The following is a 144,179-nucleotide window of genomic DNA, read 5'->3' as shown; positions in this document are numbered from 1 at the left end:
TGGATAGACAAGAATATCTCAACCTGCCAGGTCCAGCCGTCCTGTTCTTTTCTTTTTTTTTTTTTAAGATTTATTTATTCATGCATACAAGAACTGGGGTGCAGGCCAGAGGTGTGGGGGGTGAGAGGATTCACCAGAGACACAGTGGGGCACAGAACAGGCAGACTGATGAAATACACTGCTGAGGGGAGCAGCGGGCGAGTCAGGAGAGGTCTGCTGCGCCATGTGGGTTGCTCCCTGGCCTGCCGGGTATCGAACTCGTGCTATGGAGACTGCAGATAGCGTCATAGTGAGGTGCTTAACCCCTTGCACCACCAGGGAGGCCCCCAGCTGTCCTGTTCTTAAAGTTCCCAGGGGAAAGACGCTGCACAGAGCACTTTGATAACCTGCTACAAAGCTAACCACCTTGAGTAACACTGGGAAGAACTTTCTGATCCCATGTTTTGTTTCTATTTAGTGTGCTCAGGGTCAGGCTACCCCAGAGGGCAGTTGAATCTCTGCCCAGCAGCCTGTGGGAACAACTGGCAGGATGTGCCCTTCCTTGTGTAAGGAACAGGCATCTGTGGAACTGCCACCACCGGGAACCTTGCCTGGTGCCCAGGCACCTTGGGGATTTGCCAGGATGGCTTTGAGAAAGTGATCCTCTTTGAGTGATATTTTTTTGCCTTTATTCCAACCTTGCCAGGTGAGTCACTGATTGAGTGAGCAGCAGACTGTGCACTTGCTATGTGTGGAAATACACTAGACGCGACGCTTATGTTTATGCAAATTTGATATAGTATTTGATTTTTAAATGCATGATACTCGTGTTCTTGACCAGAAAATGTCATTAGGACGAGCATTTAGTCTGAGTCAAAGTTCAAATATTTATTGAGCTCTAATTAGGTGCCCGGCCTTTGTTTAGATACTGGAGATAGAGCTTTGCTGCGGGGAACTTGCATAATGAAATAGATTCATGAAGACAGGAAGTGAGACCTGCGTCCCTAGTCTGACTTCACCTCCCGCACACCAGCTGACATGCTGTTTCTTATTCTGCTGCCTCATGCTCCTACCTTCTAATCCCTCATTTTTTTCTGGGCTTTTTTGCTCATGAAGCAACGAGATGATACACGTGCATAAGATTATTAAATAATATGCCCTGATGGGAAAAGTCAAAGCTGGGAATTAAAAATATCCACCTGCTCTGTCTCTGCCACTTAAGGAAATCTACAACTTTCTACAAATCTCTTAAGATTTGAATTTTGGCTCCCTACCCCTAGAACAGGATGATTCTTATTTTGCAACACCACAGGAGAAGAGTCATGGGCTTGGTTTTCTCATAGTAAGTTGAAGGGTTTGAACTAGATTCAAGTGCCAATTGCAAACTTTAAGTTCAGATTGCAAACTTTCCTTAGGATGGATTTCCCTTTTTCAAATAAAATCTAACATGAAAGCCCAACATATAAAAAAGACCAAAGCAGCCTTGTTCTACTAGCCCTAAGGGAGAAAGCTTCTACATTCCCTCTTCCCCTGTCCTTAGAAAGACCTTGAGGAACCTGTGGGAACCCTGGGGTGCCACTGATCCCAGGGTGTAGCTCGCTGTGCTAGGTGATTATCTTTAAAGTGACTTCCCGTTCTAAAAGCCTGTAACTCAATGTTTTCTACCATTGTGTTTTACCATGATGAGATTTTTTTATTTTTAAGATTTATTTATTTATTTATACAAGCACTGGGTACAATCAGAAGCGCGGGAGGGTGAGAGAATTCACCAGAGCCAGAGCGGGGAGCAGAACAGGCAGACTCACGAAATACACTGCTGAGGGGAGCAGCGGGCGGCAGGAGAGGTCTATCGTGCCGTGTGGGACCCTCACCGGCGGCTGGGGATCAAACCGGTGCTGCAGAGGCTGCGGACAGCTTCGCAGCCCAGGGCTCAACTGCTGCACCACCAGGGGAGGCCCCCGTGATGAGATTTAACCCCTGTTTTCTTCCTTAGCTTATTAATATGTTATAGGAGATAGTCTCCAGCTTTACTAAAGCCAAAGTACATTTCATTGCTCGCTCCCCATTTGTACAGTCCATCTTTCCAGCACATAGCAAAATTAGATTTTCGTGGAACATAGTATTGCATGGTGAGAAAAACACCAGACTGGAGTTAAAAGACGTGAGCTCTAACCCTGGCCCTGGCCTTTAACTATTTCCACAACCGTGACCAAGTTAAGGAATTCAAATCTATAAAATTAGGAGGTTTGGGGATAGTAATCAATAAGCATGCATGTGATCATTGCTGGCTCCAGACCCAAGGGAGTTTCTTTAAATTAAAGAACGCTATCCAATTCTACCCTAAATGGGGGCCAACAGTCTCTTGGATACCCACCCTCTTTAGAGAGAAAAGGGATGAGACAAAGACAAATTAGGTTGTAAATGACACCACCAGGATATCAAGGTAGAAGGATCATCTGAATCCCTGTTTTGTTTGCGCAGGTGGATAGAACCCAGAGCCTGCCTTGACCCTAACTCACCAAGCAGAAGCCACATCTCCATGAATAAGGGTCTGCAAGGCATTAAACACAGTGTGGGCATTCCTGAGGACAAAGCAGATACCCCAGCAGCAGCAGAATGTTTGAAGGAAACAATCTGGGTTGTGGATGGGGTTGGACCACAAGGGACATGCGGCATGATTCATTGCCTCTGAACATCCTCGTCCTGGGAAAAGGCAACAAGAGGCTCTGCCGGGGAAGGCAGGGAACTTTAGGGTGGACGCAAGAACAACAGCTCTGGTCATGGCTGTGACTTGGTTATAAGTTAACTTTATGGGTCACTGAGTGTCTGGAAACAGGCTATAAAAAGAAGAAAAGGTGGTCCAAGCAGCTTTGTGTTGGAAATAGCTGTGACCAGTTGCTTCTGGAAGGAGATGTATTGACTGCAATAAAACTTGATGGGCTCAGCACTTGTCTGTTAAGGCTGGAATCGGAAGTAAACTTTAGACCTGAGTAATTGGTAGGAAACTGCGCTTAAGAGCAGGGGATTTTACCCCAAGTGGTAAACTATACGGTATCCAGCTGATGAACGTGATCAGCCTCTTTCGTGACCTCTAACCCCACGGCCCTATCTGCAGGCAGATCTTCACGGTTAATCCCACAATCCAAACAAGTTGGTGCAGTTTGACTTTTCACCATACTGACTCTTTCTTTCATTTCCTTGTTCTTGGAACAGCAAAATATTTAAGTTATAAATAAAAACATCAACCAAGTCTCAAGACTTGCTGTCCTTGATTCTGTCCATTTGGTGGGGCAGGGGTGAGGGGGGACGGAAACAGTGCACCGTGCTAATGTTAACTTTTTTTTTTAAAGAGTTTATTAGATTATCACAGTGAAGATTGGATCCCAGAAGGCAGTTTATTTTTTTTTAATTTATTATTTATTTATACAAGCACTGGGTACAGTCAGAAGCGCGGGAGGGTGAGAGAATTCACCAGAGCCAGAGTGGGGAGCAGAACAGGCAGAGTGACGAAGTACACTGCTGAGGGGAGCAGTGGGCGCAGCAAGAGAGGTCTGCGCACCATGTGGGACCATCGCCAGCTGCCGGGGATCGAACCGGCGCTGCAGAGGCTGCGGGCATCTTCACAGCCCAGCGCTCAACCGCTGCGCCACCGGGGAGGCCCACTAATGTTAACTTTTATCCAACCATCAACTTGATATTAACACTCTACCTCTAGTCGGCAATTATTTATTAAGCACATACTTGCCTGTGATCTGGCTGGATAGAGCATACCATTCAAATTTTCAAGTCACAAATCAAGTAGGATTATATCAGAAATATTTTTTAAAATAGCTGTCTTTTTTTTTTCCACTTGACTTTTTCTCAGAGCTTGGGGAAGTCACATGGCAAATTTGAGTCTGAGCACAATGTAGAAAAGCACTGAGTGGGTTTGAACTGAGTTTCAGGAGTGCAAAGAGATCATCTTAACGATCAGTATCCATAATTGCACCACAATCAGAACAAACTTCAGGTCTGAGCCTCTGATATTTGAAATAGGAGTGGGGCTTGCGTGCTTGGTATTCACATCACAAAGCTTAACTGTGATCATGGTTCATGTTTTCTGACAGAAGCGCTTTGCATTCTTTATCTAGTTATCCCTTAGAACAATCCCACCTCTAACATATTATTACCTTTCCGTTTTTAGATAAGGACACTAGACTCAGGTTTTGAGACTTGTCTTAATTCACCCAGTGAGTAAGTGGCATTTGAACCTACTTTTCCCCAGCTCCCAAGTTGCTCACCTATTTCACATGACCAAAGTGCCTCAGAAGTCACCAGGAAGGGCAGCAACCCAAGATTTTACTTCTACCAGACTTGCATGCGGATTCCTCGGAGCTGCTAGTGGAACACCTAACTCAGTCACTCTTCTCCAGCCAGCTGTCCATTAGTGGCTGCTGAGGCAGAAGAGGGTGGACATGCCCGCCTGGAGAGAGGGAGGTACTAGGGGACAGCATACCCACCCTGTCAGTAAGACACGAGAATTTAGCTCATGACCACACTTTCATATTCAGGACCCACGCCTAGTACTCTGGGCAGCCACTGCCTGGAACAGACTGAGGTAGGAAGGACAAGGAGAAGATGATGATGCCTGACTTGGACTCCCCTTCCATACCCTCAGGCCAAGGCTGGCTTCTAAATCGCCCTGTTACTGTCCAGTCAACAAAATGTCATGTATGTATCTAATTGGAGCTAAGAAATAGCTGCCTTCTCGGGAAGCTGTGATGTCCCAAAGGGGTTATGGGGCAGCTTAATTTGTTTTCTGGTGTCACTCATGCTACAAACGGTCCATACACACCGTCAGATGAAATACCACGAGGACACACAAGCTGAGTGTCCCAAGACTTAAAGTCCCTGAAATGAAGCGACTCCATTGATACAATATAATCTCAACAGACCTGGGGGAAATACTTTGATTTTCACAGGGTGTGAAAGATTTGAAAATATCAATTTCTACAGGGAGGTACAATGAAGACCCCAGGTTGGGTTATGTACAGTCTCTGTTCTTGAAAATCTCACTGCATCTCACTGGAGTCCATCAGATTTTCCTTTCTTTTCAGACCACTTGGGTTACTCCAGTATCCTACTATCAGAAAGAAAGGTACATAAGGAGATAAGTATAATTTTCTTAGGACACAAATTATTGCCATATATTTATTGTATTAAACAGGAACTAATCAGCTGAGAGATGTCAGCCTCAAGAAACTGCACATTTTGTCTTGAAACTATTGGAGCTGTCAGAAACAATAAAAAATAATCTTATCCATTATCAAGAAAGAGCAAATTTATGCATATTCTCAAGAACAATAGTGGTAGAGTTCATTCTCCATTACTTGTTTATATTAGATTAATCTTGAATCTGTATGTGGATATCAATTACACTCCCTTCAATAAATTCGATTTTGCAGAGAAAGATGCTCTTTTCTTCCAATCTATTTTTAGTTGCTCGGAAACTGCCCCACATTTTGCTGACCACATATATATTATTTGAACCCCCTATCAGCTCCCTGAGGTGATAATTACCATTTGGGAAATCCCTCTTGAGGAATGAGTTGACTATTCCAGTGGAAAGAACTCTGACTTAGATGCCAGGAGACCAAGAATTGATCCCAGCTCTGCCCCTAACTAAACATGAACTTACAGACAAATTAGTTCACCTCTGTAGTTCTGTGTAAAATAAGGAAGCAAAATTAGATGATTTCTTTCTAAAATTCCTTGCAGCTCGAAAATTCGGTGTTTCTCTAAGTCTCCTGGACCACAGCAGGGCCTCCCTCCTGCCTGAGAGCACTGGCCCTCCTGGGGGGGTAAGGAGAGGGCAGAGGAATGAGGAGCCTGACTCCAGACCCTGGAAGCAGAGCCCACAAGAGCTAGGTGCTGCCTAAGTCTCAGGAAATTCCCCAGGTGCGTCCATACTGGAGCACCTCTTGAGGATTGGAGCAGTTGGGTAGACCCACTTAATTGTCTTCTGACTTGGTCAAGAACACTTTCATTGCAAGAAGCGATACTTCAAAAAAAATTCAGTAAGAGCAAGACGACCCTTGGAGGACTCACTAAAGACTGATGTGTGCAGGGCCCCTGTCCCCCATCGGCTGCATTTGGAGCAGTAAGTCGACACAGGCACCGACAGCAAAGCCCATGCAGAGATGCAAGACAGCAGCAGCACTGCAAGCGACCCAACCAGGAAATACCTAATTTCAAAAGCAATGTAGGAACCCCCACCCCAGATCCCAGGCACTGGGGAGGGAAGGGGTGCTTCAGAGAGTCTGCATGTGAGCGATTCGTACACAATTCTTCTTCCCATTGCCCTACAGTTAATGTCCATGAATCTCCCCTGGCATCCTGGACCTTGAGTAGAGGGGTTCTACACCAAAGCCAGGGTGCAGGGGGTGAGAGGATTCACCAGAGACAGGGTGGGAGCAAAACAGGCAGACTGACTGAAATACGCTGCTGAGGGGAGCAGCGGGCAAGTCAGGAGAGCTCTGCTGTGCCATGTGGGTGGCTCCCTGGCTGGGGCTTGAACTTGTGCTGCAGAAGCTGCGGACAGCTTCACAGTGCTGTGCTTAAACCCTGGCACCACCAGGGAGACTCAACATCCTCATTTCAACTGGAGTCATGGTGGCTAGAACACATTTTCTTTTCACCATCCTAAAAATACCAGCATTCGTGGTCTTCTGAGGCCCAGACTGGAAATCCATCTAGTTAGTTGAGATGCACAGAGAGAAGAGGAACTGTCCAAATTCACCAAAAATGTGTTGATGTAGAAGGTCAGGGCTGTCTCTGGCTGCCTCTCTCTCCGGTGACTGCTGGCTGCTTTTGTATTAATCTGTGTTTGTAATAAAGACACTTCAAAGGCAACAAGAATTTCCACTCTCTGTACCTGCACACACTTCACCCTCTTTAACCTCCTGTACAACCAGGCGAGGAGCCATTATCTTCCTCTTGCACATGTGGAAACTGTGACTTGGGAGACAGAGTGACTTACTTGAGCACTAAAAGTTACAGAAGTTCCTCTAATCCCAGGCCCTGTGCTCTCCTCTTACCCACAAGACACAAGAGGTCTCAGAGGAAACCTCGTGGAACTGGGCCCGACACAGAAATGTGAGCATCGGTGTGTGGTGATTGGGTATTTGGACATACTGGCTCAGATGAGAATGTCCTTTATGTCCGAGCAGCCTTTAGACGGAAAACATAAGTAAGGGCCTGTGGGACTCGCCCAGGACTTCCTCGCTGTCTCTTCCTGTCCTGATTGCTGACTCTACTGCTCCAGGGTCTTCCCACACGCAGAACCTGCCTCACGTCATCCTGGAGGGTTGGGAGCTGGAAAGGTCCTAACTGAGATGAGGGGTAGAGGCGAAGAGAGAAGGATGCAGCAACACTATTCCCAGGGGAATCCAGGCCCACCCCACGCAGCTTTCCAGCCTCCATGTCTCAGCACTCAGTCCCGTCAGGGGCCGGCATGGCCCCACAGGGAGAGTCATAAGCTGGGGTGTTCTTCTGAAGTACTGACTTTCTCTATACTCTGTGACACAGGAACCTTCTAGAATGTGTCTCATCATTGCTAGCAGTAAAGTGCTGGGAAAATGTTCAGAGGGGCAAGTGATTGATTCTGGGGCAAGAGAATAGGGGATAATCGGCAAGACTGTTCTCAACAGGGAGAAACCATGTTCAGAAATCAGAGTGGGAGTGAGCAAGGAATCGGGAGACCAGCGCCTGAGACCAAGAGGAAGAGGAGCATGTCTGTGTGTGTTACGTCTACATGTATGTGTGTGTGTGTCTGTGTTTCTGTGCGTGGGGGTGCGGGGAGCAGTGGGTTATCACTTACCAAAGAAATGGCTGAGACTGCAAAAGTCTGAACTGAGAGATGGCTTGCAAATATTTCCAAAATGCTTGAAAATTCCAACCGGAATGTTGCTCTTACCACCTCACACCACACTAGCTCGTGACCTCCACAGCTGGGTCTCCCTTCCAGGGGAGAGGCGTTGGCGGGATTTCAAAGAGAATTCCACTCAGCTGCCTGCTCAGGCGGAGTCCTCCGGTCTCTGCCAGTTTCCCTTGAAGTGATTGCACATTCTGAGGTCCAATTCCCGCTTCAGAAAAATAGGGGTGTAGGGTAAGGAAAAAGGTATCAGGCTTTTCTGCCCTCCCGCCATCAGGATAGATGAGGGAGGCCTGTGATCCTGGGCGCGTGCCTGAGGGCGGGCACCTGGAGTGGGTCCACCTGCGCCAAGAGACTGATTTATAAGGGTGGTGCAGCAGCGTGCGGGGGGTGGTCGTGCGGTGTCGAGGGTGGGGGAGTGGCGTGTACGGAGGCGGGCGGTGACTACAAACCACGGCGAAGAGCATGTGGCGGCTAGAACCGTTCCGAAACCTGCCCGGAATGGGTTGGTTGCTTCACAGCTGGCGTGGACGGCAGGACGGTTCGAGGCAGGGCGGCTCTACGCAGACGAAACCCTTTGGAACCTGGAGAGGGATCCCGGATGGCCGGCCACGAGCAGAGGGTGCCCGGCGGCCGACCTCCTCGCCCAGTGGGCACCTCCCCAGCCATGGCCAGAGGTAGATGGATCCCCGGGGCGGCTGGAACGGGCCCTGCATGAAAGAGAAGACACCCCGAGTGGGGGCAGGGCCCGCGAGGCGGCAGGAGCCGGGGCTGGTGTTTCTCACGGCTCTGCGGGAGGCCAGGCGGAAAGAGCCATCCAGACTCCAGCAAGGACGGGATGAGACGCGGGGAGAGATGCGAGAAGAGGTGCGGACCCAGCAACAGCATGTGAGGATGCCGGAGGAAGAAGTGCGGAGAAACCCACCACCCCTCGCGAGACGCCAGACCCGGCTCGGGAAGGAAGGAGCGGGAGGCTGGCCCTGGGCCCGAATCGCAGCCGCGGTGGCCAACCCGCCTGGACTCCAGAGATGCCTGAGCCCTGCTCAGGAGGGGGGACAGGGAGGCTGAACCGTTGCCTGAGCCCCAACCGGCCGTGGCAAACCCACCCGCGCCCCCGGAGATGCCGGACTCCTCTGGCGAGGAGGGGGAGGCTGGGCCCGCGCTCCGGGCCGCCCGGGGGTGGCGCAGACAAGGAAGGGCAGCCACCCCTGGCCCCGGGGCTCTGGCTGCGGGACCCCCACAGGTGACGGGAGTTACCACCTACCGACCACGCCCCCAGGCGGAACGGGTGGACTTGGGCAAACAGTTCCGCCAGAAACCAGGGGAGCCCCTGGCAGCCTGGCTGCCGCGTGGGTGGGGCCTGGCTGGAGGGGGGTATTTGCCCGGCTCGAGAGCTGGAGAGACCGGCCTCCGCGGCTTCACACCCCTCCTTGCGACGGAGGCTGCGGAACAGCCGGCGGTCTGGCCAGGGCGCCCCACCCTCCTGGCGTGGACAGTGGCTGCCACGCGGACAGGACGGGCGACGCGGGAGACGGGCGGAGGCAGGGAGCGGATGGCAGACGCACCCGAGCCGGGGCAGGTCCTTGGGGCACGGGGGCTGCGGCGGGCCATGTTCCATGGGAATACGCGGGGTCCTGACGGCGAGCGTTTCCCAGCCGGGAGGAGAGACTTGGTGGTAAAGAACGCCCCCTCGTCTACATGTGGATCCCTCCGGGCAGTTCTAGCCCCCTAGGTGGGGCGTCAGGTGCATGACGTCACCACCACGACAGCCCGCGTGGGCGAAGCTGAGAGCCGGCGCTCTCAGAAAGGAAGACGGGTAGTTTCTGGAAGGTCAAAAGGAATGCCAAGGAGGGCCAGGAGGCCTCTGGGCATCGCAGAACCTATAAAAGTCACCCGGGACCAAATGTGGATGGACTTAGTGAGAGCAGGGGTAGATGGCCCTAAAACAGACGCGCAGCCCGATGCGTATTTATTGGAATGACGGCAGCAGCTGCGAGAAGACCAGAGGTTCACGCCCATGAGAAGGGCTGCTGCTCGGGGGGAGCCTGGAAGCCCCAGGCCTCAGGCGCGCGCCCTGCGCCTGGAAGACCACGTGCCGCCAGCCCCGTCCTCGGGGGATGGCCTGACAGCCTTTGAATAGGGTGAGGGCCAAGGAACCCGTCCACAGGGGACGGCGGGGACCGGAGGCCCCATGTGGAGCTTGCCATCCCCTGGTCCCCGACTAACGTGCCAAGGGTCTTAGCTCTAGTAGACACAGGAGCAGAATGTGCTCTGCTCTATGGAAATCCAGAGAGATGTCATGGGTCTACTTGTTATATGGATGGCTATGGAGGCCAGAGTGTCAAGGTGACAGCAGTGAGACTATCTCTGGGGACTGGCCGATGACCCCCGAAAGAGTATAAAGTGTGTGTATCGCCCGTCCCGGAGGACGTCCTGGGGGTGGCTGTACTACGTGGCTTATGGCTGGAGACCACAGTCGGAGAGTTTGGCCTTAGAGTGCGAGTGGTAAAGGCAGTGGTGAGAGGACACGCTAAGCATCCGCCCCTAGGAAAATTAAGTTTAGTCATTTTGTGATGTATTTGCTTTTGTGGGCCATGGCTGCACTGTTTATGTTTCCTTAAAAAATTGTGTATACGTGGACTGTATGGCAGAAAACCCTGAGGGGGTGGACTGTAGGGTAAGGAAAAAGGTATCAGGCTTTTCTGCCCTCCTGCCATCAGGATAGATGAGGGAGGCCTGTGATCCTGGGCGCGTGCCTGAGGGCGGGCACCTGGAGTGGGTCCACCTGCGCCAAGAGACTGATTTATAAGGGTGGTGCAGCAGCGTGCGGGGGGTGGTCGTGCGGTGTCGAGGGTGGGGGAGTGGCGTGTACGGAGGCGGGCGGCGACTACAAACCACGGCGAAGAGCATGTGGCTGCTAGAACCGTTCCGAAACCTGCCCGGAATGGGTTGGTTGCTTTACAAGGGGTGACGGGACCCCCCCCCCCACCAAGGTCTACTGGGAAAGTGAATGAGTTAACACACCCAGCGCAAAGCTAGGCACCTGCACTGTGGTTTCTGAACATTCCTTGCATGTCATTCGTGTGGCAAAGGGAACCAAGCATCAGTGGGAAACCAGACTTAGTGACAACCTCGTTCTAATCCCTGCTCACTATTTGGCATCGGGCAAGCTCCTTGACCTCTCTAGGCCTCCGTCCCAGCCTCCATTCCACTTCTGCTACATTATTAAACTCCTCCCATGGTTCCTGTCCTAATCCACTCTGGCCGTCCCAGCCTATCCTAGAGAGACTGGGGGAGGCTGCCAGCCAGGCCAAAGAGCTGAGGTTCAGAATTGGACAAAAATGAAGTTGCTTGTCCAGCCACCATGAAGCACATGATTGGACAGCCTCCGTATGCAGCTGGCCGCTGTCTGAGATCATGATGGGGGTGGGGGTGGGGCTGAGAAGGGGGTGGGGTCGTAATGTTGACTTTGATAGGAGGAAATCAAACCAGGTGACGCACTGTTGAGCCACTGGGCCCAGTGTCACAGGAGCCAGCTTATCTCTGCACCCTTCAGTTACAGCAGTCAGTCAGTCCCTTTGTGCCTAAGACCTAAGCAGTCTGAGGACATTTCTGTTGCTTGCAACAAATTTGCTCCAAAATGAAATACCACCCCTCACTGTGACACATGGTCAATGTAAGCCAGATATATGGGTGCTTGTGTCTGTTATAGCAGACTATGCTCACCTCTTCTCAGGCCCATCTAACTCACCCTAGAGGAAAACTCAGCCCCAAGTCATTTAAGGTACTCAAGGATCCCTCTCCTTTGCTCTTTGCTGCCCAAATGCAAAACATGTGTCCCAGAGTCGAGAGAGAGGCGTGAAACGGTCTGTTCTCCATCCAGAAGCCTCTGCGGTGGCCATCACTGTATATAATTTACACATTGGCCACTCTGCTGCTGTGTCACTAACAAATGACCCCCAAACATAACAACCTAAAGAACAAATATTTCTTTCCTGTGCAATCTATGAGCAGCTCAGCTGGCTGGTTTTGACTCAGGATTTTTCATGAGGTTGCAGTCAAAATGGCAGCTAGAGCTGCCATCACCCCAAGACTCACTGGGGTGATGGTTCTGCTTCCAAACTCACTCAGGGAGTTGTAAGCAGGATTCAGTTCCTCACTGACGGTTGGCTGGAGTCTTCAGGTACGTGGGTATGGGCTTCTCCATAGCTGCTCACAGCTTCTGGCAGGTACCTGGCTTCCAAGAGAGAGAGAGACAGAGAGAGAGAAAGAAAGAACACCAAGTCCAGGGCAGAAATAGTCTTTCATAACCTAATCTTGGACGTAACACACTATCACACTCCTGCCATATTCTATTTAGTCACACAGACCCGTTTGGGTGCAGTGCAGAGACAGTCACAGTGTGAAGGCTGCGTGCGAATGCCAGCAAGCTAGCAGGGCTTGTAGGGAACATCTGGAAAGTGGCCAGCATGATTGCCGGGAGACTGCCTGGCCTCTCTCTTCCAGCCCCGTCATCTTGCCAGGATTCCCTTCTCTCCTCTCTTCTCATCTCTGCTCAGGACAGGCCATCCCCTGGTTCATGTCTACAGGGCCTTACCGCCCCCAAATAGGAATTTCTAGAAGCAATTCTGTCTCTGAGAGGTATAATCTTTCCAGAAATGGCAAGTTTCTTTAATCTTGTTTTATGGCCTATGTATTTATGGATCTCATTTTTGGCCCATGATAGTAAAAGGCAAGACTTTAAATAACTGTAAACACTTACTATTCCTCAAATTCTTCTCCCAGTGTTCCCCATGCCCCACCCAAGACCATGGGACTCATTTCCTGTAAGAACTACTTACTCCTTGAAAGTTAGTGAGTCTACTCTCCCCACATACATCCCACCTTTTCCCATGTCTCTCTCCATCCATCGTATGTGGAAAGACATGTGGCTCTCAGATTGACTGCGTCTGGGGATAGACACCAGAGAGTGGTCCTGAGTCTTTGTCAGGGGCTGGAGACCTCATGAGCTTTATCCTGACGAATGCACCAGAGCTAGTCTGTCAAGGCCTGGTCTCTTTTCGTTTTTGGATGCTACTTCATGAAGGCACTATGAGGAGTAAATGAAACACCACATAATATATAAAATATTTCGAAAGGCACCTGGCACCAAATAAATGCTCAATAGCTCTTTATTGTTCTCTGATAAAGGAAGCAGACACACAGAAACTTGTTATTTTATTGCCAATATTGCTGAACACCTACTCAGTACCAACCAAACACTATTCTAGAGGCCAGTTATAAAAAAAAAATGGGACCTCCCTGGTGGCGCAAGGGTTAAGACGCAACCTATGAAGCAATCCACAGCCACTGCAGCAGGAGTTCGATCCACAGCCAGGGAGCAACCCACATGGCGCAGCAGACCTCTCTTGACTCACCCACTGCTCCCCTCAGCGATGTACTTTGGTCAATCTGCCTGTTCTGCTCCCCACTCTGTTCCTGGTGAATCCTCTCACCCCCGCACCTCTGGCCTGTACCCCAGCTCTTGTATGCATGAATAAATAAATCTTTAAAAAAAAGAATGAAAGGAAGGAAGGAAGGAAGAGAGGGAGGGAAATAACCAAGCCCCTGCCCTCATGGAATTCGTATTCTAGTAGGTACAGCGGGCAATAAACACAATAAACATGTACTAGGTTAAGAAGAAAAATAAAGCAGCAAAGCAGTATGACAAGGTGTGCTGTATCAGATCAAGTTTCACAGGTGGCCTTGCTGATAACCCCTCCCTTGCTGATAACCCCTAACTTTATTTCCAGAAGTTAGACCTATTGACTCCAAAGACTACAAAATTTGGGAAAAAATGTTTTACCAGATAAAGCATGGCACATAATACAGGGCATGAATATAAGAAATAAAGGAGTTATTGAAAAGGGTAAACCGTTGATGGCTCTTTGAATAAGATATAGTATGATTTGAAGCCCAAGGAATATATTAAAAATCTGTCACCATTCTGCATCCATTGTATTCATCTGGGTTTGCCTTAAAACAAAACTAAAGAAAACCCAAAACATGTAATGATAGATGCAAAATAAATATATGACATTTATCAATTCCCCCCTGGAAAAATCAGGCTTCTGGATGCATATTCACTTCCTTAATAATAGCCTAAACAAACAAAAAGGAATCAAGTTATTATGAAAAATATGTGATTTTGTTCTTCGCAAAGAAATCCCTGTTGATTGCCTATGGAGGAATGACAAATTCACTTATCTTCAGAAGGTATTGCTATGGCATTCATAGCCAGGATGGGAAAGAGAGGTAACAGCTCTTTGGCAATGAACCATCCATATCATTGGTTGGCCCTTGCCATGCTCTTCTTTCCAGATTTCTCTCTCAACCTTCTTATTTAATGAGTCCGTTGTTCTCTGATTTTTGTGAATTTTTCAGATGATTAGATGGTCTCGTGTGGAGGCATTTGACCTGTCCATTACTGCCCATTACTCTATGTCCACATGTAATTCTCAGGAGGTTGCTCACCTTTTGGAACCATCACCACACACCATGTACTTTAACATATTTTTGATACCCGTAATTTAAAAAAATAAATGAGGGGGGCAGGGCAAGATGGCAGTGGAGTAAGGATACTGAACTCAACTTCTCTGCATACTCACAGCTGGATTGTAGCAGAATAAAGCCAAAGAAACACCTGAAGAAAAGAAAAAAAACAGAGGAATGGCAGCACATGCTAGGAGTAACATCTAGAGGTGAGGAACAGAGCAGATCAAACAATCCTGTGTGAGTCCTGGTAGGCCTGGAAAAGAGCAGAATGGAACTAGCAAAGCCTAGGCACAGCAACCTTTCAGACTCCATGAGAGGATCCAGAGGCAGATCTTAACAAATGCCAGCATAGCTCCATTAAGCAAACTCACCAACTGTGAGGGCAAAACCATACCCAGTGGATCCCTTCCAATATCAGCACAGGCCCAGTGGGATCCCTGAAAAGGAGCAAAGTTTGAGTCATGCCCAGCAAACTCCCTCCCTGGAAAGACATCACACAAAACCAGCATGGCCCCATGGGGTTCCTGAACAAACTTGAGGAAAGAGCCATGTCCAGCAGATGACTCACTGATACCAGCATGACTTCAGTAAGCTCCCTGTGCAAGTGTGAGGATGGGTTCATGACCAGTGGACCCCTCACTGACCCACGAACATCAGTGTTGCTCAAGGTAAACTCCCTGAACAGACACAAGGGTGGAGTACCCCCTCAATAGGACCACCCAGACATTAGCATGACCTTGGTAAATTCCAGGAAGGAGTCTGAGGATGAACCCACAATAGCAGAACCCCCTGCAGACAGGACCTCCCCCAACTTAATGAAGACTCAGTTTCAGGTTAGTTCTTCCTGACGTACAGTGCCATCTACTGGAAAAACAGAAATTCTGCACTTTTAATTTTTGAAAACCAAATAATGGGACAATGAAAAGACACAACAAACAGCTGAGTCCTTAGGGGTAACACTACACCACAGAGAACAAATCTCCGGAACCCAATTGCAAAGATATGAAAGATCTGTTCTTCCCATCACATACAGTGTTCAAAGTTTTCATGATAAAGAAATTTAAAGAAATGAGAGAAAACATAGAAAAGCTGATCAAAGATTTTGAAGAAAGCTCAGAAATATCCTGAGAAATAAAATTAACACACAGAGTTCAAAACTGAAACTTTAGGAAAATAACAGAGATGCAGGATGTAAAGAGATCAATAGATGGGATTTAAAAATTCCAGAGAAAGTTCTGAATGTAGACTAGATCAAATAAAAAAATGAATGAGTGACATTGAAGATGAAAATGCATAAAGAATCCAGATGGAAGAAGAAAGAGAAATACAAAGAAAAACATGAAATAAACACTTCAAGAATTACATGACTCCAAGAGGAAAGGCAATATAAGAAAATGGGGACCCCAGAAAGGGAAGAGAGAGAGAAAGGAACAGAGAAACTATTTAAAGAAATAATAGAAGAAAACTTCCTGGACCTGCAGAAGGAACAAAATATACAAGCCCATGAAACTTCCAAGAGTTCAAGACAAAGAAAGAAAATTGAAGCTCATTAGGGGGATGAAAAAGATAACTTATAAAAAAACTCTGATCAAGCTAAGATCATAATTTTCTGAAGAAACATTATAGGCAAGAAGAGAATGGAATGATGTGATCCAAACACTTAAAGATAAAAACTGCTGGCCAAGAGTACTCGATCTTGCAAGACTCTCATTCAGATATGAAGGAGAAATAAGATCCTTCTCAAATAGCATCTGAAGAAGTTCACGCACACCAGACAACCTCCCCACCTCCCAAAGGAATATTGAAAGGCTCTCCCATGTCTACACCAAAGAGAAGAACATATGAAAAGAACTGAACAAGGAAACAGATAAGACAACAAAATTAAGGACAAAATGGCAGCCCAGCCTGTCACATACCAATAACTGTAAATGTAAATCTAAATGTAAATGAACTGAACTCACTGATTAAAAGAGAGTATTCGGTCAGCTTAGGAAACAGAATCAAACTTTCTGCTCTCTCCAGGAAATGCATCTGTGCTGCAAAAATAAACATAGGCTCGGAGTAAATGATTGGAAAAGCAATCCTATAAAGAAATGGAACCCAGATGACTAACAAGCACATGAAAAAATGTCATCATTTATCATCAGAGAAATGCAAATCAAAACCACAGTGACATACCCACAAACTCACCTCTGTGAGAATGGCCAATATAAAAATGACCAGAGACGTTAAGTGCTGGCAAGGAGGTGGAGAAAAAGGAATTCTCTTAACTGTTGGTGGAAATGTAGAGTGGAAAACATTATGAAGGCTTCTCAAAGGATTAGAGATGGGCTGCATAAGCAGTGTTAGCCCACTGGTCTTGGCAAGGTACCATCTATCTTCTGACAAGGTAGTTTTCCTGGACTTTATTTTTCTAAATTCCAACAGAAACAAGTCAACCCTTTCATTCTCCCTGACTTTAAAAGCAACTGTTTGCATCATTTAGATAATCATTGTATGAATGTTCTCTACCCACTAGGCGCAAAGAGCTGTGTGTGATACTGTGAGGGATTTAAAAATAAGCAAAACACAGCACATTGACTAAGAAGGTAGGTCTGTCATAAGTGTCTGAATTTAAATTCTGGTTCCACTCTTCGCTAGCTGTGTGACCTTGGACAAGTTATTTAACTGTCTCTGCTCTTATGTTTCCAGACCTGTGGAATGGGGATAATATTAACATCTACTCATGAAGAACCTGCGAAGCAATGCGCAGAAAGTATCATGACCTTGGATACATTAGAATAGTGCCTAGCACCGAGTCCTCAGTAGCTATTAACTGTTGTTCACAGATAAATGAAGCAGATGCACCTAAGTCTTGGCTATGAGCAATTCTATCAATGCCATGCACAAACTTCATGGTGAGATTCCATTTCTGTCTTACTAGCTAAAATTTCCCATATCTTGGTGCGGTTTCCCAAAACCATAAAAATCTCTTCTCATCATATCCTCATGATTTTCTACTCTCAAACCTTTTTGTAATAGAGCACTAAGGGAGGAAAAGCACACACATACGCATATTTTTGTTTCTGTGCCAGGCACTATACTCTGCACGTTATCTCTGGGTTTCTAGTTTTGTTGTGCTGTGTTTAAGCCTCTCGATTACTCGATTTCCCACTTGCAGATGAGGACCCCTAGACTTCAGAGCTGATGGTGTCTAAGGATCAGACCTACCCAGCTCCAAGCCCCCAGCTCCTTAACCCTTAAACTAATCCCCTTGCTGACCAGCACTGTGATTCTAGGCTAGTCTGAATAACGTCTCATGATGTCACAACCTTCTTAAGAATACAGCTAAGGAAAAAATAAAAATCATTGTTTGAACCTGCCTCTGAATCTAGGGAACTGATGGGCTTGGATATGAATAGGCAGCTCCTCTCCTAAGTGCAAAGGACCCTTGAAAAGGGTGTTTTAATCAGGGTGTCATGTTTTATGATTGTGTCTGTTTGTATTTAGTATACTTGTTATCCTTGATGTTTTCGCCCCGAGGACATTCAGCTGAACAAAATTGCATACATCTTTGTGGATTACCCTTTCTGCATCCATAAGTTATCTGCCCTTTTAAAATAATTTGCACTAAAACACCAAGTGTTTTTTCTAATGGGAATAGACAGCTAGCGTTGTTTGATGCAAATGATTTCTCCCCACTTTCTCCCCGGCCCAGAGCTAAATCTGCAGCAACAACAGAGGACTCGGTGCTTCCAGAAGCAATTTAAGCACAGCAGTTGGGAGCTGCAATGTGACTTCAAGCCCCCTGCTTGATGTCAGGGAAAGCTAAATGAGACATCAGAAGAAGATGTGTGATGAGCAGGGATGTCTTAAGGGCACTTGCTGTAATATTCACCTCTCTTGTTTTTAAGAAACTCGCTTCCACTCAGATAGTTTTGTGTCTGTGTATAAAGACTGAGCTGTTAAATAAAATCATAAGCGTAGTCTGTTGTGTTCCTGCTCTCCTGGAGGTGATATGTTATGCTTTTTATGTTTCAACGTTAATAATACTTCTGAATTCCACCCATAGGTAAAAATCAAAAATTCAATTTTAGCCTAAACTTTACTCTGGCACTTAAAGGTACGATGTTATGAATTCCTCAGTGATTACCTTTAGTTACTTACTTTCACCTGAATAAAGAAGCCAAAACTCAGTCTAACATAATAATAGATTTGAATATTTTAGTAGAACAGGGGACAGAAATACTGCACCCAGAAAGCAAGCTTGGGTGTTGCCATTCTTGGCTAAAAATAAATATATTTCTTGCTGTAGTCTTTTTTTTTTTTTGCATATAACTGAATTTGGAAAAAATATATTGAAAACCTCACTATTACAAAGCTAATGAGGTGTTTGAGAAATGGGCTCTGCAGGCAAAAAGCAGCCCACAAAAAGAATTATGCATGACCTTAATTGTTGCTAGGGTTGTAATTAATAATTACAGCTAGTTCTTCAGCAGTAATTGCCTCAGAGTCACTTCTGGCCAGAGCACCCAAGGCCAGTGGCTCCTTCTCTCTTAGCAGTTGGCGAGCAGGGATCCTCTGTGGTGGACATGGAGACAGCTACCCTGGGAGCCTCAAGGCAGGCGGGGGATGGGGGAGGGTTGCTAAATCATTTGCAAACTATTAAATGATTTGCTCCCTGGCGAAGCAGATCCCAGAGCAACGTTCTCACGCATTCCCTACCCCAGCCTCCCATGCATTCCACACTGTCCTTGTGTCCACCCTGGGAGTCTCCAGCTCCTCATGAACCCCACAACCTGGCTTTGCCAGACACAGTCAGCTGCCCTGCTCCTGCAGCCTTCTCCCCCACCTTTACCCTAAAGTCATTCTGAGCACCCACCAGGAATTTTCCCGGGACTCTTGATTCTGCACGTTTGTCTCCTAAGCTGTGCCACTCTCACCTAATGTTTCTCAAGGTGTGGTCTGCCAAGTGCCTGCATCATGCTCTCGAGAAGGAATGTTTAGAATGCAAAGTCCCAAACCCTATTCCCAACGAATTGCATTGTCGTCTCAATAGGTCCTGGGAAAATGCATTAAATAGTCGCCTCCCTGCCCCGTCCTGATTCTAACCCACTCTGCCAGACAACTTGCTTGTCTTTCTTGCCCAGATTTCTGTAACTCTTGCTTTTCCTTCTCCAGCATATTTTTCGATAGCTCGCTAGCATTTCCAAACAGAATAATATAAAGACTCTAATCATGTTGGTCCTCCCTAAAAGCCTCCTCTGCTTGCATGTTCCCTGAATTCTTTCCCAGCAGTAGACTCCAGGGCATTCTAAATTCCACCTTTTCCCTGTCTCCTACTTGAAGAGAAAATGCTTGCATCCCCTAAAAAGGTCATCCTCTCTCTCTCCGGCCACTCTTCTGGACCACCAGGTTGGCAGTGATCGAGTCCAAACCACATTTTCCCCCGGCTTTCAGGTGTGGTCCTGGGGTTAACCAACATGACTTCCTAAGAAAGGTCAATGCTCGCTCCCCACCCTCACCCCACACCACGCTCAGGCAGAAGGACTGTCTCTTTCTCTTGCTCTTGCTCTCATTCTCACTCTCTGTGAACCATTCCAGGTATATCCCCAGAAGGAAAAAAAGGAGATGTGTGTTAGGAGCAGCCTACAAGAATGCCCAATGTGCAACACCACCAATCTAATGCCAACCCCTGTGTGCACGCCCTTCCGCAGCCACACAGACAGCCTAGGAAAGTTCTGTTGTGCAGTGAGTCTTCCACTTCTAGACTCTGGGAGACAGCCAGCGTGGGATGGACAGATGCCTGCTCCGTGCCGAGCCCCCAGAGAGGCTTCTATCTATAGGACATGGAGAGGGAAGAGCCATCTGGCTGACTGGATCTTCTCAAATCCCCCCCAAAGCCCCTTGGGTGAAAGGGACATTAGAAGGTCAAAGGCCAGCCATTAACTTATTTTTAAAAACTTTCAGCCTGCACATGAATTATGAATATGAAGATCATGATCACGCCTGCTTTCGCTTCGTTCCCAGGGCTAAGACGCCACTGATTTTCTGAAATGGAGTCAAAGGACAGAGCCGTCTGCATCCAGGCCCGTAAGGAAGCCCTCGGCACATTCCATTTTGTTTCTGGAATTGCCATATCCACTGCCCCAGAGAGAGATTTCTTTACTTTATGGAATAGAATCCTTACTATTTTTCATACCAGTCCCATAAGATTAAAAAAAAAAGAGAGACTGGTGAAAAGGTTGAGGGCCTGAAATTTGACCTCACATCCTATTTGGGATGAGATGAATTATGTAGGAGAGATTTCACGGTGCTGTTTCGGACCTTAATAGCAAACAAGTATCCTCCCTTCTTGCTCCCACCGCTTAAGCAAAAAACAGCTGTGCACAGCATCTGGAAGAGTGGTTCCGACCTTGTTTTATCCTATTTGATTCCCACTGGCTTTTATGTTTTCCATAAATGATTGAAGAAAAGTTCTCGGTTGGAAATAGCAATAAAATCTTCCATAAATTCTTGGGTAGCACTAGCTTCTGGCAGCTCATTGGATTCTCACTCTGCACAGCCCCGAGATCTCTGGAAGCTGGCAGAGATGACAAGAGGGCTGGATCCTGCCACGGAGAAAACTCCACCACCAGCACCTTCTCCTTGGCCCCCTCTGGTCTCCAGACTGGCCTCTCTTTGCAGCCACAAGCCCCGGCTGTTGTCCTTCTAAATTCCCTTTTTGCCTCTGAAACTCCATTTCTCTATTTCTTAAACGCAGATAGTAATAGTATCTACTCTAAACACTTAGGACAGTGCCTGGCACACAGCACAGAGTCACTTTATTATTACTAATCATACACTTACTATATAATAATGAAAATAATGAACGTTTATTGCGAGATTGCAGTAGGTATTTTACCTACTTTGTGGCCTGACTTCAAAACAGTCACAGGAGAGAGAGACAGAGAAAGGCTCGATTCTCAGAGTGTACATGCCACTCGCCACAGCTCTTGAGTCCTTGAATGGTGGGTGTCAAGGTCACGGGAAGGCTGTGTTCAGCACCCACCACCGCCGGAAGCAGTCTCCAGCCCTCCCCTTGCACAAGTGAACCTTGCGCTTCTGCAGACTGAAGGGCAGTCCTACTCTGCTGCAGCCTAATTCCCAGCCCTGCACAGAGGGTGGTGATGTTCTCAGCTTCATTTCTCTCTCTTGATAAAACAAAAGCTCTGCCCAAACCAATGGTCCATCAAGCTGGCTCAGAAAATCCATGTTTTCTTGGATGTGAACAATCTCAGCAAGTCTGACTGAGGATTACTGCTCCCCAGAGCCCAGTGTCTGGAAACTGGAATGAAAAGAAGACAGCTCTCAAAAGGATTAACAAAAGCTGTGAGAAAATCAACCCAAAGTTGACTCAGACTACCCGTCCTCCAGCTCATGCCGCTCACAGTCGCCAACGCCACCCTGCCTTCAAAGAGGGAGCAAGATTTCTGATCTAACATGGGCCTCCCTAGCACATCTCCAGGGTCAGATTTGGCGCTGATTTGACTCCAACTAATAACTACATAAGAGGATTTTGCAAATTTATAATTTCCAAAGGGCACATCGGCTGATATTCTGTTATAATTTCTTAACTCCACTTCTTTCATTAAGGAGTTATTTTTGCTCCCAAGTGGGTCATTAGCTTTTTCCCCATTTTGATTAATTTAACTCACATTCAACTGCTACTACTGAAGGTTGTCGGAACTGATGGGGAACTTTAAGATCTTGCTTTTACCAGAAGAAATCCTGTCTACTCCAACAGTGTTTAACGAATTTTAAATGTGTTGCCATGATATTTTCCAAAATTGTAATAAATGAAGAGTGGTTTGCATTCCCCACAGGATAGTCTTTATCTCACCACAAAATTTTTTTTAATTAATTTATTTATTTATACAAGCACTGGGTACAGTCAGAAGTGCGGGAGGGTGAGAGAATTCACCAGAGACAGAGCAGGGAACAGAACAGGCAGACTGACGAAATACACTGCTGAGGGGAGCAGCGGGCGGCAGGAGAGGTCTGCGCGCCATGTGGGACCCTCCCTGGCGGCTAGGCATCGAACTGGGGCTGCAGAGGCTGAGGGCAGCTTTGCAACCCAGCGCTCAACCGCTGCACCACCGGGAGACCCTCACCACAAAATTTAAGACCAAGTTTATCTAGTTGAGGTTTTCTTAATAACCCAGTGCCACTCCCTAGGCTGAATCAAACCATCGTTATCAATCTGGAGATTTTTCTCTCCCTCTGCTGTTGCCTGCTATTGTTTGCTTTTTGGCAAAGAGAAATTTACCTTCTGTCCTTTAGCAAACAAAGTCAAAGTGTCAAGGACAATTGCACCTTTAAGTCTGCAAACTCAGCTAAGCGTCTGGAAAGAATGGCCTAAAATCATCTTACAACCTTTTCTAGTGGTGTCCGAGGGGGTGTGTAAAAGGGAAGATAACTGTGAAAGTAAGATCATTTTCCATGTGACTGGTTAGGAGCCGATCAGTTCTAAATTAATACTATTCTTCAGAAAAGGTGAACGGGGAATAGGATGGAGAGGCCGTCTATTGTGCAATTGTCTTTCCACCAGTGTTAACGGTGACACCCTTTCCAAATGTTTCAAGTACAGCAGCGCAGCTGTCATCCCGCCATGAGGCGGAGCAACACCCATGGAACCTGGGAGACAGAAAGAAAATGTGAAAAATCCTGCCTTCCTTTCCTAGGTTACTTTTTGGACTCGTTTTCATGAAAATGCGAACAGCTAATGGAATTTGCCAAAGCAAATTCATACTTTAGTACAATCATGTCTCATTCGTCTCTCTGGCTAATAGACGGGGCTGTGAGGAGGAACAGGTCAGAAGTTACCATGGGAAAATGAAAGAAAAGAGCAATGTCCACAAGAGGCACACCCTCTCCCCCGCCCCCCGCGGGTTGTGGAAGCCAATGACAACATAGTTCAGCTCAAATATAAATATGTTGTACCTTTCTGCCAGGCACTGTAGTTTATCACAGGAACCAGGGCTTAGAAATTCACAGGCAAGTGTTATAAATTTGAGAACATATGTTGGACTCCTTCCCATTCCAATAAGCAGTCACAGGTGTGGTTTTCATGAAATTGTATATTGAGGGAGTGTGTGTCAGGGAGGGGGGAGAGGGAATTGCATGTTCTAAGCAAACTATTTGCATACACATTATGCAGGTACCCAACACACATTTGTGCAAAGACGATGAAATATGTTGTGTGCTGGCAGCCTCTTACTGAGTTTCCTTAAAGCAAGTAGCAAATAGGTCCATCCTGTGTGCCAAGTCCAATACGTAGTGGGTGTTTGAAGTGTTATGTTGAGAAGGACGCAGAGGTTGTATTGAATCATTCATTCAACGATTTTCATTTTGTGCCTACTATGTCGCAGGCACAATGCAGGGCTGCTCCCCATCATTACTTTGGCTGGGGCCTGCGTAGGGTGGGGAGCGCATTTCCATGGAAATGGGTGCCCCTGCAGTGGCACAACCCAACAGCCCTGAGTGTGGAGGCCTGGGAGCTGGAGTAGATTTAGGAGTGTAGGGGCCCATCGGGGAGGTCTACATACACAGAGGACCAGCTGGAGGCAGCAGTGGGAAGGGGGTTGGGTATGTTGGGATGTTTGTTGTGTATTTGTCATCCCTGGTGAAGATCCAGCAATAAAAACACTAGCTGTTTATGCTGCTAACAAGCTTCTTGGATCGAAACAACCCAGGGTTGTGTTATAAAAGTGCTTAATGGTTGGGACAGAGCAATGCAAAGTGTAATAATAAAATAAAGGGCTGTCCTCTTTTATATAGTAGAAACGAATAGCATTTAGTCATCTGTATATCAAAGACCAGAGCACAGTGAAGCTTGGGTGCGGAATTCCATGCTTCTCCTTCTACTCTTGGTACCCATTCACTCGAATACCCTTTAGCTATTCTTACAGGGTATCTCCCATTGACACCCAATGAATACTAAAGTGGAAGCACCTAAGGGGTCTTTGTGGGTCACTCTGCTGCCTTGGGCAGAATCACATCCCAGAGAGCCTTAGGGTCTGTTTCCCTCACAGAAATCTAAATAATTGAAAAGGCCCATGGAGTGCCAGTAGGTTTCAAACTGTTCTGATCTCTACAGTATTTTGAGACACTCCCTCGACATGGTATCTGGGCTATGTCTGGCCTAAGACACACACAGAGAGAGAGGGAGAGAGAGAGAGCACAAAACCCATGCACAGGAGACTATTCCATCTTCCCCCAAATCTTCTATAAATTGCTGTGAGAAATAAAGCAGGTAAATGCTTACTTCATGGAAAAGAAAGTTTAGACAAAACTTGAAGACATATTGTGTAACCTGAGCCCACTAATTGCTACGAATACTATTAACTTCATCTGCTATTTCTTGGGCCAAACTTAGAGCTATTGGTATGAAGAGGTCTTTCTTTAAAAAATTAGAAATTCTGTTACTTTGGGTCACTTAGATTGATGATATTCAGTCATGCCAAAAGCCACTTAGCTATCAAGGTTATTAGGAATTATTTTCATTCTTTCATTCAGCTGAGTGCTGAGCAGAGAGACTCAGACTCTGGCCTCAGGAGTCACAGCGCTCCCTCACAGTCCGAGGCAATCATGGGACAGTGTGGTGGTCAGGCTGGATGGGAGAAGTCCAGGCTGCTGGACAGGCAAGGGCGAGGCACCTGCACCTGGCTTGAAATGTCTTGAAAGGCATCTTCGAGGATATAGCATCTCATCTAGACTCAAAAGTACAAGTTTTGACCTTCAAGGTTTGGTTAAAATGAAAGGAAAACATGTTAAATGACTTAAAAATTTACTTGAACCAGTGGCTCCATTTCTAGAACATTTCCTAAATTCTATGGGGACTCAATCTGAGGGGGTGGGGGGAAGCAAATATTGTCTAAAAACGTAAAAAAAAAATTGATAAATGTTAAAATAAAAAAAATTAAAAAATAGAATATTTCCTAAAGAATAAATGAGTGGAATGTTCATCACAGCTACATTTATAGTAAGAGAGAGGAAAATAGAAGACTCTGGAAAGGCAACATAATTAACAATAAGAGATCCTATAAAAGTCAAAATGCACTCAGATGACTAGGTATAAATGCAGCCACTAAAAATCTTGTCGATCAATATCATGTGCTATGTGAAAATGTTCACTATAGATTCATGAAAGAAAAAAAAATTCAGAACACAAAAAGATGCACGTCTGTCTGGAGCCTTGCAATCCAAGAATAAAGCAGTCCGTGAACCAATAACATCACCCAGGGCCCAGTTAGAACGTGAATCTCATCCCCATTCAGACCTATTAGATCAAAATGTGCATTTTAAAAAGACCCCTAAAATGCTACAACTGCTAATCATCTGCAGTGGTTTCCGCTGGCCTCTGGAATTATGAGGGGAAAAAAAAAGGCAAGGTGCTGAATTTTCAGAAAGTTAAATATATTTAATTTATAGCGTTGTTCTTTACTCTGAGATTTTAATCTTGATTTTATGGCATTTAACTTTCTTTTATACAGTGATGGTGATTTTTGGATGGTTAGGTTTTGTTTGTTGTTTTGCTGCTGTTTCGGTGGTCTCAGTTAACAAAATAAACAGTTGGTATGGTAATCCTATGTGCTGTTTTTTGAAATTTTGCTAGGAAATCTGGGAATCATGATGAATGCCAACACAAATGACTTTCAAGTAAAATATTATGTGTGGGTATGTGGTTTGGGTACGTATAAAAATTGCATGTAAACCATGTAAATTGTGTGCATTAATTACAGGTAAACCTCCGACCTTTAGGAGGTGGGACTGTGCACTCTTTCAGTATAATCTTCTCTGTAATCTTTTCTGTATTCAGCATCTTGAGAAATAACTTGAAGTGGAAGCTGGAAGAGCCTACAGAAGGCAGATGTTTGGCCTCGGTAGTTCGGGAACCTGTGTAAATATTATTTAGGAGTCCTGATTTTTTGAGAATGTGTATGGACAATTGATGCAGTCAGTCTGTGTCTTTTTATTTTACTTTATTTTTATGTTATATATTTTTACATCATTTTTCATTTTTGCACAATGTATGCATTTTCATCTTGGTTATATTCCCCACACAATTCCCACCCCCCTTGTTTTGATCCTACTCCTTTCTCCCCCCCAGGCCCCTAGTGTGCCTCTGGTTTATAGTTGCTTGTTGATTTTGATTTTTACTTTATTATAATTAGGTTTTTTCCTGGTCCTTTATTTAGGTTTTCTAGATTCCTGCTATGAGTGAGACCATCCAGTATTTTTCTTTTTCTTTCTGGCTTACTTCGCTGAGCATGATCCCTTCTAGCTCTATCCATGTTGCTGCAAACTGCATGTGTTTATCTTTTTTGACTCTGGGTAATATTCCATGGTGTATATGCACCACATCTTCTTGATCCAGTCATCTATTTTTGGGCATTTGGGTTGTTTCCAAAGCTTAGCTATTGTAAACAGTGCTGCTATAAACATAGGTGTGCAGGTGCCCTTTTGATTTAATGATTCTGTGTCCTTTGGGTAAATACCTAGGAGTGAAATTGCTGGATCATATGGAAGCTCCATCTTTAGCAGGTTGAGGAATCTCCATACAGCTCTCCATCGTGGTTGGACCAGTTTGCACTCCCACCAGCAGTGCAGGAGAGTTCCTTTTCTCCACATCCTCATCAACATTTGCTGTTGCTAGTTTTTTTAATATGTGCTATTCTCACTGGTGTAAGATAGTGTCTCATAGTAGTTTTGATATGCATTTCCCTGATTACAATGATGTTGAGCATTTTTTCATATGCCTGTTGGCCATTTGCATTTCCTCTGTGTCTTAATGAAACAGGAGGCCTGCAGCTGCTGTGCCACAGGGTGTGACTGGCCTCAGTACTGGTCCTTTGGAGGACCAGCCCTGGAGAAAACTGCAGAGCAAGAGGCCCATGAACAGCACCCCAAGTTCTGGTGCTGTTCACATGGCTGCACTGCACAGGTAGGGTCTGGGCAACAAGCTGGGGTTTCACTATTTTTTTTAAAAGATTTATTTATTTATGCACACAAGAACTGGGGTATAGGCCAGAGATGTGGGGGGTGAGAGGATTCACCAGAGACAGAGTGGGGAGCAGAACAGGCAGACTCACTGAAATACGACGCTGCTGAGGGGAGCAGCGAGCCATGAGAGGTCTGCTATGCCATGTGGGTCACCTCTCTGACCAGGGATTGAACTCGTGCTAAAGTGGCTGTGGATAGCTTCATAATGTTGCGTCTTAACCCCTTGTGCCACCAGGGAGGCCCTGGGGTTTCACCTTTATATTTATAAAGGTCCATAATTCTAAATGGACCAATCAAATTCAAGGTCCCACAGGTGCCAAAGAAGGTTTTTAATACTAATCAGTATATAAATGGAGTAAGATGTGATTGTCAAAGAGAAGGTAGAAGGAATGGATGTGTGGGCTTGTTTATGAAAAAGAAAAGAAAAGTTTTGTCTTAAGCTGAAACTAGAAACAGAAAAAAATAAAAGACATAAGACACAATGAGAAAGGAAAAGGAAAGTTGTAAAAGGTTTATGAGAAAGGAATCCTGGGGAGTTTTCTTACCTATGATTACTTACATATGATCAATCTGGGTAACATTTAATAAATTTGTTGTAAGGTTTGAAATTAATCCTTAATATCTTAGTGTACTTACATAGTAACTAAACCTCCTTTTCTTCCACTTGATAAATGGACAAAGTTCTCTGCTTTTGATAAGATGTCATGAAAGTTTTCCCCTTCCCTGAAAGCACCGAAACATGTATTTTCAAGATAATTTCATGTGCACTTGTTCTTATCAGCAGGCCCTTTGTGTAACTTACAGAGCTAACTATTATGAGTTGTAAGAGATTCCTTCCCTAGCCCATTCTCAGGAGATGAAGATATCAGGTGGCATCACACAGATACACACACACACACACACACACACACACACTCACTCCTGTCTCATCTTCCCTTTTGGAAAGTGCTCACATTTTTATATTCTGACAAAAAATAAGATTCCAGAAATAAACCTGGTTCTTAAGTGCACAATAATAATTAGTTAGTTAGTTAAAAAATGGGCTTCCCTCTGCGTGGTCTACCAGTTCTTCCTCCAAGACACCCAACTGGTCTGTAAACCCTAAACTTCTCCGTGTATTGGCGCTTCTGCCAATGTTGTTTTCTTTCTTAAAATAGATATTTATTGTTAATTTGAAAGTTCAGACTTAATAGATACTGTCAAAGAATCTTGGACAATGATCTAACCATGTCTCTCCCACCCACTCATCTTCAACTTCATCCTTTCTTTCTGTCAGAAAATGCCCAACGTTCATGAGATCCTCAGACGCTGAGGAGGCTAGACCTGCACCACACTGGGGCGCTTGTTCCTCGTTGTCTAGTAAAGCAGAAGAACACGTATGAGAGTTGAGAATATTATCATCATGGTCTTCTCCTTTTATCCATTATTGTTAATATCCTCGTTTCTCTCCTTTTCAGTTGATTTGAAATTTCTGTACTTTGAATCTTATCAATTATCAGTTTTTCGGTTTGTTTGATAAAATCAACATAATCAAAATGGCTCCACATGCCTAATACTTTTAATCCTACCACATCCTCTTTGACATGGAAAAATAAGTTCCTGGTACAAGCTTCCCCTCCTCAGCATCCACTGGAGCCTACCAACCCACTGGGTTTGTCACCACCCCTCCAGCAGCTCTTTTTATAAGGTCAGCAATTGCATCACAATTCCTGTAACTGATTTCTCTGTGGTTCCCCAAGTCACTCTTGGGTATAAGCAACAACCTCCAGGCATGTCCTACTGAATCCCAATTTTTGAACCTCCTGTCAATGTCCCAGGCATCTTGTCACACAGGCCTTCTCACAATCCGAAATGACTTACATCCAGGCCTGGACTGGATCCTGGTTTGAGGAGGGCACCCTCCGTAATTACATTCAGACCTTTTGAGCTTCAGCACCTTTTACTGAGATGCCCTTGCTCCAATGTGACAAGAAAACCTCAGGTAATTTTTCAATGGCTTTTTGTAATCTACGGAGTCCTTGTGAAACAGGGCGGAGAGGCCACAGAAGGGCAGCAAGGCAGGAGGCCGGATGGAAGGATGGAACGGCCAGCCCCTGCCCTGCCACCAAAAAGCCCCAAAAGGCCAAAAACCAAAGCCAGGAGATATAGACTAACACAGGACAGCGCCCGATGAGAGGACAGGTCACTGTCCATGGGTTCTCACCCGTGCACACGATTGCCAGAGACCTCAGGCTCCAGGGTGAGTCCTTTCGCCCTGTGATGCATGATGGAGTCAGGGCCAAGCAGAGGACCCTACAATCCAGCTCGTTGAGTGTACAAGTATACATGTGGGTGCTGAATCACCACCAGCTGACTCCCCCACCTGTGGGTCCTCCTCCTTCTGGGGACACCAACATCGCCTCCACATGGTGCCCGATTTCCTTGAATAACAGTACAGGGTACAAGTCAGAATCCTTGCCAGGCAGCTTCTAATCTCAGAATTGCAAGTCCAGGCTACAAACTTCTTCTCTACAGAGGGATGTAGTTTTCTTTGTGCCTATTCAGACTGGTTTAAAGTCCATGCAGAATTGACATCCTTAATTTCCCTGTTCTCGTATCTTTTTCAAGCCCCACTTCCTAACATCTAGTCCACAAAATGCACACATGCCATCATTTGGATATTTCAGACCGAAAATAATTAGACAAGCGAGGCCAAAGCCGAAGTTGTTATTTGGATTAGCAAGAAAATTGCTTTCATCCTTCCTTGAATCTGCAGTCACCTATGAATGAAGGCTAGGATGACATCCCTGCTGGGAGTTCTGTCTTTCACTGATGCACTCTGGAGTCAAACTTTTTCTGCACTGAAGCCATTTCAAAAGCATCAATAAGCAGAAATTTCCAAATAATTAAAACCAACAGTAATTACAAAAGGTTCACAACCGCCCTGTGGAATGGGACATTTGGCTAATGTTGTTACATCCATTTCAGTGGTAGTATTTTTATTTCAGGCTACAGGCAGGCTTTGTAAGAATGTGAAAATCAATACAAAAGGTTTGTCTGGGGTGACATGTTTGTTAATGTTTTATTGATTATGCTATTGGTTGTAAATTTTCTAACTTAATAAAGCTCAAGAATTTTTTGCAGTAAAAGACAGAGGTTATTTAATGAAATGGCAACTTAATGCAAACTACTAACATCAAACATTGTGATGGCTTCACAGTGACATCCATTCATCACCATGCAAGTGGGCATGATCACACACACACACACACACACAAACACACACACAGGAGAATATTATGCCATTGAAAGGGAAGGCTGACACACAAAAAAAATCATTTACACATGCACTAAAACCAAAAAAAAAAAAAACCAAGAAAAACCTGGCGATGTGCTCTGAATAGTAAAAGAAAGACTGAACATGCCGACAGCTGTGTACTTCATAAAAGGATACTAGGAATAGGTGCGTTTAAAGCTAAGCCAAGTTACAAGTGCCCATAATTCAGGCAGTGTTTGTTAAAAATCCAGGATAATCCGCTTTCTGTATCCAGAGTGAAAACACTGTGGATTAACCCAAAGATTTTGTGTATCACAAGTATTTACTTAACATACCTAAGAAACCACATAACTTCAGCCCAGGCCTGTTCATGTTCCTCCTTCCCAGGCCCAGCCTGTACACCCCTGTACCCACTGTACTAAGGTCCGGGACTGCAGGACTTCAGCTTCCTCCCTATCACGTGGGTTCTAGTTATCTCCTGAATGCAGGTCTCCAAGGACAGAACTGTTAGATTAAAAGTATGTTCCAGGGCCTCCCTGGTGGTGCAGGGGGTTAAGCCCAGCACTATGAGGCAATCCACAGCCTTTGCAGCGCGAGTTCGATCCCCGGCTGGCCAGGGAGCAGCCCACACGGTGAGGCCGCTGCTCTCCTGTCTAGCCCGCTGCTCCCCTCAGCAGTGTCAGGTCAGTCTGCCTGTTCTGCTCCCCACTCTGCCTCTGGTGAATCCTCTCACCCCCCACACCTCTGGCCTGTACCCCCAGTTCTTGTACGCATAAATAAATAAATCTTTAAAAAAAAAAGTATGTTCCAGTGACTCCTTCATAAAACAAGCTTGTCACTCTTCAAATGCAAATCCTTTCGGAAGGTGTAGGGTAAAGAAAATGTCAGGCTTTTCTGCCCTTCCGCCATCAGGATAGATGATGGATCCTTGTCCTGAATGCATGCCTGATGGCGGGCACCTGGAATAGGGTGTGGGCATAGGTAGATGGGATTCACCTGGGCTAAGACTGTGCTTTTAAGGGCGGCGTCACGGGGACGCCAGCAGCAGCAGTAGAAGCCGAAGCCGAAGCCAAAAGAGAAGCCGAGAAGCAGCAGAACGAACTCCAGAGAGCTCAGATAGAGTGAAGACTTGCTGGGGGCTGGGAGGCCTGCCAGCCTCCCAGCCCCCCAGCCAGCACCCCTGCCTGCCATATGCCTGGTGAACCCCAATAAAAAACCTGCAAAACCACTGAGGACTCTGACTCCTCCTTTACCCGGTCTGCATGGGATCCTAGAAAACCTGCACCGTGCCCAGTCCTGCCTTTACAATTGGCGTTAGTTGGCAAGATGATCCATGCAGACGGGTACTGGAGCCCTCCGAAGACCTGGAGGGACTAAGGAGTAACGGTGTTTGCCTGTGACGACGCTGGAGGCGCCATGGCGGCACAGAAGATGGATACGGTCCGGGAGCTGCAGGACGGGACCTGGCATGAAGGAGACACCCAAGAGGACCAGCCGACGACACCCGAAAGGACCGGCCAACGACCCCTGAGGCAGCAGAATCATCGGGGAGCAGAGGACCACGATTCATAGCTCGCCGGTGCTGATGCAGGGAGAGGCCAATGGACTTCAACTGATGGACTTGAACTGATGGACTCACACTGATGAACTTGGACTGACAATCCCGCCAGAAGGCGGAGGACCTTGCAGGTTAGTATGTTTTGGGACCCTGCGGGTGGAACAGTTTTGTTTGTAAACCCCAGGAGATGGGAATCTGGGGGTGGCCAGTGGGCCTTGATGGCCAAAAGCAGCCTGTGGATGCCCAGCAGCCAGGTGGAGGAGAAAAGCCAACTGAGAAGGCAAAAGCTGGTGCTGATGCTAAGTTGAGAAGCCCTGAGCGGCTGTTAAGCAGCCTGAGTATGGATCCCCGACCCATGTGCTTGTGCAGTGGGTTGGCCTGAGTGCAGGGGTCTGCGAGTCGCATGGGTGGCCATGAAGGCCGAGTGTTGGAGCGACTGCAGACAGAAACCCTGAGGGTTGGCGATTACCCCCAACAGAACAGAATCGCCAATCCCAGAGCGAGTGCATCCTGGGGGTGGATGCTGTGTGTGGCTTGTAGCCGAGACGACAGCCAGAGAAGGCCGGGAAGCCCGACGGCTCCTGGTGTGATACAATAGATGCCGTGAGTGGTTCCCCTCCCTCGTATGAGCAGAGCCTTCGGCAGCAGATTTGGTGGCTCATCTGCTGGTACCAATAATTGTCTTTTGCACTAGGTTGGTGCCCTGCCTGGTTATTTGTGTTCTGTTGTATTTTGTTATATTGTATTTTGTTATATTTGATGTATTTGCTTTTGTGGGCCATGGCTGCATTGTTTGTTTGCTTAGAAAATTGTGTATATATATATATATATATGTACAGACTGTATGGTAGAAAACCCTGAGGGGGTGGACTGTAGGGTAAAGAAAATATCAGGCTTTTCTGCCCTTCCGCCATCAGGATAGATGATGGATCTTGTCCTGAATGCATGCCTGATGGCGGGCACCTGGAATAGGGTATGGGCATAGGTATATGGGATTCAGCTGAGCTAAGACTGTGCTTTTAAGGGCGGCGTCACGGGGACGCCAGCAGCAGCAGCAGAAGCCGAAGCCGAAAGAGAAGCCAAGAAGCAGCCGAACGAACTCCAGAGAGCTCAAATAGAGTGAAGACTCCCAGCCAGCACCCCTGCCTGCCATATGCCTGGCGAAACCCAATAAAAAACCTGCAAAACCACTGAGGACTCTGACTCCTCCTTTACCTGGTCTGCATGGGATCCTAGTAAACCTGCACCATGCCCAGTCCTGCCCCCTACAGAAGGGAAATGCATATCACTGAATTCCATGTTCCTTTTTCACCCCTGCCAGAAAGCCCTGATGCACTGTCTTCTATCTTTTGCAGCATTCCTAGAATTACTTCATGTGATTCCACCTGGCCAAAGGTGTTTCCCAGTTGGCCACAGTGGAAGTCAGTGTGCACAGCTGCCCAAAGGGGACTTGCGTGGCCTTCGGACCACAGAGAGCACAGTGACACTGGGGATCATTTCCCCCGAGTGCAGTCTTGATCATTTTCCACTCTCATAACTAAACTGGCATTCATTTTTTTCCCTTCCAAATACCTTTCCTCGGGAAACAATTTAAATAACTGTTTTGTCATTACCAAAGTCTCTTGAATCACCAACTCTTCCAAGAAATTGTAAAGACCCTCATGGAACTCCTTCAATAAAGCATTTATTTCCTCAGAATAATGGTGGAAGGCGAAGAATTACCGTCCTGAGCATTCATTTCCCCAATTACCATCAGTGGGTTTTCTCTCTACCTGCCAGGTTAATAACCAACCTGTTTTATCACCTCGCCATATAAAAAGCCTCCTTATCTGGCAATTACCTTTTCTCTCTCTCTTTTTGTTGAATTATTTTTAACATGTCTTTTCAAGTCTTTTCAAACTTTCTAATGGAGCCCTCACGTGAATGTTTCAGGTTTTTTCCTTCCATTCTAAATCTCACAGAAGCTCTTACAAATTCTCAACAGTAATTCTCAATTAATAAAAACTTCACTGAGACATGACTTCTTTTCCTTTCCACTCATTTAAAAGTCTCCCCCAGTGACTCTCTAAAATATTTGGAAAACAATTTTAAAGTGAAAATAAATCTTTAAATATATAGCCATGAAACCAAATTCTCTTTGGGCTTGAACTAGTCTTAGTTATAAGTTAATGCTTCCTGAGAAGTCTTTCTTTTTTCCATCTTTCTATAGCTTTTACCATTCCATATATATTTTTTTTTTTTTTAAAGATTTATTTATTTATTTATACAAGCACTGGGTACAGTCAGAAGCGCAGGAGGGTGAGAGAATTCACCAGAGCCAGAGCAGGGAGCAGAGCAGGCAGAAGGACCGAAGTACACTGCTGAGGGGAGCAGCGGGCGGCAGGAGAGGTCTGCGCGCCATGCGGGACCCTCCTCCGGTGGCCGGGGAGCAGCGGGGATCGAACCGCCGCTGCAGAGGCTGCGGGCAGCTTCGCAACCCAGCGCTCAACCGCCGCGCCACCGGGGAGGCCCATTCCATATATTTTTTTTTTTACTTTTTAAAAAGATTTATTTTTATTTATGCATACAAAAACTGGGGCCAGAGGTGTGCAGGTGGTGGGGGGTGCAGTGAAAGGATTCACCAGAGACAGAGCAGGGAACAGAACAGGCAGACTGACTGAAATTCACTGCTGAGGGGAGCAGTGGACTAGACAGGAGAGGTCTGCTATGCCATGTGGGTATCTCCCTGGCCAGGGATCGAATTCCTCCTGCAGTGGCTCCGGATAGCTTCATAGTGCTACGACTTAACCCCTTGCACCACTAGGGAGGCCCTGTGAGTTTAATCTTAATGTCCCTGATTAGGAATGAGTGAAGTATATTTTATATATATTGTACTGATCTTTTTTTATTTCCTCTTCTGTGGATTGACATGTATTTTGCCCACTTTTTTTACCCATGGGGAAACTCAAGTTTTATTAACTTGAGAAGACTTCGACTTCCAATCTTGATAGAATTACAGCTGCAATCAGACACTGGGAAATAAGCAGTGCAAAACTGTGATCCCTGACAGAAAGATCAATGAAGTGAGTCCTAGGATATAAATTGATTTGTAGATATCAACACACACATCTACTCTGGATTCCTATCTATAATGTGAATCATATATGCTGATACAGTCTTCCAGTCTACAAGTTGGTGTCCCGTAACACAGAAATTTTAATTTTGATACTGTTAAATTATATGTATAAATTATATATGTTGATTTTCATAGTTTATCTTCCTCTGCCTCTTTCCACTGTTCTCAAAGTTATTTTTTAAAAAATCTATATTTTTCATATAATTTAAAAATTATGCCTTTAAAAGTTCTTTTGTAACTGGTATGAAGTAAAGAGATAATTTTACTTTCCATTAAATAGAAAGCCAGTGCTCTTAAAATCTGGGGAAAATTTCAGTTCTCGAAGTCACAGACTATTACAGTCAAAAGACCTGAAAGAATACATGTTCAATTTTCTCTTTTTCAGGTAAGAGACTTGGGGTCCAGAAAGATTCAGGTCTCTACCCAAGGTCACCAAGTTGGATAGCGGCCCAGTCAAAATCAAACCCAGGTAGGTCATCTCCCACCTCATCTCTCTCAGCCCCACGGGCCTCCTCTAAAGCATTTCACCAGATTTCACCTAAGTGCATCAAGCATCACAGGCACACTTCTTAAACCAGTTAAAATAACTATTCTAGTTTGCCTTACTGACTGAATGTATGCAACACACACACACACAGAGAGACACGCACATGAGTGCATGAATATGTGTTTGGTACAAAAAAAAAATTCTTAGTATGATCTTATTTCACTTACATTTGCTTTCGAGATCCAGTTCCCTAGCTAAAAATGATAAATGAAATTTGATTCAAATAGAATAAGAATATAATTCATTAAAATAGCAGGAGCTTTTTTTTATTAACCAGTCAATATAACCACTTCCCCAAAGAAAGAGCAGGGGATCTTGGTCGTCCGTGGCTGGTGAATGAACAGTACACTGCACAACCATCTCAGCAGTCAGACTAGTATGTATCGAGCAGAGACATATTTGGAGGAAATGCCCTCTGATTCCAAGATAATCTATACAACCTTAAATATGGAATTTAGGCTGGTTTGACATTGCTGCATAGAAGCATAATGCTCAGTTTAAATCTTCAACTTAGAAAAAAAATTTCCCCTTCTCTCAGAAATTAAACTATAAGGTAGAGGCTTCCCTCTATTCATACTTTCCTTATTGTTAATGGGAGACAAAGCATCCACACTTAACAGGAAATCTTGAGGGATGGAGAAGAGGTGAGTTAATTAGAATTTGAAGGTATGTTGCATATAAATGAGGGGGCTGAGGAGGAGCAGAGATGGTTAGGAATCAAGTTAACTCCAACAGTCATAAGGATACAGGGATTCTAGAACTAATCTTGGTGTTCAGACCCTGTGTCATTCACAAAGTAATAGGAACCCCAACAAATAGTGACTTTTAAAAAGGTGTGGGGGGATAATGGCAGGGGCTGGAGAGCAATGGAGTTTCTCACAAAGTCGAAAGACAGATGGTCCATGCTCTTTCTAGTTTTCCTTTTGCCATTTCCAGCATGTTTTTGGCTTATAGCCTCGTAATCACAACATGGCTGCTGAAACTCCATGCATCACATTTGGGATTAAGAGGGAAAAAGTGAGGAAAACAATGGTGCCAGTTGCATGGGTTTCTCTTATTAAAACTTTCTTATAAATCTCTAGTAAATGAAATTTGCCTTGTCTATTGGTTCAAACTGCTTCACATAACTATCTCTAGATAGAAAACTGTGGTAGGGGAAGTACAGATACTTCATTTTTCCAGTTGCTTAGATAGCCACAGCAAGTAGAGTCTGCTGCTGGGTGACCCTGTGCCTTCTACAGATTACAATACATAGATCTGGGATATAATTAATTCCAGGCCTTGTGACTCTTCTAGAAGTTACCATGCTGTCACTATTCCATGGCCTGAAGCCAAATTTGAGAAAAGAATATGAGTGTCTCTAAGCATCCACAGTTCTGATGGGGAGCTGACGGGAGGGTAGGGCAACTGAACTCCTGACTCAAGAGAGAATGGAGGTCTTCACCTATATTCTCCTTGGCCACAAGAATACGGTCTTGGACCAATTCTAGGATTTCGTCTTCATCTATAAACTGTGAATGGGTCCTTGCATGTTTTTTTGTTTTGTTTTGTTTTAAAGATTTGTTTTATTTTATTTTTATTTATACAAGCACTGGGTTTAGTCAGAAGTGCGGGAGGGTGAAAAAATTCACTAGAGCCAGAACGGGGAGCACAACAGGCAGACTGATGAAGTACACTGCTGAGGGGAGCAGTAGGTGCGGCAGGAGAGTTCTGAGCACCATATGGGACCCTCGCCGGTGGCCAGGGATTGAACCGGTGCTGCAGAGGCTGCCAGCGGCTTTACAGCCCAGTGCTCAACCGCTGCGCCACCAGGGAGGCCCGGTCCTTGCATGTTTGTCATGAGATTTCTCTGACACCCTGCAGTGGAGCTGTTATCACAGGAATGGAGAGAAACACACACCATCAGACAGCTGGGTTTAAAATAGACTTGGACACCTACTAACGGGGTGATTTTGAATGAAAGGGTCAACTCGAAAGAACACTTTTTTTACCTAGCAAAGGGGGTGGGAGGTAGGCAGTGATAGTTACACTCCTTCATGTGGCTATTAGGAGAAACAAGTAAAAACAAAATCTTGTGAAGCATTTATAACCGCACAGCCTGTGTAAATGCTGAGTAAATACCAGTCATTCTTATTGTTTAGGGAATGTACACGGTATTGATGTGAGGTATAACAAATAACAATAATTAGTTTTAATTAATAAATAATAATTAATTTCCCTAAACACAGTAAGAAGTAAGACTCTGGTGAGCTCTAAGGAGTTCTTGAAATGAAAAGAACTGTCTGGCTATGGCAGAGTGTGGGGAGATTCAGGGAGCAGGTAGAGGGGCTGCCAAGCCCCAGTAGGCAGCTGGGTTGCCCCTGTATTCTGCTGCCCCTGCTCATCCCACCAAGCCCATCAGCCCTGTAGAGACAAACAGAAAGCTCCCATGTCCTGGCTGAACTCTAGGGCTTTCTAGTATGTGGAAGGCATCAAGGATGTCAAGGAAGAAACATCTCTAGTCGGGAAGCAGAGCTGCCCATTGGCCCTGTAAAGTTGTGGCTGTTTTCTCTCCAGCTGACCCTATCTGGTGGCGAGGGCGTTTGGGGCTCACTTGTAAAGAGGGACAGGGAAACAGACAGGGCTGCCTGGAGACAAGGAAGAGGTACTCGGTGTTCAATATGCTAAACCAGATGACTCCTGTGTGGAGAGAGACAAGAGAGGTGGGGAGAGGCACCCTGTCCCCAACCCAGGGATTGCCCTGTCCTGGCATCCTGGGAGCTCCCCTGTGCAAGAGCGGAATTTGCCTTGGGGGATGACCAGAACTGCAGGACCCCTGGGCACTGTTGATACTGCCAGCAAGAACTAAGGGGGTCGGGTGTGGGCATCAGTTTTTCTTTGAATTTGGAAGCAACTGCTATGCCTTCTCACTGGTAAGAAAGTAAAAAAGAAATGCTTCTCTCAGTCCTGGATTTTCCATATTTAATCAAACCTCAGGCCCTAAGGTATGCTCTGAGCCTCCAGAGGATGGGAAGATAGTTTAATCTCCTAATTCAAAATGGAGCTGCTCCTGCCAAAGAACTTGCTGGAAGCTGCCAAGTCATGAAAGCAGAAGAACAGGTGCTCCAGACTTACAGAGCATTTGTACTCAGGGCTTCGTTATCAACCTGAACTCCTCCACAAAGCTCTTGGGCATGACTTTGACCTCATAACTTCTTAGAATACCTAATCACCATGCATAACATTCACAGGCCACGTCAAGACTGATTCTTCATAATAATGAGGGCTCATTCTCTTTGAATGCTGAACCCATGCTGGGCACTTGCTTTGCTTAACATTTCATAAATATCAACCACTTTTTTCTTCCTAAGCATCCTGCAAGGAGGTTCTATTTTAACTTCCATTTTAAGAATGTGAAAACTGAAATGTGAAGAGACAGTGTAACTGTCAAGAGCAGATTCTTAGGCCATCAAGACTTTCACGAAAGTCCATGAAGTGGAGCTGAAAAGTCATCTAACACCCTTATTTGCAGAAGAGAAAACTGAGGCCCAGAGAAGTAAAATGCTTGCCACGTGCACACAGCTCTTTAGTGACCCCCTGGGACCTGGAATCCAGCACTGGATTCCCAGTCTGTGTTTTCACAAGACAGTCAAACCTTTCTACCTGCCTTCTCGCATACATCCTCCACCCTCCTCACCCCCCCAGCCCCTGTTCTTTTTAAAAAGAAATGTGTTGCCAGATGTAGCCTCTTACTTTCCTGCTTAGCAAGACGAGGACAGCAGGCTTCTCTTGAAGCTGAAACCCCTTCCTGCAAGCCTTTCTAGCACGTTGACATTGTGTAGTCATAGTCTTTGAAGATCCCTTTCTTTCATCACTGCTCAAAAATAGCACCTGCCACAGTGGTGGCCTCAGAACTTCAGAGCAAGGATCCAAAGGAGAGCGCAAATTTCTCACCTGGTGAACTGACCTACATTCTGCTCGATTGTTTTTGGCTTAACCATTACCCCATGCCTCAGAGTCAAAAAGAAAAGAGATGGTGAGATACCAATGTTTATAGATTTTATGGTTCTGGTTGTTCCTGAAAATTAATAATTGTCAGGGAGAAAGTTAAAGATAAAAGAGTCTTCTCATCGAGTTGCGTTTACAAAAGCCCCGCCTCTGCTCATCTATCAGGAAGAAGACATTTTCAAAACGATGACTTGTGCATTTCTCAGAGGTGGACCATCTGATCTGGCTCAACTTCCCTTTTATTATGATGTGTTTGGGTCAGGTTTTATTTTATGACAGAAAACGTCTAAATTGAAGGCCATATCTTTTTTATAGGAACAGATTGTTATATGAACAAAAGTCATCAGTTTCTCTCTAATGTTCAAAATGCTTCATATTATCAGATGTAATTGCAGAAACAAAGCTTTTCATAAAACCTGAAATAAAGCTGTTGTCAAAGATACTTAACGACGTTTCTAAGGTCACATTATCTCCCTATTCCTTTAACACTTCAGCTGTAAATCCTTTTGGAGAGCTTCAAAAAGACATTTGCTTCCTTCTCATCTCATCATTTAGTACGTTTGGCAGCTGTTGAGTTTCATTTTCTAACATGTTTCCAATGGAGATGTACATAACATGGCTTGTTTAATATAATTTGTTGCTTATGCTTCAGCATTCAAGGTATTATATGCCTAAATGTGCAGAGAGGGACTGGGTGGATGACTGTTTCTGTTATTCTTTGCTTTCTTTTTAAATTTTTAAATCAACATGGGTTTTCGGCATTTTGCAAAATGTAATCAGCACTGATAGAGTTTGCACACCTCAGCAAAGGAATGACACTTCTTCAAACCTCTCCAAACAGTTCCCAGACCTCAAATTGCTATCATAAAAGTAAGGCAGGTAAAGCCCCAGCATAATGAATTCAATTTCAAAAGAAGTTTCTGTTTGGTGAAGCAATGTTCCTGTCCTGGTTTCAGAGATCAAAGAAATGAAATTGCTGTTGAGAGCACAACTCCTTCAGTTTGTGCCCTCAAGTTCCCATGGACACCTCATATTAAATGTCCGAAACTGAGCCCATTATCAATCCCCTAAATCAGTGTTCCCACTGCTTTCCCTTCCTGCACTGGACACCGCCATCCAAGCAGTAGTGTAGATCCCCATAGCCATCCACCATAGCCAACCACTGACCCCACCAGTTTTTATAAATATCTCTTGTATTCATCTAAATTTTGTTGGTATAAAGAAAAATAGAATCTAAGGTGGACTCTAGTATAGTATAGATTCATCATTTTTCTATTCATTTTTAAAATAAACTAAGCAAATATGTTCATCGGTCACTAAAGTGTGCCAGGAGGCCCTGGCACTGGGCCTGCTGTGCCCAAGGGTTAGGGTGACCCTGTTCTGTGCTTTGGCCCTTATCCTGGGTGGCACTGATTGCCGGTTCTGCAGAGCTGCTCTTGGCAACTCCTTCTCTAGTGGTCACCCAAGGGCTGAAATACTTGAAGTCACTTACAACCCTTCAAGGCTTTGCATTGACTCAAATAAGATTATTGAGATAATATTCAGGTAACATGAAATTCACCATTTTAACCACTTTGAAAGAATTCAATTGTATGGCTTTTAGTATAATCACAGTTGTGGGTAAATACCACCCTATCTAATTCCAGGACATTTCCATCACCCCAACAAGAAGTTCTCTACCCCTGAATCTATTTGTTCTATTTTGTCTCTAGAGTTGCCTATTCTGGATGTTTCCTGTGAACGGACTTGTAGAGTATGTGGCTTTCTGTTCTTTCTTCCTTTATTTAGCACGATTTTCAAGGTCCTTTCACATGTGAGCATTTATCAGTACTTCATTCTCTTCATGGCTGAATAATTTGCATTGCGTGGCTCCATCACACCTCATTTATTTAGTCATCAGCTGAAGGATGTCTGTGCTGTTTCCACTTTGGAAAGGTATCTGTTCAAGTCCTTTGTCAATCTTTGAATGGATAGTTTGGTTTTTTTTGTTTCTGAGTTATAATGAATTTTTTCTGTATTTTGGATACTAGACCTTGATCATATATATATATATATGATGGGCAAATACTTTCCTTATGTCTTGTCTTTTTAATCTCTTGATAGTGTCTCTTGATGTACAAATGTTTTAATTGTTATAATGTCCAATCTCTGTTTTTTTTATATCATAGTTAAAATACCATTGACTAATCCAAGGTTACAAAGATTTATATGTATATTTCTTTTTTTAAAAAGATTTATTTATTTATACATACAAGAGCTGAGGTACAGGCCAGAGGTGCAGGGGGTGAGAGGATTCACCAGAGACAGAGTGGGGAGCAGAACAGGCAGATCCACTGAGATCCACTGTTGAGGAGAGCAGCGGGCGAGACAGGAGAGGTCTGCTGTGCCATGTGGGTATCTCCCTGGCTGGCCAGGATCAAACTCATGCTGCAGAGGCTGCGAATTTCTTCATAGTACTGTGCTTAACCTCTTGCACCACCAGGGAGGCCTATACATATATTTCTTTTATAGTTTTAGTTTTAGTTCTTATACTTAGGTCTTTGCTCTATTATGAATTAATTGGTATGTATGGGTGAGATCAGTGTCAAAATTTATTCTTTTTTCATGTGGTTATCAACATTATTTGTTTAAAAGAAAAGACTTTTCTTTCTCTTTAAAGTGGCCTTGACGTCCTTGTCAAGAATAAGTTGCCTTTATTTGAGGACTCTCGATTTTATCCTATGATATAAAGATCTATTCCACGCCAGTATTGTGTGTTTTGTTTATTGTAACTATGTAGTATGTTTTGAGGTTGGAAAATATGAGTCTTCCAAGCTTATTCTTCCTTTTCAAGATTGGGTGATGATTTTGGGTCAGTTGCTTTGGCATATAAATTTTAGGACTAGTTTCTAAATTTTTAGGGGAAAAAAGGGTGGCTGGCATTTTGATAGGGATTGCGCTGAACCTGTAGATCAACTTGGAAATATTGCCATTTCAACAATGTTTATCTACCCTATCCATTAATACAGGATACATTATATTTTTGTTTACTTAAGTATTCTTTATTTTCATTCAGCAGTCTTTTGCAGTTTTCAGTCTTGCACTTTCTGGGTTAAATTTAGTCATAAGGATTTTACCTTTTTTAAAACTTCTTTACTGAAGTAGTTGGTCTACAATACTGCATTAGTTCCAAGAGAACAGCTTCACACATCAACAAAAAATAATCTTTTGATTGCAATGGTTTTGGTTTGTAACCTTTAGGTTACAATCGATTGGATGCAACTGACCACCTCTACTCATTGCTATCATTACCTCTTCTCTCACTTTGTTGTCAGAGTCTTAGAGGTTTTTTTTTTTTGTTTTTGTTTTTGTTTTTGTTTTGGTTTGCTTTGTTGGTTTGCTTTGTTTCTTCATTTTTCCACTTACGAGTGAAACCATATGGTCTTTCTCTTTCTGGCTTATTTCACTTAGCATCATCACCCCCAGCTCTATCCATGTTATCACAAATGACATTATTCTTTTTGATGCTATTTTAAGTAGGATTGTTTCCTTGCTTTTATATTGGTATTATTCACTGCTAGTGTAAAGATATATGTTAATATTTGTACATTTACCTTGTATTCTATAATCTTGCAGAATTCATTTGTTAGTTTTCATAGCCTTTATGCTGAATCTTTAGGATTTTCTGTATTTGATGGTATATGTACAAATAGAGATAGTTTTACTTTTCCATTCTAGAGTGAATGGCTTTTGTTTCTATTTCTTAGCTAATTGCCCTGGCTACAGCTTGTAGTGCAATGTTGACTTGCAGTACAATGTAGCATGAGTGAAAAACCTAGTCTTGGTACCATCTTGGGGAGAAATTTTTTAGCTTTTGTACTAGAAAGTATAATGTAAGCATGGGTTTTCCACAGACGTTCTTTATCAGATTGAGGAAATTTCCTCTACTCCTGTTTTTCTAAGTATTTTTTGTCATGAAAGAGCTGGGTTTTGTCAAAAGGAATTTCTAAGTTCATCATGGGTTTTATTCCCCTTTAGTCTATTAATGTGGTGTATCCCATTGATTGATTTTCATACATTAATAGACAGCTGTGGAGACATCCTAAGTGCCTTGCTATCCCTCCCTCTGATTCTCTCCCTGCTGACCTCAGTTGTACAGTCAGATCTCTGGAGTTTGCTATTGATTTGGTTTTATCTGATTCTGCTTTCTTTCTCTATATTCAACATGTAAGTGACATCATCTGATATTTACCTTTCTCCCTCTGACTTATTTCATTTTTGATGATCCCCTCTAATCCCATCCATGTTGTCACAAATGACAAGAGTTTACGCTTTTTTATAGGTAAGTAGTATTCCATTGTGTGTATATACCACATCTTCTAATATCTTCATCTGCTTTTGGCACTTAGAATGTCTCCATAGCTGTCTGTTATAAACAGAGCTGCAATGGACATAAGAGTGCATATATCGCTTTAAATTAGTGTTTTTTGTTGTTCAGGTTGATACCTTCAAGTAGAACAGGTAAATACCTAGATCTCTGTTTAATGTTTTGAGGAAACTTCATACTGTTTTGCATAGGGAATGGACATTACCACTTATAGTACAAGAGAGTTCCTTATTCTCCACATCCTTGTCAGTTTTTTTTTTTTGCCTGATCTTTTTGACATGGACCATTCTCACAGGTGTGAAGTGGTATCTCATTTTGATTTTGATTTGCATTTCCATGAAAATGAGCGTTTTTTCATATGCCTGTTGGTCAACTATATCTTTCTCAAAAAGTGTCTATTTAGCACTTCTGCCCATTTTTTTATTGGATTCTTTGTTGCCTTTTTGTTGACTTATGTGAGTTTTCTTTGTAGGTGGATATCAGCCCCATGTCAGATGTATTATGTACAAATATTTTCTCCCATTCAATAGGTTGTCTTTTTGTTTCAATGATAGATTTTTGTTTGTTTTGCTGTGCAGAAGCATTTAGCTTGATGCAGTTCCAATTGTTTATATTCTTTTTTGTTTCTCTTGCTGTTGGTGAGGAATCCGCAAAAGCATCACCGAAGCTCATGTCATGGAGTGTTTTGTTATGTTTTCTCTATGTATTTTATGGTTGTAGGTCTTATATCCAAGTCTTGTATCCATTTTGAGTTATTTTTTGTTTTTATTTACTATATCTTCTGAATAGATTGACTCTTTCATCACTCTCTCCTTTTTGCCTCTCATATTTTTTTGTCTTAAGATTTATTTTGTCTGATATTAATTAGTACAGTAACTCCTACTCTTTTTTGGTTACTATTTGCATAAAGTATCTTTTTACAATGTTTTCATTTCAATATGTTAGTTTGTCTGAATCTAAAGTGAGTTTCTTGGGCCTCCCTGGTGGCCTACGGGTTAAGTCTCAGTGCTGTCACCACTGTGGCCTGAGTTGGATCCCTGGCCAGGGAGCTAATCCACTGGTGTGGCAGACCTCCCCTGACTTGTCTGCTACTCCCCTAAGCAGTGTATTTCAGTAGATCCACCTGTTCTGCTCCCCACTCTGTCTCTTTTGCTAGTTCTGCTGTGGGGCCCACTGGGCTGTTGGAACTTGTCCACCCAGGTTTCCTGTTGGCCCATTACACTGCTCACAGAGGCATCCCTCCTCCAGAAACTGAGATGTTCCCGCTGCGTGCTCTTATCACATGACTTCCTAGAAAAACTGTAAACTTGAGGTAATGATTCCTGACAGTGGGAATCATAAACCCATGTACATGTTTCAGTAAAAGAAATATTCTGTTTATGGAAAAATGGACATTACCCTGAAGTTATGCAGTATGCTGCAGTTTTAAAACCAATTCATCTTCTGTCTTTGCGCCACACAAATGTTGCTATTCTGCAAGGAAAACCTCATTCATTGGCATAAAAAAGCAGCTGTGCCAGAGAAGGAGTAATAGCGGAGCCTGTATTGAGTCAGAATACACCTCATTGACACTAAAGCTGATTGATGAGCAAGATGTCTTCTGAGTCCAGAGGAGAACAAAACGGAAATGAGATAGACAAATGGCACTGGGAGGTAGGAGAAACTGTAGGTGTGACACAGATGTGTGTTCTCTGTGCAAAAGATGAGGGTCTTTCCAGGCTGACAGTTGTTGTCAGTGCAGTTGACATAAATTTTGCTAATGTCAATGGAAATGTACTAGCACGATTTACCAAAGCCATTTACAGCTGTTGAGTTAGAGTGGAATAGAAAGCAATTGTAGGAAGAAGAACCCAAGAGGCTTTTCATACTTGTGTTTGTGAACAAATGCATATTTTAAAACTGCTATATACATAGTCTTCCCCCTAGTGTGGCAATTTTTATTTTCCTTTAAAGTTATTTTTTCGGATCTTAAAAAATTGCAGCAAATTCCCTTGCTCCAGAAAGCCTTCTCAAGCTCTCCATTTTCTCCATTTTGAGACTGCGGTTTTTTTTGTGTTAACAGGTTTTTATTTCTTTCAAATCCATTTTTTAGGAAGTTATGTTCCTTCATCCTTCCTCAAGATGCTGGTATGAGACATTCTCAACTGTGCTAAATCGTAGGAGTTACAAAGTAGGCTGGATGCCAAGACACAGGTTTCAGCTATGGTGTGGCAATGCCAAGGGCATGCAAAACTTCTACAGATAATAGGTCAAGTGTGGGCACATCAAAAGCCAGCCTCCGAGGGCACAAACTATGGCTCGTGACATCTCTCTGCTGCTGCAGAGTGTTTGCAAAGCTAGACAAGAGAGCGGGTGGGAACAAAAAGCCATCAGAGCTGGAATATCTCCTGGCGTGGAGGAAGCAGCTGGGTGGCCTTCCAATCAGGAATTTCTCCAAGAAGCTGAGTAACATGAGCTATTCCTGTGGGCTGAGTGTGGCATCAGGAACAATCAGAAGTAATAGCTGAGGCAATCAGAAGGATTTTGATAAAGAAAAATTAGAAAATCAGAGCAAGGACAGTATGTGGGTAGTAGGAAAGCATTTTGAAGAGCTCTTTGAAGGACAACTTATGTTGTATTTCGTATAAAAGATGAAATGGAAATCCTGTGTTGGCACCTAACACGGAATGGCTTAGGATGTTCTAGAGAAAGAATGATGACAGACAGTCCTGGCAGTAAAGCTTAATGACTGTGATGCCTGTTTTTACCCACTCTGGCTGGTCCAGGATCCATAGTTGATCTGTTACCTTGGACAGACTATCTTGCTGTCTATTAGAGTCACCATAAAAGAAGGTTTTGGGAAAATGTGAATACATGGGGGCCTCGTATGTCCAAAGTTGAAGCATTTGTGCTGTTTGAGGTGGATGTAGCCTTTGCTTCTCCAGACAATACTCACCTCCCTCACATCAAGTCTGTAGCTTCTTCATAGAGAAAATAATTTTTCACTGTGGCACCCCATGTAGACCTGACACTGGGATTCTTTGCTCCTAAATACCCTCCTTTTTTTCTGGGCCCTAACCAGTTCACACACTCATGACAAAAATTCATGTTTTCTGCCAACTCTTGTCATTACTTCTGAGACACCTCTGATTCTCGCTCGGGGGCCTCCCCTGCTCCAGATCATGTCTTGCTTTAGCTTGTTTGGTCTTGTTCCTCATGGTCCCTTTTCACAGCTGAATCCTCTGAATCTCTCCATTATTTGTTGGGTCAAGGCATTTTTTTATTAAGATTTTATTTATTTATGCATACAAGAAGTGGGGAACAGGCCAGAGGTGCAGGGGTTGAGAGGATTCACCAGAGACAGAGCGGGGAACAGAACCAGCAGACTGACTGAAATACACTGCTGAGGGGAGCAGCGGGCAAGACAGGAGAGGTCTGCTGTGCCATGTGAGTAGCTCCCTGGCAGGCCGGGGATCGAACTCGTGCTATTGAGACTATGGATAGCTTCACATTGCTGCGACTTAACTTCTTGCACCACCAGGGAGTCCCTAAGGCATCTGGTTTCTTATTGAGAAGTTCCAGAAGCCCACTTTATGAAAAGTCATTCCTATTGACTTCCATTCATTTGTTGGGCACAGTGTCCCTAGATTCTGACTGGCTAAGTAACATGGCAGCAACAGGAGCTCTTCCGCGATGCTCTCCTAAACTGCTCTGCCAGCAGACTGAGTACTGGATGATGCTCTCTATGATGTTCACGCAACCATGAAATCGCCCAACAAGGCATTTCTCAGAACGTATCCAGTCATTAAGCGATGCATGACTCTAACCGTAAACAATACATAGATGAGTAGTGGCATGACTTAGAATCAGCTTGTATCTGCCAATTGCACAATTACTTACAGCAAAGATTCACACTTCAGGGGACACCAGTAAAGGCCCTTTCTATTGCTTTTTACTATGCACTGTTTTTTTTTTTTATTTTTTTACCACCTCCCTATTTTTTTGATCACAGCATCCAGCAATTCTTTGTCTCTTCTCTCTAAGGTTTCCCATTTTTTTTACTAGCTTGATGTCACCTTCCTTCCCTATCTCCCTGTAAATCTTTGCTTTTTGCTCCTGCCTCCTGCACTAATTCTCCTTCCTCTCCTTTGTCTTCATTCACCCTTCCTCCACTGAGGCCTTCAGAGACAGACTCCTTCCAGAGTCCCTGGGTTGATGTTCTGTAATTACTCTCAAGAATGCACTCACCAGGCCTCCCTGCTGGCCTAGGGGTTAAGTCCCAGTGCTGCCATCATGAGGGCCTGAGTTCCATCCCCAGCCAAGGAGCTGACCCACAAAACCTCTCCTGTCTCGCCTACTGTTCCCCTTAACAATGTACTTCAGTAAAGCTGCCTGTTCTGCTCCCTACTCTGCTTCTGGTGAATCCTCTCACCCTCCCACACCTCTGGCCTACACCCCAGTTTTTCTATCCAAAAATAAATAAAATCTTTTTTCAAAGAAAAATGCACTCTTGGTTCACTCACTCTTCTTCCAGGCAAGCACCCACAGCACTGTTTATAGCCTAGATCTTAGAGTCACGACCAGAAGTCTGCTCCAAAAGTGCAGCAGAAGAACCAGGCATTCTGTTGAAGAAAGCTGAATCCTTTTATCTCAGAGAAGAGTACGATTTTATGAATGAAGATCAGATTGAAGCAGGTCAAACCTTGACCGATACCTTTAATAAGCGTAACTTCACTCACATGAGCTTTGTGATTTTTAGCAAAATAGACAAAGGTGCTTACTGCTCAGTTTTATGTTTTTCAGCCTTGCTGTCGAAGTTGCGTCTCTATGGGCTCAGGTCCTGTCACACCTATAGGGGCCAGAATTCCTGGAGTTCCCTTATAGAATTAAGTTAACTCTGTCACCCTTAAAAGCCCAAATCCCAACTCTTTCTCCAACTTCATGCTTTGGCAACACATAAAATGTGAACATATGAAACAAGATTTGAGATGAGATAGATGAGAATTAAACAATAGTACAAATTAAAGTTTCTCCCAATGATGATTGCTACGCTATTTTTGATAAGGTGATTTTTAATCAGGTCTGGAAATTAAAGAATTCAGCAATCCTGGAGTCAGAAGCCCTTGAGAATGGGCAGCTATAGTCCTCATGAAAGAAGCCCAGTTAAGGGAGAGATACTTGACAATATTGCCATCAGCGGAGTGAGTGATTTATTTTTTAAAGTAAATGACAAAGGTTTGTAGTTTTGCTTATCAAGCAACACACATATCACTGAGTCAAACTGTACAGTTGCATCTCTATAGACATTTCCAGTAACTCACCAAGACCAGAAATGACCTAGTAAACAAGGCTGGCAGGGAGACCCAACACCACAGCAGTTTATAGAGCAAGGGTCCAAAAAGAACCCACTAAATGGTTCAGCTCATTCCAGCACCCCAGGAGCAGATGCCTCCCTACATATAGGAGTAAGGACTGAATTGCTTTAGGGACTTTTAAAGCACACACATTTGCTTTCTTGCAGATTGAGTGTGATATGAGCACTAGTTTTCATGCTAAAAAATAGTTTGGAGGGCAGTCTCCTAAACTCAGGCTGACTAGCAAGGATAAAGAATTCCCAGATATAATAGACAAAACGATTACAGAAAGCACCAGGAGGTGCTTTTTCAGTTATATTTAAGGAGGAAAAATAGTTCTAAGAAAATAGAATCACAAAGAATATCAAGTAACTAGTGAATGGAGAGTGTGTGGTCCAGGGAAGACATGCATCCAGCCTTAGCGTGCTGTCTGGCACAAAAACCTCCACGCGTGTTACTCACATAGTGAAAGAATAAATAAACTACATGAGTAATTGGAAAAGGTTTAACCCACTCTATCAAGGAAAGCCTCTTTCCAAGGAGGTGAATCTGAAGCTTCGACAGGAGACAACATCAAGTAACTCAGGGACAAATAAGACTTCACGCTGGCCCTAGAAGGAAGAGATTGGTCACAGTGGCTACTAGCTCCTGTCAGCAGATCTGGGGCTGTGGGCACAGTGAGTGTGGAAACATGATAGTTCCCTTTTTGGGGGTGCCCTAGACTTCCTGACAGACTTTCTACCCAGCTTCTCTGATGCAAGTATAAAACAGAAAACATCCACAGGGGAAGCAGAGACGAGTGTGAGGCAGAGGTAGCAGTTTTAGCTCTTCCTCCACTGAGCTGCATGACTTTGAAAGTAAAGAAGACTTTAAGAAGTAGACAGTGGAAGTTTGTCATCTAGAATGTACTCAGATTTTTCCATTTGGGTAGGCATTGTTTTCATTTTGAGAGGGACAGTATTTCTTTTCATGGGCAAAGTACAATCCTTCTTGCTGATCGCCAAATGCCAGCCCAAAATGCCAACTGAAATGTCTCAACACAAATCCAGCTGCTCTTTTAGAGATTATCATCCACTTGACTGATACTTGGTACTTTCAAAGAACCCAATTTAGTCTTCTAGTATGCTATACTGAAAGGATAGTCTCCCAGAAAAGGATAATTTTTCTAGTAAATATTGGACTCATATACTTAGTAGACTTGATGATATGTTCACAACAGCTTTGAATGACATTTAAGTGTGTAACAGAGAAAAGCTCAACCATATACCATGTCACTACCCAACCCAGCTTGCCACATTAAAATGTCCACTCCATTGCAGAACAGCAACTGGGTGTGGAGGGTTTTGCAGACTTCCAGCCTGTGACTTATTCATTCCACTTGTTTATGCCCTAGTCCAGGCTGTGATGCCCCCTGCAGCACCAGACCTTGAATGCATCCTTCTCAACCTGCCTACTTCTCATTGCACACTCTGGCTGGCTCTTCTGCTTTTGTCCCCTATGCTGCTAACTTCCAGCTCTCAAACATGATTTGGTTGCCTAGGAACTGTCTTTGTACTGCTCCTTCATCATGGCAACCCAGAGAGATGACATTGTAATGACCATTTTGCCCAACTTAGCCCTGGAAGCACCCATGCTGGGACTGTCCTTCTAAGCAGTCTTCTCCCAACCTGGGTTCAGTTTCAGCGGCAGGACTAAAACACAAATGACAGAGTGGGCAAACAATAGTCAAGCTGTGTCAGTAAAATAGATCCACCCTTGAAGGATGATTGAGGTAGCCATGGAAATAGTTTCCATTCCTCAGTTTAGTAATCTTCGTGTGAAGAGCTCCCATTCTTCAGCTGCTCCAGAAAAAGTCTTGGACTCTCATTCTTCTGGTTTAATATGATATATGTCCCTGAACCAACCAAAGAGCAAGGATTTGTTTAAAGGACTCTTTGACTCCTCTAGATGAGGTTGGTTCCTGAGAGGAAATCCACAGTGATGCTGTCAGAGAAGGGGGCTCGAAGTCTGAGCAGCCAAGAGCAGCAGATGCCTGCAACAGTGGTCACTGGTCAGAGGTCTTGATTTGGGCTTGGTAGTGGAGGAATAGAGTTTTATTTGTAGGATGTGTGTGTGTGCATTGTGGGGGCGGGGGGAGTGTCCATCAGCTGTCTAGAAATAATTTCCATAATCCACAAGAACAGGGATTTGTCATCTGTGTTTTTTTGGTTTTTTTTTTTTAAAGATTTATTTATTTATTTATTTATTTATTTATTTATTTATGCAAGCACTGGGTATAGTCAGAAGCGCGGGAGGGTGAGAGAATTCACCAGAGCCAGAGCAGGGAGCAGAGCAAGCAGACTGATGAAGTACACTGCTAAGGGGAGCAGTGGGCAGCAGGAGAGGTCTGCGCGCCATGTGGGACCCTCGCCAGCGGCCGGGGATCGAACCGGCACTGCAGAGGTTGTTGGCAGCTTTGCAACCCAGTGCTCAACCACTGCGCCACGGGGAGGCCCGTCATCTGTTTTATACACTGCCACATCACTGTTATCTAATGTAGTACATGGCTCCCCCAAATTGCTAATGGATGAGTCTGGAAATACACGCACATGACGCACAGGGCAGAGAATGTGGTGAGGACTCTATGCCAGACAGAGAATGTGAATGATGTCGCCTAAGACTTGCCTACTATGAAGGATGGATTTAAACTCTCCAAACAAGTGGTAATGACTAAGCCCACCAACTGCATGATTTCTTTTAATTATCTTGGCAATAATTTTATTTTCAGAAAGTAGTGGAAGTTGTGTCCATCAAGACTGCCTCTGCACAAAAACAACTGTTCAGGTTTTAGTGTGAAAGAGATAAGAGCATTGAGAGAAAGTGATCATATCATCAAAGTCTTAGCATTAGTATGCACATGGAGAGTTTGTAGGCCAGTGGGAAAATGTGTGCACGTATGTCTACTAGTTTTCTAATGGAAAGTAAGTAAGAAAAGGTGGAAAGTAACTTCTATTTTTCTAAAAATACAGACACAATGATTAAAAATTTCGTATGGACTAAGATTTACCTGGAAAACTGTGAATAAAAAAGCAATGAAGGGGAATATGCAGAGCAGACATTAAAACATGTTCTAATATATGAATAACTAAATATCATGGTACTGTTTCCAAATAGACAGACAAATCAATGGTCCAAGACAGAGAATCTAGAAATAAACTGAAACACATCTATAAATTACATCTCAAATGAGAGAAGAGAAAGTGAATTATTAGACCAATGGCTTTGAGTCAGTCATCTTGAAAAAAATTCCTCACTCCTTATCTGCAGATAAATTCCAAATGCAAAAAATTTAAACCCCAAAGAAGCAGAAGGAAACAAGGATAATTTAATAACTTTAGAATGAGAAAGACTTCTCCAGTTGTGACTTAAGATTCAGAAGCCATAGAAAATTGATAAATTCCTACCAAGGAAGATTAAAATAAAATTTCTTTGTACAATATATAGTACAAGCAAAATCAAAAGAAAAATAATTAATCAGGGGGAAAAACTGACTTATCCAGTCACAAACAGATTTAATTTCCCTATTAAGCATGTTCAAATTAATTTTTTTAAAGATGAGGCCACTCAAAAATTCACAACAGATATAAGCAGTTCATAGAAGTAAATATGCTGAAACCATTAAAATGCAAACTTCGTTCAAAATCACCCATTTAAAAATATAAATTTAAGCTCTTCTGAGAAATAGGCTTGTTGTTAGCTTTGTCTGTGTGTTTTTTGTTTTTTGTTTTTTTTTGCCATTCAGATTGGCAAAGATCCAAAAGTCAAATAACACACTGGGTTGGTGAGGTTTAAAGTAAAGAAACTCATTTATCATTGGAGGAGGAATAAATTGAAGGACTACAAAGATCAGTATGTATTAAATTTATAAATGTGTCTACCTTTTGACATAGTAGTTCCAATACAAGGTCTTTATCCTACAATTATACCCACATATATATGCGAAGTGATGTGTGTATAAGATTACATTGTAAGAACAAAAAATTAGAAACTACCTAAATGTCCATTAAAAAGGACATTTCCATTGAAAAGGACCCAGCCAAGAGAATGCAAATGAATGAAAAGAAGAATGAAATATCTCAAAATATACAAATTGGTGAAAAATAATCAAGGTATAAAACAATATATAAAAAAAAAGAGGAAAGAATACGTATTTCTATTTGTTCGAGTGGCTTATTTTTTCAAGTGGCTTATTTCAAGTATTTCTATTTTTTCAAGATGAATACCCAAGACTTTGGGTCAACAAGACTACTTCATATTCAAGAGCAGAGGAATGAGACTCTTTCGATGTGAGGAATGGGAAAGAATTTGCAGACATATTCTAAAAACCACACAGTTTTTATACATCTAGCAACCTGAAACGTGCATGATCTACAACATCAAATATTAAATCGATCAATCATTTCTCTAAAAGAAAGTAAATACCTATGGGTTTCTAGTTTACAGAAGTTTGCTTTCATTTAAAGAAAAGAAAATGTCAACTGTCTTCAGAATTCCTTGCAAGTTAGGCTTGATTTCAGCCTTCTGAGAAATTTAGTAGGGTGAGAGAGAGAGAGAGGATCGATTTAGGATTCTGATGATCCAATTCATGGTCCTTCATCATTTCTAATATTTTCTCAAGCAGAAATTACTTTTGTAACCAAAGGGTTACAAAAAAAGTGTTATTTTGAGATGTGTATAATCTTTAAATTATTTCATATTTACTTTGCCTTCTAATGAAGTCTGAGCTCTAGAAAAATGCTGCATCTTTTGATCCAATGTGAAGTTATCACACAAGTTGTAAAATCTAAATGTACTAGTCTTAATAAAATAAAATTATGTTTGAAAAGGGAAGTTGGTGGGAAAGTAGAGGTACAATAGGAAGCAAAGGTGAAAGTGAGGTGACTGGAGAGGCTGCAGGTAAATATCCCTGAGTCAGACAGCAGCATGAAGATGGAGAAAAGAAGGGCCCTGGGGACCTTTGAGAGCAAACATTAGACTTACTCAACATGTTAGACAGTTTTCCATGGAATTTTCTGATGCTTGATCATGTGGTCTGTCTATACAAATCTCAATTTCTTTAGGAGTCATTAATGTGCATGCAAGCAAGTGTGTGTGTGTGTGTGTGTATGTGTGTGTGTGTCCTCCAAAAGGAACTTAACAGAAGACTCCATGAGAAGCCTCCAGCAATGTCTTAGACCAGAAACAGAAGGATCTGGCCCAGCAGAGCAAACAGGTCAGGGTCCTAGAGCATGAAGTGACAGGCAGAGAAGGACGGAGAGGGGCCTGCTTGAGTCTATGGTGTGGGAAGCATTGTGTGCTAGAGCCACAGGAATCATTAAGAGGTAGGCAAATAAATGATAAAAAAGGGATGAGTTCGTCCCCAGTCTGAAATGAGTCAAGCATGGAAAGTGATGTTTGGAGTTAGATATTCAATCTAGGGCTGATGGTTTACATTACTGGATGGATGGTGAGCTGATTATTCACATAAAACATTTTTTCATTGCAGGGACAGAGGCTTACTCAGTTTACTCAAGGACAGTGGGGTTTATTGGCAAAATCAGGGGCTTAGAATAGGATCTGAAAACCTGGGGAAATGAGGCAGGTCTGGGGGTACCTGTCTTTCTTCCATTCTGCTTCTCCCTGCAAATCTCTTCGTTGTCTCAGTACCAACTGGATTTAGGAGCTTTCTTTCTAGGATTAATTACTCTAAGATTTACAAAGTCCACAAACATCTTGATACCGTAAACAGTATGTTGTATATATGTTACTATGTAGGTTTCTCAGCTGAGTCCACAACTTTCATAAGATTCTAAGAGGGATTTTTTTTTTTAAAGATTTATTTATTTATTTACTTATACAAGCACTGGGTACAGTCAGAAGCGCGGGAGGGTGAGAGAATTCACCAGAGCCAGAGTGGGGAGCAGAACAGGCAGACTGACCAAGTACACTGCTGAGGGGAGCAGCAGGCACAGCAGGAGAGGTCTGCGCGCCATGTGGGACCCTCGCCAGCGGCTGGGGATCGAACTGGCGCTGCAGAGGCTGTGGGCAGCTTCACAACCCAGCGCTCAACCACCGCGTCACCAGGGGATGCCCTCTAAGAGGGATTTAGAACACACGGCTTTCAAAACAAGAAACAGCAGGAACAAAAAAAGCTTTCAAACCTCCTCATAAAGAGAAGCCAGGTTTGACTTGCCTTAGCCCCAACTCAACTTCATGATATCCTTCCTCACTTCCAATTCTAGTGCAGATTATAATCTTTTCATTTTCCTTAGTTCAGATTTTAAAATGAAAGAACATGATTCGTCCAGGGTTTTTTTGTTTTGTTTTGTTTTGTTTTTGTTTTTTGCATCAGACCAAAGCTGACAGGATTACTATTCTTGAGTTGGGATGAGTCAGCAACGAGTATGGCGACAGGACATAAAACCAGACTGCCTACACAGGGGGTTGGAAGGAGCTTCCCTTAGAAGAAATGTGGTATAGACAGGATAAAGGTAAGGTTTGACCTTTGCAGTGTAGCCATTAGCCATTAAGGAGGAATGGATTCTATATCTGGTATTTTCACTTAGATGATCAATAGCTGGCTGATTGAAATTACCCAGGTTGGATTAACAGACAGATATTAAACTGGAGAGAGATGTCTAATGGAATTCTATAGAAACTGTACTTCATCTTTTATTTTCAACACTTTTTGCAAATAAAAGCATATCAGATATGAATATCTAGTTTCCAGTTATCAGAGAGTTGAGGATAATTTGTAACATATTGTAAAATACACCCAGTCTCAAAAAGATCTTGGCAAGGTGGAGTAATAAGTCAAATCAAAGATGGTGAGATTTGGTGGGACTGAAAATTGTATTTAGAATTACCAAAATCCAACACATGGCTACAACATCAGGAAGAAGTGACATAGGTTGTGTTCACGTGTAGCTTCAGATAACCTCTGACTACCTTGTGCCATTAGTATAAGACAATTTCTAAGGAATTATGCTCAGTGAAATAAGCCAGAAGGAAAAAGAAAAATATCGGATAGTTTCACTTATAGCAGGAATATAGGGGAACCAAATAAGACACCAGTGTAAAAAAATAATAATAACAGTACAAAACACAACAAAGCAAAACCACACAATTACAAATCAAAGACATCCTGCAGGGGAGGAGACAGGAGAGGGATCACTGCTCAGTGTCTGCTCTTGTCGACACCAGGGACACTCAACACCCAGCCCTCATGACTGCTCGCTGGAACACTGATAATCTGTTTCAGAGTGTGGTGTGGTGGATAATTGCAGAGTCGCGAAGACCAGGGTTGTGTCTGGGATGCAGTGAGCTCTCCGAGATGCTTAGATGCTAGAACTGGGCCAGGAATAAGGGGTCGGGGGAAGCAAATATTGCTTAAAAGTGAACAAGGATGTAAAATATATATAAATTTAAAAAATTAAATTAAAAAAAGGCACTTGGCATATAAAGATTTAAGTACCCAGATCCAAGTGCTGGGAGCCTCTCTTCACTGGTCAGATGGCATCTACCACTAGTACCTGTTTGCTGAGAATATTTTCTTTTTTCTTATTTTGATTAAAGCCTTTCTTATTTAGGGCCTCCCTGGTGGCACAAGGGGTTAAGCACGGCACTGTGATGGGCACTGTGAAGCTATCCACAGCCTCTGTAGCACAAGTTCCTCTTGGACGCATAGATAAATCAATCTTAAAAAAAAAATAAACAAAACCTTACTTGTTTAGAACAATTTAAGGCACATCAAAATTGAGGGAAGGTACAGAGATTTCACATAAGCCTGATGCCTTCAAAACCCCCTTTATCAACATCCCCCACCAGAGTGGTACATTTGTTACAGTTAATGAATCTATGCTGGCACATCACGATCATTGAAAGTGCATGGTTTACATCAGGGATTTCTCCTGGTACTGTACATTCTAGAGGCTTCTGGGGCTCTGTTGTGAAAGGTGTAGTGAAGATAACATACACGCCTCTTGGGGTGGCCTGCTTAAGTTTTGATTTGAATTTCTTAATTGCTTCCCTATGCTCTTTCCACTTGGGGTCATGGGCAAATGACCCCTCACCCCTTATACCTGACTCGGTTCTAGCATCTAAGCATCCTTTATCTCGGAGAGCTCACTGCATCCCAGACACAACCCTGGTCTTTGCGACCCTACAATAATCCAGCACAAAACACTCTGAAACAGATTCTCAGTGTTCCAGTGAGCAGTCATGAGGGTTGGTTGTTGAGTGTCCCTGGTGAGCAGAGTCCAGTCTCAGAGTGACCAGCATGGTCAGATCCAGACTCTGCATAATTGACCTAAGGTCACAGGCAGGTGGAGCCCACTTACTCTTCCTGTGTGCTCTGTCAGCATGAAGTTCCAGAAATCCATTATCCGATACCCTGCTTCCTCCTTGGAATGTGCCCCATTTTTCACTCAAGTTATCAACCCCCATCTCCTCTTCCCCAGACCTCTCTCTCCTTCTCTGCTCTCCCTGCCCCTCACTCAGCTCACATGCAGAGTCAGCTGGCGACTGAGGCTTGGTTTGGACGTTGGCAGCAGCTCTTGCTGAGTCTGTGACCTCCACTCAAAGCACAATTTGAGATGCAGAGATGTTTTGCCTACAGTTTGGAAAGCACAGAGGGCCGTCGTTGTCAAGATGATACCACGTCTTCTGTGATACCAACTTGCTTCAAGGCCCACTTAGGAATATCCAAAGACAGCCATGTCTCTTCCTACGTGGGATGAAATTTAGTCCTGCTGGAAACTGAGTCAGAAGCCTGTGCGGGAGCCAGGCAGCAAATTGAACGAGACCGGACCAAATCCTCCAGGGTTGCAGGCTCATTCATCAGGGACCCAGACACAAGAAGAAAAGTTGCCCTGTCCTTTGACCTTCCAGACATAGACCGTGGAAGGGAACAGGAGGCAGAGAGAAGCAGGTCTGCCAGGAGTAGGTGCAGTTGGGTGGAGCTGGCACTGACACCAGAAGCAGCAAGATTCAAAGAGATCGAGTGCAATAGGCGACAGAACCAAAGATTCATGCCATGTCGGGTGATGAGACACTGGTTGGCCCAGCCTTCCCCTGACAGCAAGGAGAGAGGGCAGGTTTCAGGCCGACATGGCTTAGGGGACCCACAGAACAGAAGTCCAGCCTTGGTGTGCAGAACCTGCATCCTTTGGATTCCTTCTCTCAATCCTACCAGCAAGGCCAAGTGCACATTTTCAGGCTAAGGGCCTATTTGAATGCCAAACTAAACTTCATTTTCTATTTGAAAGATTTTTCCATTTCTGGTTCAAGTGAAAGTCTGGGCGATTTCAGCCAGAGTTCTCACACACGGTAATAACAATTAACCAAAGCAGCTCTGTGCCTCGGGGTCTCGAGCCCCGTAGAACGTGTAAACGAGTCCCCAGGCAGGCCGCGGACAGAGTCAGGTAAGGGGCACATCTGCTCCTTTTTCCTTTCCAAAATAATTGCGGCTCTGCCCCGGTGAGTGGCTGCTGCCAGCAGCGACTCCACATGGGTCCCCAAGCAGCAATTTGGGGCAATCTCCCAAAGCCCAATGAGTTACATACCTTGAGTCATAATGCATTTCAGACCTCTGTGGCTTATGTGGACTTAAATAAAAATTACAGCCCACTCTTGGAAAGCATAATGAAAACTTGGTCTTTTCTAAGTGCTCTGAACTATTCAGTGGGTCCAATAACATCTGTCCCTGAACCTTATGCCATTAGCCACGAAGTCACGGAGGGGACACAGGTAGTCTGCTGACTCCCTGGGCCAGAGGTGACATCACTCATGCCCCTAGCAGGCCCTCCAGCTCCTCCCCAGCATAAACCTCATGTGTTCCTTTTCACAGACCTTCCTCTCAGCACTGCCATTGTCAGCCAGTGAATCAGAAAGTTTACTGAAGTGAGCAATCATAAAAAATGATCTGCACACACAATCAACATTTTATTTAAACCTCAAAGCAAATGCACAGTATTTTGCCAGCTTATTCCTAAGCCAATAAGGCCTGATTTTCCTGATCACAATCGACTAGAAAAGAAAGAGAATTAGACAACATTCCCACGGCCTGAGTTCCGTGATGAATCATAGGCTAGTCTTGGGCTCAGAAGTCATCTGAGGATTAGCGCCCTCAAATCCTTTAATGGAATTGAAAATGATGTAAGATTTTTATGAGAAAATTAATTTGGACCAAAGAGTTTGGCAACCCTGGGAAAGCTGTATCTTATGCACCTCTAAAAAAGAGATATCACTGATAATGATCTGCCCACTAGGTCCCTAGAAAGGTCTGGAAATTAGTGACCCTTAGTGCCATGTAACGGAGGGAGAAGTCTGAAAACAGGAGGACTGATTGGAAATCATGAAAGAGGCCAAAGGGCCCTCAGTCTGCTCTATCAACTTGTCCAGCCAGACAGCTGGTCCCCATCCCCGCCTACCAAGAGATGCAGGGAGATAAAAGGGACATGAGAGGTTGCAGAATCCAGACCAGCAGGAATGACAATGGGCAGGGCATGTATTCTACTGATATCAAGGCAGTGAGCAAAAGCCGACTTGCAGAACCCCACACTCCACCAGCACCGGACCTTCTTGGGGACTCAACTCTAAGAAGATTGACGGACATGCAATTACCCCAGACAGGAAACTAGCATAGGATAGGAGGGAAGGGTGTGTGCAAAGTCCCTGGGGTTGATACAGTGCTGCAAGGGAGAGCAGTGAGCCATGAATGCAGTGAGGTGGGCTGAGCCAGATCAGGGAACTTGAATCTTCCCTTTTAGGCCAGAAGGAGGTGAAGAAGGTCCTGAAAGAAAATGTGATGCAGTCACATTAGCATTTGAACAAGACCTCTTTGGCAGCAGAGTGGGGTCTAAATGGTTAAGGAGGTAAAATTAGCAACATTGGTGAGGTTTAGGCAATGTTGTCAGCTCCTGAAAGAAGGCATATACAGACAGAGGAAGAGCAGTTTGCAGGTGACAAAGAATACCCTGGAAAAGTAAAAACCAAAAGCTTAAGTCAGGTTTTACTGACCTCTTACTGCAAGTGACCGGTCTTTCAGCTCATCATGTTAACCCTTAACCTTGCCAGTCAACAGCCCCACGAAAGATCTGAAATAGAGAATGTAAAAGGGTATTACATGTTGAGCAGAGCAGTCACTGTGATATTTTCAACCACTTGCCCATCTCTCTCTCTCCACGAAATGCCTTTAGATGGACTTGCCAACAAATGGACCAGTGTGTAGTGGAGCTGGGGCACAGAGGGCCTCGAATACCTCACTTACCCAGATGCACCCAAGTCATCAGGTCATATCCTCAAAGAGCAGCTATTAAAATGACACATATGCAGACTGTTGGAGGTGAGCACAGAGGTGATGGGGGGTGGGGGGCCAGGGACAAGCAGCTGTTCCTGGGCAATCAGCTGAGGGGCTTGGAAGAGGAAGATGAGACGCCTCTGCAAAGAGCATCAACTGGAACTGGGCACCGAAAGTAAACTTGAGCATCTGCCAAGACCACATCGTGTCCCCCTGGGAACTGGGCTGTTCTTGGAGCACCCACAATATATATAGAACTGACACTGTCCCCAAGAGAACCAATTCAACTTTACTCTAGCTTGGCTTTGGCTGTGGCCCACAAGGTGACAAGATCGGAACACCATTCTGGGCTTAAACTGTGATCGCCGAGAGAAATTATCCCGTGACTCAAATTTCAGTTCGAAGGCTGAAAATAAATGCCAGTTAGTATCTTCAGCCCATCTCAGAATCACTCCTACCTCTCATTCGAGCCATGCTAAAGGATGCCTGGACCAGAGAAAGGGGCTTCACCAGCATGCAAACCTTAAGGGGGCTCAGTCATCACAATAACTAGCATCTTCACCCAGCATTTTTAAAATCAGAATTCGTGTCAAAAAATTTATAGTAGGGCCTCCCCTGGTGGCGCAGTGGTTGAGCACTGGGCTGTGAAGCTGCCCACAGCCTCTGCAGTGCCGGTTCGATCCCCAGCCGCCGGAGAGGGTCCCACGTGGCGCACAGACCTCTCCTGCTGCGCCCGTTGCTCTGCTCAGCATTTCGTCAGTCTGCCTGTTCTGCTCCCCGCTCTGGCTCTGGTGAATTCTCTCACCCTCCCGTGCTTCTGACTGTACCCAGTGCTTGTATAAATAAATAAATAGATAGATAGATAGATAGATAGATAGATAGATAGATAGATAGATAGATAGATAGATAAATAAATCTTTAAAAAAAATTATAGTAACATCAAAATGTGCCATGTCAAGTCGTATTGGAGCCTGAGGCAAAAGGAAAAATGAGTAATGTTGCCCAGCCCTGAGGACACACATCTGGAATTTGATAGTTGTTCTCTCAGTTTCAGACACCTACCTTTACCCCTGCACACACACAAGCACCCCAAACGGCCTGGGGACATGAAAGCTGCTCTTTGGAAACGGAAGCACACATGCTGCTCACGGGGAGAGGTTATGGTGGGCTTCTTACAACAACTTTACTCATTTATCTTTTCAAGAGCATCGCTGTTCACCTTTAAACACACACCTGAGGCCAGCGTGTGTGACAGAGCTGCACCCTCGGGTGCTGCTCACACACAGAAAGGAGGAAAATCAATTTCCATCCCGGAAAGACAGAGCTACTGCACAGAAGGTCACTGAATGCAAGCGCTGCTCAGGGGGCTCAGAACCAGACCCTCCTGGTGCTGCTTCGCCGCCCTTCCAGGGGAGGCAGGCAGGCAGGCTGGAGACTCCCGCTCCCAGGGGAGAGAGAGATGTCGCTCGTGCAAGCCACGAGATAAATCCTTTATTTTTTTTTTTAAGATTTATTTATTTATGCATACAAGAGCTGCTTTAAACAGCTAAGGGGGAGAGGCGAGCCGACAGGGCGGGAGCTGTGTGGAGTCGCAGACTTAAATGTTTGCAATTAACGCTCTGGAGAAGTTGACCAAGACTGACTCGACCAGTGCAAACACGACCGCTGCAAGTCTGTCAAGGTCACTTGTCAGACTGGGTGATCTGCTCCCCAAGGGCTTGCTGCACAGATCGACCTTGCCAAAGGGACATAACTAACTCCTGGCTCTGATTTAGGGACCTTCCAGGCTTGGTTGCCAGTTTGCTCACGCCCCAACCTGCCCCGGGGTCTGTGGTCACCTCGGGTCTGGGCTTACTCAGCGCAGGGTCCTTCAAGATGTCTGGAGGGATGCCCTTTGTCACCTCGACATCATTACCAGTATTTTATTGGGAACTTCATGAATGGTCACGGGCCTGAGGCACAGAGGGGCAGTAGACAGAAGGCAGCCAGGTTTCTGCAATAGAAGCCTGACCCCAAACTACTGGACATGTCCCCGCGAGCACACACATTTCCACCAGCTCCCCGAGCCCCGTGGGAGGAGTAGGGTTTCATGGAGAGAGCCGCAGCATCGAAGTCAAATAGATCGCAGACCTGAGTCTGAATCCTGGCTCCATTCGGAGCTATGGGACCCTGGGAAATTATTTAACCTCTGTGAGGTTCAGTTCCCTAATCTATAAAGTGGAGAAAAAGCTAATGGAAGTAAAGTGCCCGGCGCCGAGCCCCAGCTCCTCGTGTGTATTCCAGCCCCATTCCCAGCAGGGGATCGCCCCAGACCTCTCTTCTCACTATCTTTTTTTTTTTTTTTAAAGATTATTTATGCATACAAGAGCTGGGGTACAGGCCAGAGGTGTGGGGGGCGAGGGGATCCACCACAGACAGAGTGGGGAGCAGAACAGGCAGACTGACTGAGATACACTGCTGAGGGGAGCAGCGGGCGAGACAGGAGAGGTCTGCTGTGCCATGTGGGTAGCTCCTTGGCTGGCCGAGGATCGAACTTGTGCTGCAGAGGCTGCAGACAGCTTCATAGTTTGAGTCTTAACCTAAAAAAGGGCTCTTTTTTATGCCCAGATTCTCCAGGCTGCTCTTGGAGACTGGAAGTGGCTCTCTCCTCACAGAGCAGGGGGATGATAGGATTGGGTTTTCATGAGAAAAAGCTGCCAGGGTGGTGCATCCTCACCAGCTGGCGTGATTTAGGCAGCAGCAGCAAAGAGAGAAAACAAGGCTTCAGCTCTCCCTCCCTGCTCTTCCTGGACTTCTATCTCGTTAGGACAACCTGGGAAACCTAGAAAGCCAGGCCTCCCGCCACATCCTGCCAGTCAGGGCCGCTCTGAGCTGAGTCATGTCAGGGGCTCTGAGGAGACACAAGCTCTGGACCCTCAGTCCTGCCTCCTGCCAGGGAACTTACCCCCTCACCCTGAGCAGGGCTGGGGGCGAGCTCTGGTGTACCCCAGCAGAAAATACGGGAGGCTTTATTTTTCTAAACAAAGAATTCAAGTCTCACTTGTTGGCAATGAGAAAGGTGATGTGAACTTCCAAACGCCCTCGCAGATCTAAGCTAGGTGGCTGCCGAGCTCAGCAGGCCTGCTGGGAGAGATGGTTGAGAGACTTGACATCTGATGGGTCTGGCGCTTCCCGGGATGAAGCATGTCAAAGATGGGGGAGAAAGTCTACTCCGACCGTATGGGAGCCGTTGTTCCGCCATGCCAGCTGAGGCATGTAAGAGAAAAAGTTGTTTATAACTCTTGATAAGCTCATCAAGGCAGACTTTATTCTACAGGGGTTACTACAGCGTGGTGTTGAGGAGGGGAGAGAGATTGGACTCAGCTCTGAACCAACAAGAACAAATGAGGATTTTTACCCAAGAAACAGAGCGGGGGTGTTATCAGCACATGGAAAATTCCTAAGAAGAGACATCAGGGTAAGTAAGGGGGATTCTTGCTGAAGGAAGATCAGGGGATATTAACAGAATATCAAGGCTCGAGGGGGGTGAGATACTAAGGGTGGGAACTTGCACTAAATTGATTTTACAAGATACTTGCTCAAAGTGTATTCTGCAAAGACAGAGAGGGAAGCCCAAAGTGGGGCCTAGTCCAGCAGAGGGTTCAGAAGAGCCTGCTTACAGTTGGGTAGAAGGAGAGTCTTTGTCAAGTACCTGGACTGCACTGTGGGTTTTGGCAAGTCGTGGGGAGACAAGATGTTTCTGAATGCAGCACGGGGATGGTGCAAAATACCTCGATTCCAGGAACTGAAAGAAATTTCAAGAAGTTAGCTTTTGGAGGCTTTTACTGGCAAAAGAGCAATTCCCAACTTTTATGGGCCCATAGCAGCAGCAGCAGCAGCAAGAACAGCCATGGACACCAGCAGTGAGCCTGCAGCAACCTTGGCAGCAGGAACGCAGATGCAGTTGCTGAACGAGCCCACTAGGTGGCAGAGCAAGTGTGGCATGACTGTCCCATGAGGAGGCCGCCATGATGGCCAAGGGCGAGCCACCGAGGACCCACAAGGAGCTGGACCTATTTTAGAATACCAGCCATATTTGGCGAAGAAATTCAAGGTCGAAGATATTTTTATTGAAGCCCACGGTTAATGTAGAGCCTGGGGAAATAAGTTATATTCAAAACTTGTTAACACGCGTAAATGTATGAAAAGATGATGAGGCATTTAGCAGAGGTTGTTTCTGTTTGGGTAAATTAAGGTTGACTCATCTAATTGTGGTCCAGAGAGCACTTTCAAAGGAGGTAAGCGTGTTGGTTTCTCCCTTGGCAGGGTCTGACAGGAGCAAATTCTATTTCCTTTCTTTGCTCTGTTTGGCTCCCAGCCAATGAAAAGAATTCCATTGACAGCTGGAGCTGCCTCCAGTGCTCCCTTCTGCAGTCCCCCAAATGTGGACCCTGCCTCGGGGAGCAAAGCAGAGAAGGGAACAGTTCAGTCACCACAGGCAGCCCAATTCAGCTGGCAGCTGCTCTCACTCCCTGAAACTCTGGGGTACTCTGGACAAGGAGGAAAGCTGAAGGCCTCAGGCTACCCTGAGATCAACTAGAAAACTTGGATTGTGGTCTTTCACTGGGTCTTGTCCTTCATCCTCATCCTCTGCCTCTCTCCATCTTACCTAAGGAAAATCACTTCTTGAGCAGAAGCAAATTTTGCTGATAATACACATCTTTAGAGTAGGCTTTTGAACAACCACATCATTTCGTTCTCACAATAAGCCTATAAGAGTGTCATTACACCCACCAGGCAGATGAGTTAACTGAGGCACTGAGAGGTCAAGTGACTTGCTTCACACCATAAAGCTAACAAAGGACAGCCTGCATCCTAACTCATGTATGTCAATTCCTATCTCCGAGGATCATTCCCTTTTTCGAATTAGTATGTCGCCTGACATGATTATGTTGTTTTGTGTTACTCCTCCCAGACTTTGCACATTTGTAAAGGAACCGGAACAGAGCGAGACCAACGATGGATGCAACAGATTTGCATCATTTGTCTGATATGTCCGCAGCCCCAATCAAGCCAGATTCATCTCTCAGATTTTGGATCTTAATTCCTATAGATTATTTTTCCTTCTTGCTACATTTGATCTGATTTCTCAATGCATTCCTTGATCTGCTTTCTCTTTTATTATAGGGATTAAGAAGTAGAATACAGTAAATGCATTTGCATGATTACAATTCAACACATCACAACAGGACTGACCTGTTAAAATGCATAAGCAGCTGAGAACACTCAGCAAGTGCCATGTCAGGAAATTCCTGTCCCTACCACTATGATGTGCCTACCCTGTCCTGCTCTCCATTGGCACAGTCCAGGCTCTCCAGAAAACCTTGGCTTTTTACAGCCATGGCAAGTGTCTTTCATAAATGATTGAATGATCTGCCTTTGGAAACTCCCGGTAACTAGTCTGCTGTATTTATTTCCCGGGGCTGCTGCTACAAAGTGCCACAATCTGGGTGGTTTTGTTACAGGGCAGGGAGAGGGGTACCCCTGACCCCCAAACCTGCCTGCTCTAAATAGGTTCTGCCATCTGCTGCATCAACACAAAACATATGAGACTTTCATGGGAAGGAACTTTAATACAATTAGGAAACATACAGGAAAGGCAAAGAATCTAGTTTCTAAATCAAGCACCCAAAGTTACCCGTCCCCTCGTGGGTAGAACTCCATCCATAGGGGATTGGCCCAGAGCAAGGCCCCAAAGCCTGTCACAGTCTAAAGCACCTTCCAGTGGGGACCCACAGAAACAACCAGACAAGTCTGGTAGGAAAAAAGCAAAATGAAAATCAAGATAAAGGGCCTCCCCGGTGGCGCAGCGGTTGAGCGCTAGGTTGTGAAGCTGCCCGCGGCCTCTGCCGCGCCGGTTCGATCCCCGGCTGCTCCCCGGCCACCAGAGGAGGGTCCCACATGGCGCGCAGACCTCTCCTGCCGCCCGCTGCTCCCCTCAGCAGTGTACTTCGGTCCTTCTGCCTGCTCTGCTCCCCGCTCTGGCTCTGGTGAATTCTCTCACCCTCCGGCGCTTCTGACTGTACCCAGTGCTTGTATAAATAAATAAATAAATAAATCTAAAAAAAAAAAAAATCTTTAAAAAAAAAAAGAAAATCAAGATAAAAACCACCATTGTCCCCTCCCACAGGTCTCCCCCACATCTGTGTCACCCCGTCCATGACCAAAAGGCAAGCGCAGTTTCTTCACGTGTCTCTGCTCCATGCGCCTCCTCCAGGTCTCCTTCTGGCTCCATCCTGCTTCCTTCCTTCCTCAGTCTCCTCTGCAGCTTCTTCTCTTCCTGCTCAGCTCCACCCTCCCTTGGGTGGGGCAGGGAACCTGGAACCTCCCCCTTTACTGGGGACCCCCTGTTACAGTTTGAAGAGACAGAATTTATTCTTTCATAGATCTGGAGGCTACACTCCCTCCAAAGGCCCAGGAGGACTCCTTCCCTGCCTCTCCCAGCTGTGCTGGCTGCCAGCCATCCTAGTCGCTCCTCAGCGCGCAGGCACACGACCCCACCATTTGCTCCGTCTTCACCTACTATTCTCTCCTCAGTATCTAAACTGCCACTTTTCATGGACAAAGCCATTGACTTCAGGCCACCCTAATCCAGCTTGACCTCTTCTTAACTTGATTACATCTACAGAGACCCTATTTCTAACTAAGGTCATATGCACAGGGAGCCAGGACTGAGTCTTTGACATTTCTCTTGAGGGGACTTCATTCAATATAACAACAACTTTTTCCCACATGCAGGGCAGACATCAGTTATCAACCATGGGGCTTTCTGTGGAGCAGATTGGACATCACAATCCTCCACACAGCTATGGGAGGCACCATATACCTCCAGCAATGGGAGGCAGGTCCTTGGGGATTGATATGCCACAGTGTCCCCCTAAAGGAATGAATGTGTGACAATGGCCATCTGGCACGTGGGGAGGAGCTTGTGGAGAATATGGGGCTGGCACCCACCAAGCCACTATAGGGAGCCGCTGTTCACATTATGCCTTAAGATGGGTCCCACTGGGGAGCCATCCTGGACAGCTGTGTCTCCAGCCATCCTTGACCCAGAAGGTGCCATAACATGTGACCACAGCCTTGGATTCACTGGGGTAAAGTCACGCTACTTTTTCTCAGTCCACAATCCACATGCACTGGAGCATGGCTGGGTTCCAGCTTCACTCACTGCTTACGTTTCTCCTGCCTCCACCCGCTGCAAATTGGAAATAGTGATACACAGCCATCTCTCAGGGCTGTAGGGCAATTTAATTAATGTTTTTAAAGCACTCTGAGGTCTTTGGATGAAAACTGCTGTGTAAGTGCAAAATTATTATTAGTTCTCAGCCTCCTGTCCCTTGACTTCTGACATGGGCTTTTGTTGTTTCTGAATGGGAGCCATTTATGGGCTGTCCAGCTGGTTCTCTGGGTACATAGCAAGCACACACACATTTGCAGATTTTTTTTTTGCCTTTTGAAAAAAGCATTCCAACTCTGTGGGATGCCTCGAAGCTTTTCAATGTCTAAATTTTCTCTACTTGTCTCTACTAAGTACTGTAATCTCCAAGAGTAGATTGTAAACAGGCTACTTTGGAAAAGAGCTGGGGGTGGGGAATGGTCAATTTGAAGAAATTGCCCCTCTTATAATGAAGAATAAAACAATATCTCCTTCTCATGCAGAATCTAAATGAACTGCTAAGTGAGGTCTGTCTCCCTCGCCCAGAGGGATTCCTTGAGTGTTTATGTGTTAAAACGAGAAAAGAATAGATTTGCTTTCAGGCCCAAATTTTGCCTCTTTCCTTCACCCTAATTTCTCAGGAACCATGGAAACAAACACTCCCCACCTAGAGGATGTTTCCTGATAGTCCCTGTTATAACTGTGTGCCTCCCGGGGATCCCATGGGGAGGGTGAAATAAAGAAGTAGAAAAGAAAAAAAAGGTAGGTCTGCAAGTGAAATGTCTTGTCTCCCAAGGGCAGACAGGGCAAAGCACACACACATTTGCAGAGTGCTTTGCAAGCTCTGGGGCCAAAAGCAATGCTCCATCTTTAGCAGGTTGAGGACTCTCCACATAGCTCTCCAAAGTGGCTGACCTACTAATAGATGGATCATATGGAAGCTCTATGTTTAGTAGGTCCAGAAATCTCCACACAGCTCTCCATAGTGGCTGGACCAGTTTGCACTCCCACCAGCAGTGCAGGAGAGTTCCTTTTTCTCCACACCCTCGCCAACATTTGTTGTTGCTAGTTTTTTTAATATGTGCCCTTCTCACTGGTGTGAGATGGTATCTCATGGTAGTTTTGATTTGCATTTCCCTGATTGCAAGTGACATTGAACATTTTTTCATATGCCTGTTGGCCATTTGCATTTCTTTCTTGGAGAAGTTTCTTTTTAGCTCTTCTGCCAAAAAAAAAAAAAAAAAAAAAAACCAAAAAAAAAAAAAACACCTTAGAAATATTAAACTTTACTAGACTTCTAAATAGGGAGGAAAAAAAAAAAAAAAGCAATGCTCTGTGGCTCCACTTCCCATTTCAAACCCTTCCCATGTTACCACGCCGGGACCCACTCGGCTCCCTTAAAGGTATTTTTTGACCTATCATAGCACTTTGGTAGCAGGCTCTGTTAGTCAGCCAGCTGCTGCAAATTTAAAATTTCATTTTTAAAAATTGCCAAGGAGCAATTACATGACATGCAATCAGTTGGACAAAAATACAAAGGCACAGGGCGCAGGAAAGAATCAGGTGTGAGCTACATGGCTATGACCACAAGGAACGCAGAGGATGAGCTCCAAGTTTAAGTCCATCGAGCACTGCTTGAGTATAATATCATTAAGTATTTATATTTATATGGAAGACCAGGAGGATTCAGCTGGGGTAGGAAAAGTTGAGGCAGGAGTGGGAGTAAAGACAGATAAAATCAACTGTTAGCCAGGTAATGTCTCCCACGGGGGCACAGCCTCCTGCTGGTGGCTAGAACGCTGAGGGGCCTTTCCTGTGGTCTCAGATGGTAAATTTCTGCCTGTTACGTCAAGGTCAGGATGAAAGGAATAGTTTCTTTCTTTCCATTCCCCTATTTTTTAGAAGGAAGAAGACATAAGTAAAAATAAAAAAAATAGGGCCTCCCTGGTGGCGCAAAGGGTTAAGACACAACCTATGAAGCTATCCACAGCCACTGCAGCACGGGTTCGATTCCCGGCCCGCCAGGGGGCTACCCACATGGCGTGGCAGACCTCTCCTGTCTCGCCCGCTGCTCCTGTCAGCAGTGTAATTCAGTTGATCTGCCTGTTCTGCTCCCCACTCTGTCTCTGGTGAATCCTCTCACCTCCCACCCCTCTGCCTGTACCCCAGCTCTTGTATGCATAAATAAAGAAATCTTTAAAAAAAATGAAAATAAAATAAAAAAATATGTCTAGTTGCCAGGGGCAGAAGAATACCCAGAACTGAGAACTGAGAACGATGTGTGGAAAGCAACTAGTTCCCATTCCCTCCTTCTATCTGCCACGCGTGTTGTGCTTCTGTTGGGCTTCCATCAGCCTCCCAAAAAGTTTTCCTGCTTCCTAACCCCTCCAGCTCTTTCATTTCCTCCTTCACTTTATTTTCCGGGCTATTGTCCTAAAAGTGGATCTAATTACATGGCTCTTTTGACACTGCCCCGCTCTACAAATCCTCTGCCATAACGCTTCTGTCTTCTGTTATTGCCTCCTCTCTGCTTGCTCTGCGCTGTGGGTGTCTTTTGCCTATGAAAAAGGTTGGTAGAAATGCTTGATTGAGATTTGAAGACTCCTTAAGGTTGGGTAGTTGGCCTTGGGACAGCTGAGCAACTGGCTCAGAAGCAAGTCCATCCTGGCTTACGATGACCACGGGTAACTGACTACAGCCCAGTGAGGGTGAGCTGCAGGGGGAGCAAGCCTATCAGTTGGATTTTGGGAACAAGGATCAGGTGTTATGTGGCCTCCATTTGCCCATGAGGATTAGTATCTACAGACTGAAGTCAACATGTTTCAGTAACATGATTTATTGAGTTTGGGGTTACCGCTGCCTGTCACAGGGCAGGCCATATTCCTTTATCTGCCCATCTGATAAAAGGCAATCAAGTTCATGCTTCTTAATAGTTGTTTTATTTTTTTTTAAAAGATGGATTTATTTATGCATACAAGAACTGGGGTACAAGCCAGAGGTGTAGGGGGTGAGAGATTCACCAGAGAAAGTGGGGAGCAAAACAGGCAGATCTACTGAAATGCACTGCTGAGGGGAGTGTGTCAGCTCCCTGGCCTGCTAGGGGATCAAACTCGTGCTGCAGAGGCTGCGGATAGCTTCACAGTGCTGTGCTTAACCCCTTGCACCACCAGGGAGGCCCCCTTCCTGATAGTTGTTTGAAGATTTCCTTGGTCAAGTTCTTTCCCTACTCTGAAAGATCCTGTACAACTAAAGTCAGTAAAATTCTGTCAGAGTCTCAATGGTTGTTATTTAAAATTCTCCTCATGTTAGACAGGTCCATTTAAATATAGAATTAGCATGTTTCAGAGAGTTAGCATGTTTCCAATCTGTCCTTCTGGGCGATGGGATGGGATTCCACTATGGAAGCCCCCAATTTTTATATCCAGCATGAGCAGGATGCAGTCACTGTCAGAACACAAACCCACATCCAGAATGACGGATGAGGACAAGAAAAGGAATAACTGGGCTGCCTCAGTTTCCACAGGGAATCTGAGAACAGACAGTTTTAAGGTGAAAGAGAAAGCGGAGAGACACCAACTTGGCACCCTCTGACAGCTTAGGTCCCTAGTCCTTCTGCCCACATCCCGCCCTCTCCTGAGAGACAGTCATGCCCTCAGGCCTGGCACACCAGTATTTCTCAGACTAGGGCCTTTCAACATTTCTCTGGGTCTATGAGTTTTTGACATATTTTTATAGGCTTTCATTTTGATGAAAATCTACAAATAAGCAATGTTAAATGTCCTGTGACCAGCTCAAACCACAGAATTTCTATGCCCCTTCTAAGTTTGTGTTTTTCTCTGAAGGAAGGCACAGGTGCCAGCTAGAATTGCATTGACTGTCTCAGACACATGAAAATGAGCAGACTGGACTTCAGCACAAACGAAGTGAACCCTCTTGAGTGAAGCCACGCGGCCTCACTGCCGCGGCAGAAACTCAGGGGTGCGACACTTCTAATAGAGGCCAGTTAGAAGAGGGGAATTTTACTGGCCCTGTGGATTGGTTTGCATTTTACGAATTTGCATAGAAGTTTATCTGAAAGCTCATGTTTGCTCAGCGTGGTTTATATTTCTACATCTGTTTTGGTTTTAAGGATATTATTGTTAGGTTAATATCTGTACAGATTAAAGTCAATTATGATAATAAAAAAATTGCCAGTATTTTTTCCTTTGAAAACAATTCTCTGTTCAAGTGTTCCCTCTAGCCTTGTGCTTTAGACACTGTGCCTGTGCCATTTCTACCATCCTTCCTCACTACTGTCATTCAAAATGCTGCTTATTTTTCAAGTCCAAGTTCAAATGGAATTAGTTCCATAAAGCCTTCCTAATGCACTCCCAGGTGAATTTGGACACTCCCATCATACTTCCATGTCCCCACTCTTGTTCCGATAGCTCCCTCATGTTAAGTAGCTGTGCATTCAGCTTGAGCTCATGTCCCCCTTCACTGGATTGCAAGCTCCTTGAAAGAAAGGATTGTGTCTTGCTTCTTTTGAGTACTACATAGAATGCCTACAACAGCACTTTTTCTAGAGTAATTATTCAGCAAATACGCTTATGTTAATTCCATTCATTCAACACACACACATACACACTACAATAAGACAGTGGTAGTAATTTAATTTCTTATGCAACTTAAAGCTGAAATGGGAAAACAAACACATCTAGTCTGGAGAAGACAATAAATAGCAATAACAGACTCTGACCAAAGAACTGGTTGATTGCATCTTATCAACCAATTAGATCAAATCTGGCTCAGCAAACAATCACTTGCAAAACTATGAGGGACAATTGCTATTGAATTAAATGAAAAGCTCCTATTCTAAGATTTTTAGACCTTTGGCTATTTTTATATAGGAAAGACGGAGTATTAAACAATGATCCAATTAATGCAGCCAAATATAGTTGCCAAAGAGGAAAGAGCTAGAGAAGCAGGCTGAATTATTCTGAGACTCTCAACCCTTATTGTGTTGTGGGGTCAAACACGTGAGTCTCACGTAAGCTCTCTCAGTCCACAGGCTGTTGTGGGACCTCTTCCCCCAGCAAATAATCAGACTCTGTTAGGTTCTGTCAGAGAGGCTTAGTATTTATTTCTATGATGAAACCAGCTAAGAATTATTATGAAAACAAAAAGCACTGGCCTTATTTTGGGAGGATGTGGAGCTGATATTCTTATTTGTATTTGTGTCTTGGGACATCCTAAAGTGAAATTATTATAACTAGAGATCTCATTCCATAGACCAAGAAGGGTCCTGGAAACAAGGCTTTCTCTGGCATGGGAGACAAAGAGAAAAATGGCTCCTGATCATCTGCTATCCTCTGAAATACCTTGATAGGCTTCAATCAAAGCAGAGGAAAACCAGACCACTCCTGCCTCATAAATAGTTATCTCCTCATCCTTGAGTCCATCTCAACCACCCTTCTCTCTCTCTCTGTCTCTCTCTCTCTCTCTCTTACACACACACACACACACACACACACACACACACACACACCCTTTTCTTATTACCAAAGACTACGTGTGCAGTGTTAAGCTTACCTCATCTCAAATTTTCATCATGTGTTTTGGTTAAATCTGTCAAAACTGATGCAGGGCACCCCCTTCACTCATCTAATGACCACGAAGGACTTAGCTTCATCATATATTAATCTCATGAAAGCAACATGACTCTCCTACCAAGTCAAATCCACTCCTTTTAACAAAACTACTCCATCCCTTTTAACAAAAGGTTCAGGGTTGCTGTTATTTTCTCTGCTGCCTTTTTCTTCTGTCTACTTTGATGTTAGTGCAGGGCTTACTATTGGTCAGACCTGAGATAAGCTCTTAGATGTATTATCTCATTTAATCCTCATAACAGACCTATTAGGCAGATAGAATTCTTAGTCCTATCCTAAAGACCTGCCAGCTAACGCTTACAGAGGGAAGTCCCTGTGCCCCCTTAGAGGCAAAACTTCCAAGGAAAGCTGGGTTTCCAACCTGGCTCGGTTAGGACTGCCTGAGCTCTTAATTACCATGCCAAATGGTCTCCCCAGCACTCTTAGTAAACTATTGGAGAATACTTCATTTCATTCCATTGAAAGGGAATCTATAACATCTATATTTGTACATTTATCTTATGTACATTTCTGTTTATGTTTTCCTAAGTAGCCATCTTCCTAAGTAGATTCAACACACACACTTATGTGTGATTACCACAGTTATTAGCTTGCTCTTATCATCTTATCATTTGGCAGTTAATGGAATTATTTGAGAATCTTGAGTAAAACCCCATGAATCCAGGTCCATTCCTCTGAAGTAGACGACCTCCTTCTTTCTCCCCTTCCCCTGTGCCTGTGCATGTGGTCCAGCCGATCAAGTACCCCGGTGCCAATACAACTCTAGAACGAACTCAGGAGAATCTTGGGAAGGGAAGGGTGCTATTTCACATAGGTCCGCTCTCTTAAAGAAAGGACTCCATCTTTCATCTCTACTAGGTTTCCGGTTCTCAAACCAGTTTATAAATATCCTATCCTTTTTGCCAATGTGTTATGAGTAGTTTTAAGTATGAAAAGAAAAACAGTTCCTATTTATAGGCATACATTTAATATGAAAGCTATGATAAAGCTTTATCATGAAAGCTATGATAAAGACGCAGAAACAATCAACTTGGCATTCCTTTTAATCTCTAGTGAACAATACATGCTAAAGGGATAAAATCTCTTTGGAAAACATGTAGGGGAAGGGCCAAGTTTGATAAGAAAAACCCAACAATTGCCAAGACATCAATGCAACATCTTGTAAACTCCCTTTTCCCCAAAGCTCAGTGGCTCTTGTGTTTCCCTATCTGGAGTTACCATTGGCTGGCAATTCAAGAGCAGACCATGGTACTGGCTGCCTTATTTCCCTGAAGGAATTCAAATAGAAAACTACGAGAAAGTTTTCTTTGTAGCTTTCTTTGGTTGGAACAACGGAAAACATGAAAAATGACAAGCATTCTCTCACGCTCAGAACTCCTTTTCCAGTGGTGTCTCAACATAGCTTTCATATTGCTGAAAAAATTCCCAGTAGGTTGACCAGATAGCCAAATAAAACATGAGGCAGGGTAGCCAATAAAAATAAAGATAATGGGCCTCCCCTGGTGGCGCAGCGGTTGAGCGCTGGGCTGCGAAGCTGCCCGCAGCCTCTGCAGCACCGGTTCAATCCCCGGCCACCAGCAAGTCCCATGTGGCGCGCAGACCTCTCCTGCAGCCCGCTGCTCTCCTCAGCAGTGTACTTCGTCAGTCTGCCTATTCTGTTCCCCGCTCTGGCTCTGGTGAATTCTCTCACCCTCCTGCGCTTCTGACGGTACCCAGTGCTTGTATAAATAAATAAGTAAATCTTTAAAAAAAAGAAAATAAAGATAATGACTCAAGTGAGTTTCAAATTTGTATAGTGCTTTATACTTTTTCAAAGCATTGCACATACATTATTTCAACCAATTCACACAACAACCTTTCAGTTTACAACTCAGAATGTAGAAACCATAAGGATCTTGCTCTAAATCACACAGCCAGGTAGTGGAACTGCTGGAACTGAAACTCAGATTGCATGACTGGCCCGGCACTTCATTGGGTCATGCCAGCTCTTTCTCCTGCTGTCACTCTCTCTTCTCTCCATAGTCAGCTTGCTTGTCAGTTAGAAAATACCCCTACTGCAGATACAGATTTCAAAAGGAGAAAACACACAAATCCTTCTTTGACAGTCTATGTAGATGTAAAAATAAATGTGGCATTCTTCTTTATTTCTTTTTTATGGATGTCTTTCCCAGATGAAAAGGCCCTGTTGGGGAACAGTTCACCGACCTGTTATTTCTTTGTACACATAGCACTTCTTAGTAATAACACGGCCTTCACACCAGGAAATTATTTGCTAAATATTTCCCACTGTCTCACAGCTTGGCCTGTCAATTTCTTCCAGACTTAAAACATCTGGGCTAGTACAAGAAAACATTGCACAGTCAAAGAAATGTTTTCCATATGTGAAAGAGAACAGCTATCTTCAAGACTCTGTCCCAAGGCCAGCTCTAGGCATTCATATTTCCCAAGACCCTGTTCCAAGTGCATCTCACTTTAGCTTTTATATGACTGAAAATGCTTCCAAGAGGTTGACCAGATGGCTGAATAACACTCTGAGCAGGTAGAAGCAGCCCTGCAGAGCAGCCCACAGGTGGCTCCATGTTATTTGGTTCTATAACAGTTTTCAAAGCCCTAGCCACAAAAAGTGAACATTCCAGTTGGTGAAGGACTTCACAGGAAGTATGCCATCTTCAATGTGGGTTCATTCTTCTCAGGTCCAGTGTGACAAACAGGCACAGCACTGAACCTTTGAGTTTAGAAATCCTGCAGAAATCCTGCTCATACCAGATCTGTCTTGTGAAGAATCACCAGTTCCAAAGGCTTTTGGGGGAAGGTGGATTCAAAAAAAGCTTGTTTCATGCCGGGTTTAGAAAAATCTGGAAAAATAATCTGATATCTTGCAAACTTCTGAAAAATAAAATAAAAATTGGCAGTTGAATAATGGGGGAAAAAATGGATCAGTGGATACCTTGAATTAAGCTCCATTCACTACGGGTTGGTTGTACAGCTCATTCTGGAAGTTTTCGGTACATTGGCTACCTCACGCACTCTATTGGTCCTTGTATTATTTCACTAGTATGTCATAACTTCAACCAGGAGATTCACTGATACCAGACTGGGGTCATTTCAAGGCCCTACTACGAAAATCAGTGCCCCTAGAAATGGGCATTTGTCAACAAGAAGCTACGGTCACTTGTTTTTTAAATGTATTACCCAGTAATTCTCATTATCTTCTGTGCAAATACCTCTAATGATCAGACTTTAAGTTTCTTAGGAGTAGGTACTCGGTCTTAAACCTTTTTCTATCCCCTATCATGCCTAGCATGAAGGAATATAGGCTGCAGTCTATGAAAAAGCAAACAGGGACATGAGTGCTTAGCCAGAGAATCAAGTAAGTGAACATACGGAGCCTGCAGGTGACTCGATCGAGCCCTGGGAGAGCTCCTGGCCCCTAAGTAGCCGGTGTTCCTGATGACATTGAGATAGAAGGGACATCACTTCTTAGGGGGTTCCCCTTGACCTTGGTCAACCCCAGCGAGCATCGTGCAGAAAGGCTCAGGGAGGTTAAGCTGGAGCCTTCAACTAGTAGCTCAAGGGCATTCAAGGACACGCAAGCCCCAGCTAGTCATCCCATACCCCAGGACAACCCCTGTGAACCCCACTGCTCTGGCTTCTTGGCGAGGATGTGGAGAAAAAGAAACTCTCCTACATCGCTGGTGGGAGTGCAAACTGGTCCAAACACTTGGGGCGAATTGTTAAGCAGTATGAGAAAGCGTCAAAACCAGAAGGAGAAAATCCTTAAGAGAAAAGAGCTCAGTTCAGAGGAAGGTGACTGCCAGGGCAGTGGGGTGGTGGGTCTTGCTCGTTGGCCCACGGGGTGAAGACGCTCTTGCCGAAATGGGGACAGTCGGTCATTGTTGCACTTCGTTCTCCTGAAACTACAAGGCCCTCTGGTGTTTTTACATGGCCCTTGGCCTCTAAACTCCCTCCCCTATTTTCCTTCATTTTCTCTTCTCAGCTCTGTGCAGCCACTGGAGAAAACACAGGCTGTGACCCTGATTCTCCCAGTCTCAGGGGCTGGGGGTGCTCCCCAAATCCAGCGTTCAGTGTTCCCCTTACCATTATGAAATGACTCACACCATCCACTAAACATGTTCAGACTGGTACCCCGGGTGACCTTTGCATAATAATAAGAGACATTTTAAAAACATACTTACAAAAGTGAAAACGATGAGCGTTATGTAGAAAACGACCAGCACCAACAGCAGCATGATGTCAGCCGTGTGTTTACTAAAACTGTCTCCGTTGTCTTCCTTCGGGCATCCTTTAAAAACAAATAAGGAAAATATGAAGCCATTTCACAGTGGCATTCCACCATAAGAAGCTACGATGCTCTGTTCCTGCCTCTGGAGTCCTACTTGTCTCACACCTAGTCTCCCATCTGTGTGGTGACAGCAGCGACGCGTGCAACTGTGTGCTGAGTCATCAGAGGCAAGCCTGACATCCCCATTTTGCAGACGGGCTGGAGGCTCAGACTAAGGCAGGTGGCTGAGCCCAGAGGCTGGTCCAGACTCGCTCTCAGCCCACCTGCCTCCATTTCAGATGCTGGGTCTTTCCTGCCTTTCACTTTGTCCTCAGGTGAGATGTGCTCAGGAGGAGGGAGGCCATCAGTCCCTCCCCTCAGCAGTCAGCCTGCCGCCTGGGGTGGCAAGGCTGTTCTCTGCTTGAAGGCCCAGAAGGAGCAGGTGGGAGTGCAGATGATTGAGGGGCTCCCTCCCCAGGGGCTACAGAGGCGCCTCGTGAGAACTGTTGATCCCCTGAAACTACAGTCAAAATGTTGTGTCAAGCTCTAGGGATGGATTTGCACAGGGATCTGGGACTCAAGAAAAGCAGAGTTGAGAACCAGTGTCCAGGCTCAGTCTACGCGGGTACGGTGCTCCGCAGCGCAGCCCACGACGACCCTGTCGTGAAGCCATTAGCCCATTTCTGAGATGAGAGAACTGAGGCTTGGCATTGATCAGCGATTTGGCAAATGTCACACGCTAACAAGCAGCAGAGCTTCTATCTGAACCAGCCCTACGTGAGTCCATCCACTTAACCGTCAGGGAAGGAGAGGGAATCAGCTCTTCTCTGTTCATTTCCTCTCCACTCCCCACAGGCTAGGCCTCTCCTGCAAGGCTGCTCTCATTTCTTATTCAGGTGAAAGACAGCCATGGAGGGCGTGCAGAGCCAGGGAACACCAGAGAACAAAACAGGGAAAGCGTCACGTCAGGTGTGGCAGGGCTACGAGGACAGACAACACAGCACCGAGAACCAGAGCCGGAGGAGGCGAGGGGTGTGTGAGCCAAATCCAACCCCGCCCTAAACAGCCACTGTGCTCTCATGAGTAGGAGAATATCATCTTGACTCAGAATCCAGACACCAGGGACAAGGCGGAAGTAGCTAGTGTGCAGGCCAGGGGACGCAGTGGCAGCAGCATGTCTATCCTTTCACTTCTCACTCACTCCTCACAGCTGGGCAGAAGTCAAAGGCAAAGCATATCTTAAGCTACCCCCCCCCAAAAAAAGGGTTTGGGGGAATAAATCAAGGGGAAGATCCTGGTCTTGATACTCCACTCCTGGTGTCACTGCACGGAGTGAAGTTTCCTGCTGCAGTATCCCTTCTCTCAGCCTAAGTGGGGGTGTAGGAAATTCACCTGCTGCGAAACTGGGAGGGGACTGCTGTTCTCGTGTTACCAAGGTGGAAACATGGAGCTGCTCCCTACTTCCCTAACGCCGATGGGGGCCAAGACAGAGAGCCCCCAAGACCTGAACAGCTTATCTAATGGCTGGAACAGTTATCTGATGCATTTGAGACTACACGGTTTCTCTGTCTTGCAAAAATTAGACTTGGAGACTTGCTATCTGCTCCAAGGGATGCTTATATGAATGAACAACAGCCAGACTCATTGTTTGGCTAGCCCCTGGTCAGGCTGGGGGGTAGATCTGGCCTTATTTAAAAAAGAACAAGGTGGGGGAAGGAAGGTAGGAGAGAAAGAAAAAAAATTGTGATATTTTGCAATAGAATTTGACTTTTAGCCACAGATTTCATCCAAAGCTTCCAAGTTAGACTCTGATCTAAAGGCTGGATTTGCGGACCCATAGACAATGCAAGGAGGAAACAAATGCCATAGACCACCTCACCTGTCACCTTCAAGATCACAGTGCCTTCGTGGAGGCTCTGCCCTGTCGGGCCCTGCAGCGTGCACCTGTATTCCCCCGAATGGCAGCAGCTAGTGTTTCGGATCTTCAGGGAATACAGGTCCCCACTGGGGGCCTCTGTAGAGCCCTTCTGAGAGGGGTGAGGGTCTTCCTGGGCTGCCACCAGCGTCTCTCCACAGCCCCTCGTCTGTTGTTAAAAAAGAATAAAGTAGCATCAGTAATGACAGTCACTGACAGAGGCTGCAAGCTCTGACCTCTGTGCCAAGACTTCACCTCTTGTTAGAGTAAACTCCATTCCTCAACGCATTTGTTAAACCAAGATATTGCACGCATGTGTCACCTTTGAGAGAGGAAGACAGAACCTGCGAACATTCCTTCAGGCCTATCTTTTTTGGAATAAGATCAGGACTGCATTATATGCTTCTGTCTCTGCGTACTCCGACGCTTCCCCCCATAATGATGTGCTGGCAATGATGAGGTAGTGAAGGGTATGGATCATTCTGGATCGGTATGTTGCTGGTTGTTCTATAATAAATATTCTCTTGTTTCCTTCAGACAACAACTCGCCCACGGACTGGTTCTTACTTTTGTACCCCGGGCTTTTCCTTGGAAATGTTCCTAAATCTGTGCAGTCATCGCCAGACAACTCAACAAACAACACTTGGAGATACAGATGAGCCGCGCCTCCTGTGAAGCGCTCCTCAAGGCCGCAGGTCTGTGTGATGGTCCATGCATCGAGGGAGGGCCCCTTCTTACTCCCTCAATGCTTCCTGTGCTGGGTCACTAGTCAGTCACACTCATCGTGTGTAGGGAGCACGGGCACACCGTTACAGCCTCCAAGTGCACACTCAACACAGACCAGCCTTTCTGGGGGTGAATATAGATGCCAAATTTAATCCATCCACTTATCCTGCTGCATTTCTTTCCTTCAACCATCTTCACGAGTAAATGTTCTACTTCAAAGATTAGGCATAAACCACACCCACCATCAATTTTCTCTTTCCTGGATGTATTTTTTAACTTGCCTGATTAACTTGCCTATTGATCTTCCACTGAAATGTTTTAAAGCTGGGAACGGGGACGTACAGAAACAGTAAGACAAGTCACTGTGTTCAGTGCTCATGGGCAGCGTCCGGGTCTGCCCTTTACTGGGGGGAGGTGGGTACCAGCTGGGTGTCCTGGAGTTGATGGCATCCTTACCTGTCCCTAGCACTGCAACTTCACCAAAGCCCCTCCATAAGGAAAGACACCTTCCCTGCCACTGTCCTTGCCTGCACCTGCCAAGGCTTACTCTCCTGTTCTGGAAGCACCCCGTAACTCCCCTCCTATTCTACAAAAGGAAATCAGTCCAGCAAAATAAATAACCCTTGAAGTAAGGGAACGCCCTACAAGGCAGAGCCAACTCAGGAAACACACACACACACACACACACACACTCACACACACACACACACACCCTCAGTGGTTTCTACTTAATTTATTAAGTTAGGGAATGCACCACCAGGTCAAAAGAAAGCTCAGGTTTCAGCGGCCACAGCTTGGGTTCTTGTTAGCATTCCCGTGGAGTGGGCTACAGAGACATCTGGTGGCAGATTTATGCCTCTTGCAAGAAACCCAAGCATGGGGCACAGACTACTGTTTTTTCTCAGTCTGAGTCTATGAACATAAATCCCACGTCTTGACAGTTCTTGTGTTGATAGTTTCCTTCCTAAATAATCAAGGATCCAGAGACTGAGGCTCTTTAGGTGTTCAAAAAATAAAGCGAAAAAGGAAGGCATGGAAACTAAAGCATGCAACCGATTCTAGAACGTTCCCCTTCAGGAAATTATTCCCTTCTCAAGATTGAGTAAAGCACAAACTGCATACTCATGAGGTACTGGGGGCCCTCCCCTCCTGTGCTGGCGGAGGTGCTTCCTCCGGCCAATGGACCAGGACCAACCTGTACCAAGAGTCCACCCTCCTCAAAGACCTGTTTGAATGAATGAACTCGGACTCCACTCTGCAGTCTCCACAGTGATGTCTCATCCTGCTCTTCTTTGTAAACCACCCTCCAAATGGTTATAACTCAGATTTCTTTCTAACAGATTTCACTGGAACTCTGTTTTGCTAGAAATCCTTGCATCCCAAAAGATGCAAACTGGGCTGCAGCAACCATTTAAAGATGCTGGGTCTCTGATTTCCTCTTTGGGGGCTTCCTCTCCCATGCAGTGACTCCTCGCCCAGCTCAGAAAGTCAGTCAAAACTGGAACCCCTATGGGGAGCTGGTGAAAATATAAACTATTACGCTTATTTACATAAACATAACCCCATTACCGTGCCAGATGCTGGGAACCGCTGCAGCGAGAATGTGCCAGAGATCAGCACTGGCTGGCAGGGGCCTCCTGCCTATTTGCAGAAAGAATCTGTTTTCGACAAATCAGTAGTAACAACAAAAAGCAATTCATTGGATGGTAAGATTGCCATGAGCCTCTGGCAAAACCTCCATGGACTTATTTTCAGATGACAAAACAAACGCAGGAAGAGATCACGGAAGGGGCAGAAAGAAGTAGGGGAAAGGCAGAGAGCAAGCCCAGCGCAACCTGCAGGATTTTGATTGACTGAAAGGCACAACCACCAGTGGGATCGTGGCAAAATGTCCCAGCTCTCACAGGATCATCTTCCGATGGCCCCATCTTAAGTCTTTCCGAAAGACACACAGAAATGAAAGAACCGGTGGATTCACCTGGGAACTCCTGCCGAAGTGATGAGCCACTGTCTCTGCCTGAAAATGAGCTACCGCCAAAGGAGCCACGCAACACACCTGGAAATATTTCATAACCTGCTCTAGCTTCAAGCACTAGGTACATGCAATGCCTTTTCCCCTTCCTTTTGCCTTTTTAAGACCTATCTTTCCACGTGACTCTCTCTGGGAATCCGTGAGTTGCCTACAGCTGCAAAAATAGTCGTGGTTTTTATGTCACTGTTGCATGCTCCAAACGCAAGTAGGGCACTAGCAGCACCAAGAGACTCTTTCTGCAGAAGTTCAAGTCGTTCTCTTCAGCTCGGCCAGGCAGCTATCACACTGTGCCATCAGGTGAGTTAGCGGTGGCAGAAGCAGTAACCGAAGGAGAATTTCAGCGGGAGGAAAATGGAGTAACAGCAAATGGGCATCCCCAGCTTGACTTTGTTTTACAAGCACTTACAAACATTTGGCCTGGCTCAAAATCAACCACTGGCAAGACTGGCTCTTCAAACATTCCAAATCTAAAAGTGTTCCATGGCCTCTCTGCAAAAGCATTTTAGGAAATAGTAATTTATAACAAAGGAACCCTCAGATTCACTCACAGCCAAGCATAATTGACAGGAACTCTTTAATGCACACTGGACAATGCTAGGATTGTAATATGCTAAACCACAACACGATCTGGGTGAATTAATTCCTCAAAACACTCATTCCAATTATGTTTAAAAGTCCACACGGTAACTCTTACGCTGATAATTCTATCTTTTCATTGATTTAGAAAATATAGGACAAAATATAGGACATCTTATTTTCAGGGAACTTACAGTCTTGACTTGTCTCAATATCTCCAGTGACTAAATAACTTAAATACCATATTCTCTCTCTAAAATGGTGATTTGACCTTAAGGAAACCAAAAGCCTTAAATTAAAATAAACTCTCTTTAATTTGCTGAGTATAAAATCAAGCAAATGCAAGTACTAATTCTAAAGACATGTGAATTAAATTTTCTTTTTAAGATGAACAAATTTGAACTAGAATTAATGAAATCAAATAAGTCAGGCTGAAATTGAACCAATATTTCCATCAAAACCCTTCTTGTGGAAAGTGATTCTTTTAAGTTTATATAATTTTATGCTAATATATGCTAAATATAGATATTTATCCTAATATATCCTAAATTGCCATATCTGAAAATAAGAGAACTGTTCCATTGCTATAGCCAAGAATTTTGATCACATACTTAAAATCTAAATTTATCATACATGAGAAATGTTAAAAATGTGATAAGAAACAAACTAAAAGAAAAGGAAAAGATTGGTTAGAAAGACAAAATGTGTGTACTTATATATGCATATAAATACTTCACCCAGCAATTTGATAAAACATATTTAAATGTATGGACTTTCGAGTATTTAAAGGTGGTGTTAAATTGATCTGATATATTCCAATCACATCGAACAGCTTTTTTTATTGCATTTTTCGTGCACTAACATTCATGTACCTTGGTTTCTAACTCAATTAAAGTGCCAATATAACCCCCATTCATCATAAAAACAGCTCTTTATAACTTGCAGAATAGTTCAGCTCAGAGGTTGATGTCATAATGAGGGTAGAATGTATGAACATTAACATCGTTTTTCTCAGTATAGTTTTATTAGAAAAATGATTTTCCATTTTGAAATTTACTGGGTCTAGCAGATAGGAGTGGATTTATGGCTGCTAACAGAGTTACGAGCATGGCAGAGGCAGCATAATTAAGAGCACAGACTTTGGAGATGGGCAGACCTGAAACTAAACCCTAGGCCTCCCCAGCATAGTTCTGCTCCTGGTCAAGAGACCAAACAGTTCTCAGGATTTGTTTGCTGATCTTAGGATGATTTTCTCTCTCAAAGTTGGTGTGAAGACACCTAGGATGATGATGTAGCTGGAGAGTACATCATAGTATCCATCACAGGGAAACCTGAAAATATTACAACCTGCTTTTATTTTCATAGCCCAGATTTCATTCAGAATTCTAAATAATTCCCTGTACATCAAATTTATCCAAAAAGTATTTGCTGAATGAGTGAACGAATTTTAGAAACACTGAGTAAGTCACCCAAGCACTGATTTTGGTATCAGAAGACCTGAAAAGTGCAAGTTCCAGTTCCTCCACCAGTACCTGGGTCATCTTCAGTAAGTAATTTCCTCTGAGTCCTATTTCCTCATCTGTAACTAGATTACTTGGCACATGGGTTATTTTAAGAATTAATAAGAAACACATAAAGTGCTCAAAAATTGGTTAAGATGGTCACAGAAAGAAGTTACTGTTATATCTGATAGTTTCCAGCTCCATCCATCCAGTCATTCCTCACTGCTGGTAATTTCTCTCTGGCACAATTGTTCTAAAAGTTCCAATCTCCACTCTAGAAAGAAATATATTTACCCCCCTCCAAAACATCCACAACACTCTAAATGTTCTAAAGCACTATCATAACTACGTGATTTTTAAAAAGCCCTTTGGACCTGCGATTTGGAGGCAATGTTAGACCATTGATTGTCTGGGACAATCACCCTTCAATGAACAACTGAGGGGTCCTTCCAACCTGTAAGGAACACAGACAGCCCTGTGAGCTCTGAGTACTGGGCCTTCAAGGACAGCACATCAGCTTCTTGAGGAGGCACACTTACTATTTTTTTTAAAATATTTATTTATTTATGTATTTATTTATACAAGAACAAGGGTACAGGCCAGATGTGCAGGAGAGTGAGAGGACTCACCAGAGACAGAGCTGGGAACAGAACAGGCAGACTGACGAAGTACACTGCTGAGGGGAGCAGCGGGCACGACAGGAGAGGTCTGTCGTGCCATGTGGGACCCTTGCCGGGTGGCCAGGGTTGAACCGGCGCTGCAGAGGCTGTGGACAGCTTCGTAGCACTGGCTCAACCTCCTGCGCCACCAGGGGAGGCCCACAAGGAGGCACACTTAATGCAGACCTGATATCTGTGACCGGAGAGACTGCCTCTGATGGGCGCATGACCAATCAAAGCCACTTAAATGCATATCGCATATCTGTTAAAATAACCCCATGTGCCAAATGAAATATTAGTGGCATATCTGTTAAAATATATTATTTTCCTTTGCACTGGATTCAGGGGCGAGTAAACAAGAGTGCAGTTGTTAGTTACTATCTCACAGCCAGGTGGAGGTTGAGAATAAAACCAGCATGAAAGAAGAAAGAATTGAGAGAGAGCAAACTACAAGTTCTGGGAGATTTGTGAAAGTCTAAATGGAGCAGTGTTCATTCCCAGGCCTGCCATTACAACGCACCATAAACTGAGTGGCTCAAAGCAATAGAAATTTACTCCCTCATAGTTCTGGAGGCCAGAAATCCCAAGCCATGGGGTAGGTAGGGTCATGATCTCTCTGAAAGCTCTGGGGCAGGGGTAAGGGGAGAATCTGTTTCATGCCCCACTCCTACCTTCCAGTGTTACTGGCAAGCCTTAGCAGACCCTGGCTTCTAGACGCATCACTCCGATCTCTGCTCCACCTTCAGCATCTTCCATGCTATTCTTCGTGTGTGTCTGAGCTTGCCTCTGTTTTCTCTTTTTAATGTCAATCACCCAGAGGGCCCTCAACATGTTATTACTTGCATTTATCTTCAAAACAAGGTTTCCAGTGTCCACGCCATTACTCTTTACAAGGACAGCAATTATTGGATGAGGGTCCACTCAAATCTAGTATGACCTTACCTCACCTTCATTACATTTGCAAAGACCCTATTTCCAGCTGTCACGTTCACAGGTATCAGGGATTAAAACTGAGACATCTTTTGGGGGGATATAATTCAGCCCACAACACTGGCCATAAATGAAATGTGACCCAAAAACTGAATTTTAAAGTTGTTTTTTTCTATTTCACTTATAAACATCAATATATTCCCTTTACTTTTAATCTATTTTAACTGGACTTACAATCACTCAAAGCTTAAAGAATCCTTTGCACGACCACCTAAATAAATGTGCACAGAGAGGTCTCCCTCTGCGTGGCTCCAACCTCTGGTCAGTCCTGCTTTGTCCTTCAGGCTTATCGGCCTCCGGCCCTGCAGAGAATGAGACTCCAGAGTCTGATTTGATTCTGAACCTTTGTTCTCCAGAACCAACCTTGGGATTCCAGTCCAAGACGGTTATGAATTGTTTATGGCAACTAGCATCCTTCATCTCCCATAGATTTTCCCCATCCGGACAGATGATCCTACATAACTATCAGCAACTCTTGGGTCTATCCTTTCTTGGAGAATCAGAACAAGAACACACAGTAGACTACGTGGGGTGCCATGAAAACATTAAGTGATATTGGGCCTCCCCGGTGGCGCATCAGGTTGAGCGTGCGCTGTGAAACTGTCGGCAGCCTCTGCAGCTCAGGTTCAATTCCCTGCCGGCCAGGAAGAAACCCACATGGCACGGGAGACCTCTCCTGCTCTCCCGCTGCTCCCCTCAGCAGTGTCTTTGGTCCTTCTGCCTGTTCTGCTCCCCGCTCTCTCTGGTGAATTCTCTCACCCTCCCACATCTCTGACCTGCACCCCAGTTCTTGTATAAATAAATCAATCTTAAAAAAAATTAAGTGATATTAATGAAGCTTGGGCTCTGACATCTGTACCAGTTTTCCATGACACACAGGAATTTTAAATTTTAAATTAAAACAAAAATCAAAACCAGGCTTATGAGTGTAAAGGAATCTTAGGTAGTAATGTAGCTCAAGGACTGCAAATGGAAATGTGGGGTTATCACAGGGACAGCCAAGAAGGAATTAGGGAAACAGTTTTGGATGGAGGAATTCTTTTTTAGGTCATGAATCCCTTTTTAGTTCTGCCCTACATAAAACTTTCCCTTACATCACTGAAACCTTCTTGTAACTTCCTCTTTATGGAGTGACATAACCAAGTACAGAAGTCAGACAACACAGGCCTCATGTGACCCAGGTTCCCCCCTTTACTCATGGAAAACAAGTATCTGGTGGTTTTGGGTATTTTTTTTCTTTTTCTTCTTTTTTTTTTTTTTTAAAGATTTATTTATTTATTTATACAAGCACTGGGTACAGTCAGAAGCATGGTAGGGTGAGAGAATTCACCAGAGCCAGAGCAGGGAACAGAACAGGCAGACTGACGAAATACACTGCTGAGGGGAGCAGCGGGCGCGGCAGGAGAGGTCTGCGCGCCATGTGGGATCCTCGCCGGCTGCCGGGGATCGAACCGGTGCTGCAGAGGTTGTGGGCAGCTTCGCAGCCCAGCGCTCAACCGCTGCACCACCAGGGGAGGCCCTGGGGTTCTTTTTTTTTTCTAACTTCAGTTGCCTTCTTCCTGCCTCCCCTCTTGCAAGCTGAAAGACTTCAGCAACTTTACTCCCACTCATCATTGTCCAAAAATCTCAGTGATCCACTATTCTGGTAAACCACATAACTTTTCCACAGCCACCTCTGAGGCAGCCACATTGTGCCTTATCCACACCTACATAAAACCACATGGGCACACTGGTGACCAAGAGGGAAAAACAAGTAAGTTCCATGAATGTGTTCATCTTACTTGAGTTAACTGATGGGCGTTTCATGACAGTGAAGGAATAATACCTTCATCTTGGAATAAAAGCAAGACTCATCTTTGAGGATGAATCATGTTCCGCCCTTCACCACAAGAACATGCTTTTCTTTAGACATTTTTCATTATGTCATTCTCTTTGCTTACTAACTTTCAATGGCTCCTGCCTGCCAAAAGTATAAGGTTCAAGTCATTATGGCCTGGCATTCAAGGTTCTTCACTATCTGTTTGCAGCCTGCCTTCTGACACTATCTCTCAATCCTCTGCTGTTTAACTCTTCCTTTTAAGGCACTAGTTACCACACTGTTTCCCCAAAATGCTATGGATTGGATTTCTGTGTCCAGGCCCTTACTCAGATAATCATCTGGCAAATATTTTGGGTTAAACTTGGGATGGTTAATGCCAGGCCCAGAGACTTGGCACATATTTGGAACTTAGAAATCGTCACTAAATATGAAACTGAACATGAGCAACAGCTGAAATACAACCTCATATCTTTCATTGTTGGACCTATGGTTGAGCCCATAAAACCCACGGATGCTCAGCATCAGCCTATGGTTGATTCAACCAGGTCAAGTAATATAGATGCCAATGGGACAGTATGGTTGTTCTCTGATGCTAATATATACACTGTTCTCACATTTTAATGTTTCATTGCTTCTACATTTAATGTGGAAATGTTTCCTTTTTCTCTTAAAAAATGTGTTCTTAAATTTCTTATAACAGATGGCATTCTAGAATAAGCAAGTGTAGTGAGTGACAACAGTGACTCACCCATGGGTCCATCCAGATTGCATCTGCCAGACCATTCAACTCTAACTCCTTGGAATGTGTTCTGCTCTCTTTAGTGACCCCTGGCTTTGTGGCTCATTGCCACACAAGACGGTAGAGGTGGCAGATGAAGAGATTAGTGATACGGAAGACAGCTTCCTAACAAATCAAAGACAAGCCAGATCCTCATGGTCACTGTCCATGGACTTTTGAAGTAGCCTGATCTCCTACAGTTGCTTTAAATCCACGTGAGAGCTGTGATCTGCCATAGCGGGGACTCTTGTAAATACTATAAACTTCACATCTGCTCTCTTCTCTGAAACCAGTCTCATTTCCCCTTTCCGCCTTCCTTTGGAAAGCATCTGAAATGGCCCTTGTCCTGTGACACATCTCTGTCCTCACCCCCGCAGTGTTACCCAGGGGTGACACTTCATATCCTCTTTCATTATGCATAGGTTGTCTGGCTGCCTGCATGGCACACGCTGGTACTACAGCTCCTTTATCACCACTCACTCATTAGTGTTGATGGTGAGCGTCAACCATGCTCAACGCTCCATTCAGTGCCATCCCCTCCACCAAACACAGGGCAGCTTCATTACAGGGCGTGTAACCTGGGGGTGCACAGCAAGAAGCACAGGCGTAGCGCTTTCATGAATGTTCTTACTCACAACAACGTGGGACTGAGCTATGTCCTCTGACGCTGGGATTCAACCCAAGGTCACAACCAAAGGGGGGAAAGGTGCTGTACCAGTGTAGTTGCATACTTTGCAAATACGCAAAATAACCTCAAAACAGGTATTTTACAAATACCTCCCAAGTCACAATCTACTCCCAACTTTAAAAGTTCAGTGTAACTGCTATCCTAATAGCTATGCTATTCTCGATCACCCACTCTGCCTCAAAAAGTCTAGTATGGGAGGAGTCACAAGGAGGACGCATGCTGAATCTCAGCGGGACTTGGTGCACAGGAAAGCAGAGTTGGCTTAACAGAGCTGGGGTATCTTTGCCCACTCTGGGTCTACCTTTCACCCCTGTGCATGTCTATGTTAAGTTCCAGCAGGCCCCTTCTCACTGCACTTTTGAAACAGAGTGAAATACATACAGTTCCTTCCCAATTCACCCTCTTGATACATGCACTAATTGGACGCTGACTGCTTTGAGGGTTTTGGTAAAGCGTGCATGATAAGAAACACATGGTTTACATAGGCCCTTTTTGAAATCACAAGTAGTGCCGAGTGGACAGTGGTAGGATGCTCTGTCGTGCTGCAGAACTGAAAGGAAAGTGGACTTTTTCATAGCAAATCATTACGATGAAACTGTGATATGCAAGAAGCGGATTCAATCTGGAAGACAGTGACAACCCACGCTCCACGTGACTCTGCTTCCAAAATATCCAGCACACAGCCCGTGACGGTGCAAACCACACTCGCGATGACGAAGCAAGGCAACGTAAGCTAGACTGGCCACAACCACCAGGTTCCAATTCCTCACTTTATAGCTACTTCTCCACTTCACTAAACCATTTTACCAAAAAAGAAGATCAGGGGCACAACAAGATGCTCAATCTTCTGGAAAAATGAAATATTTCGGTTTTTTACCACTGGCCTGATTTCAGAACACGCTATCCATTTTTGTTGTACAAGCACAATCAATACCAAAGTGTAATTACTGGACTGAAACAAAATGAATAGCTACAGAATATGCTGAGACCTGTTAAAAACACTTGTAGGAACAATATACCTCTACCTGTTTCAAGGGAACTGAAGAGTGTGCCAGCATAGCAAAGCTCTCCCCTCCACCACTCCTCAATCACAGTTAACTTCTTAAAAAAATAACTACGGTATGATTTTTCAATGACCCTAGTCCATGAACCAATAAAAGAGAGAGAGAGAATGCTACAGACTGATGTCCTTTTGTTGTTTTAACAGAGTTTTGAGAGACCTTCAGGGCAAATTATACAAGAACCATGTCCAATAAACAAGCGTCTACTTTATAGAGTTACATCATCAGTTGACATCCAAGAAGAAGCCAACGGTTAATTGCCATGGCTTACTGGATCATTCTAAATGACCTTGTGCAAGAAGATTTAACTTGACAACGGTTTGAACCTCCCAGTCTGAAATTTCATCTACTTGCTTCAAGAGTACTTTTTAATTACTCCCCTGGGGATATTAATATTGTTTTCATTTTTTTATGTACTCTGCGGAAGGGATAAGGCCTTCATGTTCACCCCTTCTGCCTGGCTTACCCAGCATCATTTTTATTTTCTTTACCTGAAGTATCTCAGGTGGAAAACAGGAATATCAACATAGCCCTCTAAGAACTCAGACTGTGGAATGAGACCGCTTGGTTCAAATCCCAACTCGGCCATTGAGGCAGCTGTGGAACAAGAGCACGCCAGCTTCTGCAGGCCCTAGGACTCAGTTTCCTCATCTGTAAAGTAGGAGCAGTGATTGCACTGGTCCCTCAAGTCCATGGGAGGGAATGAAACAGAAAATGTAGGTAAATATTTAACTCAGATCTTGGCATATAGTAAGCACACAAATCAGATTGTTTTTGCAATATTTTTTGTTAAGATACAATTGTTTTTACTGTAGGAACATCTGTGGGATTACTGTGTTCTCTATCCCCACTGTGCATAAGGTGGGGATGAAGCAGGAATAACAACAAACCTACTTTCACACACAACACAGTGCCCCGAGGCAGCAGCCCCAGACCCTCCATCACAACTCTCTGCATTTACAGAGAACCTTTGCCATGAACAGACAGAAAGGACAGAGTGGTCAGGAGAGGACACACACACATACACACACGCACACACACGTGGGGACTGTCCTACGGTATGCTGCCTGTGCGCAGGAGAAAGCCCAGCAGTGGTGATAAACTACTAACACACACGAGATTTTCTCCAAGGTAAGCCCACCACGATTCAGTGTGACCCCTAGCAAGTCTGGGATGTCCTATGCATTGAGCTTGAGCTGGAGGTGCTATTGTGACCATCACCTCAAAGTAGGAGGGGCGCAAGGGGCCAGCGGCAGCCAGCAGCCGCTGCTGGGCTTTGCAAGGCCCGCAGAGCACAATCTTGGAGGATGATCATCTTCCAGTGGAGACCAAAGCTTTCAAAAGCCTCAGTGAGACTGTCCTCCTGCAGAAGGGGCAGCGAGACTTGTGGGTGAGGACCTCCCCTTTGCTGGACCCCTCACAACTGCAGAGAGGGGAGCAACAGGGGTGAGGGGGAGGTCAAGGATACCCCAGAAAGGGGATGACCGACAGGTAATTATCTGTGAAACAAGCCTGAACCACATCTTAGCCTTTCCTCTCAAACCGTCCACTCCCCACTCCCCTCCCTACAATTTAAGGGCATCAAAGCACAACACACCAGAGAGCCCAGAGCGCTCCTCCTGCCCCGTGTCCCAATCTGCCCTCAGGGCTTTCCCCTGGCCCCTGGCAGGTGGGCTGCAGGTGCAGCAGCCGTCCAGGTAGAGGTTCTCGGCCCTTCCCAAGCATCTTGTTTCGCTCCCCCTGGGGCCACCTCCAGGTGCGAGCAGCGGTTGGAAGCGGAACACAAGCTAAGCGTGCCCGGGGCCTGGGCCCCGCAGGATCCGGGGCGCATGGAGAGCCGCGTGGGGAGCCCCGGAGTCGGGGTGTGCAGGGCACCCCGGAGACGCCCGCGCCCCCACCCCGCGCAGGAGCCACGTCTCGGCGGCTCTCACCTTGACCCAGGTGACATTGTAGGCCACGTGCGGGTCCCGGGGGGCCGGGCAGGGCAGCTCCGCGTCCTGGGAACAGGCCACCTTCACCTCCCGCGCCGCGCGGGCCAGGCTGCAGGCTGCAAGAAGGGGAGAGAGGGGCGTGAGCGGCCAGCGAAGGGGGTGTCTCTGGGAGGTGGGGGACGACAGGCATGGGGGGCGCCTACCGCAGCTCAGGAGCAGGAGCTGGAGACCTCGCGGCATGCTGGCGGCTGTGGGGCGCGCGGGCGGGCGCCGCGCTCTTAAGCCCGCGGCACCCGGACTTCCCCGGCGCAGGGGAACCCCCAAGGGGCGGCGAGAGCCCGGGGCGGGCCCGCCCCAGCCCGCCCAGCGGGGCGCCCCCGTCCCCGCCCCCGGATGTCGCCCTGGGCGCCCTAAGTCGGTGTCTTTGCCGCCGACACCTGGCAGGCGCCCCCACCCGCGCCCCGCCCTGCGCCTGGGGCGCCGCAGGGCGCGCGGACCCCGACTTCAGCCGCTGACCCTCGACAGGCTGCTGGGGAGAGACGAGACGGGGTCAGCGAGCTGAGCAGCTTTCCAGGCGCCCAGCCTGTCCGTACCCCGCGGGGCAGCCCGGCCTCCCTGTTTGTTCCCCAGATTGTTCTTTAAGCAATATTTGCTCCCCCACCCCTCAGGGGGAGCCCCAGGGAGTTTCCTTCCCCAGTGCACCCCCGTGCACCATCACCCCAGTGCCCTGTGCGCCTCCCTCCCTCCCTCTGACCCCCCTCCCTCCTGCTCCCCTGCAGGATGTCTCTGGTTTATAATTGCCCATTTTTGCTCTGTTGTGTTTTGTGCTGTTGTTATTTTTTACACTTGTGTCTTATTTGTTCCCCCATATTTGAAGATCACAAATCCTCTCCACTTCCAAAGTGCCTTACTGAGCCCCTTTGGCCCCTTTGACCAGGCCTTTGGCCTGGGTCATCAGGTCCTATCATCCAGCCTCTGCAGGTGATGGCCACTGAGGAGGAGCTGTCTGTTGAGCACACAGAGAATTTCTGATAAAGACCGAAGAATTCTAGAAGAAACTAGAAACCACCTCTATCACATCCAAAAGGTTCAGTGTCTATGCTTCAGTTCATAGACAAGTATTTTTATTTTTTTTAAGATTTATTTATTTATGCATACAAGAGCTGGGGTACAGGCCAGAGGTGTGGGGGGTGAAGGGATTCACCAGAGACAGAGTGGGGAGCAGAACAGGCAGACTGACTGAAATACACTGCTGAGGGGAGCAGCGGGCGAGACAGGAGAGGTCTGCAGTGCCATGTGGGTAGCTCCCTGGCTGCTGGGGATCGAACTCTCACTGCAGAGGCGGTGGACAGCTTCACAGCGCTGTGCTTAACCCCCTCCGCCATCAGGGTGGCCCCCCTAGACAGGTATTTTTAATGAGCTAGTCTATACATGGTTTTGTAACCTACTTTATGTTGCAAGTTTCCACATCATCAAAATGTTTCAACACCATTATTTTGGTGGTTGTATAATATTCCACAACACCGTTGTACCATGAAGTTAAAACCAGTTAGATAACGTGAGACATTTTCAGTCGAGTGTTTACTAGCCTCTATGGTGTTAATAACCAGTGTTTCTTTTATTTTTGTTAATATAACAAACAATGCTGCAATTGCTCTGATAAACTTTGTGGAGATAGTCCTTTGTTCTAATATTGCTCATTTTCTTAGAATAAACACATAGAGGAAATTATGCAAGGTCAAAGGGGATTTATAATGTCGTAACTATTGCTCAATTACCTCCACCAGTGTCGGTCTACATGCCCACCTGCAGTGTCTGGGGGTGTCTGTTTCCCATGCTCCTGGAACACAAAATGAATGGCTCTTGAGTTGATTATGCTAAGTGAGATCAGAAAGTAAAAGACAGTTACCCCATGGTTTCACTCCTCTGTGGAATATAAATAACCAAAGAAAACAAACTGGCAATGCACAGCATAGGTATTTCTTACACTCTGTGAAAATATACTGGTCATGGGGTTGGGGGAAGGTGGGGTAGGGGAGAGAAGGGAACCGGACATCAGCAAGGAGGTTTGGTGGAAGATGAGTGAAGCACATACAAAGATAGAGGTGTGAAGATGTACCCCCAAAGTTGGCTATGCAGAACAGCTGACAAATTAATAAAATTTGAGGGAAAATTAAATAAATAAAGCTCATCTTCCAAAGTGCCTGTGCTCATTTACGCTCCCCTCGGCACAGTTTGGCATGATCAGATTTCCTTTCAGGTTTTTAGCAACCTAATGAGCATGGAATATAAATTCCTTTTTCTTAACTTATGTGACATTATGAGGAGGGAGGAACCTCTTAGGTTTCAAGGTCAATCATTGGGTGACCTCCTTGAGGTTGCTCATTCATGTCATTTGGCCTTTTGCATTGAAACTGTTTATTTCGGGACAAATCCTTTCTTAGGTGCATGCCACATAGCTTCTCCAAGTCTAACTAAAGTTTATATTTTTCGCTTTATTGTATCTTTAAATATACAAAAGAGTTAAAAGTTTATGTTTTTTAATTTAATGTTGTCAAATTTATTCTTTTCATTTATGGTTTGTATTTAAGAAATATTTTCCTACCCTGAGATCATAAAAATATTCTCCTTCATTTTCTTCCCAAACTTTTAATGAAGTCATGCTTTTTCCATATGCAGGTCTTTAATCGTTTAAATATGGTTTAATGCCAGAGACACACGGGGGCAGGGCCCTGGGGAGAGGAAGGATTAGGGTCAAAATAAGGGGGGGTGCAATTGGATGGGGAATATAACCGAAATGAAAATGCGTACATTGTGCAAAAATGAAAAATGATGTAAGAATTATATAAAATAAAATAATAAAAAAATAAATATGGTTTAATGTAGCGATCTAATTTATTTTTCCATGTGAATAATCAATTGTTCCAATGCCTCTTGCTAAAAGTCTTTATTTCCCCACTGATTTGTTATGGTATTTTGTGCTATAGACAGAGTTCCATATATGTGTGGGCCTGTTTCTAGAGTAGTCTCTCTCTCCTTGTGCTTTCTAATTACTCTACCATAGTTAAGTCTTATCTTCCTTTTCTTTTTCTTTTTTTTTTTAATGATTTTATTTATTTATACAAGAGCTGGGGCACAGGCCAGATGCAAGGGAGGGTGAGAGGATTCACCAGAGACAGAGTGGGGAACAGAACAGGCAGAAAGACCAAAATACACTGCTGAGGGGAGCAGCAGGCGAGACAGGAGAGGTCTGCCACGCCATGTGGGTATCTCCCTGGCCAGCCAGGAATCGAACCCATGCTGCAGAGGTTGCGGACAGCTTCACAGCACTGTACCCAACCTGCTGTGCCACCGAGGAGGTCCTTATCTTCCTTTTCAAAACTGTCTTGGTATTCTTGGTTTTACACTTTCCTTTACACACATTAGAATCAATTTCTGATCCTCAGTAAACCACGTTTGAATTTTAATGGGAACACATTCATTGTATAAATGAATGTATAAATTGATTCTACAAATCCGTCAATATTTGGCCTCTTCCCATATATTTAGATCTTCAAGAATTTTTGAAATTTCATACCTAATTATTTTTTATCTTTTGGAAGATTTATTTCTAGATATTGGGTTGTGATTTTCACATGTATATTTTCTAAACTGTTGTTCTCTAGTTGCTCATTATCAGTGAACAAAAATCCAATCTTGTTGGATTTTCTTATTAAAGTTAGCAATTTGTTCTTAAACCCTTCCTTGAGACATTTCTTTAGTCATGAATTTTTTTTTTAGTATATTTTTCATGCCAAATAATATGGTTTGGTTTTAATTGCTGCTACTGGAGTTTAATAGTTGAGCATGTCAAGACTGATCTTTATGATTCTTTGCTGCTTTTCAAGACATGCTTTGTGGTCAAACATGTAATCATTGATAAGTGTGTCTTGTGTTCTTGGGAGAAACGTGCCTTCTCCCCATGGGTCTTTTTGATCAAGTTTGTTCATTATGTTGATCAGATCTATATAGTTGGTAACATTTGTCATCTTAAACTATCAGTTACTGCAAATGATGTGTTTAGAAACTTCCCCTAAATTCTCCAATTATCTTTGAAATTTTGTCAATTTTTTTTGTTTCCTAAAACAATGCTGTATTTAGATGCTTGCAACTTACAGTTATCTTTTCCCAATAATTGTTCTATTTTATCTTTATTTAGTTAGTGACTCTCCTACCCCCCAGTGTTGTTTTTTTGCTTCAAAGACAACCTTGTAATCCTTAAATAAAATAAATTTAAATACCATATCCATGTCAGGATACATCTGACTATGAAATTTAAAGGGAGACTTTAAATACATGCACACAGAGAGTATCTTTGTCACCTTGCTGTGTGACTAGGCAATTGTTTTTAATTCATCCTTACAGTGAGAAGGAAAAGAGAGAAGGTGGTCTCAGTTCTGATTTCCTACTCTACCAGAGCCCAAGCCTGCTGGTCTTTAAATCCTAAACCCCTTCATTCCCAGCCGAGTCCCAGGCCTAGACAACTGCTGTGCCCCAGCTCCCCCACAACCCCAAGCCCCAAGGTCAGTCCCTGTTGGTGCATAGCTTTCTTCAGTTTGGACCTTCAGATTGCCCTACTTTCTTCTGGGTACAGCTTGATCTTAGTTAGACTTTATTCATCATGTCTGGAAATCTGTAAAAACTGTTTTTCTTTTTTGTATTATACAGAAAACCGTAATGCTGACAACATCACCTAAACTGTAACTTTACAGCAACTCCCTTATTAAACAGTCCCTCATACTGAGTTGTGATGATTTTTCTGAGAAGGCTTTTCCTGATAGAACATTCTGGACTCAACTGCAGGCCATGTTATAGCAAAATGCTCACAGCATGTATATGAAGTGGCAAGGGATATGGCTGTAACTTGGGATCCTCCTTGAACACACGAGAGAGGGTCACCTCTGAGAGGCTGAAGCTCAGTTCCTTAGAGAAAGGAAAAGTGAATACAAAGGAAGTGCTTTATTGTTTTTCTGAAGCCACTAGCTATCACCATCCTGTATTTCTGCTGTGTTACTTTAAAAGGAAAAAAACCCACATCGTTGGAAAACATAATAGTTACCTCTTCTCACTGTAGTGGCAGGATTCATTAACCTTGGGCCAAAAAAAAAAAAAGCAAAGATAGCCAGTGTCCTTCCCATTTCAATTGACCTTCAAATCTTCTCTTCTTATTACTTTCCTCAAAACTGTGGTTTTGGGGCCTCCCTGGTGGCCCAAAGGGTTAAGACATAACCAATGAATATGTCCGCAGCCACTGCAGCACGAGTTCAATGCCCAGCCAAGAAGCTACCCACATGGCGCAGCAGACCTCTCCTGTCTCACCCGCTGCTCCCCTCAGCAGTGTATTTCAGTGGATCCACCTGTTCTGCTCCCCACTCTGTCTCTGGTGAATCCTCTCACCACCCCCACACCTCTGGCCTGTGCCCCAGTTTTTGTAAATAAATAAATCTTTAAAATATATATTTAAAAAAAAAGACTGTGGTTTTGTTATTTTATTTTTCTCAGAGAGCATGCCGTCGCATTTGGCGCTCAGACATTGGAGAACTTGAGCAGAGTTTGGAGGCCAGAAGAGGAGAGAGCTCTAGAACATTCTAACAGTTCTCCTCAGCTCCCCCTCCCAAAACAGGGGCTCAGGGGAGCTGGACACGGAGAACAGAACATTTAGTTCACTGTTAGACATTGACTATGCAGCATGGAAGTCACACACAGAAGATTGTTCTCAAGATGCTGGCATGGTAGGACACTATTTCTTTCTTTTTTTTATTTAAATATTTTATTTTACATAATTCTTGCATCTTTTTTCATCTTTGCACAATGCATGCATTTTCGTTTTGGTTATATTCCCCGTACAATTGTAAGGACACTATTTCTTAAGGCAAACCATGCTTTGTCTCTATTCCACACATTTTCTCTCTGCGAGTCTGAGACTGGGAAGAGGAGTAAATTACGTAAGTTAGTAAGAGGTGGGGGGCCTTTCAAGGAGGGAAAGAATTAGTGAGGGGAGCATTCAAGGTTGTTGGCGATCTCCAAGGAGGGAAAAAATGAAGTAAGCATGCCCTTTAAGGAAAAGCATCACAGGATGGGCGAGGGAACTCATTCTCGGTATTATCCTCAAACGTCCATTAAAATGCTGTGCACGTCACAAACACGCCAAAGCTGCTTGCTACAGACTCAGGATAGTTCGTGTGGAGATGGCTGCTGGTTGAGGGGTCATAATCCATGGTTACTCCCCTGTGCTCCGACCTCTTTTCCCAACCTCTGGACTTTTAGGCTGACTGCCCTGAGAGATGAGGAAGTCCTACAAAAGGGGAAGAAGAAGGTTCCTCTTTGCCCCAAGGGTGCCTTCTGAACCTCCTTGCCAGAGAAGGGTTTTTTTGACAGAAAAGAACGCACTTGAACTAATCCTTCTAATAAACCTACCAATGTTGGGTCCTGTGACGCGTCAGGCTGTATGGGAAGCACCTTCAGTGGAAAACTCTCACTAGGTGGCCACAGGGTTTGGGCCCTGACTCCCACCCACACAGATGTTCCCTCAAGCCAATAAGGACTTTTCACTCACCCTCCACCTCTCAAGCTTCCCCCGTCTCGATGCCTGCACACCCACAGGGCCTCAAGAACCACAGAGAGACTGAGAGGGAAGCCCAAAGTGTGAGCCTGTAAACTATGTTTTTTAATAAAATTTCCCCATTAGGTTTTTCCCTTTCGGCTACTTCTTCGTCACCCTGTACTTTCCAGGTCTTATTTGTTCATCACTTAATGAACAAAATAAATAGAAATAAGTTATTTCTGTACTTCTCTTGCTTTCATTTTTTTTTTCCCTTTGATAAGCTAGAGACATTGGGAGATGTTGCTCATCCTCTGTGAGGGATGAAATGAGGAAGAAGTCACACAAACTATGCAAGATGTACAAATATTAAAAAAAAAGAAAAGAAAAAAGAAAAAAAATTGGCCTCTGAGTTGGTTTGAGGACATTGGGAGGAGATTCTTCTCTCTGGCCCAGGTTCCTCAGAGGCAAATCACAACCTCCAGGTGAAGAAAACCTTCCCTGGGATGGGTTCCCTGCACTATGGCAACATCCATACTGGAGTGCTCTGTTCATACGCGGCTTCCTGTGTCTTTGGCTTGCGTAATTGCCCTTCTAGAACCTTCTTTCCCTGAACCATAACCTGACTTTCTCTGTCATTTTACTCCAATCTGTTCATACGTCACTTTTTCAGAGATTGTTTTTTTAACTACCCTGTGTAAAAGAGCTAACTCCCACCATCTACTTGACTCTGCTTTGTTTTTCTCTATAATGTTTTCCACAGTCTGACATTATTGTACATATTTGTTTGCTTTTCATGTCTTATTTTCTCCTTTAAAACTTAAGGCTGTGTCTTTATGCACCTGTTTTAGTCTCAGGTCCAGATACGACAATGGGGCACATAGTAGGTACTTAATAAATGTCTGCCTAATGGAAGAATAAATAAAAATGTACTTCATAGTGCTATGTTGGTAATTTGCATTATCAGCTTATATTTTCATCCCTCCTTGTTTCCATGCTGGGTAAGAGAGTTTAGGATAACTGCAAAATTAGGGAAAAGCCCACTCAAGAATACCCTTACTCCTGGCAACAACTCAAGTTCAGGGACTTCCCCAAACCAGTTCTGGTAATTCACCAGAACTCACAGAACTCACTGATAAATATTATACCCATATTATACCCACAGTCATGGTTTTAGACCAGGCAAGTAGACAGATTAAAATCAGCTATGGAGGAGACACATGGGGCAAAATCCAGGAGGGGTCCAGATACAAGCTTTCCCTCTCCCTGTAGTCATGCGTGGTGATACCTCCTCTTGGTCATGAAGTGTAACAACACCATGTAATGCTACCAACCAGGAAGCTCACCGGGCCTCAGTGTCCAGAGGCTTTATTGAGACTCAATCACATACTCACCTGCACCACTGGCCTTTAGTCTCATCTTTCCAGAGAAAGAATACTCCTACCTCCATATAAAGCTCCCAATGGAAATCTCATTGTTAGACAAGTGGCCGGAATTCACAAGTAAACAAAGACACTCTTATCTATCAGCCAAGATAGACCAGGACCCTCGCAATCACTTCTTGGTGTCCAATGGTATAGACCAGGTTTCTTTTTAGGTAAGGTTAACTCTTTCCTACACACATGCCTTGTAACTTCACTGTGACCTTGAGCTGTGAGTGGAAATATCTGCTACCTCTTGACCCTGGGGGTTGGTCATGTGACTTTTTGATCAATAGAATGAGACAAAAAGGTATGCCAATTCTCTCTTGCACCATAAGAACTTGTCCAGGCTAACCCATTAGTCCAAGGAAGAATATGAGAGATATGTGGAGCAAAGCTACTTCCCCTCTCTCCTCCAATTAAACCACACCTGGAACACTGATTTTGGCCCATTGAGCACACCATTTGAATTAAATAAAGTCTTTATGCTGTGAGCCTGCAAAGATTTTGTGATTAGTTTTTAAGCAGCCTACTTTCAACATGACCACACTTAACTGATAAAGATATGGGTATTTTTTCTGAGTTTGCTGGTTCAATAAGAATCTCTTGGGCTGTCATTGAAAAATAATAGCTGTGAAAATGGGCACAAATTGGCAGGGTTTAGAGGGAAGCAAATGAGGAAGGAGGAAGCTTGGAATTTCCAAAGCAGAAAGTAAAAGTGAGTGAATAAAAAGAGCAGGTTGCCTTCTGATAAATTTTGCCTATGTGGGAAGGGAGGCAGTAAGGAGTAGTGGAGACTATGGTAAACTAAACAGTCATGGCCCACCTTAAAGGAGCAATCAGTACTCAGTTATGGTCAATTGTTCATGTGAAAATGTTAACCCAGTGCTGCCAAATCTTTCAAATTTATTTAAGGTTGAAAATTTAGATATTTATATAAAATCTCTTAAATGCTACAAATGATTTATTTTTGCTCAAAACACTATGCAAGTCAAATTAAACACATCTATGTTTGTCAGTGTACAGCCTCTCAATTATGTCATGGTGTGAAACATCTGGTGGCAGCAGGGTTGTCTGAGGCTTGCAAAATAGATCCTTGATGGTTTGGGTCTGCATGAGGCTACTGGTTGCCTCACATGGGACCAGGTAATGGATTTCAGTTGAGAGAGGAAAAATCAAGCTAGGAATAGAGAGAACATAAAAAAGTAGATGCTAAAGACAAAATTCTCCATCACCATTTGGCCCAGGGACATTCCCAGCACAGCTTAATTGGAGTTAAGTGTTACTGATGATTCATTAACATATTTCTTCTTTAGGGGTATAATACCAGGAGTAACCAGAAAATGCATAAAGCATCTGGCTTAGTCATTTACATGCATAAATCTCTCTATGATGCTTAGGGACATTTCAGGAAATCCCAGCTACCCACACAGAGAAACAGAAATGATGTTTGCCAGTGCAAAGGAATAAGGCAGGAGACACTAACATAACTATGTTCGCAGAATTCTGCTCTTCAAACCGAGAGCAAGGGGTTAACTTTCTGTCTGGTGTGACTAAAAGCTACGAACATCAGCCCCTGTACTTTTTCCCAAAAAGGAATTTAACTACAGATACCGTAGGACTGTCAGTAACTACAGACACCTATGGCTGCCTTTCAGGTGGTTATTCTAGGATATTGGTTCTGGTGTCGACTCCCTTCTGCTCCACATATGCAAGAATCATTATCCCAGAGACAAGTCATTTGTAAGATGATGGTATTTGTTTAGTAGCAGATGTTGCTTGCTTTCCCTCATTTCCTTGCTGTTTGTAGCCCTGGGGAAATCGCACAAATGATGGTTCTGAAGAAGGCCAGGAGAGGTCTCCCCCACCTGAACAGACCTGCAGCAGCTGCCGAGGAAGAGCAGAGAAGACAGTGCTCCTGGCTGATGGTTATGGCAGCGAGGGAACATCAGGCGCAAAAGCACTGACGGTTTATTAAGAATTTTATTTGCAAGACTCTCAACCCACAGTGAAACAGAAAGCACATGTCACTGGAACCAGAAAGAGCATGGTGCTCACTGGACTCACATCACACCATCGAATCCTTACAATACTCACCGGTGACAGTACGCTGTCTACTTCTATACCTGAGGAAGTTGATGCCCAAAGACTTGGCCCAAACGGCCCTGTGAGATATGATAAGCATATGTCTGAAATTTCCCATATGTCTGATCCATAGTTGAAGCTTCTTCCCTGACTGGGGCTTCAGAATCTGTCTCACATTGTCTTTAGGCTGATGAGGGATCAGGGTCCCTGTGCTTCTAGAGCCTCCAAAACTTAATGTGTAAAGGTCCTCAGGTAATACAAGTAAGAGTCAAGCCAAAAGAGAAGAGCGAAATCAAATTTGTCTGTGGTCAGTTGCACAATAAAGAGGCAAGTCAGCTAATGACAGCTCTTCAAGAGCACACATACTTACACAGAGCAAAATTCTGTGATGCCTGTAAATTCAAGGCTGTCATTCTTGTCTCTCATGACTAACAGAACAGACCTTAATGGATATATAAACAGGATAATATAATCAACTGCCTACGATTCCAAAGACAGGCTTGAGTGGGGACATGAGACCAAAAGATATGCCAGGAAAAGGAGGTCGATCAACCAGGAAAAGGAGAGATGAGACATAGGGAGCAAAAGCTAAGATGTCAGCAGTGTCTGAAGTATAGTAAGCCGGTCCCAGTTAGAAAAGGACAGTGCATATGCTTGTATATGTGTGTGTCTTGGGGAGGGGTGTGACCAAAACCACCCGAATTAAGCAGAGTTTCCATATAGGATCCTCTGTCTTGTTCTGCAACCTGTGGGTGCTGAGCCTACAGCTGGTTGTTGTAAACACACATAATCCTCCAAAAACTGGGAGATGCAGGATTTGGGGAGCCTTTATTTATAAAAGGATATTTCCATAGATCTGTATTTTTTTAGCAAACGTTAGTGTTTGGGGTTCAAAGAATGATCTTTGTTTAACGAGGTGCTTCTCTTTTATTTAGGACCTCAGTAGAGGGTCTATAGCTGCTGCTTAGGTCTGGGTGAGAAAAACGACAACTGGGTTTCTGAAGCTGAGGATATGCCTGTATTTGGAGTGTGTGTGTGTTTCTACAAAATCTGAGGCATAGCTTTCAGATGGGGATTAGGAGTTGGTAATCCCCAAGCACCATCTCTCTCTGAGTCAAGGAGCCCAGAGGGTATAGCTGTCTGAAACCTCCCCTCCCCCTCATATCCCCCTATTCAACCCCAATCCGAGTCCCGTCTAATTAACCTTGGATGTCAATTCCATTGGTAGATTACAGTGTAAAAGGAAGAGCTGACAGCCCATTACCTCCCCCCACACACAAGGATCTTCTGAGACGTAGCATAGAAGAAGAGTTTCCTTGCCTGTTCTCACTCCATGTGAGCATAAGCCAATGGACCCCTAATCCCAGGGCACACTTTTTTTCCACCTCTACACAAACTTCCAAATGTCTCTGTGTTATGACTGAAAATAACATTGATCTCTTTTCATCTCTAGCACCATAGTTGGTTGAGTTAATCTTTCATTCTTAACAAAGACCAAGATCTTCTGCTCCACAGGTCTCATTTGCCCTTTACACAGGGATGCGATCGTTAAGTCCATTAACAATTCCTGCTTCCTCTGCAATCAATGGCTTCCATATTATTTTTCCCTCAGGAAGACCTGGGTTTTTCTTGTCATCTGACTTCAGTATGGACAGTCTCAGCTGCATGGTCAAAGCCACACAGGGGCCACCAATGAAGCCAGAGATAATTACAGAAGATTTGGACTTCTGAAGGTGGATCAGATCCAGTTCACCTGGTAGGAACCATAGTCCTGCAGTATTTGACTTCAGAGGCTATCTTAGGAAGCTGGGTGGAAAAGGAAGTTTGAAGTAGGAGGGCTGTTTTCCACATGGGAACTCTTGGAGAAAGAGCTAAGGTTTTGATTTTGAAGCAAAGGTGTCTGTCCTTGGGGTGCTCTGTGCCTCTCCATGCAGCCACAGTGTCTGTGGTTTTAATAGGGTTTTGCCTATTTAACCCTTTGATAGTTTAGGCCTTGAGTTCTTACAAGACAACCATACTCTTCATTTACCTCATCTATACCACAGAGGAATCCCAGGATCTTTTCCATAATAGAATTTATACCATGAGGAGATTTGTAGGGGTGGCAGCACTGGCGCATACTAGGGCTACAGCTCTTCAGGTATTTGAGGAATGATTCATGGACTAGTCATCTCCACCCTCCTGTAGCCACTGCCCCTAATTCATGAGAATGTTCTGCTCTCCTTCTCTGTCACTAATAGTGCAAATCTTCAGTGTTTAAGTATATTGTTGACATCATTTCTTTTATGCTACCTTATCCACCCCTCTGGAGATCATACTCTAGATCATTACCCAGGATTATTATTATTATTACTCCCCTTCCAAAGACCCCAAGCTTTCTTAGACCCCCTTCAGGATCTCTAAGCCCTTGACACTCCCAGCTTCTTCACATCCACCCACCTCAACCACAGACTCATTCCCCCTCCACCCAATGTGGACCCTTGGCCCATCATTCTGTTCACTTGTACCCACACTCCTTCCTCTACATGCCCCCTCTCTCCATTTGTCATACTTGGATGACTAAATCCCAACTCTTCAACCTCAATTTCTTGTTTACTCAGCTCTCAAACTCAAACTTCTGTATAAGGTTAGAAGGAGAACACATAACCATTCAAACGGTCTTACTTTCCGTTTACTTACCACAAACCTCAAGTTGGCTCAGCAATATAAAGCAATCCCCCAGTCACCCCCAAGCCACCTCTGCACGTGGCACACCCTCATCTCCTCCTCTTGCCCGCACACAACTGGTGAGTGTGGTTCAAAATCAGAGGAGAATTCTTATCAACAAATCGATGACTTCTTGAATCCATCTCCACTTTTTTTTTTTAAAGATTTGTTTTTATTTGGACAAGAGCTGGGGCACAGGCCAGAGGCATGGGAGGGTGACAGGATTCACCACAGACAGAGTGGGGAGCAGAACAGGAAGACTGACCGAAAACACTGCTGAGGGGAGCAGTGAGCGAGACAGGAGAGGTCTCCCGCACTGTGGGTAGCTCCCTGGCCGGCCAGGAATCAAACCTGCACGCTGCAGAGGCTACAGACAGCTTCACAGCGCTGCGCTCAACCCAGTGTGCCACCGGGGAGGCCCCAAATCCATCTCCACTTTTGCCCAGCCATTTACCCACCCTCTCTCTTGGTCCAGCTCTCTACTTGGTCATTCCCAGCAGCCCACAGATATTCTGTTACAACACCTCTTTTAAATATATATCTTGTATCAAGGAGGAGTAATCCTATAAAATACTAATACAGACTACAAGGGCTCTATTATCACAGCAGCACAGTACTAGTGCCTACAAAGACCAAGTGACCAGTGGAATAAGAAGTCAGAGACAGGCCCAAATGCCTATAGAAACCTAAGTTATGATGAAAAATAAAAAGGTTACCCCCAAATTACTGGGGCTAACTGGATAGTCATTTTAAAAATTAGATCTACTTCTGGCACTATACACAAGAATAATTGCCAAATGAATCAGAGATTCACATGTAAAATGAAATTGCACAAATAAGAAGAAAACGTGAATAAACATCTGAGCTGAGCAGCAAAAGGACTTTTGGTATGACTAAAACTCCAGATGCTATAAAGATGAGCTTGATAAATTTGACCACACAAAAAAATACGTTAAGCCATAGTAGAGTCAAAACACAAGTGAAAATGGACAGAAACAAATTGCACACATATACACAAAGTATGCACAGGTCCAAGCAAGTCACTTTACCTAATGTAAGGGTCAGGAAGCAAATCTACATGTATCCGAAACACACAGCAGAGAAACAAAAAGCACTTTTGCACTTACAGTTAGCCAGTGCCATGGGGAAGCCAACTTTCTCCATAGGGCTGACTAACCATGGATGGCTTAAATTCCTTCCACATTGGGCACCAAATCTGCTATTGGGCAGAAGAAATGCCATCTGCCACATAAAGACAAACTACTAGCACATATGACCTTCAATAGAAACCAACACAATGAGTGTGCAATAAAAAGAAGAGAAAGAGAAGGAAGATTAGCTTCCAAATCAAGCACCCAGTTACCCATCCCCTCGTGGCACATGCCCAGTCAAAAGGGTTGGCCCAAAGCAGGGCCACTAGGCCTGAAAGCTGCCCCAAGTCTAGGGAGCCTTCTGGGGGCCGGTGGGACCACAGGAAAGGGACAGAGGGGTCAGGTCAGCTTGGAAGCAAAAGAGCAAAATCAAAATCCAGGTCAAGATAAAGACTACCATTGGCAACCTCCCCCTGGTCTCTCACCCACGTCTCTGTCTCTGTCAAGTGTCCCCTTTCAGGTGCCCCAAGTCCCTGGTGTAAGTCCAAGGCCGAGAAGCAAGCACGACTTCTTCTTCACATGTCTCTCTGCTCCATGTGCCTCCTCAAGGTCTTCTCTTCCTCCTCTGTCCTATCTATGGAGCTCACACTCTTACATTCTGAAGGAACAGATTTAAGTGCTTTTTTTTTTCAAATTTAATTAACTTTCTCCTTTAGGTAATGAATACATTTACCGACAAGCAGAACACGTGTGGCAGACATAAACTGAACAGCCAACAGAAGCCGTAGGTCATGGTGTTCCTATTTCTCCTTGTTTAAGAAAAATGATTGTAACAGCAAAACCACAGTTGTTGTTTGGGGTCAAGTGGCACTTTGGGTTCATAAGCACTTAAAAAGTTTTAGATGATAGTTATTACTGAGAATCATCTGTATGGAGAGCAGGAATCTCATTTCAGGAAGAATTTACACATTGCGCCAATCACTTTCTTTAAGATGGTATTAATAAGAATGCCAACAGTGCCCCCCTGCTGGCACATGGGGTTAAGCCGCAACCTGTAAAGCTGTTCACAGCCTCTGCAGCACAAGTTCTTATCGCGGGGCTCTCCCCCTGGCCAGGGAGCTACCCACATGGTGCAGCAGACCTCTCCTGTCTCGCCCGCTGCTCCCCTCAGCAGTGTACTTCGTCAGTCTGCCTGTTCTGCTCCCCACTCTGTCTCTGGTGAATCCTCTCACCCCCCATCTCTGGCCTGTACCCCAACTCTTGTATGCACAAATAAAAAAATCTTAAAAAAAAAATTAAAAAAATACTCAGAGAGGCGGCGACGGGTACTGCTGGACAGCAGAGGATGGTGACAAATGCTGCAGCGAGCGAGGCCCCGGGGCTGGGCAAAGCGCAGAGCGAGGCCTGAATCTGCGCACCCCGGTGAGGGTCGGGTTGGTTGAATCATCATGGTCGCTGCTGAATAACCTGAGCAAGCTTTAAAATCCAAGTAGACCCAGTTTGCCATTTTAGTGGCCTCCTGGAATTTTCATTGACAGTATTTTTGGAGAAGACGTGGATAACTTGCCTCCAAACTCTCAGGGTACAGCGGGCCTGCTGGGCGGGCGTGGCCCCCAGGAGCGTGTTGGGGGTGTGTCCAGCCTGCGCACCCCAACCTGCCCGCGGCACCTGCGCGGCCCCTCTGACCAGTGCATGCGCGCAGCCCACGCAGGTCTCTCTGCAGCGGGCTGCTCCCCCAGTTTGGAGAGCACTTGGTGCCGGAGGGGAACCTGGTCTCTTCTGGACCCAGCGCGGAGGAGGCCGCATCTGCGCTTCGATGTGGGGGCTCCTTGCGTGGAAAGAGGAGGAGCTGAGCCAAAGGCGAGGGCGCGGTGAGAACTTGTCCCTGTGGGTGCCTGACTGCGCGGGGGGTCCCCCTTGGAGGACCCAGTGCACATGGGAAACTGGGGAGCTTTAATGGGCTTATTCTTAGGCTTGGAGGAACTTAGGGGTCCGGGTTCATTCCTGAGCGTGACCCCCGTGTCCCACCCCCGCGGCTGGAGAGGCCCCTTCTGCGCGCGCTGCCCCCTCCCCGGCGCCTGCTGCTGAACCGGAGGCACCTGGGGTGGTTTCTGGGCTCCGCTCCGCTGCCCTGAGTGTTTATCACGGTGGCTGGACCTTAGAGTTTGGGGACCACAGGTAACATAGTCTGGGGCTGGCGGCCCCGCTCTGAGCCCCGGGTGTAGCAGGCGGGAGGGCAAAGCCGCCTCCCAGACGCCGGGCCTGAGCAGCCCCCCCTGTTCTGTCCCGGGCATTTGTCCCCAAGGGGAAGCCGGGCGGGCTCCTCACCCCGCTGTCGCCCCTGGAGGCGGAGGGTGAAGATTGAACCCGGGGCACTCAGCCTTGGCCTCTCCACGGGGTGTTCTGTAGAAAGGAGGAGACTGAACCCTCCAGCATCAGCACCTGGCGAGGTCGGGGCGGCCTGGAATGGTCTTGTTATAGAGCAGCCCCGATATTAAACGGGTTCCTGGCTGTGGGTCCTCACCCGCGCGCTTAAAAGGGACTTATGAATACTCCACCACAGGCACACACAGAAGGGTTAATAAAAGGTCTATTTACAAGGGAAAAGGAAATAAGGAAAATGTACAACTCAGGGAGAAAATAGGGAAATAAAGTCTTTAACGCGTCCTACCCGATCCGCCGACCTGGAAACCCAAAGGCACTCTCAGCTGGCTGGATGCTGCGAGCTGGCGGAGAGCCAAAATGGGGGACCCCCCCCCCCAAAGCCCACGTGTCTGCCTTTTCTATCCACCTGGCTGCTGAACCCCACCCTCAGGTCCCAGCCACCTTCCCTTGGGTGGGGATGGGATGTGGAGTTCCCGGTGTCTTTGGCTTTGGCCTGGGGTGGGGGTGGAGTCCACAAAGCCTGTATGGAATTAGCTTTGGGACAGCCTTTTCCCCCTAACATTCTCTCCCCTGCAGAACAGTGACATTCTCAGAGCCCGTGACTCACTCTCCTGTGCAGAGAAACTAAATTCAAGCTCTGCTTTTTGGGAAGAAAATCTGTCAGCCTGCTTCCTGGGTTCAAGTCCTCACTTTAATTATCTAATACACCGTCTAACTTTAGTGGAGACTTGCATCCAATTAAGTTAGAAGCCAGGGAGCAAAAAGCCTCCAGCTTCCCTCTCAAGAGTGTTTTGGTTCTTCCCTGTCCTTTGTGCTGCCAGAAAGTTTTTGTAAAACAGGGTCATCCCCAAGGAAAGGGGAAGTTCAGGGTTCTGTGCCCCCAGCTACGAAAGGGTTGAGCTGGGAAGGGAGGTGAAGCTAGAAATGACTGGGAGGACTGAGCAGCAGAAGCAGCAAAGGGCAGGGAGAAGACAGCCATGTGGAGGAGAAAGCCAGGCCTGCTTTTCAGCCTTGGACTTGAACTTGGGAGACATGGATGGAGACCCTTGCAAGAGACAGAGACCTGTGGGTGTTGCAGAAATAAATTCTAGCCCTTTACCCAGGCAGGGGAAAAACAAGCGGTACTTCAGGAATGGTGAGGTCAGGAGAAGCTTTATTGCTCAGGCATGAGGTCCCAAACCTGGGCAGCCCTGTAAGGTCTGAGCACCAGTCTAGAGACAAAGGACAAAGAGTCTCTTTTACACATAACCATCTTACAGTGATAACCTCGGTCAGTGAGCACAAAGTTCTTGACAAAAGGGGGGAAAATGCAGATACCAGAGGATGGCCCCCGGGAAATTAATCATCCAGGCCACATCACCTCCTTTAGATATGCTTATTAAGGACGCAAACTTGCTATTTACAATTACTTTGCATTATTTACTGCACCAGGCCTGTGACTCTTTAGGAAACAGGAAAGATTTTATTTGCTTAGCGGTTCCCTTTCATGGGGAGGCTGACCATGGCAGCCTCTCTCTTAATCTGGATTTTGATTTTGCTCCTTTCCTTCCAGACTTGCCTGGCCCCTTCTGCCCCTTTCCTGCGGATCCTCATCAGAAGGGGCCTTAGACTTGGGGCAAGCTTCCGGGCCTCAGCGGCCCTGCTTTGGACCAACATGCTGGGTATTTACCACAGGGGGATGGGTAACTCTGGGTGCTTCATCTGGAAGCTATTTTAACTATATTCTTTCTCTTTATTGCACACAAATTGTTACACACTAATTTTATTGAAGTTTCCTTTCCACCCAAGGTCTTATGCACTAGAGCATGTTTTGTCTTGATGTGGTGGATAACAGAATCTATTTAGAATGTACAGGTTTATGGGGACCCTGGGGTGGCCCTCACCCAGCTGCTAATAATTTCAGGATAGTTAGTCCTGTTAATGTGAAAAAGGCCGTTGGAATTTTGATCAGGGTTGCACTGTCTCTATGGTTTACTTTGGGAAGTCTGCACCTTTCAGTAATATTAATTATTTCAGTCATGGGCACAGAATATCATTCCATTTATTTATATTTTCAATTTCTTTCAGCAGTATTTTATAGTTTTTCTTCTGCTTCATTAATTATTTTCCCAGGTATTTTGTGTTCTGTAACTTTATTGAATTCCTTTTGAGACTCAGGGCAAGCTAGGAATTAGGCAGCTTTAGGGACAGTGCAGGAGGGGACCTCGGAGAATTGAGGAAGGCTTCCGAGATAAGGGCAGCAAGAGGAGTGTAACTAATTCCACCTGGAAAAACAAACATGCCAGGACCAAGGACAACATTGTTAACGCTGGTCCTGGTTTCCTTCAGGTGGTAAAGGGAGGCAGAGATTGGAGAAATGGAGAGTGGTTTAATTTACGGACAACTTAGAAGGGCAGCTGTTTAACTTCAAGGCAGGGATGCCCATCCAGAGGACTGGGCCATAAAGATAAAGATGCAACAAATGGGGAAAGACAGACCTGTTAGGTAAGGAATGTGAAGATCCCCCGCTCAGTAGCAGATGAAGTGAGACAGCTGAGAACTAACCCATCACAGAGAGACGGGTGGGGCTTTAGAATAATGACGGAAAGAAGGTCTATATTCCCTGAGACACGACTCCACTTGGGCTTCCTTGCCCCTCCCTGGCCTGGTTCCCTGGCCTGGGAGTCCAGCTTTATTTCTGTTCTTTTTCTCCTCAATAAACTTTTTCTTTCTCTAAACACACCTGCCTCTTCTCGCTTGCTGGCCTGAATGTCTGCGAAGTTCCTGCTGCGGCTTCCTGAGACACCAACCCGTGGGGGTCTAGTGGCGGGGCTCAGCGCTGCCCTGCAGCCTGGGATCTGTTCCTGGCTGGGAGACTAGGCCTGACAATTCCGGTATCACTTTCTTCTAATGTTTTTTTTTCTTTGTGTGAGTGTGTGTGCTGTAGAAATTTAGAATTTAAAAACTACTTTTTCTACCACAACCTGGGTCATCTGCAACACTGAAGATATACTATCTATTAATAAAATCTTCCCACAGTGCCTCTTAATAACTTGTGTAATCTGAAAAGAAACTTAACTCCATAACACTGGATGGTTTGGATCTGATCAGAGCTTGTGCTCCATAATGCATTTCACTGCCTGCTTTGTTTTTCTGGAGAGGCATTGAAAAGTAATTTACTTTACTTCAAAAGCACAGAAAACTTTTTTTTTCACTTCTTTTTATTTTTTACATCATTGTTCATTTTTAAACAATATTTGCTTCCTGCCCCCCCCTCAGGTGGAGTCCCCGTAGAGTTTCCTTCCCCAATGCACCGTGCACCATCACCTCAGTCCCCTGGGCTCCTCCCTCCCTCTGATCCCTCTCCTGCCTCCTGCCCTGCAGGATGTCTCTGGTTTATAAGTGTCTGTTTTGTTGTGCTGTGTTTTGTATTGTTATTATTTTCTTACACTGATGTCTTATTTGATTCCCCTATATTCCTCCTGTAACAGGGTGGTCCCCAGGAAAGGTGGAGGTTCCAGGTTCCCTGCCTCACCCAAATGGAGGGTGGAGCTGAGCAGGGAGAGAAGAAGCTGCAGAGGAGACTGAGGAAGGAGGAAGCAGGATGGAGCCAGAAGGAGACCTGGAGGAGGCACATGGAGCAGAGAGACACGTGAAGAAACTGCGCTTGCCTTGTGGTCATGGACGGGTGACACAGATGTGGGTGAGAGTCCCGTGGGGAGGTGACAATGGCAGCTTTTATCTTGATTTTGATTTTGCTCTTTTCCTTCCGGGCTTGTCTGGTTGTTTCTGACCCTTTTCTGTGGGACCCCACTGGAAGACGCTTTAGACTTGTGGCAGGCTTTGGGGCCTTTACCCATGAGGGGACGGGTCACTTTGGGTGCTTGATTTAGAAACTAGATTCTTTGCCTTTCCTGTATTGTTTCCTAGTTGTATTAAAGTTCCTTCCCATTAAAGTCTCATATGTTTTGTGTTGATGCGGTGAATGGCAGAACCTATTTAGAGCAGGCAAGTTTGCAGGGTCTCGGGTACCCCTCTCCCTGCCCTGTAACACTCCTATAAGTGAAACCATCCAATGGTTTCCTTTTTCCTTCTGACTTATTTCACTGAGCATAATTCCTTATAGCTCCATTCGTGTTGCTGCGAATGGCATGGGTTCATCTTTTTTCATTGCTGAATAGTATTCCGTTGTGTATACATACCACATCTTCTTGATCCAGTCATCTATTTTAGGGCACTTGGGTTGTTTCAAGTTCTTCTGCCCATTTCTTGACTGGATTGTTTATTTTTAGTGAGTCGTGTGAGTTCTTTGTAGATCTTTGTGATCTGTCCCTTATCAATTCTATGGAGTGCCAATATTTTTTCCCAATCAGTTTTGGTTAATGTCTCTTTTGCTGTGCAGAAGCTTTTCAATTTGATGTCATCCCAGGTGTTTATCTTTTCCTTAACTTTCTTTGCTTTGGATGATGAGCCTTTAAGATGTTACTGAGATGTATGTCTTGTAGTGTTTTACCTATATTTTCTTCTATATATTTTATGGCTTCAGGTCTTATGTCCAGGTCTTTTATCTATTTTGAGTTGATTTTTGTGCATGGTGAGAGGTATTGGTCTAGTTTCATTTTTTTACACATGGCGGTCCAGTTTTGCCAGCACCATTTATTGAACAAACTGTCCATGTTCCATTGCATATTCTTTGCTCCTTTGTCAAAGATTAGTTGTCCATATAAGTGTGGCTTTATATAAAGCACAGAAAACTGTAATAACAGTACAGGTACCCTTGTCTTATACTCACATTCCAACTTTACCATGTATTTGACTTAACATGAAACATTCTGTGGTGTTTCCATCATAGTTTTCCATTTTGTATTTATCCAAAGTATTCTAGGGACCCACCACATAGCCTCCAAGGAGTTATCATCATGGTTCCCATGTTACAATCCAATCCAAAGGCCCATTTCAGTTTTGACCACCTGCCTCAATTTCGTGAAAACATCTTATTCCTTTCTGATCTTCTCTTTTTGGAAGCTGTTTCTGCTCATTTTCACAGCCTTGCTGGATTTAATGTGCATGCAGGACATACAATCTGGGTGGTCTTTTCTTTTTAACACTAATTAACCCTTCACTTAGGTTTTCGTGCTCATCCTTTTTTTTTCCCACCTCCATCATTCATTTACCTGCATGGGCGCTGAAGAGTTTGCTTCCTCAGATATGGAGCTGAGTTCTTGGGTGGTATTAAACCAAAGAAAAAATGAAATTATCATCTTTATGGTGAATTACAATACAACCATGATGAAAACAAACCAATATTTCAGCTTTGATTTCTTAATGGTTCCCCTTCCCCCATTGGTTCTATTGACATTACAAAAAAATAAGACACATTTTCAATGTTAGGGCTTTTGCCCTTGAGGCTCTCTCTGTTTGAAGCACCCATGGTAGCATTTCATTTGGGTCATTGTCAAATAACTCCCTCCTCAGAGATCACAATCTACAATAGCATCTCTGTGACCACAATCTATTTTCCAGAACTTTTCTTCCTCATACCTATTAGTACCTGACATTTTTTTTAAAGATTTATTTTTTTATTTATACAAGAACTGGGGTACAGTCAGAAGCACCGGAGAGTATTCACCAGAGCCAGGGTGGGGAACCGAACAGGCAGACTGATGAAATACACTGCTGAGGGGAGCAGCCCGGCGTGACAGGAGAGGTCTGTCGCACCATGTGGGACCCTCGCTGGGGGGATAGTATCGAACCCGCGCTGCAGAGGCTGTGGAGGCTGTGGACAGCTTCACAGCGCTGCGCTCAACTGCCTGTACCACTAGGGGAGGCCCAGCAGTACCTGACATTTTTCCCTTTGGCCTTTTCTCTCTACCCCTTCCCTCTTCACCTCAGAAACCACTCTTGTTTCTGAGTTCAGTAGTTTTTATGAGTATTTTACTTTGTATTCTCACCTACTACATAAACAGCCAACATCTCTCTTTGTCATTCTGATTGGCTTTACTATAGAGCCCCTCAAATTCCTTCCATTTTGTTGTCACTGGTGGTATTCTGTCTCTCCACGTGGCTGAATAGTGTCCCATTGCATGAACCGTCCACATCCTCCTGACCCAGGCCTCTCAGTGGGCACATAGGCTGCTGCCTTGGTTTAGGGGTAATTTGGTTATAAGCATGAGGAGGAGGTGAGCTGGGCATCTCCACTCTCCAGAGCCTTATAATTCCCCCCTGAAACTCTACCCATTAAACACCAGCTCTTTCCCCTCATCCCCTGGCTTTTTATATATTTGTTCTTCAACCCCATAAAACCAACCAAAGCTCCATTCCTGGGAAGACTGATTTGCGAGACCAGTCTCCTGGAGACAGAACATTCTAAGTTCTATTTCTGAATTTGACTACTATGGATACATACCTAAGTGAGTATCTACATTTGTCCTTTTGTATCTAGGTAATTTATTGCTCTTACTATAGTGACTAAGTTTTCTACAAGTTTTAGCAAGTATCAGAATTTCCTTCCTTGTTTAAGAGTGACTATGACATTGTCTCTGTGCCACATTGGATTTTGTATTTGTTTATCCCATGGACACCAGTGTTTTAATTTCAGTGGTTATCATGCTTTTAATTTATGAATCTCATTTGTTCAAAAGTACTCCCTGCACTGCTATGATAATCTGATGGCTTCTGTTAGCAGAATAGGTTTCTAGGTTGAGTACAGAATATATATCCAGGAGCAGCCCCGGGGGCTTTCAAACTTACATTATCTAACAGGGTTCAGCCATCTGTGTACACAAAGATGGGGCCTCCCTGGTGGCCTAGGGGTTAAGTCACACTGCTATCACCACTACGGCCTGAGTTCGATCCCCGGCCAGGGAACCAACCCCTATACAGCGCAGCAGACCTCTCCTGTCTCGCCTGCTGTTTCCCTTAGCAGTGGATTTCAGTCAATCTGCCTGCTGTCTCCCCACTCTGGATCTGGTGAATCCTCTCACCTCCTGCACCTCTGACTATACCCCAGTTCTTCTATGCAAAAATTTAAAAGAAAAAAAAAAGACAAAAGGACCCTTGGTGTAAAATCACTTTAATAGACTTAGTGTGCATTGAGAGAGAAGAGAAGAAAGTAGAATAGTTAAATCCACTCATGGGTAAATCATGCCCAGCCAAACAGAGCTCGCCCAGAGCAGGGCCACAGAGGCCCAAAAGCTTGCTACAGTCTAAGACACCCTATGATGGGGAGTCACAGAAATGGGGGTGGGCAGACGGAGCCAGGCAAGTCTCAGATGAAAGTAGCAAAATCTACAAATCAAGATAATGGCTGCCATCCTCCACCTTCCTGCCTGTCTCCCACCCACAAGTCTCTTTCAAATGTTTCTGTCTCTCCACTTGTCTTCTTTAGTCCCTCAAGGCCAAGGTACCAGTCCAAAGCCAAGAAGCAAGCACTTCTTATGCAAGTGTCTCTCTTGAACCCTCTGCCTTCCATGTCACAGAGTGTCACCTGGCCACGCAGCCGCCCTCACTAAGTGGGACCTGGGAACACGGCCCCTCCCCCAGCTCAGGTTACTGAGTGGCTACCTGACGGTTCAGCTGAATCAAGCTTCACTGTCTGAGGGCAGGGCTGTTCGGTTAGGCCTTTATGTGAGATATTAACAGATGAATGACTGAACAGGATCAAGGATCTGCCTCCTCTGGGAGACAGAGGTGACGAGATTAAGCCTCACTTGTAGAGGTGCTTCTCATTCCTGCCAGGGTAATATGGGAAGATTGAGTGGTTACTTTCAAAATTTAGATGGTCAAGGCAACGAGGTGACCTTAGACCAGGTCATGGACTCAAGCACTGGTTTCTTTGGATCCGGTAACTCAGGAGCACCTGGCCCCTCACGTCCCAGGACCTCCGCCTCCACCTCTAGGTCTGGGAGACCTTGAGGGAGGCTCCACGGGGGTGAGGGCTCGTCCCTCCCGCCCTTCCCTGCCACTGGTGAGGCCCTCCCAAGGGCTGTGCCCACGTGCCGGTGCCCACGTGTCCCTTTACATTGACATCAGCCCCTTTCCCTTGGCTCTGGACTTCTCTGCCCATTCCCTCCACTGCCCAGTGAATTTTCTAGTTATCACTAGTAAAGGTGAGCGAGAGAGTTACCGAGCGATGTACCTAAAACATCATGTTTAATTTGAAAAATCTCTCTTTAGATTCACTGTTTTGTCTTGGATTTGGAAAATGAAGGCTGTCACCTTTGGAGACATTGGCTTTTGCAAGTAGAAATGACCAGGCCGCAGGCATAGAAGTTTCCTTGACACCAGAGAGCAACAGGCATTTTACACTTGCCTCGATTCCTCCAGAAAAGAAAAAAAACTATCAAAGAGACAAAAGCTTCAGCAGCATCCCTCTTATGTAGTTGCTATCACATGTGTCTCCATGGTGTGTTTAAGAAATTCAAAGTGGGGCCTCCCCGGTGGCACAGCGGTTGAGCGCTGGGTTGCGAAGCTGCCCGCAGCCTCTGCAGCGCCGGTTCAATCCCCGGCTGCTCCCCGGCCACCGGAGGAGGGTCCCACATGGCGCGCAGACCTCTCCTGCCGCCCGCTGCTCCCCTCAGCAGTGTACTTCGGTCCTTCTGCCTGCTCTGCTCTCCGCTCTGGCTCTGGTGAATTCTCTCACCCTCCTGCGCTTCTGACTGTACCCAGTGCTTGTATGTATGTATGTATGTATGTATCAATCAATCAATAAATCTTAAAAAAAAAGAAATTCAAAGTGTATCATTTGCAAATAGAATCATTGGTTCACAAATTAAAATAACATGCTTTCCTTGATAGGAAAATTCTGCAGTCTGTCACTTCTACGGCACGTGTGGCCTCAGATCTGTGTAGAAGGAGCTAGAAGGAGGGTAAATTTCCTCTTTCTGTGCTGCTCTTGCTCCCCTTCTCCTTTCTAGGACACAACATGAGCAAAAAGCATTTGGTTCTAGTCTAAATCATGACCAGCCAGTTAGCAGATGATTTGGTCTCTGTTAGCCACGCAGGGAAAGCATTTAGAGCACTCGGGGATCCTCGAGAACATCTATGTGAATCAAGCATTTCCTTATTTATGTCATTCCCATTTGATCAATGGGGAAGGATATTTTTTTTTTCCTAGTTGAAGAGAAGTTGTAAATAAGTTGGAAATTATTCCATTGCAGATTATGGCTCAAGCCTGCAAGGTGATGTGGTGGGGACACTTGAGGATGCAACCCAAGGACACTAGAAAGTAATTAAAATGACTTTTTAAAAAATCTGAAACCTGACTGGCCTGAATATGGTTAGGTAAATTCACTTCAAATTCTTTTAACCATTTCTTTTTTTTTTTTTTTAAACAGTTAAAGGGCAGGTTTATTAGAAAAGGGACAGAAGAGTAAAAGACACTTGCATAGACACTAGCGGGTAGGAAGAGCTGCCCCAAAGGGACAGGTTTGCTGCGAGAGGCCTGCATGGTTGCAGGCGGGCGGCCTTGAGGAGCTAGGCCTCCGCTGAGGGAGGTCAGTGAAGAGAAGCCCCGGCAGGTGCAGGTCACGGCAAGGCAGACAGCTGCTGCCCTGCAGAGGGAGAGAGTTGGTGAAGGGAAGCACCTGCATAGCCACAGGTGGGCAGAAGGACTGCTGCCTCTTTTAACCATTTCTGATCCTTGCTGGATCCTGGCATGTGCTGCCTGAATTTGGTTGTTTTGGAACATCTGACCTAAACTTTTAATGGCTAACTCAGAGGTGCTTTTTTTTTTTTTTAAATATCATTATATTTGAATTTCAAATCAACTGGGTCATTTTGGATTTGCACAGTGATGTTTGATAAAGTGAAATCTTGCAGAATTGTTACAATCTTTATAAAAACATGTTCTTCCTAAGAGGAAAAGCTTTATGTACCTTTAGATGGAGCCATTTCTCCTTTTGGATGAAAATGCTCCTGAGGTTCAATACACTGACACATTTTCTAATTTAGGCTAATAGAGACCCTGATGATGGTGTGGACAAAGCTCAGGTTGAACAAGATGCTCAGGTAAATGAGACTTATTTAGCTTTTACTGTGACATAACAATGAAAAAGAATCCATGTTAATCAAGATTTGTGATTGCATTTAAAAATCACTTTATTTATGGGTCATTCCCAAATCATAAGTCCCGTGCGTATATAATTTTCTCATTTTGATCTGCCAAAAAAAATTTTATCCCCAAATTGAAATGAATTAAAGTAAATTGCATGTAAATAGTGAGTATCATCTAGCTGTGTTCCCTTTTCCCAATTATGGAACATTTTAAAATCAGGATAAAAAAACTAGGTTTTTTTTTTTTTTTAAGGACACAATAGGTCTGTTTGCAGGAGATGAAGACAGAATATTTCAGTGATAAAAGGTGTTTTCTTACATAATAGATGACAAGTTATGATAATATTATGAAATTCTCCCACCTTGCCTTGGATGGAACTCTAGTAGGATTGTTCTTTGTCAGCTGCTTTATAGTGACACCCAGATGACATGTTGCACTTACACTGCTTTTGAATTCCAGTAGAGTATTGGTGTGGTTCATAAAGTAATCAAATGTGGGAATGAAGTGAGGAAATTTTACATAAAACTGGAAAATGTGACATCGCTAATACATAGCACCCCATCTCAGCCCCGTCTCTCTGGTCACGTGTGTCATTTAAAATACACAAGTCTTGAAAGTTGGCCACCCTCCATTGAAAACTTCAGGGCCTTTTTCATCCATTTTTCCAGGGGACTGCGCTTTCTGAAACTCCACTTTTGTCTGACTTTGCTAACAGGAGAGCAACAGCATATTATTACTGGTTTTGGGTGGGCTGACTTCACGTCTTCAGCACGCTCTGCTGTCTGTGCAGAGCTGGGGAGAGAAAAGGAAAGAACCAAACGGTCCCGAGGGCCGTCTGCAGCCTCCCTCTGGCCTCACTGCCCCTTACAAAAGGCAAACCTACGTGTCACGTCCTTATTCAAGGCCTTAAAGTCCATCATTGGTTCCCGCTGTCTCTAAGTCCAAGCCTCTGAATGCAGTTTGAGACTCTTGCTGTCTGCCCCACTTTCCCAAGGCCCCCGGCCTCTCTTACCTGCTCACTCTCATTTCTCTGCGCCCCCCCCCCACTTCTATTTTAGGCTAAGGATAAGTCCTCAAGGGTAAGTCCTCAGATTAGCTGCTTTCTAGGTAGCCCTGCCTGACACCATCCTCTTCTCATGCCCCCCCACCCCATCAGCTGTACATCAGGAGTCTTCCTTTTTCCTATTTGAATCTTAGCAACAGTGTCTTAGGGTTATGGTGCTTCTGACCTGTATGGTGTGCAGGCCTGCCCCGAATAAGACTCATGTGGAAATACCACAAAAGTGTGTCAGGGAGTGTTGTAATGTCACAGTCTTTCCCGTGGCCTGTGGAGTCTCTGCTGAAATGAGTCAGGATTTGAGCTCTAGGATGAGATGAAAATGAAAGCAAGCGTTTGCCAGAACACTGGAGTTAGACTGATGTGGGACAAGTTAATTTGGACACAGGAACTTCATTGTGTCCCGTTTGCTTTTTCTTTTTGTGAAGAAAATTCACTACCCCCAGGAAGTTTCTTTCAGTTATATAAAATTATGTTTGATGAAATGTCATGGCTCCATTCTTAATTTTGTCTTCTCCCCATAGGTATATCCGACTTACAGAGCTCTTTTATTTGGAAAGTTTGAAAGGGCCCAGACTTTGAACTCCTGTCTTATTTCACTGTTGTTTGTGTTTTTTTAAACTCAAGCTACCCAAAGCCGTGTATTAAACAGAATAATTTTCTAAATTTAAAAATGAACAAAAATGGTAAAATGTGTTACTTGGATTTGAAAACTAGCAGGAGCATGGTTCAGGCTAGAAGCCCAAACCCCGTCACTAAAATCAACGAGGTGACCTTGGCATTAACACTCCAAATGCTGCTGCTCTGCTCGTGCCTGCTTGACCAGCAGGAGTCCATATTTCCACCCTGAAATGTTTTTCTATAACCGCATTGGAATTCTGAAGACTTAAAAAAAAAAAATTACCAGTTACAGCTCTCCTGCTATGGAGCAGGGAGGCAATTTCAGCAATGATGTTTTTTCATTAGCTTCAGTTTACTGGTTCTGATAATAAAAGGGAGTGTGCACATTATAGAAATTTTGAAAAGTAATATAATGAACAATATTGTCAACTATGATTTTTCCATCAAAACATACATACTGGTATGAGTTAGCTTACTCTCTTCCTGATATTTTCCAATATTGTTCATTGTGTGTAAGCACAGGTAGTAAAGATGTAGAGTTTGAGAATTACAAAATGAACTCCCTCCAGCTGACCAGGTCAAGAAATATAAAATCACAACACATCATAATCTTCTTCTTTCATTATCTTCTTCCTCCTTCATCTAAATTATATCACCTAAGAATGTATCATGAAATGTATAATGAAAATGATTTTAATTTTGTCTAGTATTTAACATTAAAGTAAATCACATTATGTTTATTTTCTTAGCTTGGCACTTTCAACAGTATGTAGGCAAGATTAACCCACATTGGATGCAGCTAGAGCCTAATTTCACTGCTTATAATATTCCACCTGATGCAAAGTAATAATTTTTCTGTTCTGGTCTTCACACACATAAGGATTATTTCATTTTTTCTTCTATGATGGAATTATAAATGTCTCCGGGGTTTTATATTCCACTTTCATCATTTAACATTGTAAGTATTCTCCTGCAACATTAAAAAACTTAATAAGTATTGTAGCTAATTGCTACATTTCATTTATGCATATGCTGTAATTAACCATTCCTTGGAGCTTTCGTTTAGATTTCTTCCAATCATTCATTACTGTAAAGAAAGTGCTGGTGAACATTTTACATGTATTTTTATCTGTTTTTCAAAGCATTTCCTAGGTCATTTCCGAAATACAGAATGCCTATTTCTATTTAAAATAAAAACGTTAAATTCAAAATTCTCTGCAGAACGGGGGTGTGATGGTGTCTCCTCAGGAGGGGACAGGCGCACACTTCCCAGCCCTTCCTCACCGACTCTCCTTCCCCCCAGCTGCTTCTGAAAGGCTCTGACACCTGCCACTGCTGCCTCCCGCCCCTGCGAGCCTGCCCCTGGCCCGCCTCGAAAGGGCGTTTTTTGCCCGTTCCGGCGCGTTGCTGCTCCTCGCCGCCAGGCGGCGCCCTCTGCCGTTTCTCCGCGCTGTCACCTTCATGGCGCTTTCCATTCCCTCTCGGGCCTCAGTCACTCTCCGCGTTTCCCGAGCAGCCCCGCCCTCATTATTCTGCACTCGGCCCCTCTCCCTCCCGGTGCCTCGCGCGCCCCGCCCGTCACCGCACCCAGGGGCTTCATTATTCTGTGTTCTTCCTGCAGTACCCCTCCGGCCCACAAGACGGCGCGCTCCGTTTCTACCTCTGCTGTTTTTCCGCAGGAGCCTCTCCTTCCTCCTGCCGCTTGAGTTTCTTTCCCATGTTGCCACCCCGCTCCACAAGACGGCGCTCTCCGTTTATACGCGCCTCCTTTTGCCCCTGGAGCCTCTCCTTCCTCCCGCCACTTCCGTGTTAGCTGTCCCACAAGGCCCCGTGACATGAATGTGGTGGGAGGAGGAGAGGCTCCTTGACCCAAGCAAGGGCGGGTGGATCGGAGTGCGCCGTCTTGTGGACTGTGATGGTAACATGGGAAAATCGCAGCCTGACAACGGAAGTGGCGAGAGGAAGGAGAGGCTCTTGCGGCAAAACAAGGCCGGCAGAAGCGGAGTGCGCCGTCTTGTGGGCTGGAGGGGTAGTGCAGGAAGAACGCGGGATAACAGTGACTGTGCCGTTGGGCGTGGTAAAGGGCGGGGCGCCAGGCGCAGAATGTGGTGCGGAAGGGAAAGGGGCGGAGCACGTCATAGTGACGGGCGGGGCCGCTGGTGAGGGAAACGCGGGAAGTGACGGGCGCGAAGGGGACGGGCAGCGCCTCCAGGGCGGAAGTGCCGGGCAACGACAGAGGGCGCCGCCTCGTGGCGAACAGGAGCAACGCGCCAGAGCGCCGGGACGGGGAAGGGCCCGGGATGGGGAGCCCGCGCTGACTTGGGGAGGGGAGGGGGGGAAGGGAGGGGGCGGGAGCAGAAGGGAGGGGGTGGGGGAGGGCAGGGTAGGAGGGGAGGGGAAGGAAGGGGGAGGGGAAGGAAGGGGGAGGGGAAGGAAGGGGGTTGGGGAAGGAAGGGGGGAGGGGAAGGAAGTGGGGGAGGGGAAGGAAGGGAGAGGGGAGGGCCGGGGGTTGGGCAGGGAAGCCGCGGGGCGCCCGCGTGGAGAAGCCGTTACGGGGCCGCGGGGCATGAGGACGTCAGGCCCCCGCAGACGGGAGGGGCGCGGGGGGGGGGGGGCGGAGACTTTGGCGCCGAAGCCTGCAGACGGGCGGGGACACGCGGGCGAGGACGAGGGACAACGCGTCCCGTCTCCGTTCCTGGGAAGACGCGCCACCCGCCCTTCAGAATTAAAAAGATTTTTATTGTTCTTCAGTAGAAACAGCGGGGCGAGGGCGCCCCGAGTGTCGTTTCTCCATCATCTCCCCTTCCCGGGTCGGGCGTCTCCTCCCCCAACCGCCACGGGGCGGGCCGGGTGCGCGTGGGCCGAGCGCGCGCGGCTGGGCCTGGGCGGAGCCACCGGCGCGCGTGGGGGCCGCGGGGGCGCCCGCGGCGGGGGAGGAGGCCGCGGGGAGGCCGGAGGGGCCCGGGAAGAGGTTCCTCGTGGGCCGGAGGCCCCCCCCGCCCGCCCCGGGACCCGGCGCCTGACCCCCCACCTCCCCCCGCACCCCGAGGAGGCAACCCCGGCCCGGCCTCTCCGTCCCGCCAGGGCGCGCGGCGTCCCCTCCGGCTGGAGAGCCAGACCCGGGGGCCGTCCCAGGCCTGGCGGCGGCAGGGGGGGGCAGGGGGGCGCCGGAGCCAGGACGGGGGTGACGGGCGGGCGCAGCGGCGCGCAGAGGGCCCTGTGCGGGCAGAGGCAGAAAACGCGGTGAGGGGGAGCCCAGAGGGCCGGGGGACAGGCCCAGAAGGGGCTGGGAGCCCAGAGGGAAGGGGGGTGCCCGGCTCCCCTCGGCAGGCAGGCCGCCCCGCTGGTGGGGGCCCCGCTGGCGGGGTTCACTCCCGGGCACTCGGGCGCCCCCTCCCGATGACCCGGGCTCAGTGTCCTGGTGTCCAGCCCCGTCCGCGCGCGGGCGGGTCCGCGGGGCTCAGCGCGTGGCCCCCCGGGAGCCCCTCGGCCGCTCTCCCTTGGCCCCCTGCTGCTCGCGTGGCGCGCCCGGGGGTCGCTCCGGGCGGTGTCTGGGGGTGACGGTCTCTGTCTCCGGGGTCCGCGCCGCGGGGCTCCCCTCGCAGGGCCGCCTCTGCGGGGCCCGCGTTTCCTCGCCGCGGCTGCGGGCGCGGGGCCATCCCGCGGGGGAGCCCGGTCAGGCGCCGGGCGTGCGAGGCCGTCCCCCTCCGGTGGGGCGCGGCTGCGGGGTGAAGGGGGTCAGGCTGTCCTGCCCGCGCCGTCAGGGGGGCCCTGCCCGGGGCCTGCGCCGGCCCCCCTGCGGCGTTGGCTTCTGCGGCCGCGGGAGCGGGACTGCGGGGGTCGCCCAGGCCCAGGACGCCGCTTCGCCCCGTCCGCCCCATCACAGAAACCTGCCTCCTGCCTGCCCCCGCGGTTGCTTCCGCGTGGTGACTCCAGGTGAGGTGCGAAAGCGTTTTCACCTTTGTGTTGCCTGAACGCGCGCCCCGGGGCGCTCCCCGCCCTCCGCAGGGCCCGCCGGGCTGAGCCACGCGGCAGCCACGACCTCTTGACCCTGTGGCTGGGGCCGCCGCTGTGTCGCTGTCCTTTACTGCGCTGTGCGGAGGACGACAGCAGTGGGAGGTGCGCTTCCCTTCCGTCAACTCCGGGAATGCTGTCAACGCTCTCGAGCACTAGTTTTTTAGAAATTCTGTCTTCTCCGTGCTGTTTTGTTTTCTCGATTTTACATTCAGTTTCTTGGGTTCTTCGCATCACTTGCTGTTAATTCTGTCGAGCCCCTCTACTGTAGTACTCATGTTTGTTTTCTTACACCATTGTTCATTTTTGTAGACTGTTTGGGTTCTCCCCTCACGCTTAGGCCCCATAATCCCCCCCCACCACAGCACCATGAACCATCACCACAGTCCCCTGTGATGTTCCCTCCCCTGTTTTGACTCCCTCCCCCTCCACTGCTGTGTGCCTCAGACCTGTGGTTCGCCTGCAAGTTTTGTCTTTTTCCTGACCCTTTATTCAGTTCCCTGTATTCCACCTGTAAATGAAACCGTCTGATATTTATGTATTTCCTTCTGATTTATCTCACTGAGCATCATCCCCTCCAGCTCCACCCATGCTGCTGTAAACGGCATGTGTTTGTCTGTTTTGACGGCTGAGTAGTATTCCACTGTGTCTATAGACCACAGTTTGATCCATTCATCTGTTGGAGCGTCTAGGGTGTTTCCATATCGTGGCTATTGTTAAGAGTGCTGCCGGAAACGTAGGCGCAGGGTTTCCTTTCAGTTAAGTGTTTTTGTGTCCTAGGAGTGCAATCCCTGGGTCATGTGGCAGAGCCATCAAATATTAGTTATTAATGGACAGAATAAATTGAATACTACATTGCTATTAAAGAAGTCAAGTGTGGAAGCCACTTGTCCTTGTGAAACTGCAGTTGCAGGGCATAAACTGGGAAACACGACCAGCTTGGCCTCACCACCACCACCACCACCACCACCTCACCCCCTCCACCCCCCACCCCACCCTGGTAGTGGCAGGAGGCTGAGCGCCCTCCCATCATTTATTGACTGATCTATCCAGTTGTACTTTTCTGTTTCAAAACGAATGTTTTTGATGTTCCAAATTCTCAGTGAGACTCCTGTGTCTATTTCTAGACAATTTTTAATGGAAGCCCAATGGGGATTGGTCACTGCAGTTTTCAACAGTGTTTCTAGCCTGGAGAGCTGCTGGCCTGCCGGGCAGGCGCACACACACATTCGCGCCAGCGTGCTTGGCTCATGCGTTGCTCTTTAGGACCCCCATGCATGTACTTGGTCCCCCACCTAATGAGGGATACCCCCTTCATTTAGACCAGGGGATGGTTGACAGTGTTTGCAGACATCTGTGGTTGTCACAACTGGACTGGGAGTGCGTGGGCCACTGCCGTCTAGCCGGGAGAGACCAGGAAAGTTGTTAGACCCCCACTAATGCAAAGAATAGCTCCCATCCCTGCGAACAACCAAGAGCAATTTTGCCAGGACCTGGCAGGTGGTGGCCAGGATGCCTCCAGGCAGCATCCAGGCGGCGCCATCGCAGGAGGTGACACCCACATCGGTAGCCCCCTCAGCGGGCTGACTTGCCACTGGGCAGGTTTGTGCACAGCCCCTGGTAGAGGAGGCCGCAGCGGAGAGGCCTGGGGAGTCTGCCCCAGCATGGCACCCTGGACAGGCGTCCCGCCATGCTGCCTGCTGTGGCCGGGTGCCCTGGGTGGTCTCAGCGGCCTGTGAGCCCCTCCAGCCGCGGGGAGGTGGAGCCCGGCCGCTGAGGGCTGGGGGTGGGAGGAAGCCCATCTTGGGCGAGTGGCTGATGCTAAAAATACAGAAGACAGGTGGACCGCTGCGGCCTTGTTGGATTCTGGTTGCACCCATGTCTCCTCTGGGCGGATGCTGTGGCTTTCTAGTGCACTTTGAAGTCAGAAGTGTGATACCTTCATTTCCCCCCTTTTTAAAAAATCAGGAAAGCTTTGACTCTTTGGGGTCTTTTGTGTTTCCATATGAACTTCAGCAATCTTTGTTCTGTTTCTTTGAAGAATGCCATTGGGATTTTTATTGGGGTTGCAATGAATCTATAATTTGGTTTGGGTTGGACGGCCATTTTGACAATGTTGATCCTTCCAACCCATGAGCTGGGTATAACTCTCCATGTCTTTATGTTTTCTGTTTCTTTTAACAATGTTTTACAGTTTTCCTTATAAAGGTCTTTCACCTCCTTTGTTAGGCTTACTCCAAGGTGATTATTTGTGTGTGTGTGAGATTGTAAATGGGGTGGCTTTGTTAATTTCTTCTAGTTCGTTATTTGTACATAGGAAGGCATATGTTAACTATTAAGTGCGCAGTTTGGTGGCATTACGTACATGCACACTGTTGTGTAACGCTCATTTTTGAAAGCAGGGGGTCCCCAAAGGTTTAAATGCATCCCCAAAATAGCCCTGCATTCTTTCTTCTCATAGCTTAACTGTCAACCAGGTCTAACTATTTTGTTTTCTGGCCTGGCTGCATTACCAAGATGAGCATGTTCTTCCCAAGCAGTTCTGCTTCTCCAGATAAAGAGAACCTCGCAGCTCAAGGCTTGTCCTTTGCCATCAGAAGGACCTGAGTTCAGGATGTCTCACTTTAGGATTTCATCTGGGAACAGAGTATTTGACCATAGATAATAATAGTCCAGCCACACAAGCACATTTTAAGTGTCCAAAGTGAGTAATATGGCCAAGTCTAAAGTCATGGAGTAGAGAAGTTCACTTTAGCTGCACTAATGTTATGGTAACAGTGATCTGTTCATTGGGGATATAAAATTAAGTAGGATCACTAACTCAGATGATCCCATACTTGGTAAGCAATTTCACCCTTTACAGGTAGCTTGGAAATTACAAGGCACCATATTGATTACCATTTTTTATTAACTTAACATGATTTTTATGATTCTTTAAACATATTAACTTGAACTATAATGAACTTTGCACTGTCACCTAAGTAATACTGTTTCTTCTATAAAACCATTTTTATGCATTGTTTTTTCCAGTGCAGCAAATCATCCCAAAGTGAGTGATTTAAAAACAAAGTTTCATATTTGGTTACCATTTAAGCTGTGCACAGCTGGGACATCTTGCTCCTATCCAAGGTATCTACTTTACACCTGGAGCTGGATCTTTGATCAGAGAGATCTAAAACATTTTAATCTTGTCCCACTACTTTATTAAAATTTTTCTTAACTTTCATCCCAAAGAAAATATGTAAATTTATTTAATGAGAAGTATATACTTCCAGTAAGGCATATATTTAATGGCAGTAAGATTTCTTTCCTTTCAACTTAACGCATATGATAACGAACACATTGTAACTATTACAGACATCCCCAAATCAGAGACTTCTGCTCATTCCTAGGAGACCACTGTTTTAAATTAGTTGATGGCTTTCCTAATGATCTAATTCTCATCTAATTCTCATTTTGGTTAGGTTAACAGTGAGTCTGAAAATATCTGAGTTATCACAATAGGTTTTTTTTTTCCTAATGTATGCAGTAGTACCAGTGATTGACAGATGGTCTATACAATATTTCCAAGATCTGGGAATATTCTTATAGCTCTGTTATCCTCAGTATCTTGTGGATACTCTCTACTTTATCCAGTGGATGAATGAAGGGGTGGGAGAGAGAGCCAAGGGAAAGGACACAGACCTGGAAGTAGCAGACAGAGCTCTTGCCCCCATATCCGAAGGAGAGCACCACATACAAGAATGGGCCCATATCCCCAACTACTGGGCATGATACCAGGGATGGGATCCACCTAGATGCCCCATTTCCAGGACCCACCCCTATGCCCAGTGTTATGTGGTCCCACAAGGCTAAAGGTAAATAGGAAAGTAAGTGGCAAACTACCCTCTCTTCATTTACTAGTTATCAGTGATGTGTAAAGCTACTGCTTTGTCCTTGATTTGGGACTGTCTGATCAAATCAACAAGCAGAAATTTTTAGAGACGAGGCAGGGTGTGAAAACACCATGAATTGGGACTATATCACATTAAAAACCTTTTTACACAGCAAAAGAAATAGCAACACATGCAAAATAAACACAGCCTATTGAATGGGAGAGGATATTTCTACAGCATACATTTGATAGTTAATATTCAAGGTATGTACATAAGTCTTACAACTCAACAATAAATTTTTTTTATGTTTCCTGTATTTTTTTTAATTAATAAATTTTATTTTTATATTCCCCATACAATTGCAACCCCCCCATTCTGACCCCAATCCCTCCCCTCCTGCCCCCCACCCCCCCAAAAGTGTCTCTGGTTCATAGTTTTTTGTTGATTTTGATTTTCACTTTCTTATAGTTATTCATTCTCCTGGTCCCTTATTTAAGTTTTCTAGATTCCTGCTATGAGTGAGACCATCCGGTATTTTTCTTTTTCTTTCTGGCTTATTTCGCTGAGCATGATCCCTTCCAGTGCCATCCATGTTGCTGCAAATTGCATTTTTTGAATGCTGAGTAATATTCCATGGTATATATGGACCACATCTCCTTGATCCAGTCATCTATTTTTGGGCATTTGGGCTGTTTCCAAAGCTTAGCTATTGTCAACAGTGCTGCTATAAACATAGGGGTGCAGGTGCCCTTTGGAATGGATGTTTCTGTGTCCTTTGGGTAAATACCTAGGAGTGGAATTGCTGGATCCTATGGAAGCTCTATGTTTAGTAGGTCCAGAAATCTCCACACATCTCTCCATAGTGGTTGGACCAGTTTGCACTCCCACCAGCAGTGCAGGAGAGTTCCTTTTTCTCCACAGCCTCGCCAACATTTGTTGTTGCTAGTTTTTTTAATATGTGCCATTCTCACTGGTGTAAGATGGTATCTCATGGTAGTTTTGATTTGCATTTCCCTGATGACAAGTGATGTTGAACATTTTTTCCTATGCCTGTTGGCCATTTGCATTTCCTCTTCAGAGAAGTTTCTTTTTAGCTCTTCTGCCCATTTTTTAAATATATTTTTTATTATTTTTTTAAATTTATTTATTTATACAAGCACTGGGTACAGTCAGAAGTGCGGGAGGGTGAGAGAATTCACCAGAGCCAGAGCAGGGAGCAGGGAAGGCAGAAGGATCGAAGTACACTGCTGAGGGGAGCAGCGGGCGGCAGGAGAGGTCTGCGCGCCATGTGGGACCCTCCTCCGGTTGCTGGCGAGCAGCCGGGATCGAACCGGCGCTGCAGAGGCTGCGGGCAGCTTCACAACCCAGCGCTCAACCGCTGCGCCACCGGGGAGGCCCTCTTCTCCCCATTTTTTGACTGGATTATTTTCTTTGTTGTTGTTGAGTCTCATCAGCTCTTTGCAGATTTTTGTGATCAGTCCTTTATCATTAGTGTTGGGTGCAAAAATGTTCTCCCAGCTGGTGGGGTTTCTCTTTGTTTTGGTTATTGTCTCTTTTGCTGTGCAGAAGCTCTTTAATTTGATGTAGTCCCAGCTGTTTATCTTTGCCTTCACTGTCACTGCTTTGGGTGATGTGTCTGTAAAGATGTCTTTGATGTGCAAATCACGTAGTGTTTCGCCTATATTTCCTTCTATATATTTTATGGTTTCAGGCCTTATGTCTAGTTCTTTAATCCATTTTGAGTCGATTTTTGTGTATGGTGTGAGGTAGTGGTCAAGCTTCATTCTTTTAAATGTAGCGACCCAGTTTTCCCAGCACCATTTATTGAACAAACTTTCTTTGCTCCAATGCATAGTCTTTGCTCCTTTGTCAAAGATTAGTTGACCATAAATCTGTGGGTTTATTTCTGGATTTTCTATTCAATTCCATTGGTCTGTATGTCTGTTCTTGTTCCAATACCATGCAGTTTTGATGATTATGGCTTTGTAGTAGAGTTTGAATTCTGGGAGTGTGATGCCTCCATTCCCTTCTTTTTTTTTTCTTCAGGAGAGCTTTGGCTATTCGGGTTTTTTTTGTGATTCCATATGAATTTCATCAATAATTGTTCTATCTCTTTGAAGAATGACATTGAAATTTTGATTGGAATAGCATTGAATCTGTATATTGCTTTTGGTAGGATGGCCATTTTAATAATGTTTATTCTTCCAATCCATGAGCAGGGGATGTCTTTCCATTTCTTTGTGTCTTCTTCTATTTCTTTTAACAGTGTTTTATAGTTTTCTTTGTATAGGTCCTTTACCTCTTTTGTTAGATTTATTCCCAAATATTTGATTTTTTTTGTTTCGATAATAAAAGGGATGTTTTTTTTTTATTTCTTCTTCTTCAGATTTATTGTTTGTGTATAGGAAGGCTACTGACTTTCGCGTGTTGATTTTGTATCCTGCCACTTTACTGTACTGATTGATGAGTTGAATTAGTTTTTCTGTGGAGTTTTTGGGGTTCTCTATGTATATTATCATATCATCTGCAAATAGTGATAGTTTGACTTCTTCTTTTCCTATTTGGATTCCTTGGATGTCTTTCTCTTGTCTTATTGCTCTGGCTAGGACTTCCAGTATTATATTGAAAAGCAGTGGTGAGAGTGGACATCCTTGTCTTGTTCCAGATCTTAATGGAATTGCTTTCAGCTTTTCACCATTGAGAATGATACTGGCTGTTGGCTTGTCATAGATGGCCTTTATGATGTTGAGGTATGTTCCTTGTATCCCAAGAGTTTCAAGGGCTTTTATCATGAATGGGTGTTGCACTTTGTCGAAAGCTTTCTCAGCATCTACTGATATTATCATATGGTTTTTATATTTCTTTTTGTTGATGTGTTGGATAATGTTGATTGATTTTCAGATGTTAAACCATCCTTGTGTCCCTGGAATGAATCCTACTTGGTTGTGGTGAATTATCTTATGGATACATTGTTGGATTCTGATAGCTAAAATTTTATTGAGGATTTTTGCATCAGTGTTCATTAGGGAGATTGGCCTGTAGTTTTCCTTTTTTGTGTTGTCCTTGTTCGGTTTTGGTATTAGTGTAATGTTGGCTTCATAGAACGTGTTTGGTATTGTCCCTTCCTTCTCAATTTTTGGGAAGAATTTGTGAAGGATAGGCACTAATTCGTCTCTGAATGTTTGGTAGAATTCATTTGTAAATCCATCAGGTCCTGGGCTTTTGTTTTTGGGGAGGTTTTTGATTACCATTTCAATTTCGCTGCTTATAATTGGTCTGTTTAGGTGTTCTATTTCTTCTTTATCTAGCTTTGGGTGATTGTAGAGTTGTAGGAATTTGTCCATCTCCTCTAGATTGTTGAACTTGTTTCCATATAACTGTTCATAGTAGTTACTGATTATTCTTTTGATTTCTGCTGTGTCCGTTGTGATTTCTCCCCTTTCATAGATGATCCTGTTTATTTGTGCTTTCTCCCTTTTTTCCTTTGTGAGCCTGGCTAGGGGTTTGTCTATTTTATTGATTTTTTCAAAGGACCAGCTCTTGGTTTCATTGATCTTTCGGATTGTTTTTTTAGTTTCAATTTCATTTATTTCTACTTTGGTTTTTATTATTTCTTTTCTTCTACTGGTTTTGGGGTTTTTTTGTTGTTCTTTTTCTAGATCTTTGAGCTTCGAGAGTAGATTGTTTCTTTGAGTTCTTTCTTGTTTCTTGATGTGAGCTTCTATTGCTATATATTTTCCTCTTATTACTGCTTTTGCTGCATCCCATACATTTAGGATACTGGTGTCCTCCTTGTCATTCAATTCAAAGAATTTTTTAATTTCTTCTTTGATCTCCTTTTCTTTGATCTCCTCTTCCAGTAGTGTGGTTTTTAATCTCCATGAGGTAGGAAAGTTCCTTGCCTTCTTTTTATGGTTTATTTCTAGTTTGATGCCTTCATGGTCAGAAAATATGGTTGGTATGATTTCAGTCTTGGTGTATCTGTTGATGTTTGTCTTGTGCCCCAGTATGTGATCGATCCTGGAGAATGATCCTTGTGCACTTGAGAAAAATGTGTACTCCGTTTTTTGGGGGTTCAGTGTTCTATAGATTTCTGTTAAGCCCAAATGCTCTAGGTCCTTATTTAGAGCTTTAGTTTCTTTACTTATTTTTTGTCTTGTTGATCTATCCATTGTTGATAGTGGTGTGTTGAAGTCTCCCACTACGTATGTGTTTTCTCTGATGTCTGTTTTCAGAGAGGACAACAATTGTCTGATATATTTTGGTGCTCCTTCGTTTGGTGAGTATATGTTAATGAGTGTTATTTCTTCTTGAAGTATTGTCCCCTTGATCATAATGTAGTGACCATTGGGGTCTCTTTTTATTTTTTTGAGTTTGAAGTCTGTTTTATCTGAATATAAGTATAGCTGTTCCTGCTTTCTTTTTTGGTCCATTTGCTTGTAGGATTGTTTTCCATCCTTTAACTTTGAGCCTATTTTTATCTTTTGTAGCTAAATGTGTTTCCTGGAGACAGCAAAAGGTTGGGTTTTGTTTCTTAATCCAGGCTGCAACTCTGTGTCTTTTTATTGAAGAGTTTAGTCCATTTACATTTAGAGTTAATATTGATATGTTAGCATCTGTATTTGCCATTGTGTTTGTCTTTCCTTTGATTTTATTTATTCTTTTAATAACTTTTTTTTTTGGCCTTCTTTCGTTGTTATTCGTCCCTCTGAGGTTCTGGCTTTAGGATTCCTTGTAGTATTTTTTGGAGTGGGGGTTTAGTCTTAATGAAATTCCAGAGTTTCTGTTTGTCTGGGAAGGTCCTTATTCTTTCTTCATAGAGGAAGGAGAGCTTTGCGGGATAGAGTATTCTTGGTTGGCATCTGTTTTCTTGGAGTCTGTTGACTATGTCCCTCCATTCTCTCCTTGCCCGTAGTGTTTCTTCAGAGAAGTCTGATGTCAGCCTGATTGGTTTTCCTTTGAATGTTATCTGTTTCTTCCCTCTTGTCAGCTTCATTATTTTTTCCTTGTCCTGGATTCTTGGGAGCTTTACTATTATGTGTCTTGCTGTATTTTTCCTTTCGTCATGGAAGTTTGGTGTTCTTCTTGCTTCTTGTATATCAATTTTCAGCTCCTTCTTCACATTTGGGAAGTTCTCTTCAATTATCTCCTGGAATATTTTCTCTGTTCCTACATCTTTCTCCTCTCCTTCTGGTATTCCTATAACTCTTATATTTCCTTTCCTCATGGAGTCAGATAGTTCCCGAAGTCTTTCTTCGTTCTTTTTCCTTCGTACATCTCTTTCCTTTTCTGTTTTGGTTCTTTTTATTTCTGTGTCTTCAAGAGTACTTATTCGTTCTTCCATTTCATCTATTCTGCTTTCATTGCTTTTCCCAGAGTTCTTTAGTTCCTCCTTTAATTCTTTGATCTCCTGCGTTTCTTTTGCTTCCCTCTTTAGGGACTCAATTTCATTCTTTGATCGTTGATTATTTTTCTCATATCATTCAACAATAAATTTTTTAATGGACAGATGATCTGAATAGATACTTCTCCAGAAAGGACACACAGATAGCCACCAGGAATATGAGTAAATTCTTATCATCCCTTATTATTAGGGAAATGCAAATCAGAACCACAATCAGATGTCATCTCACACTATTGACAGTGACTTACATAAAAAAAAAAAAAAGACTATAACAATGAGTAGACAAGAATGTAGAGAAAAAGGAACCTCATACACTGTTGGAGGGAATGTAACTTGGTGTGACCAAGTATGTACCGTTCTCAAAAAAAAATAAATAAATAAAGGTAAAATCACATGATACAGCAATCCCACTTCTGGGTATCTATTAACAAATGTGAATTTATTAACTTGCAAGAGTTATCTGCACCACAGTGTTTGTTGTAGTATTATTTACAGTAGTAAAATATGGAAACTCACTGACAGATTTGTGGACAAAGAAGATGTGATGTATACATACAGTAGAGTACTATTCAACTATAAAAAGTAAATGAGATTTTGCCATTTGCCACAAATGGAAGGAACTCAAGGGGATTAATAAGGAGACAAAACACATTAATGAACACAACAAAATAAAAATAAGCCAGTGCATGTCAACAAAACTGAGGTTATCAGAGGGGAACAGAGTGAGTGTAGAGGGTGGCTGGGAGTAAGGGTGGAAGTGTCTGATCAACAATGACTGATGTTTCATATTGTTAAATAATTTAAAAATCAAAAATAAAGGAGAAAATGGTCCAAATTATACAGCCATTAGTTGATTCTGTAAAAAGTAGATTAAATTCATAGAAGTAGTAAAGAAATGAAGACTGAGATGTTGCCTATTGTCATGAAACAGTTGAATGTTTTTAAAAATAATTTCTCTAGTGTATAATGAGAAAATGCAGTATATGTTGCAAGTAACGAAATACGTGAAGTGTTAAGTAGGAGAGGTTTTAAGACATCATTAACATCAAAAAGACAATTGATACCAACTTACATATGGTTGTAAAAAATACATATTTGCTAGGTCTCTAGTCTCAAAAAATCGTTATATATTGCTTTCTTTTAAAATAACACAAGAACTTGAAGTTCTTATCTACTATTTAATCTGTTTGATACCTATAATTTTCCTACTAGTATTTTTACAAATACCAATTTTTGTTTTTTAAACAATCTAGTGCATTAGCTTAATAGGATTTAAGACAAACTTTTCCTGATATATTTAGTCCTATCATAGTGTCATTGATGTTGAAAAAATTTTAACTAACTGCCTATCTAAATAAATTCAAAGTATATTTTTTGTCATTGTTAGATTTCTAAGAAATAGCATGGAAATGGTTTTCCTGTCAAAAATTATAAACACTACTGTAGGGTAAGTGTTTTTCAGGCTTTTCTGCCCTCCCACCTTAGGTTTGCCCTGCCTGGTGGGGCACCTGCAGTTGTTGCATTGTTACAAACTGTCTTATTTACCACTGTGGGCCATGGGAGGGGTATTGAGATAGTCACCAAGAGAAGCAGAAGCAACAGAGAGAGGCAGGAGAGAGAAGGGGAGAAAGAAGGCCAGAGTAGCCCAGAGTGAAGACTTGGGGGGGCAGGCCTTGGAGGCCTCATAGTATCCTGCCCCCCCCCCACCTGCCATGTACCTGTTTGCCACACCGCATGTAAAGCTCAATAAAAGCCCGAGAAAGCCACCCAGGCCTCCAAGACTCTCCTATACCCCTCAGCCAGATCAGAAAACCTGTTCCGTGCCCATCCTGCCCCTACAAATACATATCACAAAAAAAGGGTATTGTAGAGATCATGTATTTGACATTCCTCTGAAGTTTTTCATTATTTTAAATCTTCCACAGGGAAAAATGGATTGCCCTGGAGAACAAATAAGGCTAATAAGGCTATCAATTAGGAGTTCACTTCTGACCTCTGCATGACCCCAGGTAATTAGGTTTGACCTTTCTGTGACCTTGATGACCTCTGCATGACCCCAGTGCCTAGGAAAATCCACTCAGAGCTCACTGGCCCCTTCATGAACCCAGTGGCCTCTGCATGACCCCAAGTAATTAGATTTGACCTCTCTATGAACTCACTGACCTCTTCATGACCCCCAAGTAATTAAGACTGACCTCTCGGTGAACTCACTGACTGCTTCAGGACCACTAGTGATTAGGAGAACCTGGATATGTAAACTCGTATAAACTATTTTCTCTAAAGTTTTTCATCTTCCAGTATGTTTTATTTTTCCTATAACCTGGATGCAATGAAGTCAACACTAAGGGTTTGCAGGCCCTTATGCTTCCCATTATGGAGCCTGCAACAACCGATAAGATGATGCCTTTGCTGGAACAAGTTACAGGCAAGTCTGGTCAGTGTATGTCTTGGGGCCATTGCCTGTGGGGTAGGGAAGCACACATTACGCATAAACCTTTGCAGTGTGGCTGATGGCCAGATAATGTTGCTATCCAGATATTTCCTTATAACTGTTTCCTAACCAGACTCCCCGAGCTGGAAGCATCTGAGGAATTGCTTAACCAGGACTCAGGTAACACTGCCTGTGTGACTGTATAACACCAAACTGAATTTTAAAAGGAAAAAAACAAGTTATTTGAATGCTTCCAAATAAGAGGATGTTTTCGATATTATGTTTAACAAAAAAACCTAGCATTTATTAACTACATATAATATGCTGGAGACAGCACAATGAGGATACTGAGGCTGGCTGATACTAGCTCCACCTACATTACTTCCCAGTAAATCGAGCCTTTGCGGGCCTCCCTGGTGGCTCAGGGGGTTAAGACGAAGCCTATGAAGCTGTCCTTAGCCTCTGCAGCGTGAGTTCGATCCCTGGCCAGGGAGCTACATACCTGGCGCAGCAGACCTCTCCTGTCTCGCCCGCTGCTCCCCTCAGCAGTGTATTTCAGTAGATCTACCTGTTCTGTTCCCTACTCTGTCTCTGGTAAATCCTCTCACCCCCACACCTCTGGCCTGTACCCCAGTTCTTGTATGCATAAATAAATAAATCTTTAAAAATCAATCAATCAATCGAGCCTTTGCTGGAATTCACGCTAGTCAAGCCCCTGCTGTTCCTCACACAATTCTCTTCAGCCCTGGTGGCGGCCATAGGTCAGCAGCCAGTGTCCGGGCCTAGTTTCTGGGTCTCAATTAGCCACTCCGCCCCCACAACCCCAACACAGTCTCTGCCCTTTCACTCCTCCCCCAGCCTCCCGTAGAGCCTGGAAATGAAGCCCAAATGCAGAGCAGGGCTGAGTGGTCTAAGAGACCAATTTATGGAAATTTTGTTCAAGCATCTGATGTTTTTATTTGATGACATGAACCAGTCATTTCAAGATTTTGCCTTTCCCTGTTTGCGTTGGGCTCAGGGGCCAAGTTTAGATTACAGGCAGTGTGGTAGGTAACCTTCACCTCAGGCTTACCTGAGGGAGAAACCGAGGAACAGGTTACATCCAAACTAGAAGAGAGGAAGAACGCTTGGCTTCCTCTTCCTACGACTTCATGTACCCCAGACCTTCTTTAGCAGTGCAGATTCTCATGCCCCTGGCTGTCTGCAGCAGTGGATTTCATCAGGACTCACTGCACCCCTTCAGGCAGAGACAGGGGATGTCTTGAGATGATCAGGGGATGTCTTGAACTTCAGGCAGAGACAGGGGATGTCCTGGCCAACAAAGCTCCCCTGGGGCGGCCTCAGCTTCACTGGGATGCACTTAGGCTTCCAGCCCAGACAGACCTTTGGGGTCTAATAAACACCTTGTTCATGAGAGTAAAATGAAGGTTCTGTTATTCCAGGAATAACAATCAGGATGGAGAAAGCTCAGCAACTGGAAAATCAGTCTCCGCAGCAGTAAGACCCATGGAAGATGTGGGATCAGATCCTGGTTCTTCCACTCCCTCCTGTGTCTGTGCAGCCTTCTGTGTGAAAGGAGACCAACAGCAACACCACTCAGAATCAAAGAATTGATACTCTTATGCAGCAGCCTCAGTAAGCCAGGTAAGCCTCTAGCAAACACCCCATGGCTCTTTCAATTGGCCAGCACAGAATTTTTTAAATAAACCAGCCACTGTTCATAATTGGGACATTTTACATAAAAATCCAGTTTTTGCCTTCCTTTGAAAAGAAACACAATTTAGGGATGCTGGCTAGCACTGCAACATAAATGTCCCCTTTGTCCAAGAATGAGAAGCCAATGTGCCTTCCAGGAGCCCATCCCGCACACCTGCTTACCGCAGCTGAACCTGGGGTGGATTCTCGCGACCATTCAGCATCTCACACTGTGTCTCAGAGCAGAGAACTATAACTCTATTATCCCCTCCGAAGTGGGGAAGCAAAAGGTCACACCAGAGGCCCATGTCATTCCCATCCCCACTTCTCATACTGCCCACCAGTCTCGCTCATGACTGAACTCCTTGGCGCAGAGGCATCTGAAATTGCAGACACAGCTATAAATGCAAATTGCTACATAAAATTCATGGTTGATAGAGAGGAAATGAGAATCAAGACTCAAGTTCTGTTGGTTGAGATACCAAACCTAGGGTATCTCCCCACAGCGGGGAAAGTGAGAGATTGGCAGCTGGACTAGGGGGTTGGGCAGGAGGGGAGGTCAGTACAGGGCCAGGATCAAGGACAGAGGGAAGCAAGTACAGAAGCAAGAAACACAGAATATGAGGACCAGGTAGTAGATCTGGGGGTGCCGATGTCCTAAATCCAGGAGGTGGTATGAACAGGTCCTACTGACGGTGGACAGGAAACCAGGTGGAAACATGAAGGCTGGGTGCCACTCTAGTGGGTGACCATGTGGAACCCACAGGCAGCCAGATTTGGTCTTCAAACATTTACAGGGAAGTCCATGTGAATTTAGTTTTATCCTTTGACAAAGGAAATACAAGTTCTCAGTAAATATCTGAGAAGTCTATCAAGCTTCATAAAATTTCAGCCTGGTGAGTGAGCCTGCCAGTGTTTCTTATAAGGCACACTCAGCACAGAGTCCTGGTTCTCAAACTTGAATGATATGAAGGTCTTACAAGACAGAGCATGATGGATAGTCACGAGCCTTACGCTCATGTTTAAACCATGGTTTGAAAATTGGTGATGCCCCAGCGCTGATGCAGATGGTGACTATGCACAGAGGATATGGGTTGATTCTGCATATTTTAAGACGTTTGTTGGCAAACATTCTTTAATTGAGTGTGTAGGGTTTGCAGGCCCTTATGCCTCCCATTGTGGAGCCTGCAACAACCGATAAGATGCTGCCTTTGCTTGACCCTGGAACAAGTTACAGGCAAGTCTGGTCAGTGTATGTCTTGGGGCCATTACCTGTGGGGTAGGGAAGCACACATTACGCATAAACCTTTGCAGTGTGGCTGATGGCCAGATAATGTTGCTATCCAGGTATTTCCTTATAACTGGTTTCCTAACCAGACTCCCCGAGCTGGAAGCATCTGAGGAATTGCTTAACCAGGACTCAGGTAACACTGCCTGTGTGACTGTATAACACCAAACTGAATTTTAAAAGGAAAAAAACAAGTTATTTGAATGCTTCCAAATAAGGGGATGTTTTCAATATTATGTTTAGCAAAAAAACCTAGCATTTATTAACTACATATAATATGCTGGAGACAGCACATTGAGGATACTGAGGCTGGCTGATACTAGCTCCACCTACATTACTTCCCAGCAGGCCTCCCTGGTGGCGCAGGGGGTTAAGACGAAGCCTATGTAGCTGTCCTCAGTCTCTGCAGCATGAGTTCCATCCCCGGCCAGGGAGCTACCCACATGGCACAGCAGACCTCTCCTGTCTCGCCCGCTGCTCCCCTCAGCAGTGTGTTTCAGAGGATCCGCCTGTTCTGTTCCCCACTCTGTCTCTGGTGAATCCTCTCGCCCCCACACCTCTGGCCTGCACCCCAGTTCCTGTAGGCATAAATAAATAAATCTTTAAAAATCAATCAATCAATCAATCAATCGAGCCTTTGCTGGAAGTCACGCTAGTCAAGCCCCTGCTGTTCCTCACACAATTCTCTTCAGCCCTGCTGGTGGCCATAGGTCAGCAGCCAGTGTCCAGGCCTAGTTTCTGGGTCTCAATTAGCCACTCCGCCCCCACAACTCCAACGCAGTCTCTGCCCTTTCACTCCTCCCCCAGCCTCCCGGAAACCAAAAGAAGAACTCATAGGACCGTCACGGGTCCAGTCACTTGCAGTATCCTGACACTTGGCCACTGCCGGGGTTTTGCAAAGGGAAGTAACACTGACGTCACAGAAACATAGAAGTGAAAAAGACTTGAAGGGTTTGTCTCATGTAGGCACCTCCATGAAACAAGACACAGCTCTTTCTCCCAGAAGAGCCAGAAATAGATTCCACCTCCTCAGTAGTTTCTGTCAGCATTGTGTCTCCAGATAAGAAGTTCCCAGCTCCAGTTCTGATTTAACCTCAGTCTGTTATTTGTTCATAACAACAGATGAAGCAGTCAGCATCACATCAATCGGTTTCCAAAATCTTAAAGATAAGTGTGATTATTAGTCTTTCCATTTCGGATCCACAGAGCACAGTGATTTATCTCTGTGCTCTTTGCACAGTTTCTACACGGCAGGAGGCATATTATACCATTTGCGGTTTTTCCACTATTTTTTCCAATTGTTGCTTCCTAGTCTTCACTAGTCTTCACCCCTGTTATCGAGTTACAGATCGATATTGCCATGACTTTGCAGTGTCCCGACTAGAATTAATTCCTCACCCTTTGATGCCTGCCTTGCCTGGACGACAGGATGTTAGCAACAATGATCAATGATGTAACAGAGGCTTCCAATGTTGTTTGCATGATTTGAGTGGGCTTCTTGTGTTTCTGCTATCATAATGAGAGTTAGGTAGTGCCAGCCCCAGGAAGAGCCAGTTCCAGAATGAGATATAGAAAGAAGCCAAGAGTGCACTTAAAACACAGAGACGTATTTAGCTGAGGCCAGCCAAGAGCAGCTGAATCTCAGTCAACTGTGAGCAAGAAAATGAATGCCCGGGGTATAAACCACCTGAGATTTGGATGTTATTTGTTATACAACATTATCACCAAAGCAAGGTCTAATTCAGACTCATCCAGATTATTCCCTGGTCACTGCATGGAGACCCGTTAAGACAACTTCTTCCATGAGAAGGTCCCTGGTTATTTCAGCCCCTCTACAACTTGACCATTCAAAATTTTTATGTTTGGGTGCTGAATTTGGGCACCTTTTTGCATTCAATATGATACTTTCTAAAACTCAGCTTGATAAATTATTTAAAATGTTCATATTTGAGATTATTAGTAAGACATGAAGTCTCTGAGAGAAGTCGCCCAATGCATATTACATATCTGTACCACACTACCCTCCATCCTTGTCAGAATGAGGGGATTAGTTTTAATTGGCAACGTTTGGTGATTCTATATATCAGGACTAGCGTAAGGCTGTGTGCACAGTGGCCATAGGAGGCATTCATATATTTATGAAATGTCCTTCGGAAAACAATTATAATTGAGTTTTTGTCAATCAGATAAATCTCTCTGTTCCATTAACGTTCAGTTTCATGTGCCTTATTTTCTTTTGATAAAGATAATCATTTCCATGAGATATTAAATAAAAAATTTCCCTTTCCCATCTAAAAATATATTAATAAAATAAAAGTGAGTTAGAGAAGCCACCTATTTAAACTACTCAGGAAGTAAAACCTTGTGAAAAGTAAGTATTCGCATCCAACTGATAGCTCTCTAGGTTTCATTTTTATTCATAAAACATACTTTTATATATGAGAGGTAATAAACTTTGATTTTCATATTCTATATTTAAAAAGCAGAGACAATTCTTCAGAATTGCATTTTTTTCCACAATTTAGTTTCAAACACAGTGTAGTTCCTCTTTTTATTTATGTAAGCAGAAAGACCTGATTTATATTAAAGCATTCAATGTCCTGGGTTTTTCTGAGGTACGAATTTACTTTTGATATACGGGAAATTTCCAGATGACTGGTCAAATTACTGTATTCACACGGTACATTGATCTAAGTTAAAAAAAAAAAGAATTGAACAATGGTATAAAACTGACTTTTCCTCCCATCTATGGACATAACTACCAAAGCACCACGACTGATTTTATGATATATCACAAGTTATATGCCAAATAAATGCCATCCTTCAAATCAGTCTCCTTATCCACTTATCCCAAGGAGCTGCCATTGTCCAGACCTGTGCTGAAACTCATTTTTGTGATTTCCTTCAACACCTGTCCATTTTTAAAATATTGTTAAAGGCAGTCATTCTCTGTCCTCTGAGAATCAATGTCATTTCAGAAATAGAAAAAGTCATTTGGAAGTAAGTTTAGTGAAAAAGAGGAGATATCAGGCTGCTTGATATATAGAAGAAATAAAACTTGCCCATAATTTCAAAGCCCAGAGATCACCACCTCTGCCACACTGAGAGATTTTTGTTGAGCAAGTTTATCATCATGTATATATTTTCACAGAAATGGAATACACCATTTATGTAGTTTGGGTCTCCCCATTTGATGCTTTGTCAATATTTCTATTATTCCCATTTTATGAGATTCAAAGATGCTGAGTAACAGATGGACAGTTGGAACTCCTAACTTCCAAGTTCTTTGAAAGTGTAAAGAAGCCGAAAAGGGTAAACAGATACACAGAAAGGCACAGTTGTGTGATTTCCTGTTCCCTGTTCTTTGGTGATGGTATCTTGTGAGAATAGTATTTGGATGTAACACCACAACGCATGGCAAGTGAGAGAGAAACCGAGGAAAGGTGGTTCTCACAGAAAATAGACTGGGCTGTCTCACTCCAGCCAATGTGTGTAAGTACAGTTGGTCTTCATTACAAGGCACAGAAGGTTATTTCTTGCCCATCAACAGTGAATTCAAGTCTCTTGAAATGGAAGAAGCACCACTTGCAGTAGAGAGTAGAGAAGATGAGGTGACAGTTCACACTTCTATCTTTCCCCAACATGCCACATGTGAACACCACTATCTGGGTACACAGATTACAGTGTGTTTCCAAACCCCAAATCTGAGCAGACACTGAGTTCAGGGTGGCCCAGCCCAGTCTTGGAACCCTGAATTTTGTTCTGGAATGGGGCCATTTTGTCTCAGACTCTCACCAAAATTGTATTCTATAAGCTTAGAAACAAGAGCTGAAAGTGCTCCGCCTCTACTTGGCCCCCCAAAACGAGGCTGTCTCCACCCATCAGGAAGTCCCGAGCTGCAAGTGATGTCTGATTTGGTCTCACACAGTCCTTACGATCTTCATACTGGAGGTGAAGGGCCAGAAAATCTCCACTTTGCCCTTTTTTGATTAGAAAAAAACTTCTTTGTCTATAGAACAAGCTTAACATGCTAAAAGGAATGTTCACTGCTAAATTCCAAAAAAATCCTCGTTTCCCCACTTGCTAACTTAGCTTTGAGCATCAACTTCACCTGCTTCAAAAGGAATTTCTTTAGCTACAGGATAGTGAAGGAATCAGAACATAAAATTATTTCTTGAACATCTGGGAAAATTTTCTGAGGCCATCCCTGGTGGTGCAAGCAGTTAAGATGCAGCACTATGAAGTTATCCGCAGCCACTGCAGCATGAGTTCGATCCCAGGCCAGGGAGGTGACCCATATGGCGCAGTAGACCTCTCCTGTCCTGTCTCACCTGCTGCTCCCCTCAGCAGTGTATTTCATCAGTCTGCCTGTTCTGTTCCCCACTCTGTCTCTGGTGAATCCTCTCACTTCCCACACCTCTGGCCTGTACCCCAGTTCTTGTATGCATAGATAAATATATCTTAAAAAAAACTTTATGAGGCCAGGTCAGTCCTCCTGAACCTAGATAAAATCCCACAGGTGAGAGTTTTGAGAAACTGGTAGGAGTCAAGAGAACTGGTCATTGCGGGGTGGCCACCTGACCCTGACAAGCCCAGGTTTGCTTACCCCTAGAAGCCCCAAATCAGTTGAAAGACCCAAGAATATATGTAATATCTTGGAGAGAAGGGGACTGGGGCAGCTAGCAAGACAAGAAATGGCTTCAGAGAAGGGAAACCAGACCCAAAGGGCCTCATGAAAAGGAGGTGCTCAAGCAGCAGCGCTGC

At 44.9% G+C, this 144,179-nt stretch overlaps 1 protein-coding gene and 2 long non-coding RNA genes across 8 annotated transcripts; 2 read left to right on the top strand and 1 right to left on the bottom strand.

Annotated features, from left to right (window-relative positions):
- Positions 1–29,191: 29,191 nt before the first annotated feature.
- On the top strand, positions 29,192–110,661 carry LOC119251652 (uncharacterized). Of its 5 annotated transcripts, XR_008552985.1 has the most exons (6): positions 29,192–29,429; positions 35,763–35,846; positions 64,244–64,384; positions 80,505–80,662; positions 104,428–104,571; positions 110,550–110,661. It is a non-coding gene; the product is annotated as an uncharacterized LOC119251652 (long non-coding RNA). The 5 variants fall into 5 exon arrangements; XR_008552984.1 differs by lacking the exon at positions 110,550–110,661 and having other exon boundaries at positions 104,428–104,708; XR_008552986.1 differs by lacking the exons at positions 104,428–104,571; positions 110,550–110,661 and adding an exon at positions 90,945–91,038.
- On the bottom strand, positions 75,597–92,969 carry CD83 (CD83 molecule). Its single transcript, XM_037520948.2, has 5 exons — positions 92,933–92,969; positions 92,730–92,845; positions 79,932–80,136; positions 77,967–78,073; positions 75,597–76,656 (listed from the first exon to the last, which is right to left on the bottom strand). The coding sequence occupies exons 1-5, from the start codon at positions 92,967–92,969 to the stop codon at positions 76,528–76,530; spliced, it is 594 nt and encodes a 197-aa protein (XP_037376845.1). The 3' UTR covers positions 75,597–76,527.
- Positions 110,662–124,562: 13,901 nt separating the features above from the next.
- On the top strand, positions 124,563–136,421 carry LOC119251651 (uncharacterized). 2 transcript variants are annotated; one of them, XR_005126553.2, is made up of 3 exons: positions 124,563–124,644; positions 135,927–136,010; positions 136,337–136,421. It is a non-coding gene; the product is annotated as an uncharacterized LOC119251651 (long non-coding RNA). The 2 variants fall into 2 exon arrangements; XR_005126551.2 differs by lacking the exon at positions 124,563–124,644 and adding an exon at positions 135,394–135,448.
- The last annotated feature ends 7,758 nt before the right edge of the window (positions 136,422–144,179 follow it).

Source organism: Talpa occidentalis, unplaced genomic scaffold, assembly GCF_014898055.3.
Source record: "Talpa occidentalis isolate TD23 unplaced genomic scaffold, MPIMG_talOcc4v2.1 talOcc4.2, whole genome shotgun sequence".
In the NCBI taxonomy this organism is placed as follows: Eukaryota; Metazoa; Chordata; class Mammalia; order Eulipotyphla; family Talpidae; genus Talpa; species Talpa occidentalis.
The sequence above is the reverse complement of the archived record's forward strand: the minus strand, read 5'-3'. Positions and strand labels throughout refer to the sequence as shown.

Bases quoted from the DNA above. Each gene is read 5' to 3' on its own strand.
- CD83 (XM_037520948.2), bottom strand. From the start codon at position 92,969: ATGCCGCGAGGTCTCCAGCTCCTGCTCCTGAGCTGCG. The intron at 78,074-79,931 runs GTGAGGTGGTCT...TTGTTTTTAAAG, and splicing joins TGTGATCTTGAAGGTGACAG to GATGCCCGAAGGAAGACAAC. The intron at 76,657-77,966 runs GTAAGTATGTTT...TTTATTTTTCAG, and splicing joins CGCTCATCGTTTTCACTTTT to AAGTTTGCAAGATATCAGAT.